Raw genomic sequence first — 144179 nt, 5'->3', positions numbered from 1 at the left:
GCTCACGCGTCTGACAGATGAAAGCTTTTAAACTTCAATCATCATCGGGGTGAATGTGAGTCCTGAACAAGGCCACATGAAGTACAGTGACACCCCCACAAAAATATATATATATATATATATGTATAAAATGCATACTTAAATGAACCATGTGGACCAGAAGGGTGACACCATCTACCCACTCTGCCCACATCACACACACGCCCCAGTTGATTGCTCATCGACTCAGGGTTTCCGTGAGGAAAGCTGCAAATAATGAAAGGCAATAAACACTTTAACACTTGTGCATTCTCCCCCCCCAAAATAAAACCCCGTGCACCCCTTAAGTGAGAGACCATTTGAGGGAAGGACTTGCATAAAAAAGATCTGTGACTGTGTTACCCTGTTTTTCCAAAATCCGTGGGTCGAAAAGAAAGAAAATGTTTCATTGTAGAGCAGCTCATACACTGGATTTCATAATAACAAGTTCCTTTCAATGGAACTACTAAGATTCTTGATGGAGTTATTTTTGGTTGACTTCATGTTTGGGGAACATTGACGAAAGTGACCCAACAGCAATGAATCACGGTCCTATGTAACTTAGCGACAGCATGAATTGATGCACTTGTACTTATAGATAATAATGGTCAGAATATGCAATTGTAGCCTTTTTTACAGGCTGCTAAATATATGTGGTGATATGTAGTGAATGCAACTGGGCTTTATGTCATTATACAACAAAGAAACCCACCATTTCCTATAAATATACCTCCCACAAAAATGCAAGTTGAAGGCATTGGGAAACTGGGGAAACTGAACCACTTCACCCTCTATTACATACCTGCATACTGGATGTCTTAAACTCACAGTGGTCAAAGCCACGTTCCAAATCCAAAACCAAAACACGATCAGCTACATTCTTATGCACTGCAGAGATGTGATTACAGCCCTTCGAAACAATGGGCGTCTGTCAGAACCTCACCAAGTGCTGGGCAGAGGAGTGCCGCGGGGCTATCTGATACCCTGCAGCTGCTAGCAGAGGTCCTGTTATTGTAAGGCTCCATTCACCGCAACAAGCAACAGACAGTATAAAGAGATATGGAGCATTTGTGTTGTCATTCCAAGAACTGGGTTAGTGTGGCTTTACCCCACAGATGACCTGGACTGTGTAAGAAGTGACTGGGCACTGGCGGCGAACACTGAGCTGGGGTAATGTGATAGAAAATAAGTGAAGACCGAAGTGAAATGCAATGCTTTACTGTAGAGATGGACGATAAGCACTGCAGTGAGAAAGAAAAAAGATGGTTAGGCTAATACGTCTTTCAGCTAAAATTAGACATAAAGTTAGGCATATCACTTTTTTGTGTCCAATAACAACACCAATATCACAGTCTTAAGGTATCTGCTATGTGTGGGAATCACCAGAGACACCACAATACGATATTATCATGATATTTAATATAATAGCTCTAGCGAGAGTAAGCACTTGGCACCATCTAGTGGACTGAAATATCAATTTATTTTTTATGCTAACCCCCCCCCCAAAAAATAAGTTAAGACATTATATGATAAAAAAACAACAACAACAAAAAAAACATTATTTTCACAGTATCATGTGTTCCCTCCACCACTTAGTATCTACCGGTACCACTGACTACAGAAGTCCACAGGATCACTGCCTCTCTCACTCTCCATTTATATGATATTTAAGGTTTTTGGCTCAAACCGGATTGAACATTTTTCTATAACCGTGCCAGTGATTTTGACATGTACCATCAATGAATCTTAAGAAAACACACAATGGAAGGAAGTACCAGCAGTTCCACTCATATCTTTTCACTTATCTGCCAAAATGAAGCAGTAAACGGCGAGATTCACACAGATGTCATGTTTACATTGTCATCAAACTGAGGCTGAGGTGATAAAAAACTGTTGTCTATCGCAGAGTCTTCAACCGTTCTACCTTTGCAGACAAAAGCCAGATGTTAGTGGGTGTTAGGGAGGTTTTCGCCAAGTGGAAAAGGGGCTTAACTGAGGTCATTTTTCTTTCTTGGGTACTACCAAGTGAAAAATCTGTATTGAATCATTCGAAATCTAGGCCATACGTTGAGGAGGCAAGGACAGAACTCCCCCTCTTTGTTGACACTGTACGAGGCAGCCAAAACTGCACAGCAATAAGCTCTGCTCCAGCAGAGTTCAGTGGCAAGAGTTTCTTTGCACAACTTACAGTAATTTGCATCCCTTATTTTATGTTTCACTGAGGCATGCAACATAAAAATGTGTTGTTGATGTATCTGGGTCAGACTGTTGTCTAGCAACCATGAGGTAATCAGAAACAGACTTGTTTTTTAAGGTCACAATGATGCGTGCTTTTTGAGGCTAGTTGCTGCAGAGCAAGTCAACGGGGAAAACGGTAAAAAAAAAAAAGTTTTCACATCCTTACAGGTAAACAGGTCTCAGTCTAGTCCGTTACCTACAGCCTCTAAGGTCATGGGACTCTTCAGCTCCATCCTCCGATCATTCTACAGTCATAGATAGAAGCAGTGAGCAGCCTGCACTGTCGAAACGTTTCACTATAATCAGTTTAAGTGCTGTAAAGTATGCTTTGCTCATAAAAAAGGGGGTCAGGGTCCAAAACCCCTGCAGACAAAAGGCCTTCTCTTACAGTCATAAAGGAAGTAGGGCTGGAAGCAAATCACAATTTGAAACAACTAATTAGCAAGTAAATTAGTGACTGTTTTCATGGTATCTCATGTGGTCATGTGAAGGTTGACCTAAAAGACGCAAAAGACAACAGAAGAACCAAGACTCTGGTAAGTTGTGTCAAAACTGTGTGTCTCTGCAGTGTTTTGGACATGGACTAACGGCGTTTGTTTGCATCGTAAATTGCTTATGCGGCCACCAAAATATCACGAACAAGACAAGATGTACCGGTCTAAATATAAATGAATAAAAACACACGTACGCGTCGGTGTATTCCGTGTGTCAAAAAATGGTCTGTTATTCCAGTTTTACAGAAAGGAATATTCCCCGCACATCAAATCCAAACATCTGTCAGGGAAGACGCAATCTGACGTTTCCTCAACGTGACTCAGGCCTGAAGTGAAGCCACGTTCAATTGGCAGATGTTTGAATGGAGTTTGGCCTGAAGTTCACACTATATGTTGGACCACAACCCTATTGACGCTTGTCAGGAGCCAAGTGTCTCTCCTCAGTGTCTCCCTGTCACTGAAATAACCTTAAATATTTAAGGTCTACCCTCTTTTATCAAAGCTGAATGTTATGTTTCTTTCCAGTGCATGCCATGTGTGCACAACACAAAGTGTTGTGGTAAATGAAATTTCACAATAAAAGTCATGCAAAAAAAAATTGATTATGGTGGAAAATATATTGTTATTTTTTTTTAAAGATTATTACCAATAAATGCTTTTACATTATGATAAAATAGATATAAAAAATTTCACAGCAGTTTTTTTAACGCTTACAGCAACATGACAGCCCAGACCAGTGTAATAAAAATCACTGATATGAGCTTTAATCTCCTGCGTGGGCTTTTCCCGAGAATGCGGAGCAAAAACACTGGTTTTCCGTAGTCAGTCACTCACTCACCCACCCACTCACTCACTCACTCACCCCTGCTGGAAGTGAACAGAACAGGGTCGCTCCTCATCGTCAAGCCTCTCTCATCTAATCCACACAGAGCGCGTGACCAGCGGCTCCTCGGCACCAGTAAAATCCACGCACACACACAAACTTCGTGCCGTTTTTACTTTTTTCTTTCCTCCTGCGTCGGAGCCTCCGCTCGCTCACTCACTCACTCACTCCCTCTGAGAAGAACCGGCCACTAAACCTCTCTGTCTCTCTTTCAAACTTCTCTTTCCACTCCTCCTCCTTCCTTTCCTTTCCCTTCTCTCCTCCCATCGTCCTTCTCTCTCTCAAGCTGCCAGCATGGAGACTTATGGTGCGTTTAAAGACTGTCGGAAATATGGACTTAAGCTCTCAGCATTCTCGACTCAAACTTTTAAAAAGCATTGAATAGTTGTTTTTACTTGTTTTTTTTGTTAAATGAACTGTTATCATACCATTAAGAGGCTTTTTATTTCATTATATTTTAATTTTGTTACATGTATTGCTGTAAAACCATGTATGCATACATTTTATGGTTAGGCCCAGAGGTGGAAAGAGTACTGACATATTCTACTCCAGTAAAAGTTTAGTACTGGTCTAAAAATGTACTCCAGTTAAAGTAAAAAAAAAAAGTAGCTTGTTACTAACTAAAAGTTAGGGTTCTTTCTTGTGTTGTGCAAAAAGGACAAGGGGACATCTCACATCAATACGCAAACACATAATGCATCAATATAAATGGGTCAATGGATGTGATTTAAAATGTAGCAAAGTACAGTTATTCAAAAAAACATACTTTAGTAAAAGTTAAATTATAAATTTCAAAAATTACTTTCCACCTCTGGTGAGACCATAGAAAACTTTTCTTCAAATTCAAAACAGTTCACGTACTTTAAATGATTAGAAATATTCGAAAATGGTCAAAAATCATGTGAAATGCAAACCAAAAATAATAACCAATTTCCATAACCTAGGTCTTAAAAGTTATGAAGCTAAAGCACGTGTGCACACGTCTCCTGCCTGACTGCACTTGAACGCAGCATTTCCCACCTCAGCCTCTCTGTAATGTAATCCACAAGCTCCTCATTTGTTTATGTTCCTGTCTTAAAGATACTTTACTGCTACTCTTTTGACTAGACTGCGACAAACAGGACATTAACAATTAAATAAAACAACAGTATTCAACACAGAGATTAAAAAACAATAAAATAAAATAAAATAATAAAGGTTGGAAGAGACTTCATGTGATACACAGAAACACTTTTTGAGAAAAAGACATCAAAATAATAATATTTGTTGTTTGTTTGGATATGGAAACGACAAACAGTTCACATATACACTCATTTATGATGCTAAATTAATCTAGTAATAAAAAGATACACAGAAATAAGTCCTTATAAGTTGATATTTAGTGGAGATGGGGGGGCACAAGTTTGAGGCTTTGACCTATGATCTGTTGTCTAATAACTAAGCGTCGTTCTGATAGTCTGCACATTAAACTGTTGAGTGAATTTCAAAAATGTAGGAGTGGGGTTAAAGCCACACACAGAAGGAAAGCATCACTTAAAGAGAGAGAGGGAGAGAGAGAGAGAGAGAGAGGCTAGCCTCCCTAATTACACCCATTACTATAAGATGCTGCTGACCGACCTCAAACACACACACACACACACATCCCCAGGAGGATGCAATAGCCAGTCTGAGTTCAATATCCCATCTGCCACCAGGAGAGGAGGAGGAGGATAGGGAGGGAGATGGGGGAGTTAGACTGAGTTTATGCAGTGCTGTATTTTTTCTCTTTTTTTTCCCCCCTTATTTTCTTCACGGCTGCGCTTTTTCAGCGAGAAACATGAGACAGAGGGAGGGAACGGCACGGAGAGAAAGAATAATGTCCCCGGCTCGACTTTCAGTTCCACCCGTACGAGGGGGGAAGCGTGGAATGGCTGAAGTTGTTGAAGTGCATTTCCCTAAAGGATAATCACAGTAATGTTCCTGTAACTGACCTATTCCTCAGTGTGTGTGTGGGTTACAATGTTTTTCTTTTATTTTGTAATTGATTAATCACAGATTTCTGGAGTATGTTGTTCACTGGGAAGGCCCCACTGCCCTAAAAGACTTTCCTAACATACAGTGACTCCAAAAGGTTCAGGTCGGATATCTGACTCTGAAAGTTGGAATAACCTTGCCAAACCTGACTTCAAAATAAAAGACACATCATTATGATCATATTAAGGCCCTGGTATACTTCCATGCACATGTCGCGTGTGCCGAAGTATATTTCAGACCCTGGTGTACACGTATTCCTACCAAAGAAGACGAGAACAACGCTACATCTACCTCGGACATGTCTGGTTCGAGGTAGATGTTGTCTTTATCCATGTTTGATCCATTTAAGTGTTTCCTACGAGGTTTCCAAATGTCTTGTTTTGTCCACGAGTTCTTTGTCACAATGACAGTTTTAGCACGGCTCGGCTTGGCTCAACTCTACTGGGGTTTTTTTTTTACCTGGTGCTTTTTTTAGTACCAGCTCTGGCAAGGCTCCAAGTGAACTGAGCCGATACTAAAATGTGACGTGGACAGACTGCCGGCCACTGATTGGTCAGAGAGTGTCGTCACCGGAAGAGTCAAGAATCAAGAATCAAACCGAACAATGCCGAGCTGTAGATAATATAAAAAAATCCTGAAAACGTGCGTTAATCTACAACATTCAGCAAGGACATTTCTAAAATCTCAATACTGAACGGAGTCTGAACGGAGTCTGCAGTATTTAGCGATGTCTGAAGGAGTCTGTGCTCCGCTCTTGCAGGAAGTACTGAACTGATTCTAATGATTCAGTTCACCAAAAAGAACTGCTTTGCCCTTCACTAGTTTGTCTGTTTGTGTTGCACATTAAAACAACGTGACGGTAGTTTTAAGCAGCCGTGCTATGATGACCATGACCACGCCCACGCTGAGGACATCCTAAAGCAGTGGAAAACGACGGGACTGATACTAAACCAAGCATAGAGTCAAGTAGTGCTAGAACTGTATCGTGGAAAAGCGCCATACATCTACATTTCTACTAGGAATCTTCACATTATGTTGCACATTATGGCAGCCAGTCTGTCCTTATCCATAAGGATTCATCGCAACAGGCAGCAACAGACCACACACACAAATTGCGGTCCGACAATTGCCTGTCAAAACATAGTGCTGGATAATCGGACCCCCACCCCCGCTCCAGATTTTCAATCCATTAAAACCCACTTTGCTGTTCTTAAAACAACAGGAGCAAACTAACACCACTGAGTGTAGAGAAGACAAGGAGGAGCAGCTCGGCTGTGTTTGTATGGGCAGAGGAAGGCGGCGGTGTTCGTTCAGCCCGCGGCGGAGAGAAATCCAGTGGGACTTCCCGTGCTTGAGCTACGAGACTCTTATCACAGGCTGAGGTACGATGATGAAGAGGGAGCGAGGGGTTGAAAAGATGAGTGCTGAAAGGCTGGATGGGTTGCAGTGGAAAATGGATTTCTGTTGTAACTCACTGTATTATGTGTGTGTGTGTGTGTGTTGGCCTGGCTCTGCTGCATTACAGTCAACACTGACATCATTATTTGGCCCCTGACTGAGATTAAATCTAATAGATACTGAGATAGTGTAATAACTTGGACTCTTCTCTGGACTGGACCGGACTGGTCAGCCATGAACCTGTCAGGATTTTCAGACACCCCACTAAGAAGACACACATACACAAATATGCACACTTGCACACACACACAAAGAGTAAAGCCAGCAAAGAAACAGCCAGGGTTTTTAATATAAATGAATAACTTTGCATTTTTTGTTGTTGTCAGATTTATCTAAACGGGACGTAATATTTCGTACTACACTCTGAACACTGAAGCCGGGGGACACGCTACACAACTTTCACGGTCTTTACCGATTTTGAAAATTTGAAAAGACACGAGCCCACTGGTTTCAGCAGAAAACGTTTCGTTAGACGAAAAGACGGGGATCACACATTTTCCGACTGCGCCTGACGAGGGGTCACGGACTACGCGCTTTGTCAAACCGACTGAGTGCATCAATCTCTCGCACAAACTCTCGTGAGACCGACAGTTTGAGGGGTAAACAAACATCCCCAATCGTTGTTTTGCTATTCCCACTACTTCCTGTGTCCCACCTACTCCTTTTTAAATGGCTGTTGAGTCTGTAATCAGTACCCAAAACCCGATTGCGTCTGTTACCCTCACACACTTGCCGATTCAAGTACAGCATCTACCATCAAGGACACCAAGGTCATGTTCCTGGTTATATATCAGGAAATGTGGCATGAAAACAAGCATACATATACACTGTGGTTTAACACATAATTACACATGATGGGTAAAGTGACTTTAACTGTTTTCAAGAGCTAAATATGGACTTTTTAAAAACGTCCACAACTCCTCTGTTGGGTAAAGGTCTGTGCACAGACTGGGTTGCTCCAAAAAGTGTAAGTTCTTCCTTTAAAGTCAGTTCCTTTTCAGTAGATTTAAGGGTTACTGTCCTAGGAGACACTTTGGAATACATTTTTCCCTTAATTATGCTGTAAAAAGCCCCAAATTATGATGCTTCCTTTCAGTCCGTAACGTAAAAGTATTATGTACACTGAACCGTCTCTATTTGAGCACACACAATAGCCTCAACAACTCTTTATGGACTGCCCTGTGTAAAACTGTTTACAAAAAGTAATGTAGAGAAGGAGACGCAGCAAAACCGTGACGAGTCATCTGTCGTGAGTCACATGGTCGGAGTGTGACATCACATAATTGACCCCCCCCGTTCTCCAGGTCCCCTGATTGAATTAAGACAAATGGTTTGGGGTTTGAGACAAAGTGAGCCCTGTCCTCGGAGTGAGAGGAGCCACTGGTGGAGTGCATTTCTGTCGGGGGCTGATGGGAAACCAGAGACGCAGGGGTCACCCCAGTCTACACTAGAGACTACTACTGGGACTGACGTATTGATTGTGAGTACTTTAGCTCCATCCTGACTCTTTGTTGGTTGAAAAATGGTGGGTGTCGATGCATTTGTATTTACACTAAGGCTTCCACTAGCTACAATCCTAAAATGAATTCGCCATTGGCTCTTGCTCCTTTTATTCAACACAAACTCTTAACCACTCCATCTATCTCTCCCTCCACACTGAGCCAGCGTAGAGTTGCCAGTTTTGGGGCCCGGCAACAAAACGCTGGCGTAGTGACGTAGTAAAGCCGCAGTTGCAATTACAGATAAAAAATAAAAAAAAAAAGTTAAATTGACCAAGTTCAGTGTTTTTTTTGGAAACCAGCACTTTTCCGCGAGTTCCACACTGGAATTTTGCTGAGAGCTGGACGCAACTGTATGCAACACGGGCAATGACAGTGACTTTACTGCACAACAAACGCCGACACCAGACTATCTAAATGTCATGAATTAAATGCTTTTCTTTGGGCAGGAAGACGGTACAAATCCCATGAAAAACTAACCTCAAACATTTGAGCTTCACCTTTATAAGTGAAGATCCTTATTGCAATTGAAGAATATTATTGCAATGTTTGATAGAACATTTGTCTTGTGGACCAAAATCCATTCATCTACACTTGGCCAGAAAGCAAGAGTTAGCCGACTATTTCAAATCCCACCAGCGCTGCACTGAATCCGCCCCAGCAGTGGCAGCAGCAGGCTAACAGGTCAGCAAAGTGAACTAACTCTGCCTGACCCCGGTGACGGCCACACGAGTGTGTCTGTGTCTGCGCCGACAAAGTAAAACAGGGGTGGGATGAAAAGGCTCGACTGTGTGCATATACACAGGGCAGCTTGTTTTGATTCAGTGTGTTTCCCCTTTCCCAGAAAAAGGCTGGCATTCAAGGCACGCCTGTCAAAACAGCAGCCAACCTGAGCGCCCTTCAGCACGCGCACACACACACACTCAGGTTTGTGCAGATATCCTTTTAAGGACTCTAATTGCTTTCCTCTCATTTGAACGACCCTAACAAGGCGTTAAACCTAAAACCAGTTAATGCATAACCCTACACGCACACATATATGCTTGTCTGTCAAGCACACCAGGGTGGAGAAACTCCACCCAGCTGTTCCGCGTTGAATTGTGAGTTTGTGTGTACAGAGTGAGTGGATGCATAGCTTTGGAACTGTGTCGCTGCGCAGGAAATCCCTCTGGATCTTCGGCGCAGAGGTTACCAACGCACCAAAATGAACGCCCACACCCATCTCCAGCCTCAGAGTTACTGAATTTTGACTTCCAAACCCCAGTCCAACGTGTCCACCATGGATTGCCCTCTGTCCCTGCACGTGTTTGGAGACTCTGCCGTCCATAACTCGTCAACCCAGAAACGTGAGGAGGAGGAGGAGGAGGAGGAGAGAACAACTGTCTTGCTTTAGAAGCTGCTGCCTAAAGGTACAAAGGTTGTCATTTTTAAACCTGGTAGCCGTCTGGTTTGGATTCAGGCACTGCTGTTTTTTTTTTTTTTTTTACTGCAGGGTGCAAAGGTCAACAGAATCAAAGTCAACGCTGAAATGGGTTTTTCCCGGACATGTCGTTTTAAATTGGGGGGAGAGAGGAATGTTTTGCATCAGCAACAAATAATGACAGGTCTTGTTCCCTTCAAGGGTCAAGCAACACCGGTGAGGGTGGGACGCGGTACGATGTGTACGGACAGGTCTTTTCTGACTTCTTATGGACTTGCAAAGCTGATGCAGATATCATTGTTCGCCAACCACATCGGCATTCATTTGCATTAATGTCTCCAGTCACTGCATGGATGTTGAGTCCAAGGCTCACTCTTGTTTTAGCTTTGTTGTGGTCTCCAACAGCTCCTGGGGGAAATATCTGGTAGCTGCTAAATGCTCCATTGTGTTCAATATAGCTGGTCGCTAACTGGGTCTGTCTGCTGTGTTTGGTGCACAGTTAAGTTGCAGGTTGTAAAAACCAAAGACAATGGGCCTCTTTCATTAATATCTTTTGAATTTATTTTTAATTTCTTTCCTTAAGAGAGTTCCCCAGGAAAGTCTACGCCAGGTAAAATATTTATTAAACAATATACCAAAATACGATTTTATGGTGATTTATATTCTACAATATTATACAACTTTGGAACTGAAGACAACTCTCCATTTTCCATGAATATACGTAGATTAGTTTCATTTGTGAGTCTCAGGATCTTTATAAAACTGTGTAAGTGGGTTTTAGGGAAGAAAGGTGTCACTAAGAACTTTGGTGAATGATGCCGAATGAGCTGTTATATGTTAAAAGACTGTATGGAACAGAGGCTCAATGAGTTGAATGCACATTTTCTCTCCTTTCACCAACATTGGACCCATTGTTAATACGAAAATATTGATTAGAACGATGTATATGTAAAATGTAATGAATCCTATAAAGTTCAAGTAAAGCGCAGGTTAATAAAAACTATTAATATTCTTTTCTTTCAGAAGAAGAAGATGAATTGAGAGATGGACTGAGTACAAATTTTGTTCAAATTTTTGTTCTCGTAAACTTGATTAATGTTGACAAGTGGGGGGGAGGGCAAAGGAAATTGGCTAAATATATGGGGCAAGAAGAATCAACATCAATTATAGACCATCAGCTGCCCTAATATCTAAAAACCGACGTGGGCAAAGAAAATTCCACATCGATCAGGCTCTAATATTAACTATGAGTCGACAGTTGCTGCTGCACAACGGTCCAGGTTACTTCAGGCTGCGCTGCACTCTCTTTTGTTTTTCCACACATAAACAAGTCGAGCTAAATGAGTCATCTCGGGCTTTTCAGGTCAAATCTTTGCTCGCTTGGACAATTCTGTTGGCAGAATAATGCGCCGGGGACAAACAGAATGACCGCATGATCTGTTGGCTGGAGGAAAAGTGTTAGCACACACTGGACTCCCCCCCCTTAAGGGTTGAGCCGACTCTAATCCTTGAGGTACTGGAATGTGGGTGAGGGCTGGAGGAATTCCTCTGGATCCCAGAACTCCTGCTGGCTGTGTTACAACAGGCTGCAGCTCTAACATCAAGCGCGCCGCGTTGCTTTCCCAACACATCCAGTAGCGAGCACGATCGCTCAGTAACACGTGTTTGTTAATCTGCCCTGTGCCTGTTTTCCATATGCGATAGACACAGTCCACTAATACCAAATAGTGGGGAGGAAGATATGCCACTAAAAACGCGTCCATTTTGATGTGACATACTAAAATACTCTGGAGATGTAGGTGTTTGCAGCTGGTTGTCTGTAGATAATGCATTTATGTCAGGCCATACGTATTTACATTTCATATGCAAGTATTAATACAATGTCCAGATGTTTCACATTAAACTAGTGCCATAAGAGCCCACAGGCTATGGTTAAATAGTGTTTTTGAGGCTAAGAAACACTAGGAAACCAAACACAGCCCGGAGCTTTTCTGCAGGCTGTGTTTTCTTTAATGGGCTTCAAATCACTGTATAATAAACAGTATTGTTTCACATGCACACACACACACCCACACGGTCACACCACAGGCTCACCTTTCTTAACTGGAAGTGTGTAATGGATGTTGACGTCAAGGCATTATAAATCTCAAGTCCGAGTGCGTCACAGCTGAGCAGGCCAGCTCGAATGTCCCTATCTGGAAGTCCCATCATCATTATAACCATCATCATCATCCTCCTCATCCTCACCAGAGTCAGAGACTTCTGTGTCTGCCCGAGTGTGTTCTGTGCCGCGAGGCACGACACTCGCTGGTCATTACTGCAGCCACAACTACGCGTCCATATGGGCTTTATGTATTGAGCTGCAATCATAGATTGTGCAACCGAAAATAGGCGTAGCCTTCCAATTTGAAAAGCGAAGCTCAGGAAGCAGGACTTAAGTAGCAGTTGGCCACCAGGGAGCGACTCCACTGACGTATTTAGAATGGAGGTCTATGGGGAAAATGAGCCAACTTCTCAGTAATAAGTAGTAAATAGTTTCAGGTCCTCCTCAAAAGAATATGACATCAATTTGGTAAATTGTGTTCCATTTAGAGGACAGCTGTGATCTGCAGCTAGTAGGTGAACTTCTGTATTCAGAACCTGTCATGGTGCCAGTGAAATCCCAAATCTCAAACTGTGTCTACTACGTCCACTCGACACATGAATCATGGCTGCAATGCACGACTGCTGGTGGGGATGCAATAATGCAATAATCAGAGGTCAAAACTCTGCTCGTTCAATTGAATGTTCCAGAAATCCTCAACCTCATTTAGCGTTGCAAGAAAAAGCGAGACAAAGGTCAGGACAAGACTTGGAAGCCATTACTGAGGCCCACAGTGTTCTCATCACCACAATGGTCTCAACAAGTGTGTAATGGAAGAAGTATGGAACCACCCGGATTCCTCCCCGAGGTAGTCAAGAAGGGTAGTGGTCAAGGAGGTGAGTGAGAAGCCAACTATTTCTCTAACAGAGCAGTAGAGGTCACTTCAATTTTATTGCCCCAGACTGGAAAATTGGCTTCAGACAAAGTACAAAAGTTATTTCGATAGCATAACAAAATAACACCCACTAAAAGACAGCCAAACATGCTAAGAATTAGGAATTGAAGCAAGATTCTTACACATAATACTAAAACAATATCTGAGTTCAAAATCTAGAGTTTCATGGGCACATTCACCAGGGTTATTGCACCTGGTTCAAGGGAGGTTTTTTTTTTGTTGGTTTTTTTCCAAACTCCTATTGCACTTGAACTGCACTTCACTGACTCTCTAGCCCGAGGGGGAAGTTTCAAATTCTTCTGCAGAATTGGTAGAAGCTGCAGGAATTAAAAACAAGGACAGTCCAGCAACCAGACCAGACAACAATACCAGGTTTCCATTATGGTACGGTTCGGTGGAGAACAGTAAAGCCGCGGGTCAGTCAATTGAGAACAGTACCTTTACTTGGTAAGTGGGGTGTAGGCTGTGCACAATGGCCACATCAGAAAGATACGTAGCACACCGTACTGGAGTGACGACAACGAACGACAACATTGAAGGCAACATGTTTGTTTTTTTTTGCTCCATTTGTAGCTGTTTGTCTCGACCAGACTAGACTGCAGGCCTTGAAGAAACACTTGGTGTTGCCCAATCAGCTGACCATACCAATTTTTACTTGAAGGGTGTCAAATCTGGAATGCTGGGGTCGGTTCTTTTGGTAGCATTGGTAGCAAAAGAAATATGTAACGTACCAAACCGAACCTTTCCACATGGTGCAAACACGACTTAAAAACTCTCTAATCTGTGATCCAAGACTTGAACATCTTGGACAGAAGTCCAAACACTATGTGAACACATGCCACAATGGTGGTGACAGCATTATGCAATGCATGGAGGACTGTGGTATGCAACTTTGTGCATAACCATTACCCAAAGCATAATGCAAGGACAATGGTGGTGATCGGGATTCCAGACAGGTCTCCAAATGCACTTGAGTGGCCCGAAAGAAATCCTGACTTAAACCCTGTGGATGATAAGCGTGGAGACCTGAAGGTGGCTGTTCCCTTTTCAGTTTAGACTGACAGAGCTTGAGTGGATCTGTCAAGAAAAAAAATGTGCCAAAATCCAGGTGTACAGAGCGTCATGAGACTTTTTCAAGAAGATTAATAGCGCGTAATTGCAGCTATAGGGGTTTGTACAAAGAAAGAGGTTTGCACAAAGAAAAAACATAAGAGTTAAGGGTCGAATTTGTGTTCTAGTTTTCCCTTTTTTGGTGTTAAATGACAGTCATCATCTGTCCTGTTGAATTAGCGCTTCATTAAGAAACTCAGCACAAACAACAAGCTGTGTCAATAGTACAGTGTCTCTGCTTTAATTAGGAAGAAATATGACTATTTTCAAGAAAACATGTCAGCGATGGAATCTCTTTCACCTGCCATGAACTGCTGGTGTATGTTTTGAAGACAGGAGTTTTTCTCTGAGAAAGACAGTGTTGCATAATTTGATACGTCTGTCTCTGTCACAGAACAGCTGCATATTGCAGCCGCTGCCTTAATCCAAACTGAACAAGACTTGCAGGCAGACTGGTGAGGGAATTATGTCGAGAATGGAACCAGGTGTTTTTACAGTGAGTGCGCCCTTCGAAAACACAGATCTGTGTGTGTGTGTGTGTATGTGTGTGCAATCATACTGTTTTCTTCATAGAAATATCTGCCATGAATCTCTCTGCCCCAGTGATATGCAAGCAAAATGGGTTACTAGAGCTTGTTGAATTAAAGATAACATTTTTTTATCATCTATTTTAGTAATACATTAAATTGCCAGAGGTAAATACCGGCAAATGTAGCTCAAAGCCATGGTGTCTCTAAGCCACAGTGAAGAAATGGATAGAGAACAGATGGAAGCAATGTCCAAGAAGTTGTTTTGTCCACAAGCTCTAGTTCCTGCTAGAAATGTTGACCTGCACCTGTAAATATAAATCATATCTATTTATTTAAGCCATCAGGCCCATCTTAGCATCACCCACCAATTCTTACTATGTTACTGTAACATTTATGAGAAATGAAGGCCTCAAGGTGCTAGCCTCGTGTACAAATGGGTATTTTGCAAACCTTTGGTCATGGTGCCCCTTTGGTGGATTATTTAACAAGCGATGACACATAACTTCTGTTTTTGTGCTCCAGTATTTTGTGCTCCCTGCACATTAAATTGTGGCGTTTGTCTGTCTTGACTTAACTAGAGCCCCATGTGGTTAGTTAAGCTCCGCTAAGTTTGTACCTTGTCCGTGGCGTGCAATTGTTGCCATGGGAACAGCTTGTTTTTCCTTGTGAGGTGTAAATACTCTTCAACAGAAGGGCGATGTTTCTTCACTGGTTTCACAATTTGAATCACAATTGTCATGTCCAAACCTCAATTCATTGTCTATTTTATTCAACTTAAACGCACATCATGGCATCGACCAAAAATATTTGTCCAAACCTGGTCTAGCCCATCAAGTCCTATCAGGTCCTTGTGGGACCAGGTAAAGAAACAAACAACAAAGCTGGAGGTTGTGCTTAGAGCCTCTGTGTAGGGGTCAAACACAGATGTCGGAAGTGTGCTTGTTTCGGGGTCAAAGTGCACTACATGGCGGTCAAATGTCACTGGCTCCAGCCTCTGTTCTTCCACTGGGACGCTTTTTTACTTTTTTATGACGGAGAAAGTATCCCCTCGCCTCCTAATGGCCCTCAAAAATTACTCTTAACCTCAGTGTAAGTTGCTTTAAAGAGACACAAGGCTCAGCAACAACCTTTCCCCTTTCACTACTCCTGTTTCAAAGTAGCGTCACATCTTTAACTTTGGTAAATACTCGCAGTGGCTTTATTGCTGTCAGAAGTCCTACTTTTGTAACCCTAAACCCAGTCAAAATAGCATGAAACACTTAGCTCTCGCTCACCTTAAACGTCCCTACACCTCATTTATCAGCAAAAGACCCTTTTAATCCTCAAAATATTCACTCAAATTCCAAACCTTTGCAGAGCAAAAACCCTTATAACTACAAACTGCCCCGGACCTCTAACTAACGTGTCAAAGGAGCCTTCAAAATCCTTGAAAAACAAGTCTTAACCTCCACTTTCTCCTCAAAACAGGCCCCAGAGCAAACTTCATCTCCTACGTACCCGTTCAAATAACCTCTGACCCTCAGCTACCTCCCTCAAAATATTTATCTTTCAGCACCTGACAGACAAAGAACTCTCCAGGCTGAAGTCACCCCTCAGAGTCCAGCTTAGTCGGTCGCTGACCTGCTGTAACAAATCGTTTTATGGCTATAGTGTGTTTTACCTGAGCTAATGGTGAAAACAGACGGTAAAAGGAGATGATGGAGGTGTCTCCGGTTCAGGCGGAAGAGGGAGCTTTCCTCTTCGGAGCTGTAAAGGTGTGTGTGTGTGTGTGTGTGTGTGTATTCGATCTTGGGTTTCGGTCATGTAGGCTGTTCTCATAGTGTAGAAGACATTTAAATGATACTCACACACTATAACGTCACTTTTTCCCAAAAAGCTAGCTTGACATGCTTTGTCGACAGATTTGTTCATTACTTTGCGTTACTATTCTTACACACTACCTTTTAGAAGCACAGTGTAGCTCGTAGCTAACTAACCAGCAAGCTGCAAAATGTGCTTCTAGGCTGTATATGTTGAGCACAAATGCGTTTCTAAGGTTCAAGTTTGAACTTTCCCTACCCAAGTGCCAATGGATACCCAGATTATGGCTAAAAGGTGAGAGCCTATAGATTTGGTAAAGTTTGGTAAACCACAGTGTTCTGCTAATATTTCGCACGCCAGGGTACAAAACAACCCATATTAGACATTAATTATAGCAAACCCATTAAATCTTAATTATATGATCATCAGAATTAGGGGTGGGTAAAAATTTTGATTTGGTGACATATCGGCGTCTGTCCTCGTGCAACGCGATAATCGATAAGCCAGGACAAATATCGATATTTTAATTAATAAATGAAGGCACTCTAAAGCAAACAGTTCCTGCCCGTATCACTTGCCAGACATCACTACCTGATGTCTCCCCTTGGTGGCGCTGCTCAAATAAATGAGGGAAACTTGAGCCGAAGAAGAGGGAGTTTACAGTGGGATAATGGTGGAGAAAGCTACGTTAACAGATGCTCCATCCACGTTTAATTCATTGAATTGATGCACTTTGTTCTCTATGTTGTGAATCAAAAGAGAAATCCTGCACTTTTTACTTTTCATTCATCCATTTTGTTTTCTTCAGTGAGACAGATATCGTGATGTATCTTGCAATTGATTATCACAGAATCATTGTATCGTGATATTATTGGTATCGTAGACCATGTATCGCCTATCGTATCGTGAGGTATCGTGTGATTCCCAGCGCCAATCAGCGAGCCCATTCATTTGCAGGTGATATCAAGTTTACATAAACAAGTTTCATTATGATGTCATGTTTAGAAACTAAATGTGCAACTGTTGAAACTAAAACGGAGCCAGCAGAGGAAAAACAGAGGAACCAAAAGGCAAAGACAGGATTGGATTGTGTCTGGTCTCGCCAGTGTCAGGTCTACCATTGTTTGCAGCCGCCATCACGACCAGATGTGAGTTTGTTGGCAAACATACGGTTGTTGTTTTTTTTTTGCTTTCTTTCTTTTTCTGAAGCGGACTCAAAGCAAATATACTGATCATTATCTCAGTAGACTCTGGCGTAATATGCTGTAAACATAATGGCAGCCCTGACACAGAGGAAACTGGCAGCTGCACACGTGCAAACAAGTGGAAAAACTTCCACATGGACACTGGGGCCAGATTTATACTTGTGAACAGGGAAGAGCATTTGAGAAGGCTGATTACAGCCAGGTCGAGGAGTGGAAATGGGTACTGAAATTGGTACCTCTAATGTTAACAAATAATCACATTGGGAGTACAAAGCATCAATTTCATCTACTCCTCCAGCACCTGAAGAAGTAAGAGAGAGAGCGGCACAGCTGCTCAGGCTTCATGCATCACAGAGAATCATTGAGTGCTCTGCCTCTGACTGTGAGCTACAGCGGAGCTTTGGTCTGAAAGACTACAAATGGACCGCGACCCAAACCTAATTATAATTTCAAAACAGGCTATTTTGTCCTGGGTGTGTGATCAGCTGTTCTGGCTCCGCACAACAGCTGCTTGGCAGCACAAGTGGAGTGAGGGAGATAGAAAAAAAAAAAAGAGTCCCAGAATGCAAAATGTTTCTTATTTTTGCTCTGAAAGTGAGAATAAAAACAGTCAAAGTTGATCCTGATGTTTCAAACGCTGAGTTAACAACAGGAAACGGTGTCAAGGAACAGCCATTTGCCTTTACATCTTCCTCTTAAAGTTACAGTTTTGCCGTTACAAGGTGAGTAAATTAGCGGTTAAACAAGTTTGCCTGTTGTAGATGTAACTACAAAGTACATCAAAAAAACGCCTCTATACTACACTGTAAAAAACAGTGTAAGAAAATTGTAGTATGTGCCGCGAATGTATGACTATATTTTTACAGGCAATTGAAAAACAAAATCACAGACAAAATATAATTTACTTTTAAAAAACGGGTATGTTGTGATATTTTATGTGACGCAATAATATACAATGGCATTCTTTGTCCTCGATGGTTCAGTATGAGTCAGCATCTTCCACCACTGATGTCTTTATGAGCAGCCGTTTGTCCACTTGCTCATACATTTTTAATGGCGCTCACCCAAACACACACACAATAAAATGTCCTTTGACGACTCACACACACTTTGATTTCTTAAAAAAAGTGAAGGATGATGGATGAAGGATCGGGGGGAGGGTGTGGATTTTATTAGGAATGGCGAAATACCACTTTTTTGTGTCCAATACCAATACCTCAAATTAGAGTATCTGCCGATACCGATATCACTCCAATACAATCATTTTAGACCTTTCAAACCATTTTTCACCTCTATCAACTAATTTGTGCAATTTCAAGGACATAATTCTCCAACTGTGAAACAAATATTCTTCTCCCATGAAGCAGAAATAAACAGTCCACAACATGACTCAGCTAAAATGCTATTTGTATGCCTGTGCATAGTGAAGCAAGGATTTGCAGGATTTTTGGAGTGAATTGGTCCGATATCTAATAACTGATTTTCACCAGTATCGAATACCGCCGGTACTGAGTATCGTATCGGCTCATCCCTAAGATATATATCAAACAAAAATACAGAGTCAGGGTTGTACGCCTATAATTCTGGGCCGATTTTTGATCTTTTGCAAATATAATGGTCTGCCCAATATGGTTTGGAATGATACAGCTGACTGGCTGGATACATTATGAAGCTACGTAATAAGTGTCAGCTACGTTTAAAGCGTAAACGTCATATCAGTGTGACACACAAATTCCAAAAGGCGACACCAGAGCAACAAAATCTACCTTTGCGTGTTTTGTCGTCCAAGAACGTAAACTTTTACCACCTTTTTCTCTACTGTCGCATGTAAATAACAACAAACTATAACTTGAGTAAGCTCCGCCATAATGTGGCCAGACTACTGTGCTTGGTAACCTGGCAGAAGGATGCCAAAAACTGGGATGATGCTCTGTTTGATGATGGAAACACAAGCTGGACTGCACTGTTTGGTGGAAACGGAGCTTAAACGGTTCATCTTCTCGTTTCCTCTAATTTGGTCTAATGAACTGAAACGCCGTACGCCTCCGGTCATTTGGATGCCTTCTTTCCTCTTTCACAAAAAAGTCTGTTGTGGAACAGCTGTCTTTGCACATTTACGTTGAATCAGTGGTTGTTGTTGGCCCGACGGTTAGCAAATCAGAGTTCTGTACCTAAAGCTTGAGGCGTAGGTCAAAACGGATGCAAAACATTATGCTGCTCGCGTGTTTGCTTTGGTTTTCCTGCATCACATTTTCCATTTGCGGCACGCTTTCCGTTGTTGCATTTGAAGTTCCAGGATTAGTGGCACGTTCCTCCTGATGGAAACCTCCTGGGGCCTTTGCAGAGTATTTGTTCTTGCGACAAAACCACTTGTTTTCAAATCTTATCAGCTTTCTTTTTTATAAATAACATTTTTCCCACTGACTATTCTGTTGAATATTACAGGGAGGAGGCAGTGGTGTTTGCCATGCACGAGGAGTCACATCAGCGCAATATAAAAGCCATATGCTCTGCAATGTGGTAGGTGATCCCGGGGATTGAAGGGGAATGACTTCATCTCTTTCCACTGAGTCCAGGAGGAAGACGAAGGGTGAAGGAGGTGGGACAGCGAGAGCCTGGAGAGCAGAGGATGTTTCATCATCCTGCTTCCAGCTCACTGTCTCATGGTATTTATAGTACAGACGTTTGGTGAAGTCATCACTCTCTTTGTGTGTGTGTGTGTGTAAGTGTGTGGACTTTGATACTGCATTTGAAGCTCACACAGACACACACACACACGTGTACACCTCAGTCAGCCGCCATGCTGGCCGACTGCTCTGCTTGGCATGTAGGTAGGAAAGTGAGCCTACGCCACACACCATTGGCTGCTAAGTGGTCAGAGCGGGACTCCAAACAGCCAACCAGCATTCAGCCAAATCCCAGCTCTGTTTCCGGGCCTGGAAACCAGTCTCAAGACTTTGTACATGCAACTGAATATTTTATACACCATTAATCAAGCTCAACGTTAACTTTTTATCATATTAATCACATTCTAATAGCATTAAGATGTTAATCTCGCAACCAGTGGTGGCATTTCATGCCTCATTCTTTACTGTCTTGTGTAATAAGGTAGTGTTTCTATTCGTTAGACGTAATTAACATCATTACATTTCAGCCTTGGGCTGATTTCTTACATTTTAATTTCACCGGTATCAAAGAACAAAGGACATAATGGCAGAATATCATGAGGTGAATCAATGTGGCAACAAATGATGTGATGGTAGTCTTGAGACATAAACTTCACCTAACGTGCAGTGTGGAATAAAGCCACTGTGTGGCAGCAGAGGTCAGTTGACACGGTGTAGCTCATATATCAATAACACTGATTGTTAAATGTTAATAATGTAGCTGTTAAGGTCAAAATGACCGTGTATCGTAATATATATCGTATGTTTGTCATATTATGAGGTTATATTTTGCTGAACATATTATATAATTTTTTCGTTTGTCGAGGATGGAAGGACGCACCCTATTGGCCAATTATATCAGGATTAATTGGGCCGATAACCAATTCCAATACCGATATTGCATACACACGTCACAGCGGAGGTAGCTATAAGTTTCCGTAATTCCGAAAATAAATAAACATAATACTTTCGGAGGGCGCAAGCATAGAATGACAATGAAACAGCACCTTTTTGCTGATTTTGGCGTGTTTGCTGAAAACCAATAATACATTTTAAAGCCAATACTGCCGATAATATCGTGCATCCCTAGCCTCTCTGCTTCATCGTCAACCTTGGGACAAACCTCACAGGTTTTGTTTAATTCACATTCGGGGTTAGGTGACCTGTCCTGTGAGTCAGTGCAGACACAATCTTCAACATCCTCCATCCATCCAATTAGCATTTTTCTCTTTTTACAAATGCGACTGAAACTCTCCTTTTTCTTTTTTTTTTATCTCTTCCAAGAATCCCTGAAATTACAAACACCAGTGTGAAGCTGAAATCTAATCTCAAACACTTTTCCATCCAATGTAATATAAGTCATGTAAATAACTACACAGCTACCGCACCCTACGAACACATCAAAGAGGGAAGGGAGAGGGAACCCACATAAGAGCTAAGAGGTCCACATGATTCACGTTAGGAAACCCAACCATGTTGAGCTATATGAAACTAACTCTGATCAACAGCTTAGACTCCACTGCTTCATCTTATTACCAAAAGCTCACTTAAGTCTCCCTTGATTCTACATTACAGAAGAGAAACAGCTAATATGGAGGAACGGAGAGTTAGAGCCATTCGAGTAACGCAAAACACGTCTTTCCTCTCACACGAGGCTCTGACATGCATTCCTCTGGTAGACGTTTTTCAGAAGTCTGGCTGATTGATGACAGACAACAGCAGTGCCCCAAAACACGCAACCTCCGAATGAGGTGCCTGTGCAAGAGGCCTGTCCAAAGACAACAACAAGCTGTCTGTCTGGTAAGAAGGTTTCTCTCCCTGTTGTATTATTGTTGCCTTGAAGTTAACATAATTAAACAATATGATTAAAGTTAGCCGCTTTAAAACTGTTAAAAGGGATGTTAAACATGGAGCTGCAGGTGCTTTTACTTTGAAGTGTAGGAAGCAGCTGCGTTACTTTTGTTGTAGCTTTACTTCCTGTTCACCTGTCAGTTACTTTTTTCCTATATCGCTCCGCTGTACAAACTGCAGCATTAAACGCTAAATGTTACGTAAACGAGAGAGACATGCGGCAGACAACGCTCCCCGTCGCCAAGCAGTGCTAACTATGAACTATGAAAAATACATTTTCACTGTCACTCAGATAAAACCAAGATGTAGTAACAAATATATGTGCACGCCACGAAAAAAGAACGAGTCATCCAAAGCCATTATGTGCAATACATTTGAATTTCTCAGTGTCGTGTTAAAAGTCCAATTTTAGTCTGACTAAGACAATAGAGTCACGTTAACATGGTAGTCTGACTATAATCTAACTATTCTTAGTTGGACTAACACACCTATGTTTATGTTCAAATCATGTTGTCATTATACTGCTTGTAGCAGGTAAAATCACTATGTAGATTTGTCATAAAGATACTGATTTTATTGTGGAGAAGTGAATTTCAATGAAAAATAAAAAGCACTAGCTTACAGAGCGATACGGCGCCACCTGTGGAGGCGGAGTCAAATGCACATGGTCAATAAACCGAATTTCTCCTCCGCATGTATACAATTAAAATGTATGGTACGAGATTGGAATATTAACCGATGGAGATGAGACATAAATTTCCTCTGAAGACACCTTAACCCCAGATGACGTCTAAAAAGACTTTGTCCACATGCACATTCCAGCTAAGAAAATGCGACCAATTTTCCATGACATGTAACTGTCTGACAATGAAAACGATGGGTTCAGTGGAAAGAAAACATCAGCCATTAAACGGACGCTGTAATTTGGGGTTAACTGCACACGTTTGTGGGGAACTGCACGGAGTATGACATTCACATCCCTGCTCCTTCAGGGCAGGTTTCGGAAGACAGCGGAGGGAATCCATATCCTGTCTGGCACGGTCAGATGACACAGGCTAAATAAAGCACATATAGCACTCTGGTTAGTCTGCTGCATCAATTACCAGATCAGGATAAATGGATGGAAGACATTTCAGATTAAAATAAACAAGCAAACTTGTCTCTCTCACACACAACTGAAGTGCATTCTCAAATGCTGAAGTTTGAAGTGGAGTTTGGTGTATGTCAGAAACTGTGGTCGGTTTATTTTGTAGCCGTTTTCACACTAAAATGACCTGCTAAAACTGGGATTAATTAACCTGAATGAACCTGGTTAAAAAATGCGATTGTGGGGATAGTGGGATTATTCTGCAACGGAAACAGAATACGTGGCAGACTAGGGCTGAACAATTTTATCGACATCGCAGTTATTGTCTTGACCTACACACTTCTTATCCTACAGACTGACATGGAACATGTTTGTTCCTCACAGATCTGCACAAATATCACACAGTAATCATTTTTTATATAGGTTTTTTGAATGAAAATGAGAATAACGACGTAAAAATAAATAAAAAAGACCACTCCCTCTGGTATAGCGAATCGTATGACAACCGCAACTCCTGTCTAAACAAATTACGTAGATATTTATTCAAATAGTCAACGCTATTGCAGACTAAGAAGAAATGGCGGTAGAAGATGAGCGAGTGAATATTTTCACTGGTCAAAAGTCTGTATTAACCCACGTTTAAATGGGTTTTTGGACCAGCGTGAATGATGTGATGTTGTGCCACCACCTCCACCTCCACCTCCACCCACCAGGTGAGTCACTGTTGGTTATTTTGTCAAAAACAAACGTAATCCGGGGAAAAAAAATTGCAGTTAAATTGTGTAGGAATGTGATTTTTTGTGTCTCTTTCGCACATGGTCTCTCGTAGCTTCTCGTAGTTTGATGTTCGGTTTAATTGCTACTGTGCAAATGGTTTCAATAATACTTCCAAATGCACCAGGAAATCATTACAGAGTACGAATGCTAGTGAGTTCTACAGAGGCAGGGTCTTCTGCAGAAACAGCGGGGGAGCGCTGCGATAACAAGACGAGTGAAGTCTTCATTAGGCCACAGTCTGGCTGTGTGACTTCCATCGACGGTGACGCCATCCCATCAGCCAGCAGCTACGAGCACAAGCCGCAGAATTTGAAATGATTTCGTTATTTACCTCCTTGGCAAGACTCGGAGGTGAAGACACACCGCCAAGGGAAACACATATTTTCAAAGACCCAAATTATGCAGTAAATCCACGCGATCCAGGCGCAGATTTACGGCCTAATGAGAGGCAAAAGAAGAAGAGTATTAGAGAGAAGATGATGAGGTAATGAGAAAATGGTGATGAGTTTCACATGTCTGCTGAAGTAATACACGCAAAAGACAGAAGGAGAAGGGCACAGCGGGTAATAAAGACCATGCAGCAGCTTTTTGAGAAAAAAAAAACCCACGCCACATAATCACAAGGATGCCACGCGGCACGGTAAACAACATGAGGACTGGATCTGCAGCAGGGAGAGAGCGGAGCAACAGATGAGCTCACTGCTAACTCCTTCTTTATCGTCATTAGTCGACGGGAATAGCTAATTACATCCTGACCCGCGTCGGATTTTTCATGGCTGACTCGGCAGATTTTCACTTTGATTCTTCGTGAAGCAACTTCTGTGTCGCTCGTCACTATAATAAACAAGACAGAACTGTATTATATCTGGCAATGCGATGCAGATCCTGATACACCGGTGATGTCCGGTAGACTGCGATGTACTGAGATGTATTCAAGAAAAACTCGCATAGAAAAGAATGCTACTTCGTTAGCTTGGAAAGTCCGGTTCTTTTGGGGAGGTGCGAATGCGCAACCAAACTCTCATGTGCACCAAAGAAGCGAACTCTGGTCCGCCTTTAAACATAGGTCTCGGTTTTGCTTCAACTGAACTAAACGCAGGAAGTGGACTACAACGCACGGCATTGTGGGTACAACCCAACCAAAACATACGGGCCCATGTTTTGCTCGGAAGCAAAAGTTGCCCTGCATTAACCAAGAGAGTTTTCTTGTTCATGGTTTGTCTCGTCTTCTCCTTCAGTAATTCTTGATGCAGCGCCGCCTCAGGCGAGGAGGGGAACACGTTATTCAAAAGGTTCGGATGAAAAGCAACGCAGCTGAGTGTTACCGAGTCGTTAAATGTCTAGTGGACTATTAGGTGTGAAAATGACCTTAGTGAGAGGAGTGGAAGGAGTGAGAGAGAGCGAGGGCGTTGCCAACTAGTGGTTGGAGGCTTAAATACATCACCATGAGAAAACCACCGCTAAGAGTATTTCCACATCGATACAGGGCTTTAAATAATCAATACATTTTTATTTTACAACACTAGTGGCAACATAACATTAGAGATGAATCATTTCTGAGAGCTCAGAGACATTGAAGTCCACTTTACGTGTGTCACACACTGGACCTTTATTGCAAAGCAAATCGCAAAGTTGGAATAATTGCAGTTGAATATTTTTTCCTCCAAAACTGTTAAAGCACAGTGCATGCATGCATGTGTGAGGCCTTGTTCGAGCTCAGCTCTGGTTTCCACTTAGCCTCTCGTTAGTCGCGGAGGCAGCGATTTACTCAAGGATCCCACTTCATATATGACCACACACAGTAAACACACGGCAAATAAACACACACGTTCGCCCACACACACACTTCGCGACAAAGCGGGAATACCTCAGCTGCCCTTTACAGTTGTGATTTTCTATGCACACATTTTTCCCCCGGTTCACTTATATTTTCTTCTACTAATTTCTTTGAGGGCGTGTCTCTCTCATTATCAGGGTAAATATCGTGACCGAATGCCCAGAATAGCCGACGGAGGGGGAGAGAGAGAGAGAGAGGAGGGAAAAAAGTGGGTTAGAAAAATAACAGAATGGAAACTTTGCATGAAATTGACTCTCAGCCTCGCCGCTAGCACGCGGGCCTTGTATAAATAATGAGTGGATAGGACCTGCCAATGACACGCACACACACACACATGTGCATACGCACATACATGCATACAAACACACACACACTTGGAAAGAAATGCGAGGCTCCGCGTATTAACATGAACTCAATTTGCCAGAAAGTCACACATGGCAAATGCGCAGTCCTGCAAGAGGCTGGAGGGAAAAGAAGAGAAATTAAAATGGACGACACATCCGATAAACAGTGTGCGTGTGTGTGTGTGTGTGTGTGTGTGCTGTGAATGCATGTCTGGAAAAGCTCATCCGCACTGAAGCAAACACAACAGAGTTCTGCGGCGGTGACGTATTCCCGTAGGCCGGCACGGATGTTATCATCACTCTGCTCTCCTCCGAAACGGATGCACGTTCATGGTTTCCATTTACTGTGAGTGGAAATATCATAAACAACGGCTTTTTTTTCTTTTTTTTTTGCTCTGCAAGACAACCGTCACTGTCAAATTTCAAGGACTTTTTCCAGGACCAGTTCCCTCAAATTCAAGGACCGAATGTGCCGAAACAGCTCAAGACGGGAGGGCGACTTCATCCACTTGATTTGCAGACGCTCTGCATCTGGACAAGATTGTCCTTGGGACATGTCTATTTAGGGCGATTTCAAGGACCCTTGGGAACCCTGATTACATCTCAACTAACCAACAGGTTCTTTTTTTTTGTCTAAACCTTGACAAAGTCAATTCACCGCATCTTATTTAGCTTCCAAAAAGCACCACAAGTAATTAAAACCCCATCAAGTTCCATGTCAATACTGGAAGTGATTAGATTTTCTTTCAGAAATGAGGCAACTCGTCTTGACGTCACTCCCCCAAAGTCGCAATTTGGCCGTCGCAACCGAATAATGACACACTTTTGTTTTCCGACCTTTGAAGATCATTCTGTTCTTTTCACTCTCTCTCCTCTCTGTTTTTTGTCACATGTGTTTTTAATAGCGCAGGTAGCTGGAAGCTGTCGCGGCGCGCGGCACGTTCCCCCGAATCTCCCGCTGTCCTCTGCACGTGCGCGCGTGACCCCACAACAAAGGCGGAGGTCACGAGACGACCTCTGACAATCACACACACACACACACAAGTTTCTCGTTTACACCTGTGGCCCACTGGGACCGATTCCACTTTCATCAGGTTCTGCTTCTTCTCCACAAAAATGTAGAGACACACATGTTCGTGCTTTGAGATTCAAAGGTGGATGAAGGCTTTAGGGAAGTAGTACTGCACCGCGGATCGACTACTGAATTAGTCGTCGACTATTTTAATGTCGATTATTCAAGTTTTTTTTTAAAAATGAAAACAAGCTCTCTGATTTTTCAGCTTCTTAAATGCTCCATTAGACAAAAGCATCATCAAACATCATGATTTTGAGCCAAACAAATACTTGATCAATCGAGAAAATGATCAGATTAATCAATTACGAAGTTGCAATAGCACAAATGTTAGCAGCAAAGCTAGTGAGCGCACATCTCACTCTTATACCTATTTTAAAAGGTATAAGTCAGTTTTTTTAAGTGTGTTTCAATGTGACGTATCTGGCCCCTGTGCCAAAAACCAAATCTTCAGCCAATAAATAAGAGGTTAATTCATCAAATCTTTATGATATCACAAGAGTATACGTACCACTTCAACTCAACCTCCGATGTTTTTGTCACTGTAAAACTGCCACACTAAAGTCCATAGAGAAAACAAGCAATCTTACATTATGGCACACAGCAGTCGTTGATCCACTGCTGCCTCCGTTACTACGTAAACTCCTCCATTTGGATTCACCTAAATGACAAACTCACCAAAACATAGCACAGGTAGACAAGTTACTTCAACACTCTTGTGAGCTAAAAAAAAACCCCACTTTTTTTTTTCTTCATGGAGTCTGTTGCGTGAAAAACCCTCAGCCAGACGAACTGCTTCATTCATTTTGAGCTAAATGAAGTCTGTGTCCATGTGACACTGAGGCATTTCATTCCCATAATGAAGTGAGCTGGAATACTTTTTTTTTTTTCCCTGACCACCGCATGAATCTGCCTCATCACATTCCATCCAATCACAGACTGGGTTTGTCTCGTTCCACTCACGTTCTGGTGTGAAGGAATGCAAAGTCGGAAAGGTACGGGCCGAGGCACTGCAGTGTGTGTGTGTGTGTAGGTCTGTCCCTCTGAACGTTATTAGGGTTTCTGTCTTTCTCTCTGTGGGACATTCTTGTGTTGTCGTCCCCCTGCAGGCTTTTTAATAAACATCCTTTATCTGTCATCAGACTACAACAACAAGGCAGAGCCTGGCCTTTTATCCCTCATACAGGAAATGGAATCCTACTGGCAGTGGACAGCATTAGCATTCTTATCAATGAACAAATAACTTGCCCAAAATTAAAAATTAAAACACGACACACACAGTAATTTTTTTTGCATATAAATATATGCAAACGATTGGTCAATGGATTCAAATTCATGACTTTATTTGGAACTTTTTCACCTTTTTACACAGCAACTGAGAGGGGTAATCCATATTTACCATATTTTTTATTATATTTTAATAATATTATTTAATAGTAGTTCCAGCAATTCCCACCGCTAGCAACGGAAGTTTTTCTATACTGTGTCAAATGTAAAAATTAGCAATAAGGTAGATAAGGTAAATAATTTGGCCAATGTTTGCAATTTTTTTAATAATCAGATGAATATTTATTAATCAGAATTTCTGTTCTCAGAAACTGTTTTGAAGTCACTAAACTTTATTTTTTAATCCAAAATGTATTTTTTTTTTCTTTTTTGATGACATGTTACACGTATTTTCCATTGTTTGCAATTTTTTAATCATCAGATTTTTATTTATCAATCGGCCAGTGATTACATTTTGGTCTCAGAAACCTTATAAATGTTTTCAAGTCACTAGAACTAAACAACTTTTTTTCATGTATTTTTCATATTATTTTTATTGTAAATATGGTATAATTGCACTGCACTGCAGACATAACATTAGTATTGTCCAATCAGTGCAATTGTTTGTATTATTTGTTACCATTAAACAGCAATGGAAGAAAAACAACAAAACAATTGGCATCAATTACCTAAAAAATCAGCATTGGTCACAGAACAATCCACACTGTTTGACCTCTAAAATGATGAGCGATCACTAGTCAGACTTGATTATTCGGCTTTTTTTCCACCTTGTCATTTACTGTAAATCATAACACAGCCCTCCCTTCAATCGTGAAGACTAATAATGAGTCGTCATTCTCACGTGACGTCTTTACTGCAGCGAAGAAGCCAGTGGGTAAAACCTGTCAGAGGTGACGCCGATCTCAGGACGACTGAAAACGGTTAAAACGTCAGGCAAATTAATCGAGCGAGAGACTTTAAACTCGGTGAACTGTCGAGAGATTGAAGATTCTGTGAAGGAGCCAAACTGTCACTGTTATGAGAGCATGAGAGGATTGAATCCATTTACTCTAATGACGCATTAAGCAACCAGACATGAGGTGAATGTTTTCATGTGATGAGATTATACACACAAAGTCAAAGCCAGCGCCTGATTGAATAAACAGTCACACTAGGGTTGAACGATTCGGAATAAATATCCTATTTTGACAGTTACTGTGTGAAGTTTGTGCAGGTCTGAGAGACAACGCTGCTCTCCTCAGTCTGTAGGACAGGATGTGTGTCGATCGAGACAAATAATTCAGCATTTTGACACAACGACGAAATTGATATTAATTGTTCAGCCTCAAGTCACACGCACACGCTAATATTTCCCTGTGCGGTGATCATACAGGCCTGTGGGGGCAGTGTTACGATCTGGGGGTTGCTTCAGTTGGTCAGGTCAAAAGGTAAGCAATGTTATGCGTTAAAAAAAAATGACCTAAATATGCTCAACGACCAGGTTTTTTAATCTCGTATTAAAACATAATTTACAAAATAGACATCAGGTGCTGTTGAAGAATACCTGGAACTATCGAATGAAACAATAAGTCCGTGAGAAATTGTTGACAGATGTTGTAAATCAAGGGAGAAGCTAATTTTCCCAGTTAGACGAGCTGCTCCCAGGTGGCTTTTCAGTATATTTTTATTCCGCATTAGCATCTCCCGGTAAACTGGGAGAGGTCCAGTCTACTTACATGTCATCAATGTCTTTGATTACATTTTTCTTTCGGTTTCAAAGCTCAAATACTGCTTGCAACTCCTAAAACTCACAACAGCTTCTGTCCAGGTTTCTCTCTGTAGTAAAATTGGGGCTACGGCCTTTAAATGGTGTGACGTGAGGGGAAACAGGTGTTGTTTTGGGTGCTGCGAGGCATTCAGGGACCTTATGGCGAGGCTGTTAACAAGTCCGGGCCAGTTTTTCTGACCTACATTAATACATTAACACACAGCAGGCTCGCATGGGGAGGGAGGATACACAGACGGACGGACGGACACAGGAGGTGACATGAGGTCTACGTGATGTCCGTCACCCCTTCTAAATCGAATTGTTCACTCTTTGTTTCGCAACACCTGCTTTCTTTTTGTATTCCATTAGAGCCGGGCAGACAAATTATGACGGTGAAGAATCATGTGTTCATGTGTGTGCGAGTGTGTGTGTGTGTGCACAAAAATGTGATGACACGTCGTAAATCTAACACCTTCACGGAGCAGCAGATCAGCAGCGTGTGCACACACCGTTACAGTCCACTGACGGAAGATTAAGAGTAGGTTTTTGTTTGAGGACAGTTTCGTGACGCTGGATTAACCGAGTGAACGCCTCCTTTCATGAACTTGCGTGGACCGAGGGTCTCGCATCAATTCATCGACTTGACAGGCTTCAAATCTAACAGACGACTGGGTGAGGACACCAGTGTGTGCAGCGTTGTCGAAATGCAAGAAAGATCGATAGAAATGCAACGGATGTATCGCTAAAAGACAAGCTTCTGCCTTTTCTACAACAACAAAAACAACAACAAGAAAAAAAAGAATCAAACAATTCAAAAAACTATCACAAAAACAGGCACTTGAATTACCTCGTGGCTGCCGTCTAGTGGACAAACTATGTAATAGCAACAGCGATGGCCAGCTACATTTAAACTAATTGAATTAAGTGAAACATACTTTCGTGATTAATCGTGAAAACAGTCGACATTCAAACAATCGATTATGATGAAAATCGCTCTATGTTTTATTTCGCTGGAATCATAACCTAGAACTGATATTCAAAAATAAATATATAATAAATAAAAACACATAAACCTGTCTCGAATACCACGTGGATATTTAAGTGAGGTAGGCGGATTGATGCCAGAAATTGATGTTGGGAAAATATAAAAAAGTGCATTAATAAGTCCAAAGAGGCGAAATAGGAAAGATACATAACTGAGAACAGGCCAGTTTAGGATGTTTCCTTGAAAATCTTTCCATAATTCCGTCTGACATTGTCTCCGTCACTAAATCAGAACTTTATCGCGCCAGAAATGAGTCCAATTCATACACAGACGAATGTGATTTGATGTTATAATAATACAACTGGTAGAGATGTGATGACGTTTATCATCATCCTCTGAGTCTCGTCTTTGACGGGACACAAGACAAAAGGAGCCACAGTCTCCACACGGACGACTTAAACTCTTAAACTGCGGTTCTAAGATGGTGGAGGTCTCGGTTTTCGGGGCCCAGTGACACGATGCTGCCTCCTCTAAACAGAAGGTCTTCGCCTCAGCGTAGCATCTGTGAGCTATTTCGCAAAACTGCAGCGTGTGTTTAACAAGATCAGAGTTCCTTGTTCAGACCAACACACCACCCTTTACTTACTGCTCCCTGAAGGTAAGTAAGGTTGAAGCACCACCCGCTGCTCTTTAACTACATCTACTTTGGACCAAGGCCAAACCACAGCACACACACACACACACACACACACACGTCTCTGCTTAAGTTTCTCCTTGGATGTGGCGGAGGTGCTAACGACCCATCGCTCTTTCGGCCCCCTATCTTCATGTTCTCATCCCTCACATGCAAGAACCATGCGGGAGGTGATCAGGTTTATCGCGCACGTGTGTGCGTGAAGAAGACCAGATTTAGTCTTTTCTCGTCTCTTATCAGCTCACTTTTATCTGCTTTGGAGCAAAGAGCAGGAGATGTGCACATGAGACCAAACACAGAAAGGGGAAATCCGATTTGTACCACATCTAACGATAATTTGAAAAATCATATGGAGCAAAGAAAATGAAAAATATTCACATTTAAACTTGTTTTAATGACTAAAAAATGCTCAGACTGATTAATCAATTATCAAAATAGTCAACGATTAATATAGTATTTGATAGGAATGGGACGATGCCACTTTTTTGTGTCCAGTACCAATACCGATATCGCGAACACGAGTATCTACCGATACCAATATTATTCATTTTAGACACATTTATGCCGAGTCACTTCGGAGACACAATTCTCCAACTGTGCAACAAATATTGTTCTCCCCAAAAAGAAGAAATAAACTAACCTAACCATGACTCAGCTAAAAATGCTTTTGCTGATTTGTATCAATTTTTTTTTTTTGTAGGATTTTTGGATTGTATTGGATTCTTTATTTTTATCGGTCTGATTTCCGATGATTTTGACCAGTATCGGACCAATACCGATACCGATTCCCATCCCTAGTATATGATAAATAATCTCGTTCTTGCACATTCTACTGTGTCATGCAAATTAAAAAGGAAAATGTACTGTCAAAAAAGAAGCAGGTCATAATAAACATTCATTAAATTAAACCGATCATTACTTCAGTAATAGGTTAATCAATTTGTGCACATGATATTCAGTGCTCATAAATAAAATTTTTTGTAAACAGTGTGAAAAATAAACATGAATATACAGCAGATGAGACAACGTGAGCCGAGGAGGTGACCCCTGACCTGACCTGAGGATGGACTGCGCTCATGCTCCTCCTCAAACCACCTCCAAATGTGGTTTCTGTGATCAGATCCATCACAGGCGTGATCAGAACACTCGGGGTGGACGTTAATACCAAGACTGAGTGGGGTCTTAGGGGCTTTACAGCAGACGGATTGCATCTGTCAGCTCCCTCTGGTGGTAAAAATATGTCATAGCATATACATTAACCCAAAATAAAAAAAAACAAAATCTACCTCATCTTTTAACAATGAAACTGGAAAAATAATTACATACAACAAACCTAAAAAGACCTCCAGAGTGTGTGTGGACATTTGATGGATGGATGGAGAGTAGCTGTGAAAGACGGAGAGGAAGATTGAGACAAAGCCTCTCCTGTGTGCGAAGACCTCGCTACACACACACACACACATCAACAAGCAGCTCCTTGCCTCTCAGACAGACAGTGACTCACAGCAGCGAGGCTTCATCTGTTAAATACCTTGACATCTCCCCCCTAACACACACACACAAAGAAAGAAAGATAGAAAAAGAAAGAAGAAAAGAAAACTCCCCTCTCCTTTATTTCTCACTAATGCTTTTCCTTCACCTGCCCTGCAGCAGTCTGGATGGTATATGGCGTCTTAATGGAGATGAACACACATGCACACACACATCTGTTCTACTCGAGCCAGTGTTGACTCAAGACATTCCTCAACACGTGTTTAACTTCACACACTGAACGCTTTAAAACCTTAATTTGAAACATACTCCAAACAAGAATATGTGGATTGAATACATCATGAAACATATATGGAAAATACACACACACGGAGAGGTGTGGTCGTTTGGACTGGGCTCAGAGATGTTTGATGAACATTAAAATGTAAATAAGTGCAAAATTAATTTTAATGGAGAAATCTTACATATCATAATTTTAGAAAAATGTTTCAAGTGAAAAACAAAGAATTGCAACGTTATTATAAATTATGAGGTCCTGGAATGACTGATAAATACAGGTTCCACCTGGTGGCAATTCACTATCGATTATCCCGATAATGGAAACTTACCACGATTAACCTCTAGTTCATGCTTTTCATCATTATATAATATAAAATCACATGTTGCTGCACGTTAAAAGCCCGATTTTTGTTGGACCAAGACAACAATTTGGCTTTCTTAATGCCATGTAAACACGTTAGTCCGACTAAAATCGAGCTCGTCTTAGTCAGACTAACATACCTGGATAATGCGATTGATAGTCTGATTACTCCTGCATGTATACATTTAGTTGGACTGGAGTGGGACTTTGCATGCACCAACATTTCCGGTAAGTTGCCGGTAAAAGAACAAACAAAGCTGCGTAGAAGTGTATATCTCACTGTATATCACGCTGTGACATAAAGGTCAACAGGAAATACAGCACCACCTACAGAGGCAAAGTCAGACGTACACAGCCAATAAACTGATTTTCTCCTCCACATGTATACTTGGACTCCACAGGTTGTCCAATTGCCTGCCTTAGTCAGACTACGGCCTTAGCTCGATTAAACTGTGCATGTAAACATACGGACTGTCAGAGAAAATGATCCATTAAAGAAATAGCGCCCCCTTCTGCTTCTTTAGCTCCACTGTAGGTCGTCTGCATTTACAAAAACATATGAGATACAAACAAACCACACAAAACGACCTATTCAAGGGTCAGTGATATCTGCCGAAAACCAAAGTCTTGGTCTTTAAACTTGCGACACATAACAGAGGTGAGGACTGACGCGGTGACTTTCTTCAGCCTCCTGCGCAGTTATTGTCAGGACATTTGATGTCTGTGCAAGAACACACACGGTGACTCAGCACCACTTTATAACTCTGTAATACAATTCCTCCTCGCCCTCTAATCACTTATGGCTATCTGTCCTGCTGAAGCAGTGGAGGATCAGAGCGAGGGGCGAGTGCCAACACACACACACACACACACACATACACACACAAAATCAGTCCAACGCATGATTGGATTACAGAGACTCACTTTGTCTTGGTCTTTTTACAGGCTTTTCATTCTCTCACCTCAGGCTTTCAGGTTCTCGTCCTGTCATGTTTTCATTGACTGAGGAGGTGAACACAGGCCGCAGGAGGAAAGTGTGCGTAGGTGTGAACTCAGGGGCCTGTACTAGGAGAGGTCGGAGTAATCAACACAGTGAAATATTGCGATATTTTCCGAGGCGATATTACATTTTGAGGAATAGCATAGCATTAAAAAAAAAGAATCTATTGACATTTCAGTCCACTAGATGCTAGGTGCTAGCATATCGCAATACAAGATCACGCAAATGCCCAGCGTTACAGCGCCACGTCTTCAGAACGAAAAAACTTTTGTTTCCGCGAGGACAAGGCTTTAGGCTGTGAGTGCATACATGGGTAAGTGGGTGGTAGCACCTCATGATATTGGGAAAACATGCAAAATGTGGTAATGTTGTTGATTATCGCAACGACGATATGACTTGTAGTCATATTGGAAGTATTGGATGCTAGTGTCTGCGCTGGGTTTGCTGCTAAAACAGAACCAGATAGTAGCTGTGTTAAAAATGACACAAATGGTCGTAATTAAAAAAACGCGTCACGTAAACACACCGATCCATATCATACAATCAAGAGGAGTGGTGTATGCGGTTGTTCCTAGCACGGCTTGGGTTATTGCGAGTCTCTAAACATGTGAACGTGACAGATTCTCTTCTCATTTCTCTGCCCACCAGGAAGTTTGGGTATGATGGTGTAGCATTATATATAAATATACACATATTTCCTGTAAGTTCTTGTACAAACAAATCTAGTAGAGAACTGCACAATAATTTGTAGTTAAAGCAGTTTTTTTTTTGCCACACGCGGTACAAACGTGCACATGCATGAACGTGCATGTTTGTGTTCATTAAAACTAAAAGCATCTAAGAAACTTAGAGTGTTTTGCAGACGTGACGAGTGAAGGTGAAGACGAGTTATAAGCGCGCACACACACACACACACACACACGCCATAAACTTCCCGATCCCTCGCTGAGAGCCTTTACTCAGAAAAAGCGTTGAAGCTTAAGTGTCACTGAGATGCTCCGATAACAGAAAGTTTACGGCCTCTGCTGACAACCTGTTGTTACAGTTAAACCACAAAATTCCCCTCAAGTTCCTCAGTCACGTGTGTCCAAATTAAGCAAAAACATCCCCAGTCCAAACAACACAGTCCTCAGAAACCAGTCCACAGGTATCCTTAACTTTATGATTCCATCTTTGGTGATAAACCAAATGTTATGGTTATGGTTTCGCACTCACACTCCCATAGGCTAGATGTCAATCACACAATACACTATACTGCTGGATTAACAGGTGTTTCCATTATTTTGTTCACACTATCTTTTTCAATGAAGATATAGGGTTACATGATCGCTTCTATAAAGCCTGTCCAACCAGTGAACAAAGAAGAACGGTACATTCCTGTGCTATTGTATCACTAAGACTGCGCTCCTCATGGCTTCCACACGTTTGTAATTACACTTGAATATCTGAAAAAAACTATGGAAATAGATTTGTGTCAATATTTTCCCAAAGCGTGCAACACAGTTTTCCCCCCGCCAACATCTGACAAGGTCCTTATAATGATTGAAATAATTGTAAGTATCTAACGTTCGTCAGATTATCTTTGAGTTCCAGACAGACAGCGACTCCAAGACCGTGTCTACTTCGGGTCCATTGAGCTAGCGTTCCAAAACTCAGTAGCCAATCAGCAGTAATTTTAAACTAATTGTTGCTTGTTTGATACCAATCTAATTCCATAAAATCCAAATCAAGTTTTCATTACCTAATATCTCCCATTGGTGTTCCATGTTGAACTCCTGAAGTTCAGTAGTCGGACTCATGAATGCACCGCCAAGTACACAAATCACTCCACCACGTGTACACTAATAAAACTCCAGAATTACAGGACTTTACCACAAACCAGTGTGGACAAATGTTCCATCGTGGTGCAAATTGTTTAGCTACTGCATCTTCTGAGCCAGAGGCTCTCAAAGACTTCTAACGGTATGGGACACCTTACAAGTGGAGGTGAAAACCCAACTTAAAATCATTAAGCAATCCAATCCAACACAGTTGCCCAAAGTGCTGTACAATAACATCAAACACAACAACAAGTCCTGCCCTTCACTGACTGGATTTTGGGCCATAATATCCAACTGGTTCCCTCCCTATGGAAACTGGTCTGGCCATCTTTGCTAGCTCATCCCTACGGATACGCAACAATCTCTGATGCTAGGAATGGTTGTGGCCAAAAGACTGATTCTGAAGGATTGGAAATCATCTTCTGTCCCCTTTCCTTAGACACGACAGTGCTCCTACAGATGGAAAGACTCCGATTTTTGAGGGCATTTTCATCTGTTTGGGAGCCATTTCTTTCCTTCTTGGACAGGGCCAGTCACTTCCCCTGCCTGACTGCTTGCCATAGACTGTGACTTAATGCAGGACACCCTCGCACAAAGGTCTAGCAGCGAGATATGTTGAGGATTATTTTGTGTGTCTTTTCAAGCCTTCCAAAATAACCCAGGAAGAGTGAGAGGTGAAGAAAGGCGAACTTGTACTGACAGAGTGTGAACTGTCCAAACAAATTAGCTCCTGAGCCGCAGATGTGCCGCGCCGTGTTCCGACTTGACGTTCAGCACCTGAGCTTCTCGACATTGCAGTCATGCATCCCCTCGTCTGCGTCTCCTCACAAGCACCGACAGGCTGGAAATCACTGAGCTCTGAGGCACAAAGTCGGAAATGTGCTCTCCTGCGTGACCAACGCGGTGCTACGTGCCCTCATTCATCCATTCACTGATGAAAGTGCTGAATTAATGCTTTTGTGCAAAGTTAGTCAGGAAAATTATGCTGTTATGAAATGGAGACTATGAAATGTTATCTATGTACAGTGCCTTGAAATAATGTATGTTATGATTTGGCGCTATACAAATAAAATTGAATTGAATTGAATTGAAAATGGACGAAAACAATCGGCAGTTGCAGCCCTAGTCACGTTGATATCGCAACTCGGAAGTCGTCACCTCTGAGTTGACCACGTTCCAATCCAATCCCATTTTATTTATAAAGCAGATTGGTGCAGTGGTTAGCGCTTTGCAGCAAGACCCGGGTTCGTGACCCTGTCGGAACAAGGGCCTTTCTGTGACCCTCATGTGGAGGATAAAGTGGTAGAAGATGGATGGATGGATTTTCAAACCACAGCATGGAACAAAGGGAAGTAGATACACTACAAATGAACAATAAGAGGGCTAAACGTGGAATGGAACGTCCCATTACAGTTACAACCAGGTTTCCTCTTATACAGTATGCTCCTTCTATATAAAAGACCGTATGGGCCACTTATTCGATGGTCAGAAAACAAAGACCGACATACCTTACTGTCATACATATCTGACACATACAAACGCAAGAGACTGTAGACAAAATGATTCATCTTCTTCATAATCACTAATGATGAGAACAGAGTTTTCACCTGCAGGCAAACATCTGCACCGGAGCAGCGAGGAGGAGGAGGAGGAGGAGGAGGAGGGCAGACTCTGGGGCAGACAGCAGACTGGTGATGTTGGCCCACAGCAAAGCACAGTGGGAGACAAGTGGTGGGGGGGGGAGTCAGAGGGAGTGAGATTAGACAATAGGAGAGGAACAGAAGGGAGAATAAAAGGGAAACACTTCAGAAATGGTGAGGATGGAGAAGAGGAGACAGGACCAGAGAAAGTCAGACAAGACATTTTCCCAGAAATCCACGAGTCCAGTTGCAACAGATTCGGTGACTTTTGGAAAACTAGGACCTGGATGAATGATAATCTATGCCGTATACTGTATGTTGCAATACAGAAAATTCTCCCACACACGTACTTAAAAACAGATGCAGAACTGAAGATTCACACACACACACGTGCAAACACAAACTATACATGAATCACTCTGACAAATTTATACCAGAATTACAGTTTCAAAAATATCAGTGGGCTCATGCACAACTGAAAATAATGTGGACGTTGTTTTATTGGGTTTTTTTTTTGGGTGTTAGGACATTTATTTAACGGAAGCAATTAAGTTTGAATAAACAAAATATACATAGGTTGGATTTGTGGTGAAACTATGTTCTGTTTTACTGCATCCAGTGGTTAAATGATGCAAATCAAAGCACAACACGGAGAGGAAGTGACACTGAAAGCTTCAGGTTACATTATTGATAAGTTATCAATAATTTAAAGACACAAATTAGCATGTTTTCTCCCCAATTTCTGCATAGCATACACTAATCTGAAACAGTGCTCACTTTTAATTAACTTTTTGTACAGAGCAATTTGCAGGGATGATTTTTGCATGTTCTTTATCATTTCTTATTTATATAAGTTTAAATACCTCGTACACTAAAAATGTATTTGACAAAGTTTAGATTTGATTAATATTTAGTTTACTAAACTATTTTTATTTAAAAATGCACAACATTCAGAATGTAGACAGAGACATTCAGTGAATGTTTATTAAGTTAAGTTAAGCAATCCTGTGTTTCATTTACTTGTTGTTCTTTATCAGATGGAGGGGAAAAAGAAAACCAGACAATCATATGCATGTGCAAAAAAAATCTTCGCATATCAACCGCCCCGATTTCTTTCTCCATATGTTCTCCAGACGGCACAGCCATCTCGTCTTTGCTCTTATAAAAACCAAATACTGTAAAAGCCACATTTCAGACTCCGTCCTCTAATAAAGCTGGAGAGAAAAAAAAAAAACCCTCCTGTGGTTAAAACCACACACTGCTTGTCGCAGTGTGTGGTTTTTCTGCAACACGAAAATCACTGTTTACGCTACACTCGCACAAGTGTAGAGTGCATGTCTGTCAGTCTGTCCCTCGGTCTTTCAAATCAATCCTGGATTACCACACACACACACACAGATGTCCCGTGGTGATGATGTCACCAGCATTATTGACAGGCTCTGGATAATGGAGCCAGCTGCTCACGAAGCTCAAGGCTCGTGTCGTGTAGTCAAAGTGTACGAACTGATTTGAATACAAAGACACATGTGCATTTCATTTCATTGTGTCACGAGAGACGTACAAAAGTGTGTCCTTTTATACATATTCTGGCTGATCCTGCATTCAGAGAGAACACGGTACAGCTGCTGTAAACACTGAGATAAAATAGTTCATTTTTGGGTCAATATTAGATCTTTCTAAGCAAATTTTACTGCCATGATCATTTCAGGAGTGCACCGCCGTGTTAAAAGTAGATAAAAATCATTCATGCTGGCATAAATCACATGTAAATACAAGCTTAATGCTTTATAATTACAAGTCATTTCCAGTTTTTTTTTCATCTAATTAACTGATCCTGCCTAATTTTTCCTAATCCCATGCCTCAACCGTCCGCTTTCTCTATTGTATTTGATAAATTGGCTTTGTTCCACATCAATGAGATGCAGGAACGCCCTCCCTCATCCAGTCTGCTGCATTACATTAGGGCTTGAGATGGCGGGGGGCTCGAATCAGCTGATGCCATGAGGCTCTACGTTAAAACTACATTTCTTCAACAAAAAAGTATTCAACTATTGGAAATGAGAGACAGTGAGAATGATGCTCAGGGTGACGAAATTTTCCCAGCTTTTTTTTTTTCCCAGTGTGCATCTTTGGGTGGTCAAGCACTCTCTCATTAGATGAATCATCTGTCCATTAAAACGCCTCATCCTCTCTATAAAAGAACCTTGGGAGCTGTGTTCTGGAGGTCACAGCACAGGGAGCTGACAGGAATCCAAGCCCCCAGCTGGCCTCCCCCTCTCCTCCTCCTCCTCCTCCTGCAGGGCCTGATGATGCTCCAGCCTCCAGCCCAGAGCATCCAATAGTCTCAGTCTGCCAATTAATCACACTCCTCCTCCACCTCTTCTCTTCTCCCTCTACCACATGGTCCTTTGTACCCCCTCTGCAGTCTGACGCTCGTGTGTTTTGCACTGATTTAGCAAAAATGGGGAAAATATCCGACTGATTTCTTCTTCCAAACATTGAAATTGTACTTTTATATGCTAGATTATTGTTATTCAAGATTTGAATTATGTTTGAGCTTTCCCACATGAGATTATGTGAAGAATACTAAGCACACTACAGTGTATGCAAGGACAAGGACGTCATACTGCAATAACCTACATTTTCTGAGTATATCAAGAATGTGAAAGACATTAATAAATAAACTGGAGCCTTTGTGATTCACTAAAATTGGTCAAAACTCTAATTCTAAAACAATGTATTGCTTAGCCTCGGTAAGTAAAAATATAATCGTCTGTAATAGAACATTACGACAAAAACTATGTAATATAATCTTCAACATACCAAAGGTTCAATACACATTGATATAATATTTAACACTTGCATAAACACTTTTGCAATTAAATCTTTTGACTCAGATTCGCTAAATGGTTCTGTGTTTGCTGAATTCCGTTTAAAAATGATTTTAAAACCGCATTTAATTGTTTTCTTTGACTCACACTTCGAACAAAACTTAATCTTTCATTATGCTCACATTTTATAGCGACGATAACGACAGAATTTAACCACTTTTTTATAGCAATATCATCTTGTAGCCATGTTGCCCAGTGAGAAACCAGCCAGGTGCTGTTTAGATATCATTGAAATACGTAGAAAATAATAATGGCTACAAAAAAAATTATTAAAAACCGTAAACTCACTTTAAAACCAAGAAACATGTCACATAATAACACTGAGCAGCTTGTTAATGAGAATAATAACAAAAACGTGTACAAAGATGAGTATAAATCAAACTAAATAATATCACACAGTACATTTATGTCAGCACTGTAAAGGAAAAGACGCCATGTTTACTTTGTTGTTTATGTTTTGTTTTCCTTCTTGTTTGAATTAAACCTCCCTCTCCATCCTCCGCGTGACTCCCGGAAGCGCCGGAGACAACAGACAACAGAGCTCACGCTGAACCGAGCAGCGACGACCAGACACCGACCCGTGACTGAAAGTTGACCCGTGTGAGTGTGGGAGAAAGTGTTGCTGTGACGCGGCGGACAAACAGCAGCACACTCTTACCTTTGTCGCTGCTCTCCTGCTCCATGTTCTACATTGATGACGTTCCCCCTCACTCTGACCGACCGCCGGTGACAATAGAGTTCCGGTTGTCACGTGACGGACACGCCCCTTGGCAGGAAACAACCATCATCCCCTTTGACATGGGGGGTCTCCAACTGTTTTCTTCTCATGGTTTATTTCAACCCAAACAAACTTGTTTTGTCCATAACTCACAGTTTGCAATAAACTTGACAAAAATATAGTATTTAATTACTATTCAATTAAAATATTAATGCTGTCAAAACAAAAACAATGCTATTATACACCAAATTTGGACTTGTTCACTTTTCATTGTGTTCTAATCTGTCCACAAGAGAGACATATACTGGAGTGTATTCACTTAGGTTCACGCCATTTCACAGCAGCCCGCGGCAAGTGGAAAGGGAACTTGACTTGTAACCAGAGGGTCGCCAGTTCACATCTCCACCCGGCCAAAAAGGGCTGGGGTACCCCTGAGCAAGGTACCCAACCCACAATGCTCCCTGGGCGCTACTGAGTGTGGCAGCCCACTGCTCCTAATTCTAGTATAGGTCAAAATGCAGAGGAATACTTTCCCTAAGGGGATTAATAAAAAACTAACTTTAAATGAGTGTAAACATTTTTGTCGTTTACAAAAGTGTTTACACTTCAGTGGTTCTTAAAATAAGTTGACTAGACAATTACAGGATCATGTCAGAAAAAGCTGATTTTCTGTTTACTTCAAAAACATCCAGGTTTTACTTGACTCAATGCTAATGCCATTTTTTTTATAATAAGAACTGCAATTGATAGGCTGAACCGGAACTAGAACTGGTTTCGATGAAATTCACATGATATAAATTGGTTTACGTCCACACTACTATGTTTTCATTATACAAACATCATTGATCTGCGTCCAGACGAGCGTTTCAGCCCCATATTGGAAGTGATTTGCGTCCATAATTCAGGTGCCGTGCGTGTGTCATGTGAGCAGGAAGCTGGTCCTCTCGTCCCACTTAAGAAAAACACTTTAAAAAGTCCGAATGGAACGACATTTTTTTTAATGGATTACATTTTCAACAGCACTCTTGATTACAGCTGATGGTGTTGCCTGATGAGGACTGAATGTGTGTCCCAGTCCCAGAGTTTTCAAAAAACACACCTTCAAGCCTCGTCCCCTCTCATGTGTCTCCTGCTCTGCTCGGACAGGAAACTCCAGGGCAGCATGTTTGTCCTCCTCCACTCCTCCTCCGTCTGCTGCAGCTCGTCCACCACCAGCTTGTGCCAGTGCGTCACGGCCTCCACCTCCATCCTCAGCCGGGCGAGGTCGCCCTCCTTCTGCAGCGACATCCTCGCCACCTCCGCCTCCTCGCCTTCCAACTCCCCGCCGGACCGGAGCTGCAACTGGAGGAACGGTCGGCTCTGCACGCCGTTCTGCACCTCGTAGGCGTTCACCAGGGACGCGATGAAGGCCTTCGTCCTCTGCTCAAACTGCTGGAGACGGTTGATCTCTTCCCCTTGCTGACCGAGCTGCCGCCGAAGCTTGGAGTTTTCTTCAAGCAGGTCTTGAGTGCTTTTGGTATCCATGCTCTCGGCGGCTGCTGAGTCCATAAGTTGGTAGAAGCAGATATTTTCTAATAATTCAGGTTGTATACCAAGAGATGCAACACCGTCCACAGGAAAACCCCAATAAAAGCCGGATAAAGTTCCTTTTTTCTTTGATGTTTCACAACAGTTTGCATCCTTGATGTGGCTTTACTTCCCCCTTCAACCTTTATGCATTGCAGAGAGTAGAAAACAAAAAAAGAAACCCCTGGATTATCTTGACGGCGCAGTAATTCAGTACCTTGAATGCTTAGAATTCTCAGGCCAGTTCAAAGTCAACTGTGGATGATGTCACAAGGTCCTTCGATGGCGTGTTAAAAGGATACTCACAGTCTTTGTCCTGTGTTTTAAAATCGAAGCGATTAATGATGGGTTCCTTTTGAATAGGAAGTCAGAAGTGGTCAGAACGGAGTTGAGCGCATTCCAACATTCCAGTTGAGCGTTGTTGGAAAACGTGAGACGACCAATGATGGAGCCACGATACACCCTTATGTTACCCCTCGACTAATCAAAGGACTCTTCATGTGTCGTTCCATGCTGGTGGAAGGACCTACCGAGCGCTACCAGAACCAGGTACTATCTTCAAGAAGTTCTTGAAGACCCACCTCTTCCAAGAGCATCTTCTGTCCTTGCACTTACCTTTAGCCCCTCCCCTGCACTTGGATCCACCTCTGCTCCCTCCCCCTCTATCAGTCCAACGGTCCTATCTAGTGGAGATCTTTCCAAGACTACTTCTATATAGCCAATTCCTCTTGTTGTAAGTTATGGCTGCTTATATTCAAACACCAGGTCTGGTTATAAGATACTATGTGAGTAATTAAACTTGGAGTTGGCTGAAGATTACAAATAGTAAGACAATCTCTCCCTCACTGCCAACATTGCTGCAACAGCTAGATCTTGCAGATACATGTTGCACAACATCCGAAGGATACGGCCTCTTCTAACCCAGAAGGCGGCACAGGTTCTGGTCCAGGCTCTTGTCATCTCACGCTTGGATTACTGCAACTCCCTCCTGGCTGGTCTTCCTGCATGTGCCATACGACCTCTGCAACTCATCCAGAATGCTGGTCTTCAACTTACCAAAATTCTCCCACACTACACCGCTCCTCCGCTCCCTTCCCTGGCTTCCTGTAGCTGCTCGCATCCGCTTCAAGACTCTAGTGCTTGCGTTCCATGCTACAAACGGATCCGGTCCAGCCTACATCCAGGACATGATCAAAACCTACACCCCAGCCCGCCCACTCCGCTCTGCATCGACAAACCGGCTCGCTGCCGCCTCACTGAGAGGATCGCAGAGGCACTCGCAGAACTCGAAACTTGTACATTGCACTTATGACTAGCACTTCATAGTTTGATCTACTTGAAGCTCTTACTTACTTCTAGCTCTTATTTGTACCCAAATGTTTAAATGCACTTTTGTAAGTCGCTTTGGATAAAAGCGTCTGCTAAATGACATGTAATATGGTGCAGTAAAATACAATTGACGGTTGTAAGGTTGCTTCTACCTTTCAAGGGCGTTCCTTCAACTATGTATAACCTGTCTACCCTTTATTTCCACCTTTAAATAAAACTGAACCCCAAACTGCATTTGTGTCCCGACGTGAACAAACGCTGCATTCCAAACATTCAACATTAACCTATTTTCCTGTATAAGGATTAGAGAGGAGGAGGAGGACATGATGGAACAGAAACAAACCCGAGATAGCGATAAGAGCTCATAATGAAAATACCACAACGGACGCACTGTCAGAGATAAAGGATGGTTCTGGCAAACTCCTGTGCTCTTAATTCATTGTCTGATCATTACTTGAATAATAATCATAATAATCTATCCGTGGAAAACTTCATTTACACCATAATATGAGTCAACGCTGAACTACATTTCACATTTATTACAAGCACAAAATGGCAACAAAGCAAACCGGGTGAAGGAGACGGAGCAGTAACAAGCAAACAGCCGTCGCACGCTTGTTTTTTAGATGATCTTAGAAAGCTGGATTGAAAGTGTGAAATCGTAATTATGTTTTGTTTGGGTTTTCCATGTGTGCTGACTCAGCACTCCCCCAAAAAAACAGGCCTTTACACGCAGCGGTGATTAAACAGGTGTACAGTAGGTGCAGACAGAAAAGCCCCTATTTATTTCAAATGTGTGAAAAAATATCGGATGATTTCCAATTCAAATCTGGCACTGTTGTTCAAAAACAATATTTCCATCCAAGATAATTTGTGGTGAATGAAGGTTTGTGACGCCCTTGTCTTTACTGGTTGCCACAAGTTGTCAAATAGTAGTGAGAAATGTACCAATCTGCAGTTTAATTGGACTTAAATAAGGAGAAATAAAGCTTTTTTTTTAACTTCTCATCGCTGTTTTCCTCGCAGCAATTTCGTTTGGGATACTGTATGCATTTTTTTTTAAGTCAAGCTTGAATTCAACATTCACTAATAGTGAAATAGATTTAAAGAAGAAAATCCAAACATTGCTAAGTATATAATCTAAAGATATGAACTGTGTCCAAATGTGTGAGTCACATTTACATCAAATTTAAATTCAATTGTGGCCATTGGGAGTTGCTAATAAATAATAATAAGATAATAAAAAGATTAATAGCTACGCTCTGGTTTTCATGTTGTGCAGATCCCAGATTGTGAATTTTGAGTTGAGAGATCTAATCTGTGACATTTTTGGAAGAACTATACGACGGACAGCTAATCTTTTAGCCCAGTGTTTGCCAAATCTATTTTATATGGGGAACTCGCTTTTGAAAATGACGAAATTAAATTAAAATCAAAAGTGAACGTGTGCATCAGAGTGACTCTGAGCCGGTAATTTGAGATCTCTATTTGATAAACAAATCACTTGATTTTCTTGCGCATGTTATTTGACAAATCCAGATTAACGCGTGGAGGAAATTCAACAAAAGTATTTCCCGTGACCCGTTGTTGGGTCCCACCCCACACTTTGGAACATCAATCTAAATGAAAATGAAAGAAGAGGAAAAACATCCACACATTCAAATATGTATCGCACACTTTACTTAAAAGTATCAGCGTCATTCCATTTCACTTTTGACATCCATTTAATGAACAAACTCAAGCACTCCAGTCCATACTGACTGTGGATTTTTTTTTTTAGATAAAGCACTTTAATAGCAGACGGATATTAGAACATGACGCTTGATGACAACGAGTTAGTGTGTTACTTACAAGAGCAAAAAAAAAAAGAAAGAAATAAAATAAGTGATTTGACACGCTCACTTAAAATTAAACTTAGTTTGATATGTTTCTCTTTCCCGAAAGCTCTCTCTCCTCGGTGATGCTAGTTCGTTCAGCGCTACACACTCGTCAGATTTAAAAAATAAAATCCCTTCCTTGTAAATGGCAATTCAATAAATATGGAACACAAGCTAACGTAAGCAACTGACCCAGGCGTTGTTTGTTTTTTTTCACGCGACCGAAAAAAAAATAACAGTCTTCCTAATACGAGGTCAGTGGACAAACAAACTCCTCCCCCTCGCCCCCGTTTTCCTCATCCTCATGCATGCCTTGTAGAGTTATACACCGCGGTGGATTGTATACAGACAAATATATCTGGTATATGTCCAGTACATGTTCACATACATTATGAACAGTATGTTAGTTGGCGCACGGATCCGTTTATGGTCGAGCAGATGTGTAGCTTCTTTTCTTCTTTTTTTTTTTAAAACACTGCTTTCAAATGACAAACATATAAAGAGTTAGGGTTCCCTACGTCGGAGAACGCGATACAACGCGGTTAGAGTATTGAGAGTTTTAAACCGAGCAAGTGCCGCTGCAGGAAGCTGAAACAAAAGTGGACGTGGCCTTTTCACGATTTCGTCTCTCGGTTCCGCGTCCCGTGACTCGTGTGACGGCCCTTTCCAGAAGTCAAAAATAGCTTATAAAAATAATTTCTTTTATGTGTGTGTATGCAACGTTTGACACCTTTGTTTACCCTGAAACTGTCTGTACTGTAGTGTTGTTGTTTTTTATTTCCTTTTTCAACTCTCTCCTTCCATGTGTGATTTACTGCCATGTTGTGGCCCCTTTCCAGCCTCGGCTCTCCCCCGTCTGCACTGATTTATGAGAGGCTTATGCAAGACGTGGGACCGCGTTCAGAGCGCACATATCAAAACTACCCATCCAGGCTTTCTGAAACTGAACGGATCGTGAAGGAAAACCGAAAACAAAAGCCCGTGATGGGATGCGTTTTGACAGATTTGGAAATAAAGACAGCACAAAAAGTTGTTTCTAGATCCCCCCCGTCTTTGAGGCCTTGACGCGCTCGAGCGGTGAGTCTCTTCAGTGTCCTGGACTGAACGGCATTGGGGTGTGAAAGGGGGACTTGCTCGGCAAGGTAACAGTCACTCAGTGCAGGGGAGAAGAAGTGAAAATGATGGAGGGACAGAAAAGACGATATGATAAAAAGGAATACGACGAGGCTGACAGAGGCAGAAGAAGGCGCACATAAAACAGTCAGGACCACACAACCTGATGTGAAAGTGTCAGGGTGGAGTGGATCAGAGTCGGGAGGGAGGGAGGGAGGAAGGGGGTGACGGTGGATGCAGAAACCACACGGGAGGTGAGGAGCATCAACAACAGGCCATGCAAACGCAGCTCCTCGCCCCCGAGCCGCGGACTTGTCAGTCAAACATTCGGACCACATCGCATACAAAAAGCTATAGATGCTGCCACACGCGCGTGTGTGTGTGTGTGTGTGTGTGTGCGAGAGAGTGTTCTCGTCTCTCCCACGGCGACACGGGCAGATTACACGGCATGGCATTTTACAGGTGGAGAGTAAGTCGGTATCACGGCGGTGCATATATAGAGAGTACAAATGGGTCGTTGTTTTGCGCTTCTGCCTCCTTCCGGAACAGGATGGTCGGTTGTTGAGATGTTGCGTGGTGTGTTTGTATTATTTATTGATTCTTTTCCTCTTCTTTTCTCGTCCGTCTAAAAAAGGCGTGCCCTCTTCTTCATGTCGTTCCTCTTCCACAGGGCCAGGCGGTCGAACTGATCCAGGGTCATGCCGAAAACCTGCTGGAAGTCTTGGGGAGATAGGTGTCTCTGGAGAAATGAAACACAGCAAAACAATAAAGGGCATTACTAGAAACAGTGTGACGTTAGTTGCCTCTCTTAAATGTCTCGGCTAATGCTAAAACGCAGTCCCAGAGAAACTTAATAACTGAGAACATGTGTAAGACTTATAACTGTGGAGTAAAGACTGAAAACACTTTCTCTCCAGTCTTAGGTGTGTCTAAAAAAACATTGCTCAATGACGCGCCGGAGCCATAGCTAGCATAAATCCTCCTCGAACGCTGTAACGGAATTAAACCACTCAGTGAACTTTATCAGAAGAAACAAGGCACAGAAAAGCTCTGCCAAATTGTTTTTAGTCGTTCCTAAAGTTGAGGAAATTCAGTAAAGAAGTAGAGCGGGAAAAAAGGAGCCGACTCTTGCTATGAGGCTGCAGTACCACGGATAGAGACAGAGGGAGACAGAGCGCAGTAACCAGCTTCTTGTTTGCGTATAGTACGTCACTAAGTTGTGAAAATGTTGCTAATATACAAGCGTGTTGAAGACATAGTTTGATACCAGAGAGCGTGCGCACTAAAGTGTGTGTGTGTGTACTTGTATTTGTTAACTCTTCGGGACCGAGCAAAAACACTGTCCTTGTCAGGACCAGTAGTCGAAATGAGGCGGAAGTTAATTTCTGAGGAGGTTGTGAAGTTTGGATTGGTCTGAATTGTGGTTAGGTTAAAGTTAGGGTTAGGCAATAACTTGTTATGGTTATGGTTTAAGTTAGGGATAACGCTTTGGTTGAGCTGTCCGAATGAATGGAAGTCAATGCATGTCCTTGAAAGGTCAGCTGTGCGAACCTGTGTGTGTATGTTTTTTTTTTTTTTTCATGATTTGAAACCTACGTTTTAAACACTTAGAGCAGAGGTCCCAAACTCGTGGCCCATGGCCCACATGCAGCCCACCAATTGATTTCATGAGGCCCGCCACTTATAATTGTTATTTCTGTATGGGCTTTTTTAATTCATAGATTAATTTTGGTTCAAAAATGAGTTTCAACCTTGACCTACTGACCAGACTAGATGCTCATTGGCCCCCAGGTCATTTGAGCTTTTTTAGTTAATTTGGCAAGTTGGTTAGTAGCATGTTGATTTTTCTTTTTATCGCTTTACATGTTCTTTAAACTCCTAGGTTTAAGGGCTCCATAAAGTGGACAACAGGCATATCTGGAGTAGAATTCATGGATGTGGATGTAGCATTTGGCTAATTCGAAACTTTAATCCACACCAACAACATGATTTCGGACCTCAGGCTAGCTTGGCTTCTCGCCTCCTCCTCCTCCTCCTCTGCGGAGCAGCAAATCAGCAGCAGCTCTCAGCTTGGACTCGCATATGAAAGACTTTCACAGAGTCTGAAAACCATATTTGTGTTCACCGCATGAGCAAGCGTTACATTGCCTTTTGTGTTTGAGGTTTAACACAACAAATTCAATTGCGTGCCTCGCAAAATCATCCAAATCCACACTGAACTGCTCCCCAAACCCCAGCTTTGGCTCGCGCTGCAAAGACTCCCTCTGTAAATGTCAAACATATAGCATAGGGCACAAAAAAAGTGGGCATGCTACCAATTAAGAGCCACAACAAAAGGCTCGATGGCGCTTTGTTGTAAAACTTTAATAACATTCTACAACACTGTGCTTTAAAGTCAGGCGATCCACGTCTTAACATGACAGTTACAGTAAACTAGAGGCAGGTGTTCGCTGTGTGTGTGTTTGCCAATCACCTGTTTGCCATATCAGCAAGCAAAGTTAAGAGGCAAAAAATCCACCAAATCCTTCTAATTCCTGTCAATACCATGCTGACTGGATTAAAACATGACTCAGAATACATCTCTTTTGCGGCTGAAATCGAATTTTCAAAACACATTACTCATCAAATTGATCATTTCCAGAAGAAAATGTAACTTTCTCTCCCCCTTTTCTTCCCATGATCAAAGGGCTGCTGATAATTTCCACAATCAATGAATCTGTTTCCTTGATTCATTGATCAGTTCTTGAGGCTGTCATATGTCAGAAGATGTTGATTTTTGCTTACCCTACCCCCAACATGATGACGATCTCAAATTTCTTGTTTAAAATGACTCAGTTCTAAAGAGTTCTTTGTGAAATATTCACATTTAAGAAATAGATGAATCGGTGCAGCCCTAAAAACATATTGCCCAATATCGTCATAACCATTAATAATGGAAAAACACATCAACAATGTTGTATTATAGGCTATTTATGTACATATTGTAAAACCTATGAAGCCTGACATTTTATGTTATTCTGGGTTTCTTAACTTGCAAACATGATATGGGTATAAATCTCAGTCCCAGGTCAAAAATATCATATTTGTGTGGTATTGCCTCATGGGAAACTGTGTCTATCTTGGCTCACACTCAGAGTTTTCTTACAGATCCAGTTGCTGATGAGTTTTGGTAAACCAGCTGCACTTTGGGGTCAGAGATCAAGGAAAGGGGTGGTAAAAGAGAGCTCGGAGGATTTCTCTCTGTCCCGCACGCATTCACACTAATGACAGTCTAATGTTCCCAACCACAGACGGACATCTTGAGTCAGTCACACATCACCATTCCGACCAACTGACTCCTCTTTTGGGAATATCCCAGATTAAGCCACAGGCTCAGAGGGAGTTCTCGTGTTAGGGTTCGAGATTATGGTTCACGAGACATTTTCTGAGTGAAGGGGGAGCCACACAGTCAACGTTTTTATTTTAAAGGTTACTTTTGCGCTTAAAACGTTTCCTGTTTTCCATTGAGTTAATGAACGATCTGCATCTGAAAATGGGCCGTGTAAGAATAACAGTGGCAGGAAATCAGTTATTGCGAGACATTAAGTCCAATTATGCTTGGATTTTTTTATTATAACACATGCTTGTGGGCTAAACTTGCAGTGACCTGGGGCGAGAGAAAGTAACACCGCCACCAATTATGCTCATGTCTCTCAATAAAATCCCACAATTTACCAAAATGTTATTTTCCATTTAAGAGATTGGAATTGAAGGGTTTTCTTAGAGCAAACTAGGGAAGGGCTCGCGGTGAACCCCTAATTCCAGATCCATTGTCATTAATGTGCCGCCAGTTCTTTTCTTCTTGGTTCTGCACCAGATTTTTGGACATAGTTGCCGCCTCTGAGGTCATTGACTCATTCAGTATGTTTGCATGACATTAGACAAAAAAAAAAAAAAAAATGATTGTGTTTGTTTGACTAAAACTGGACTTTGAAAGTACATGCAAACCTATTAGACTGACTGAAATTGTACAAAAACTAATTTCTACAAATGTGATGGGGAGACGAATTGCTCAGTCGGTATACACACAGAAGAGTAAGACGACCGTAACAAAAACATGGGGAAATTCATGTCGGTAAGTCTTTTAGACTGACGAGGAGACCCATTTTATGCTAAACCAGAAACAACCTAATACTAACAAGCTGAAAGGGGTCATTTTGCCCCCTAGTGGAGCAGATTCCATCAGTTGATTCCACACTAGTGCTCATATGCTGGGACAAGGACAGTCGTCCAGTTGGACAGCATATTCCAGCTTGATGTAAAACTGCATGGAAACATGCTGACCGACTATAAGCCTGACTCTATCAGACAAAGGTGTTGAGGTCAATGTCCATCTACGCCAAGGGACTTGGCTTTATTTGGCTGCGTTTCCAACAACAGTGCAGCACGGTTTGCAACAGCAAACTCTGACTTGGCTTGCCTTTCCACCGTGACGCGCGTTGGCCCAATGGCGATAGCTGCTTCGGCTCAATACATAATGTGACTAAATTCAATGAAGAAGAAGAAAGCGACACAACAAACGCTGTTGCGCGCCAACAATATTGGTTACAAAAGGCCTTGAATCCTCTCCCTCACATTCCATTCACGTTGTTCCCTGGAATTGCCAATTATCTGTCAACCAATCGACAGATTACAGTGTATATAGCTCCACCCTTTAGGTGCTGGACCACTGTGCGAGGCAGCCCAACTGAACGTGGCGTATGTAATGTAAAGAACTGAATCAGCTGTACTGCTTGGGCCTAACACAAACTGTTGACAAAAAGCAAGGAATTCTTTCTTGTCGTGCATTTCCGTTTCTTTGGCTCACTGGTATTTGGTATTCTTTGATCAACTAAGTTGTTTTTTGACATTATTCTTGAGTCACTGCTCTCTACAGTTCACAGTCAATATTATCCAAAAAGCACGCTGCAATTTCAAAGCAAAGATGGCAATCCAATACAATTCATCATTAACTTTTAAAGGAATTCAATATTCAATGGGATTAGTTAGTGATTGGTATCAATATCAGACTTCATTTATTAAATCTTGACATTGAGGATAAAGGAAAATAAACCCCACTCTATTGTTGTTTGTTCAAATGAAAAGGTAAGTAGTGGTAGGAGGAATATAAATGAGAAACTCGTCCATGTTTGACTTTCAAAGAGTAGGTCAGTCACTGAGTAAAGTTGGCATAATTGTTGGGATGGTGTGGGAACATTGTCAAATCGCGTTAAACACCGCAGATTTAAGGATTTGATAATAACAACCCCAGACCAGAAGACCACAAAACACAATAGTGTCTGCATACTTCTGGCCATACAGCGGTTATACGTATATTTCAAACTTGTAATCATTTTTCTGCTTTTTTAAAAAAAAAAGGAGATGATGCCACGTTAAGCTTTGGGTGATACTTTCATTCCGAATGACTCGAGACTTTTTTTTTCTAGGCCACAGTGTCACATCATTCTCCCAGGCTCTTTAATGAGCTGTGGTTAGAGCAGAGGAAATGACAGAGCAGGGAGAGGAAGATTAGAGCTCACCTCCAGTCTGGTGCGATCTACGTCTCTGGGAAGCTTCACTTTCACTCTATGCGTCACTGCCAGCATTTCATAAGGGTAGACCTGGCACACACAAAGTAAGCATTGTGGAAGATTACTGGGGAATAACATTTGAATCCAGTGGCCAAACCAGCTGCCAAGTATATTAAAGAATATTTGTTAAGTATTAAACTCTTACCTTGTACTCTGTGAGGAAAGAGAGAGAGAAAAAGAAGAGAAAAGAAAGGATTAATCTGGTGGAATTTTATTCCCACTGTAGCCCTATTATGAAAACTACCATAATGAAGTCTGGTCTTGCACACAAGTCTTTGCAATATTGGGTTTCAAAGGCGTCAAAAGGATTATAAATTGTTATACACACACACATCGTGTAAAGAGGTTGGCATCCTGTCAACTTGCCCTTTGCTTGATATGGCCAGAACTGTACAAACACACTTGTAAACACACGGCAATAATTCTGCAGCTGGAAAAATGACATCACCTATCCACCCTGTTACCACACAGTCACTGATCTGGAGCCAGAGCTGCAGGGTTCTACATGATTGGTCAGAGATTATAAATAAGGAAATACAATTTAGACTATAGAGCTGACGCAAGGAGCCATGCTGTTCAAATCCAGACACAGGCACTACACAGGCACTACAGCTACAGAATCCAAATATCTTATTTATTTAACACACTTTATTATGGTGTGTAAACTGTTTTCTGGAGTAGGATGAGATGAACTTGATCAGGAACTTTAAGATGTTGGGTTACTGGAACTGTCTCCATACTTGTGAAAAGCCCTCAGGGGTATTGTAAGGGTCTGGTTCTGCGATACATTGCTTGATCTCCTTGGATTTAAAGGTACGTGGACGGCCAGCACTGGCATTGTTGTCCAACATGGTGGAGGAACAAAACGTTATTTTGCACATTTTATAGATTAAGATTTCAGACAATTTCTTGGCATGAAGGGAGAAGTAATTGGGGGGAATTACTCTCTGCTGTACTTTTTGTAAACTGAGATGAAGTTGTTCTTTCAGAAAACCAGTTCATTTTCAGCAGTGAAAAAAAGGTGACTTACATTTGAGAACAAATAAGCTTTGATAATCGCAAAGCTCTTGGTTAAATTACATTTTCAATCTTCAATTTAATAAGGAGAGGATCAAAGGAGTGTATGAAAACTAAACTGGATACGTTTTGCTAATTATGACACATCAGATCATGCTTACCTGAAAGAGGTAATACTAAAAAGTTCAATAGTACTGCAGAGGACCAAGAATTGTACCCTGTGGGACCCCACAGGTCATGGTGGTGATCATCAAAAAGAACAGCATAGCCTGTGCCTTTAAGATAATATCTAAACCAACAAGGGACTGTACTAGATGATTAGAGCCAATCGTCCAATCTGTCAAGAATAATTTCCTGGTTCGGTGCAGCATTGCAGAGCTGATTTAGCTCTTTTCCCCCCATGACTTTGTTTTTCAGATGACTGAAATTGTATATTTATATCAGGGCAATCTCCCTGCTCCGTGACGTCGTTTCAAGGGACTCTGGACTTTGACCAATCTCCATTAGAGAAGTCATTAAATTCAATTAAACATCAAACAGCTTCCTTCAAATAAAGAAAGATTAGAGGGTTTGTGGTGATTAATGTCCAAGCTGCTGTTAAAAAAAGGGGAAAAACAGTCCCACAAACAATGGCTTCAACCTTAGAATGTTTGGACAATGGTTTTAATACTGAATTCAAATTATTTTAAGGGTGTTCACATTAGGACCGTGAATAACATACGTGATGTTTACATATTGTTTATACAGAGATACACTGAGATATTATAGAATTTAAAATAGACTGGAATGGACACTGGAGTAAACTCATCATATTACATGATGTATCTTGGTGATATTGTACCAGGTTTAGGACAGCCTACATTATTTCTTGCTGACATCAGTCTGGTCTTAAGTAGTTAAACAGGTTAGGGTCAGGTGACTGGCATCCAGCTGTCCCATGACGCCTTGTTTGGACAAAATTGACTAAAAAAAAAAGGGGTTTACGAAGACTAAACCGTTAACCCAACATTGTTATTGTTTTCTTCCAAACTCGAAAATTCTGGAGTGGATCCAAAGCAATTTCATTGGAGCATGGTTAAAAGCATGTAAACCACTAACATAAACCAGAGCGAAGAAAAACCCAAGATAAACAGCTTTAAATTGATTTTCTCTCTCACCTCTCATGCCTCCCCAACTCTGGGAGTCTGCGTCCACTTCATCCTCCACCATCTCAGCAGCCTGCAGGAACACAGACACATAAACAGACCCACAGTTAGACATTTATGTTTTTTTTTAAAAATGTGCTTCATGCTTCATGATGCCAAAAACGCTGCTGGCCTTTATCACATGCTTTAGAGCTGATCTGAAGCCTTTCAGCCACTGCTTTTGCCCTTCATTCGCTCACATTCCTTCATGGTGACCAATAGGAAGTGAGTGCAATGCTTTGTTGATAGAGAGCTTACATTATTGAGTTTGGAGAGGCTAAAAGGCAGCTGAGGAGAAAAGGGAAGCAATCATGTCAGAAAAACTTGTGTTTGTCCACTTCAAACGAGTAATTAACAACAGCTTTGTGCTTTTAGCCGTCGAGTCCAACTAAAATCCAAACTTTTCCATTAGCCGTCCAAGTTTGAGCGTGCGAGCTGCTGCTGTCTTCGATTAAGAGCCTCAACGTACAATTGAGATTTAAATTAACACTGTCAAATGCAGCTGAGAAGATATAGGCTGTGTTTTTGTTGGCGACGGTGTTGAAACACAAACCATTAAGACATCGAAACTGATATATCTTTACATTTTAAGGCTAACTTTGTTTGCTGTAACATTAGCTTTGCCCGCATCACGCACTATATTGATTTCATTCTATTTTAAGAGACAAACAATATTAGCTAGAATACCTGATTAGCTTTTGTGCAACGTTATTAGCTGGTAAAGAAAAACGGTCAATTCTGCTAAACAACCAAAAACCAAAAAAATGAAATATCAGTGACACTCATTAGCGTTAGCTTTTCTTCAGCTCCAGTGCTAATTAACGAAAGTCCTTGCTGCCTAATTTGATTGCTAATAGACTTGTACTTTTGTACATTTCGTTAGCATTCGGCTAATACATGCCAACTCATCAGGAACAGAACACCTTTTTTCTTTAGCGCTTAAGAGTCGAAAGACAAATTCCTAGCGTCGACCGAAATTAGTGACCGTGTGGGCATTATGTGTCTACTGAGTGTTCTCCAAGTAAGACGATAGGTGATACAGACTGTTATTTTACTACGAATAACACAATTAGCATGTACATGTGACCAGAACTCTCCCAATGTAAGATGTGAAAAGTAATTGTATTCACTTTAGGAAAGTGAATGCAGTCAAACTACAAACTACTACAAAAGTCTAATTTTGCAGTTTGCAACTTGTTTTGGTGCCATGACAACCATGTTCTACATGTGCACAAAAACAGATTACAGTGGCCATATCATGTTTTGAGGTGTGTGATGTACTTGTACTAGTATCTATTAAAGTAGTAGTAATAGTATCTTGGCCCCCATTTGACCCAATGTACGTAGCGTACATGCATCCTACACAACCCAGACACTGTGAGAGTGAAAGTCTTATAAATCCTCCCTGGTCATTTCACAATTGCAAAGCTGGGTAAACAGATGACGGCAATAAAAGACAACTAAAATGGAACAGTGCTTTACCTTAAATGTAAATTGATTTACATTGATTTTGATGGATTTAAAGAGGGTAATGCAATTACAGAACCCAAGAAATGTTGCATATCATATCTTAAAATTACAACACTAACCAGCACCGTCAGCTAGTGAAAAATTGTTGCGTTTATTTAGGTCATGTATCCATCGTGGCTCCCAAGCTTTCATTTCCTCCTCAGTTCTGTTTTGTCTCCGTGTCCATGATCCATCAACAGTCACAGAGGGAGAGCAGCAATATCACATCAGGGGGGATGATAGACTAAATACCCCCAACGTCCTCATAATAAACCAGGCCCTGCCTGTGTGGAGTGAATGGTACTGACTGACCTGTGAGTAATCTGATCCCAAAGCTGTGAGAGAAAGACCGTAAGGGAGGTTGATTTCTAAAATGGAGGAAACCTTTCCAGTGCTACACTAAGGTTTACAGTGTTGACGGCAGAGAGTGGGACATAATGGTGGTGGTGGTGGGGATTCGTGTGTGTGTGTTAATTAGATTAAAACCTTGATGCGACCTTGTGAAGATGGAGACCACCCTGACGACTTAGCTTTGAGGCAGCACCACCCAGTGGTTTATAAAAAGGATCCTTTCAACACCTGAAGCCCAATGTACCATCACGGGTATGGAATAGACCCAAGCCTTGCCTTTTATTAAATGAATCCATTTTTAATGACAGGGTTTCCACATCTTGGTTGACAAATTCAAGGACTTTTTAAGGACTTTCCAGGACCAATTCCTTGAAATTCATGGACCAAATGTGCTGACACAGCTTAAGACGGGAAGACAACTTGTAAGAGTCGCTTCGCCCATTGCCTCCACTTTTATTGATTTGCAGCACGCTCTGCATCTGGACAAGTGATTGTCCTTTGGATCTTGGACAAAGTCAGTATTTGTAATTTTCCTTGGTGATCCAGAGATCTTGGAATTCTCATTTCCCAGGCATCAAGTCATTTACTCACTCTTGCATCACTTGTTCTGCACGGAATCTAACGTCAACGGGAGAGCGGGAGACATTTACCTACATATCAACTGATCTTTGAGCGATTTTCAAAAACTTTCAAGGGCCTTGAGATTTGTTTCAAATTCACAAACCTTCAAGGATTTCAAAGAACCTGTGGGAAGCCTGTATTTAACGGACAATATCAACGCACAGCCGCCGTTTATTGTGTCACAATTCTTTGAATTTAACTGTGGACAACACTGTGACACGCTGGGATAATGTCATACAGTGTACTCAGCGATCACCACCAAAGTCAGATCGGCACTTACCGTTCCAAACTGTTCCCTGGCGAGCTGAACTTAACTATACCACTTGGTGGAGACACAGTTTTAGACAGCTCTTTACGGCATGAAACAGCCAAAGCAACAACTCAATATTAAACGTCCTTGGATCTCTGGACACACTTAGTTTGGGAACAAACACACCCCATTTCCCATTAGGAGTCACTGTCCAGTGTTTTAGATAATAAATGTTCCTAGCAAGCACAAATCAAGCCCACCCCACCGTGGCTCCAACCCTGCCAAGGTTTGGGGCCTGAGCTTTATTAAGCCTGACTAACACAAAAAAGGACATTGTTCAAAATTAAATCAATGCATTGTGTAATGCTGAGTCAGGCTGAAACGCTGGATTTAAAAAAATATATATTGCACAAAGTGTTCACTGTATACTTGGAACCATATGTAAAGTTCTGGTTCAGATTAACCCAACATTCAAATTCAATCAGGAATATCATTTGTGTCAAAGGATTGATGTGTATCACACGAATATACAACTGGACACGGGAATATAGAAAAATTTCGTGTCGTGATTATCCTGACAGAAACGATTGCGATTGACGATATCATTGTGATGAGATACACATTTAGGGTGGACATTTGTTTTAGTTAACAAAGGCTTGAAAAAAAGGTCCTGGAATGACTGGAAAGATGCAGGCTCCCCCTTGTGGAACTCCAAAATAAATCAGTAGCATTTCAAACTTATTCGCATGAGATTTCAATGACTTGATTATCCTAATAATGTAAATTTAACACAACATACAGCCTCCAGAGAACATCTTGTCACTGAAAAACATGTTGGCTTGTTCACAATCTAATTTTTCCTAAGACTTGTTGGACGTACTGTCCCAAAAAAATCCAGCTGTGAAACACAGCATAGCTTTTTAAAGTACTATGAAGGAAGATGCATAAAATTTGCTCGATCTGCCTGACTGCATCAGTTAGGTCGCTCACCTTGTAGATGCCGTTCCTTCCGTATCCTGGTAAAGACGCAGACTTATTGTAAGGGAAATCTGCAGAGAGGAGACAAACACATCTCTTTTCACGCCCGACACACTTCCCTGCATCCATTTGGCTCGGCGTTTGAGCTCGGGGTTGGCTACTCACTTGGCTGGGAGGTGTCAGTGGGAAGACTGCAAGTGGACTTGCGCGGGTCCAGGTCTTCTGGACCCATTTGTCCATCAATCTCACTCTTCAAGATCATCCAACTGGTCCTCTACGGAGAGAGAGAACGGTCCAGAAAGAGAGAGAGAAACGGAAAAAACAGTGATGGATGATGGCAAAGTATGAGTTAGTGAATTAGTAAATGGATGTACAGCGTTTCGAAAAAGTTGGCAGAAAATGGCTTGAAAGGAGACAAACATGGACAGACAGACAGAGACATTTACATAGAGACCCACCTTGCCATCCTCCCCATCCTGCCAGGATGTTCTAGAAGCTGTAAAACACGTCACACGTTACAGGATGTCACATGTCATGTGCCCTCAGCTCCGCTGAACTGCTCTACGACTGACATCACCAGTTGCAGACGGCATCTCGAGCGAACTCGCTGTGCAAGTGACCAGTAAAAAACAGGGCTACGCTGTAGCGTGTGGGCGTTTGGACCGTGGCATAATCAGAGCAAAGTGTGTGAACTTCCAAACAGATGTTCACGGTGCCATGAGGATGACTACAGAGGATTTCAACTACAGAAAAATATTCCACTTGACTAAACAATGACCTTCTCTGTGATAATCATGATCCTTAAAGGATACGTCTATGACTATCAAGGCCACCATCAATTTCAACTTTTTGACTTTTACACAAGAAATAGTACGACGTTGAAGTTTGACATTCATGTTCCCCAGGGGATGATTTTGGTCTTCTCTACTCCACACATTTTATTTCCCCCCTTTAGACTCACAAACCAGTGGAGTTGCCCCCTGGTGGACATTTAAGAGAATACGGGGTTTAGGACATTCAACATTGGCTTCACTTTCTGGATCTGGATTTGTTTTTTCTGGGCCTACGGCACACACTTTGTTGCTGACCTCACATCTGCCTCTGTGAACACAAGCGAGACGCTGACAGCTCATGAATCTATAGGACCGTGCCATGTGCAGCTGATTTAGTCGTCATATTCCATAAAGATGAACATTTCCTTGTGTAATGGAGGGGAAAAACAGGCTCCACGCCCTCCTACAAACACGTGTTTTTGGAGTGATGTGCACATACAGCTAGAGGGGAAATATAGTTAAACAAAAACAACCATACACCATAATTAAGACACACAGACAATGGTTAGGAGTGAGAGTCATGTGACTGGTACAACACTAATGACACCGAGTGATTCATGTGCCCGACCGCTCACGGTGAACACACAGTCACAGTATCGCCACGAAAACCGACAAAGGAGCCTGGTGAGATGAGTGCAGACATGCAAGAACGGGGGTTAGCACAGTAACACCCACAGGGCACCACTCCCACGTCACTTTAATTAACAGAGTGCTGCTGTTTTTGCACTGTCAAACTAGGGTGAAGTGAAATGTTTTACAGGTAAAATCCAATCAATCAAGCTTTATGGTTTTCCCACATTAAAGCCTGTCTCCCCAACATGATGGTACCATAAAGCCATACCTCCAACTGCCGCTGCACTGCCCTCTAGAGGTTAAACACTGCAATCATGTTTAAGTGCGTAGAGGATCACTTGATTTGATTAAAAATGTCTTTGCACAATGTTAAATTTTGCCATGTTTTTGTTGCTGCTCGATATCACACTGTGGCCACCATTATAGGCTAAGCCCCTCCCCGTTAGCGCGCTTGTACCATAAACTGCATATTGTTTTAAACCTTACTTCTGGCCAATGCAAATTGCCCATTGCAAAGCAGTCATTTTGACAGGGAAAAGCAGGAAAATGAAGATGGATGTCACAGATTTGCAACTTTAGAGCTGATTTTAGGACAACTTCTCTCAAAGCAGGTTCATCAATAAAGGTACCATCATGGATTCCTTTCCATCTAGCGGTGAAATAAAGAATCGTTTGGTCTAAATGGTTAACCTCGAGGGATTATTGTCTTTTGAATCATTTTTAGAACACAGAATGGGTGCAGTGTGCGTACGCTAGTCCTCTGCATGTACTGTAGATCCATAGAATCTACTGGATGAGGGCGGGCCTTGGTGAAGAGGAAGGTGGAGTGGGATAAAACAGGTGACTGACAGGCGACATGCGACACATCGTGCAGAGACCAGACCAGAGTAGGAGGTGTTAAAGAAGTTTGGACTGTACCATGCTGTTTGTAGATGGGGGGTTTTCTATAGATATTATCTTTGACCACAGTCTCTGAAGATGGGATCAGATGCGGAGTAAAGAAAATGGAAGAAGCCAACATGAGAGGGAGGGAGGGAGGGAGAGAAAGAAAGAGAGAGAATGGAGAAAAAGGAAGCATGAGTTAGCCGTTATTGAGGGATGAGGTATTTTTTCGAAGGAGCAAAAAAGGGGCTGCAGTAGAGCTCGAGTCAACACATTTTTGTCATTTGTATTGTCACACATCAGAATCATCACCATTTTTTAATATTATTCATGCAACATGTTCAGAATAAATCAGCGTATGGGGGAATGGTAATAGACAAAAACCAATGACATTCAAAGGATAATATCAGGAACCACACATGGTTCCCATGCATCAAACCGTATGTTTGTACAGCATGAAGAAGTCAAATTAAATAATTAAAAAAAGGAATAGTTGTTTATATGAGGTACTGATTCATTCTATGCCTGCTAAAGTCTCTGATATCGAATATGAAAAGAGACTTCTTTACAAACCACTCAATATCCTAACCAAAGCCCATTGAGAAAATCAGCGATTTTACATCATTGTCAACCTCCATTAAATCAATAATAAAATAAAAAAAAACATTATTTAATGACTTTGTTGTTTGGAATACTTTGTTCCGATTCACCTTAGTGACATTAACTTGTCAGAAGAGGCAGCAGAAGACCAGCATCTCCTGATTCCCCATGAGCTAAAAATGTGGATTTTCTCATTGGGATTTGGTGTAAGAGAGCAAGCGTGTTTAAAAACTTCAGATAACGCTGTCGACTGGACCTAAATTAACAATATTTGCAACAATAAAGGAGGTAAATTGAAGTCAAGTTGCGTAAAATACACTGTTAGACTTAGTATTATATTAGTAAAATGGGGACGGTACGTTTTTTTTCCCTCCTTAAACTGATCTAATCCATCCTCAGGATCCAGACAGGCCTCTAACAGAGATGCTTTGTAACAACTGTCGCACATTAAGCCACAGGAGAACATGACTCACAACAAAACAACACACATGGGTCATTTCTTTGGCTTGTTTCAGTGTCTGCCAGCATCTGAAACAATATCCATATAAAAGCAGTAAGGATGATGGGTATGAAAGCCATTAAGTGAATAATCGTTGGCTGTTTTTACCCCTTAACTTGCTTCCAACTTGGGAGGCTTTCTTTTTGTTCCCTCTGCATGACTGACAGTGCAACTCTCAATGGGAACAATATGTTGGATCAAATCGGTTTTCCTCCGCAAAGGGACTTGAAGCGATGATGGAGGCGACATTTAGCGTCAGCTCCCGTCCAAACGTATTCTAAATTTCAGCATAAACAGCGAGGTCTCGTGCCAGATCTCTGCTGCGTGTCGAAGGGAATTCGCTTTGAAATTAGAAAACAGTAGGGGCGAGATGGTAAATGTGCGATCCGTGAGTTAACTGCTACACCACAGTAAGTGCAAACACATTGGGTAAACAGCAGTCTCACGTTTTCTTACTTAATAAGATTCTGCCGTCACCCAATTAACCATGTTTTTACTTACAAATGTCATGAGAATGTGGGATTATCATTGCAGTACATATTCTACACAGCTCTGCCTTGTTATTTCGCTGACGTTTTATACCATCAAAGAACCAGATGATGGTAAATGCCATTTAAAAACATGGCACTCCCTATGCAAACATTATGGGAAAAGCAAGAATCATATTTTCTCTGGTGACGAGATGCGCCTGTGATCTCGCAGATGCTTCCTATCCGTGCTTTGCTCGAAAACAAATATTCCCAGACTGTATTTCTCCTGCTCATCTCTACTTCTTCTTCTCGAAACCCACAATTGAGAACGTAAAATGTAACCAGACGTTTCATCTTTCAAGGCAGATAATGATGTTTTTGGATTAAAGTGATTAAAGTGAGAAGTGAGGAAATGAACCAGAATACTAAATGTTACACACTGAAATCATGGAGTAACATATGGAGCTCTGAGGTTCATATGACTGATTCTAAAAGGCTCAGTAGCTTTGACCTGCTTTGATGTTTCAAGTATGGTACGGTAATAAAATCCATCCACCAAAGCTGTGGTTCACTAGCAGCTGTTCGGGTTTTTAATCATGTCTACAGTTGAACTACTTGTCATCAGATAAAGCATGGATGTAGCAACCGTTTTTCTGTCCCATTACACCACTACCAACTACTTGATTCCAATAGCAGTAATACAGATTTTTATTTGCTGGACCACAAGGCGATTATTTGAGAAGGATTGATGTGCTTCTAGGCTGTATATTCTGTATAGGCTGTAACAGGTTTTTAAGGTTGAAGTTTACAGTCTGCTCTGGGATCTGAGTCGAGCATCACAGACATGGGTGGATGATGACGTTACCCAGAATTTCGACCACAGCAGAATGTGTGAATTGGCCTTCAGAGAACTAGCGGTTTTGCAAAGCTTACCTTGTAATCCAGGTGCAGTCTACTCTCTAGAAAGATGTGTGAAGATGTTGGGGGGGAAAAAAAGCAAAGGTTGAGTTGCAAGCCAAGCATCGCCATACCTGGTATGTGGAAATGCCGTGGAACGGGTACGTATGTAGAGGAGGGAGATTTGCCATCAGAGTAGGTGGATAAGCTGGGGGTACTTCGACCACTTTCACTACCTCCAGTTGGGGATGGGAGTGGACAGGCGTTGCGCATGAAAGGCAAAAGGGTAAGGGTTTGGGGAGAAAAGAAAGGACATTGGGGAGCAAACAAATAAGCAGTGTTAAGCTGGGCATTTTAGATGAAGCTCAAACAAGCAGGTATTATTAATACAATGACACAAGTGACTTGATAACCCAGCCATTTACCGCGTAAGTGTTTTCTGTACTGCTCCATCTACTGACCTGTTGTGTAATGAGATCCTAAAGCCATCCTTTAGCAGTTTCGTGGATGCAAACATTTCACATACAATTAAGTGAAAAGTTGTCAATCTTTGGACCAAATCACATTTTTAGCTGTCGGACAGACGCTCTTTGGGTCCCCACAACTATGCAACTCTTACAACCTAAAAGCTAAAGGCATCAGAACAATGAGAAGGAAAGCTAAATGATGGTCAGAGAGGATTTGATGTCATTACTTAACAGTAAATAATGGTCCAATGATAGTAGAAACACATTTGTTTTTCCAGTTTGTATGTGCTTAGTGCATAATCGTTTTGTTGAGTGTTTGCATGTGTTTGCATGTGTTTGCATGTGTGTGTTGTGTATTCAGGGTTCCCTCTTTTGTTATATCGAAAACAGGCTAGGTGATGGAGTCACTGACACTGTTACAGCCTTAGGGTCAAAATAAGAATCACTGTACATCCAGAGATTTGGGGAGGAAATTAAGAGAGAGGGGTGTGCGTGTTATGTGTGAGTTATTTTCCCTGATTGATTTGACAAACAGGAACCATCGGTAGAGATCTGGATGCAAGTGGATGAGATCACCGAGACACTCTCACACACACACACACACATGGCCGAGCTGTTGGTGCTGGTCTGAGTGATCTCCTTCTCACACACACACACACATGCCTGTAAACACAAACACACAAACAGTGTGTGTCTAAATGTGTGGCAGGTCCAACGCACAAACATCTGGAGCGAAAGGGAGTTTGGAAGGAGATGCGTTGACATTCATCGGAGCAGACTTCACATTCAACAAAAGGTGGGGTCCATTCATTAATCATAAACTACTGACACAACAATGAGAAACAAAGGGTTCAAGGTCATTTCAAAACGAGAGCATGCATTAAACACTCTTGTGAGATCCTTTCCTCACGTCTCCTTCAGTCCCCATCACGTAGCCTTAATGCCGATGCCTAATAACTCATTAAAACACGAGCCTGTTGCATGAAAACAAATAGTCCTCTTTCATGGCAAGTTAGTAACCGCTACGGCCAGAATGAGGCCAATGCAGTGCCGCGTTGCATGCCATTGCAACTGGCAACCGGACCCCAAATTACAGCTTGGCTCTCTCCATTTCTTTCATTCCTCCGCTCCCCCTCCTCTCTTTCATCTCCTCCATCGGAACACTCCACTCCCAGCTTCTCCACCCTGTCATGGAGAAACCGCCAAAACCCTGGACCGCGTGTTAGTGATTTTCTGTGCAAAATGTTTGAGTGGAAGCTCATGCCGCTTCGCTCTCGAAAACCTCCTCCTCCTTCTAATCAGGCTATTTCAAGGTCGCTGCACGCATATGACGGAAGAATATGATGCACAGAGTTCTGTATTACAAAACAAGGATCATCCATTTTAAGGCAATGGTTTGAAAATGGGACCTTAATGCTGCAGTTGGAGGAATTAATATTCAGGGCAAACACTGAGCTCAAGATTGTTCTTTCTAAGGAATCACTAACTCACTCATCTACTGCTTTATCCTCCAGGCGGGGTCACACCCTGGACAGGTCGCAAGTCCATCGCAAGGCCACATAGAGACAAACAACCATCCACTCCTACAGTCCAATTTGGCTAATCCCCAAATCTGCATGTTTTAGGACTGTGGGAGGAAACTGAACCCGCAGAAAACCTTTCTAACCTTCAGTGTGTCATACATAAGCGGCAATCACTTCCATATCCACAACAAAATCCAACCACATCAATGGAATACAATCTGAGACATGATAATGAACAGGGAATCATTCAGGGAAGACAACACGGTAGTCAGGCAAACAATCAGGCCAGCAATCTGAACGATCGAATCCGTATCAGAGTCATGTCAACCATGCATAAACAACAACCACGTCCACAGACACGAGGGAGGAGAGCAAGCAGAAGGATAAAACTCAGTGGTCCTACGATCGTACCTTGATGCACACCATGAAACCTGACAACACCACGATACCGGACAACAACATCACAAAACCTTCTAACCATTCCAACCAGGGGAGGGGAGACACATAGGAGAGAAAGACTACGTGGGCTTTTACCGTTAGGAGGAGGTAAACTGAGATGCAGGGATGTCCTAGGTTTAGGGTCAGGAAGGGGGTCCTGTTTGAACCCTAGGGTTGAGGGATTGGGGAGAAGATTAGGGAAAGGGAGGTGGTTGGATGAGCCTATCAGCTCAAGGTTAAATCGTGCAAGGCTACAGCGCCGGTTTGTGATGTTGATTTCAGTGGCGTGTGGTATCGTGAAGAGCATTAGCAGTTTCATGGCTTTAGTTCATGAATGAATTAAAACCTCCGTGAGTGAAAAAAAACATTAGTTACAGATTCATATTCAGCACACAACACCAGGTCAGGATATTCTGTTCCCCATTACAATTAATTAGTCTCTGATGAGCCAAGAGACCCGGGTGAGTTTACAACGCGTGGTCAATTTAATGCAGAACCAAGATCCGTGCCGACTAAACTCACTTCAAAGTGGTTGTATCACTGCACTCCATTCTGAAAGACGTCTGATCTTGGTCGTATACAGACAGGACTTTGCTGCTGTCCCTAAATCCGAGAGTTGCAACCATAGACTGTGTATAAAAAGGATAGCAGTCTTGTGATTTGAAAAAAATCACAAAAAAAATGAAATGTCATGATTTATCATCTATTTTGAATGCATTGTACAAAACTGACGTCACATTCTACTGAAGAAGACTTGAGGCTAGAGGTTGAGATCATGAACGCCTCAGGGAAACATTTACTGGCGTTGTAAATCAAGTGAGAAGCTAATTTCCTCAAAAACTTGTGGCGTCGTCACCTGTTAGCTAACTGCTACGCCAGTCCTACTTCCTATTCTTCCCTTGCTTCACAAGTCCTTTCCTTATACACAGTCTATGTTTACGAGACTCAAACTCTTTCGAGTAACCAAACTTTTAAATCAACTTCGCACAAATTAGCTCGTCTCTTGAGAGGCTTTGTTTAATGGCCCCGACATCAGCAACATGTCCATTGTCTGTATTGGACCAGGTCTTGGTCTCTACGTGCTTTTATACCTTTTAAGTAAGGGATGTAGTTGTGCTGCTGCAGCAGGGCCAGGGTCGTGGGGTTTAGGTGTAATGACATGCCTGTACCGCCACCTGCTGGTGTGGGTGAGTGCTTGTCACCACCACCAACACCTCCACTGCCCTCAGCCCCACCAGAATAGTACACAGGGAGGGAGGAGGAGTCCCTGGCCCAGGTGGAAGGGTACTTAATGCCACCCATGATGGTCGGGGGCAGAGGAAGAGAGCTGGGGTCACGGGTTTGGATGACATGTCTAGCAGCAAGGTTTAACTCTGGCCCTGAATGTCCAATCAGAAGACACGTGACACGTGAGGATACTAGATAATCAGGTCTTTGTGAAAACTAGCAAAAACCTTTTAAATTTTCACATTTTTCAATTATTTATCAGTTTGTCAAAACAACATAAATGATACTGAAGATGCGTCCTTTTGTGGGAATAAGAGAAATAAAGATTCTACACAATCATTTCTATTAGTTAAACAGCTTAAATTGAATTCGATTCACTTATTTTGGTGAAGAAAAGACAATTTCAGAATGATTTGGATAGAAATATACATTTACCAATAATCAACAGGATCTAATCTGCACAGTATGACAAACATTTGATATCACACCCTTTTAAGGACATCATATTTGGAAAACAACTGCATAAAATGATAAAAAAAAAATTAATTCAATGGGAATGAAATATTCTAAAATGTTGTTTTGAACAGATTTGAGTTATACAAATCATGTCAAATTTGTGTAAATATAATATTAAGGTAACTTTTGACAGAATTTAAATGTTTTTTATTCGGTCAAACAAATTTATTTCTAATTTAAAGTCATTTCAAATACATGTGGTCCTGACTGAAATAACAGAGGGATGGATGTCTTGCCAAGTGTCTACTTTATCAGGAAACACAAAAGCAACATTTCACTTGGCTTGAAATCGTCATAATTTGTTTTGATAGAATAATAAAAGAGTTGCCGATTGTAATCAAACCAGAGAGGAGCATGTCATTTAATTTCTGCTTTTGGAAATTATGAATGGAAGCAAGTGTTCTTCAAAGAAAACGAGCATTATCGATGTCACATGTGAGTATGAGGCTGATACCTGGTCGGCTGACGTTTTGGGGGGAACGGCATGGGGTGTAACGTCCGTACCCCCCCAGTGAGCTGTTAGAGCTGGGGCTGGAGGGCCTCCTCTGCCGGGGCGACTTCTCCCCATCGCCCTGGATACACAAACACATCCAAGAAACACAGCTTTAATCTCACTTCAATCTCAATGTGGCAACAATTGCATTAGTGATATTTTCATAAAGGAAACAGATTAATCGTGTTGCACGAGGGAAAACAAAACAGATGACGGAAAATGGAACCTCAACACAACACAGATGGGAATATTCTCATTGTTACGTGTCATTTAAACCGATTCGGGTCATTAATCAACAAATGAAAATGAACTGTAATGCATACGGCAAGCAACAAAAATGAAGGCACAGAAAAGCAATACCATGTACGTGGTTGCAATCAGAGTGAAACTGTCAACAATGACCACTGAAATCCGATCTACGCTTCAAAGCTTCACGTGTTTGTGTGTTTCTTGGCTTCAATATGGTGAAAAAGATGCAATAGAAACTTTGCATTATTCTTTCAGAATCATGACTGCTGTGCAAAAAAGTCTCGGGCCACCATTAGGTTTGTTGTTTTAGCAATTCTGTAATGACTAATAGAGTAATAGAGAATTAAGTAGCTACTACAGGCTTAATAAAGCCAAATAGAATGGAGTTAACCCTAAAGGCTGACTGACACGTACACAACAGGGTTGACAAATTAAATGCTTCTTATTCAGTTTGAATGGAGCAGCCTCAAGCATTACTGAACTGAACTGTGGTTCCACTGCTGTGCTTTGCTCGCGTTGCAAGTATCAGAAGTTCAACTTTTCAAGCAAGCGTTGGCCAATCACATCACGTTAATCAAATTATTCCAACACAGGGACCAAAAGTTGATCAAATCACGTTCATGACTTTTTAGCTCAGAAACAGAAAGCTTGTTCTCCCCAATGCAAAATATATATTTTTTTTTTGTCAGACAACGTGCATCCAATAAAAGCAGACATGATAACATCATCATCCCTTTTGCAACATCAGCAACTCTGCGTACTACATATTGAACCATGACTGCGCTGCTCACCTCTGCGTCAGGCCCACCCACCACCACGCATTGAAACCACACAAACGAACGTGTGAGTTGGCTGTAATTATTATTAGTCATTGGCCAGATTTATTCATATTACATGCACATGTTGTGCGAGTTTATCTCAAGACTTCATTCAATTAAAAAAAAAAAATCACAAAATTTAACATAAATTGAAGTTTTGCTCTAGCAAGGCCACTCTCTAATGGAAATATACATGTGTATATACATTGCTTTTGGCATTTTCTGGGGAAAAAAATTCATGGATACAATAAAAATTATATTTTAGCATTGGAAATTATTACATATATTATAATTACATAATAATATAATATAATATAATATAATATAATTACATATATATTCTCCCTCGCTAGGGGTTGCTACAGCGGATGACCCATATATTTGATTAATCAGGGTTTTCTCTTTAAGCCAGATGCCCTTACAATCCAGGTTACGGATTGGCACTAGGACTATACCGGACTAAACGTGGCTTGGGTCATTTTAGAGTGTCAGAATGGGCCTGACCTTACCTGGGATCTGAAGCGACAACCCTCTGGTTACGAGCCCAATTTCCATTCCACTTAGCCATGGACTACCCAAAAATATAAATGTGTGACTTGGCTAAAACAAAGCTAGAGGTGGCCTAAGACTAACACTACTGAACATAAAAATGCCTTAAAGGTTCTTACTGTAAAGGTCTCAAGCACACAACCAAATACTTCCCAAGCACCGTGTTAGTACAACACAAACAAATACACACATGACAGTGATCGAGGTTGGCGTCATGCAGCAATACATCGGGCATTAAATTACCTCTGTGGGAGTAGGAGAAAGTAGCAGGGGGGACTGCAAATGAAGAGGGGAAGAAAGCAAAAAATGGTCAGGACGAACTCATATGCGAGGTTATATGAGTTAACCATCCAAACCATGAGCGTGATCATTCACACTGAATGTGAGTCATCACGTCCACACGGAGGGGATTCGTGGAATGAGTCAAGTGGACTCAAAGTTGACCGTTCGTTTTGTGTACATGCTCAGAGCTTGAGCGGGTGTGACTGACTGCACCGCGGAGGAATGGGAGGAGAATGGAGTGTGGCATTGATGAATGAAGGAGGACGATGGAAGCAACACAGCAGCTGCAGAAGGAAAACAACGGCGATGTGGTGCGAATTTGTGTGTTTGAAATAAAGATAGGGATGAAACGTCCTGAAAAAAAAAGTCATATGGGTCAAACAAAGACACTTTCCTAGGATTGGGGTTAGTCTTCTCCTTCTTCTACTTTAGTAGAGTACAGGTAATTGAGCCAATTGCTTAGCGAAGCTACATTTTCAGATTCCTCAGTTACTGATAGACTTTTGGAGAAAATATAGCGGTGAGTCGTCTGCAATTAGTATAATACATCTAAAGTTTAGAGCATTGAAAAGTAAATATCAGATCAAGTTTATAGTTTGGGGCCTCACTGGAGGGTTTTGAACCAAGCTATTTGTCACTTTCTCCTGCTGTTACTTTGGTAACTCTAAATAAAGAATGGCAAACACCAAAGTCACAAAATTACACATTTAAAGACAAACAACTCTTGTGTTTTGTAATGTTAAATCATTGAATTTCTCAAAAAAACAGTGTCAAGGCAGAAGGAAGGGCAGTCTACCTCTCCGTAATGCCTCTCCTCGGATGGATAGCTGACATATGGAGAGTAGGACAACATGTCAGGCCTCTCGATGTTGTAGATGGCCTTGGTCTTTGGAAGAGCAGCCAGGTCCTTGTAGTCCAGCATCTCCTCTCCGAGTTTGGCCTGGCAGTAAAGCGGTTATTATTTCACAGCAGTGAAACACATTCCACTGTTTCAAAGACATTATGATGCTCTGAAGTGTCACTGAACTACGTGGAGCTGCTGCCCCCTAGTGGTGGTGTGTCGCTTACATAGATGACTCTGCTGGGAGAGCCTGAGGCGCTGGACGCTGGGACCGAGGTGATGCTCTCGGATGAAGTCCGGGTCACCTGAAAAACAGAAGACGCCAACACAATTAGTGGTAAATCATAGGTGGATGGGGGCAGGAGACGGGGAGGAACATACAAGTTATTTCTCATCCACTCAAGCTCATGCTTTGAGTAACAAAAGGTCTGAGTTAAATACAGATTATCAGCTCACACCGGTCATCAAATAACTTCTCTGGCCTCCCAACACTCATGCACAGATATTAAACTTGAAATCCAGTACAACAAAACTCTTCTACTGTACTGTATTACCTGTTTATTTTTTGCATGCTATATGATAATGAGAAACAAATGTCCCTTAATGTCTGCAATATTGGACAGTAAATATTTTTATCTCTCGATGTAGTACAATGGTAATCTGCTTTTTACCTCATTGTTTGGACCTTTAACCACATTTATTATGATTGTCTTAAAATGTGACATTAAAAATGTGACAGGAAATGAAGAAAAACATAGCAGGTGTCCTTTAAAGAAGTCACGTGTGTCCACAAGTTGTGTGTGTTCCCCTCTAAACATACAAAATGACGCAGCCTGAAGATGCAGCGTCTGTCACGTCAGTCACTTCTGCCTGTACATGAAACCATCACTGTACATGCACACGCTCTATAAAGCATCATCAGCCACTGAACCATTAAATCAGGAAAACTGGACAGAAGCGTGTGGTGTCTTCGGAGTATGTGTCTCAACGCAAAGCAAATGTCAAGTGCTACAGTATGACCAACCCATGCAGCGGATGTTTTTCATGGGGAGGGAGGGAGAGAGCGGGGGTTTGAGTTGAGTTGACATTCGGGAGCACAGACCTGCTGCTCAGTGTTGTCATTGAGCTGTATCCGGACCTGCTTCTGGGAAGGAGAGGGGTTATGATGAGGAATGAGGATGGGAAATGAAGGGTAGATAAATAATGTCCAGAACTGAATGAAAAACCCTTTGCTTTTCTCTGCTGTGAAGGAGCGGATGCATCCACTGTGTAGCGCATGAAAACAAACCTACCCAGTTTTACTCATATTATATGACTTAACTTGTGTTTTGTGAATCTCTTTCCTGATGAGATCATCAGCGATGACATAAGTCAATGCATCACTGAGGCAGACTGTTGACCCTTCTACAGTAGCTGTATTTCAAAGCTAGGGCAAGCTAGTTCAAGCAATTTTGACTTTGTGTTCACACTGAAAAACAACAGCCTTTTATATAGTATAGTATAAAGTCAATAAACAGACCAAAGTAATTGATTTCTGAAGATGCACGTCTGTTTAAGTACTGCGTAAGACACTCACAACTTAAATGTTTGTCTTAAATGGTAATATTGCGTAAGAAAGAATTGAAAAGATATTGTTTGAAAAGCAAATATTGAATGCCGACACTTCTATTTGTCTGTTTTGGTGTTCTGGAAACATAAATGTGACTCAACTAACCTTACTCTTCTCCTCCTGCTTGGCTGCTTGTCGGCATGGAGGATGCCAGATAGAAGATCCTGGAGACACAGGGACAAAAGACAGAAACTGTCAAAGACCACATAGAAATGTTCCTATAAATTCACATTGACACACGTCAGGATGGCAGCCATGGTGACTATATCTAGAGATGGCACAATACTACTTTTCCTGTCCGATACCCATATCTCAAACTCTAGTATCTTCCAATGCTGATAACGGTGCAATACAGTCATTTTAGACCTTTCAAACTATGAAGCTGCTAACAACACATTTAATGATGAGTAGCCTGAAGTCCTGAACACCAAATTAAAAGTTAGAGACTTTTATATCAGCTGTTAATACATTAATGTTAGTCTACTTACAAGTTAGCTGTTGTTAGCATTCAGTTGACAAGCAACCAACTTGCTTAGACCACTAGCATAACAAACATATTTAATGTTATTTATATGATATTTAATGTTAATTAAAAGTTATAGACTTTTATATCAGCTGTTAATACATTAATGTTAGTCTACTTACAAGTTAGCTGTTGTTAGCATTCAGTTGACAAGCAACCAACTTGCTTAGACCACTAGCATAACAAACATATTTAATGTTATTTATATGATATTTAATGTTAATTAAAGGTTATAGACTTTTATATCAGCTGTTAATACATTAATGTTAGTCTACTTACAAGTTAGCTGTTGTTAGCATTCAGTTGACAAGCAACCAACTTGCTTAGACCACTAGCATAACCAGAAACTCTGGTATTTAAATTTTGAAAATTTGAGGAAATTCAAAACTTGGGCATTGTTATTTTCATCAAGCTTTCATCATGTGATTATGTTAGCAGTCCTACACTAGCATTAGCGCACAGCTATCGATGTTGGCTGTGACTCTGTTCTGCCTGGTCATTTATCCAGTCCACGCCAATTTTATTCATAAAGCACTTTTGGTCATGGTTAAGTCAAAGTGTACAGAAAGAAATGTTAACAAGCGATTAACAGACGATATTAAAATGTACATTATGAACACATTTGCGTCAATTATTTTTAAATAAGCAACTTAGTTTCTCATCTGTTGTAGTAGCATATCATATATGGAATCAAAAGGCTTTTTAACACTATAAAATGAATGCTCAATAAGACTTGAAACAAATCAACCACCCAAGGACACTGGCACCAGCTGCTACCTTGTGTCAGAACAACAGCAGTGTCTGATGTGTGGCTGAGACTCAAATGTCAAATGGCACAAATGTGAATGAACTAAACTGCTAATCCACTCCATTAGGATCAAGAAGACCCATATGCGATTGGGTTCATGCTGACGTCGGGTACTGCTGATGGTGAGCGAGAGCAAACAGAGACTGCGGACAGGTGTTGGAGCTTTAGAGAGACTGCAATAAGAGAGGGGGGTGCGATAAAGAGAGAACAGGGTGAACCAACGGATTCTGTCATCACTAGGCCAACAGCTCTTCTGCTTCTTATCATCTAAGAATAGACAGTCATGTGTTGTGTGACTGATTCCTTTTGTGGCTCAGAGGAAGCAGTTGAAGCAGCGACCCTGGATGGTTTGAGGTAGGACACGACACTCTGTATCTCTGTAGCCAAGAAGTCAACAAATGGTGTTTACCTTGCAGGTACATTTCTTCGCCTTCTGCAAACATCTGCTCACAGCGGGCGCAGCGGGCACATGTGGGGTGGTAATGCTTCTCTCCAGCCTGTGGAGCAGGAGACAGGAATAAGTTATTGTCATAGTTGGTATAAGGTGTTATGAATCATTGAAAGGAGACTCAAGCTTTTAAGTATTTCACTAAATATGAGTCTTATTTTAATTGGAAAATAGACACTTCTGAAGGCCAAATCAAGCAGTTCCACAAAATAATGTATGGGTTGTCATATTTCATTATATCATCATTACAGAACTTTGGAGTCATTTGGTGTATAGAACATATTTCCCATGTTTTTCGTACATGTATGATCATATACAGATGTAATAATGAAGACAAAATAATGCAGACATCGATAAGGGACACAGACAAACAAAAAATCTGGCTAATCAAACGATTCATGGAAGAAAATATCACAATATCTCAGTTGTGTTTCAGTTGTGTTTTGTTATTTAGCCACAAGGTGGAGCACTTGTTTAGAGTAAGGAGCCGCTTCATTCAGGGCAGAGAGGTGAGAAGATAAACAAAGTTCTCATATGGTTGACACGACTGATCAAAAACAACTTTCCAACTTTAGTAATCACCTCAAATCACCATTAAAATCTTCTCAACAAACCTGCACAAGTCTGCAGCATCTAATTATGAAGGAGATGACATTCGGAGGCTCATGGAGGTCGTGTGTTATCACCAGAGCTCGAGGGAGAATCCACACAGCAGTGTAAAGAAGGGAGGATGACACGGTGAGGATGGATGTTCCTGTTATATTGCGTTATCGTTAAAGAGTTGATTACTGTTGGACTTGTTAAATCACAGGCCGCTGGGATCTCCAAGTCTTGAGGGATCCATTTTGTGGCTATGACTCAGTCGAGGACAAAAGTCCAGCAGTTTTTTTCTTCTTCTATTGGGAACCTTCATGCCTGGTTTATACTTCATCACGAGGCACTTTTGATAACTGTTGCTTGACAACGCTGAACGAGTCGTAGGACATTTTCTGTGGATTCCCCCAGTGGATGTTTTCAGTAATTTCCTTGGCAACTAACCCCACACTACCTTCCAACCAGCTCTTGCACGATCCTGGCCAACTTGTACTTCTGTCCACTTGTTTATTTTACAATCTGTGCTACCTTTTCCTTCTTTGATAATGGATGGATCTGATAAAGTTGTCGATGACATTTCGGGGAGTTCTGATTTAAAGTTTGTTCTGGGTTTTGACCAATGGAGCATATACCAGGTTGTGATGAGTTTTATCCGGATCTGGTCACACTCTCTGTGATTCCTTGACGAGTCACCTGCTAAATGCATATGCACACTTTGTTCTATACCTCAGAAAAGAATTTGGATCAGGCCAAGTTGAGACTGCAGTGTTTTTGCTCAAGAGAACTTCAGAAGTAGTAGTTGGTGTTTGACTGTTGGTTTTCCAAGTAGGTGTCAGTATTAAAACTAGCAAACTATTCTTCTAAAATCAAATTCTCTCCCAATACACATCCATGTTTTGATGAATCCTCCAGTCTGTAACCAAAACAAAGACCTCAGCAGCAACTAGCCACCCAATAGGGATTTACTCAGCCTAACTCCATCTTGTTTTGAGTTTGAACAACTCAAACCCTGTTGAATAAGTACAATTATCTCACTCCGTTGGCCTGATTAATGGACTCAATAACAAGATGCAAATACTTTGCGATGAAATCATTGTCTCCCTTTGCAAAATAATCATCTGATGGTTGATGAGCTCCACCTCCACACTGCATCACATCATGATTCAACAACAGGCCGAATACGCAACAGCCCCTCTGAGGTTCCTGAACTTTGCTGCATCATCTCCGAAATACAATGACAACAGAAAACAGGATGTCAACACCCTAATTGTTGGATACAACTCCACTAAGCTAATGCTTATCTGAAACACATGGGCCGCAGATGGAGAGAGGAGGCACGCGGAGACACAAACTGACCACAAATGAGACTAAATCCTGGTATTACTGGGAGAAAAATAAGGTCAGGTACTTAGTAACTGGCAGCATGCAGTGGCAGCCATGCCAAATCTTCATATTTGAAGTGAAATGAGACAGATACATAGACAAGAGACAGAGAGAGAAGAGGAAGTTGACTTAGAAACACTGAGGCCAGGAGATAAAAAGACTGGAACAGGATTGAAATTCCAACATGGAAAGTATGAGAGCACCGGAAAGGAGATAGGACCGCAATCAAATCTTTCCTTTGACAGGCTGCATGAGGGGAAAATTATCATATTCAATGTCCTGCAGGACTGATAAGTCAAGGAAGAGAAGGGGTTGAGGGCGGGTTGGGAGGGGAATGAACTTGGAAGCAGATGATTGGATGTATTTCGAAGAAATGGGGGTAAAGAGGGGGTTGAGATTTTTCCGTGAAACTCTCACAGACTTTAGCGTTTTTTAAAGCAGCAGTGGTACAGATGTTGGTGTGACTATGGCGGCCCTGTGGCAATAGGGCAGGTGAGGTTGCAAAGAGATGTCGAGCCTTCTCTACCGCTTTATGGTTTGGTTGAACTTTTAAAAATATAAACAAATGTCCAAATGTCAGCTCCACACAAGCCTGTCTCTCTCTTTCGGATGTGTTACTGTAGGGGGCAACAACTATTTCGTAATTTAACTATTTTACAATTGCAAGGAATCCTTGCCGACATTGTTCCCAGACCATCTTGTTGCAACTCACAATTGCACAAACCAGTCAGGCGAGAGTTGATCCATTTAGAAGATTGGAAGAGATTTTGGTGAGCGCACCATTCCCATTATTCTTTTCAAGGTCTAGGTCGTCAAACTCATTTTCTAATTTTAAATCCGTCTGGCTCATCTTCTCTCTGCACTACTGGCTACTATAACCATGTGTTTCCTCACAACAGCACATACTCATAGTCAAGCTATAGCTAATACAATGAGAAGTCAAGCGATTAAAAAAAATTTAAATAGAGGAAAGCACGAGAAATAGCATTTCAATCCGCCCTCCTCTGCTGCTGTGAGTCCCGACTATTGACTGCGTTCCTCCCCACAGAGCAGACTCTTTGATCTCGAAACAAATGGCATGACATTTTGAAAGCTCCATCTCGTATCGGCCGCTGTTTCAAAGTGCACTCCAGCACTGGCAAAGTGTTTGAAAATGGCTTCTCAAGCTAACACACTGGGACAACTGTGTGTGTGCTGGCATTTCATTTAGAAAAAAAATGACAAAAGACAGCAAAGAGCTGGAATCGCATTTATCAAAGCTGCGGGACTGAGAATACACCACATGGACAATGGTATTCGAACACCTGACCCTCACTCACAACAACAGGGACTGTAATGATGCATTCAAATACATATACAGCACTTTAATATGGAGTTGGTTCCCCTTTTGCAGCTATAACAGCTTCAACACTTCTACTTTCCTCAAGATTCGAAGTGTTTGGGAATTTGTGAGCTTTCATTCATTCTGTAGAGTATTTATGAGGTTGGACAAGAAGGCCTGGCTCACAATTTCGGCTCCAGTTCATCCCAAAGGTGCTCCATGGGGTTGAGGTCAGGTCAGTCAAGTAATTCCACACGAAAACTCATCAAACCATCTCTTTGTAGTCCTTGCTTTGTGCACTGGGACCATACTCTAGTTGGAACAGAAAAGGGTCTTCCTCACATTGTTGCAAAAAGCACAGCACTGTCCAAAATGTCTTGGTATGCTGAGGAGTTGAGATTGTCCTTCACTGGACATAAGGGGCCTAGAGCCCAAAGACTAATTGAAACACCTGAATTCAATAATTAACTGGTGTGGCCAAATACCTTTGTCCATATCGTCTAATTGATTGTCGAGTTTCATTCACTGGACTTCAAAATGCAGACATTTTGGGATCACGGCTCTCTTCCCCAGGCTCCTCTAATTGTGACCAGAGGCAATCTGTCCGCGTCTGAAACCCTCCGGCTGCATTGACACATGTTTTATTGCGCGTAAGGTCTGACTCACTTTCCTTTTTTTAACATTATGTACAGCACTGGCATACTTTGCTGATATTGGAATAGCAATCTTCCTACCAAATGGACCTATATGCAAAGCTGCTCAGTAGAGCAGCCACAGGAGGCACTCTCTATCTCTATGTCTGACCTGTCCAGTTATAAGTCAATATCTTCCATCATGGGCCAAATTTGCCCGAGGCTGTAAACAAAATCTTATCGAGGAGGTGCAGAAGTCTGATTGTATCTCAGACAGCTTGATTTACATTGTGCTAAAAAGACATTTTTGAACAGAAACGGCACAAATATGTTACGTACTGTATCTTTAAGCATCAAAAACGACATTGTTTTTGTTCAAATCATGTAATATTAACTCACCCTTGGGGTGCTGCTGGGGCTCATTAATAATACAATAAGAAAAATATACTGCCATCTCGCATCTTCAATATCAGGGATCATTGTATACACAAACACACACGGCATTAGCTTCCGTTCATTTGGATTTGCACGGTTAATGCCCAACACTAACCTTAACCTAAACCAGAATTCCAGAATTAGCTCGCAAACGTTTAACTAGTTACTCAGAAATGAGGTTCTGCCTCATTAGAACCAGGTTTTGCTCTCCATGAGGACTACTGGTCCTGACAAGGTCAGTGTTTATGCCAGAAAAGGTCCTCAAGAGGTAACAGAAACAGAGAGAGAGAGAGAGAGAGAGAAAGATAAACGCTCTCATTCCATTTCTTATGTTTCTTCCTCTCTCCAGACACTGGAACCTGATAGGTGTTTATGAAAGGAGGGAATATGAGAGTCCGTTGTGTGATGAAGGAACGGGAGAAAGTGAGGGATTGTTGTTTGGCCCTGCTGTTTTCCGAGGTCACGGCGGGAGCTAGCAAGAAGCGCCCGCCCCCCCACACACCCACCACCACCACCGCCGCCATCCTCCCCCACCCCCATCTAAAAGCTTTCTTCTTCTCCTCTTCCTCTCACCCCTCTCTCCACCGCCGAGCAGAGTATCCCATGTCACTTCCTTCCATCACTGCAGAACAAACAGGCTGCTTCACACTGATTTCTACCGGCCTCCACAGTGAAGCCAACCTCATCCAACTCACAACAACCTCTCTGCTCATTTCCTGTCTGTTCTTCCATTTCTTATTCACAGAGAACGGGCTCCTCAACGCCACTTAGCTGAGCGGCCATTTAGAAAGATTGGTAAGAGGTATGGTAACAATAATTGATTGTGAAAAATTGGTGGCATACTCCTTTAATTCTTAATATGTAGCATATTTGTTTTGTTCTCTGTTTTTAACCATACTACTTATAGTTTCAATTTGAATACAGTTTAAATACAATAAATATGATATCTTTACACTAATGGATCAAAATAACATCAAAATAACCACCATGCCTCTATTCTCCCTCCATATCTAATAGTACTTTCTTTTTTTTTGCAGTAAATCCAGATGACATTTCAAGAGGACGACATGTGTAATGTGGCCTGGATTCTTCCAAGAGCAGCTGTCTGTGTTCGCTTTGTTTCATAGCAGCACCTGACAGGAGCGCAGAGGCCGAGCAGCACCTGAGCGTGGCTGATGATGAATGGATGACCAGCCTGAGGGAGGGAGGGAGGGAGGAAGGAAGGAAGGACGGAAAGAGGGGAAGCAAGGAACCTACATCTTGTTCTACGCAGTGGAGCCACACACACTGCAGCGTCTTTTGTTCACATAAACACATTATTTACAGTAGATCACCACGTGTCTGATACTTGAGCCAAAGACAAAGGTCAAACTGGTCTTTCTCAACTCCAGTGAAGCAGCGGCAGCAGCAACTTCACTCATCTCAGCAGCTCCCAGGTTTTTGGATTCGACTTTTTTCAACAGTTTACGTGTGAACGGACCCTAAAGTCACACAATTCACGGACGCTGGTCTCAGATCTGTTCGTACAGGGGCTCTAAGAGCTTAAACATCGTCAAATGTTTTGGGCCTGTGCTTCTTCTTCTCCAGACAAACAGGAATGAAGCAGTTCTTTTTTGCTGTTTGTCTTTTTTTTCTCTGGAAGCTCTTCTCATATATCTGCATCAGCGGCGCATAAGAGCGGATAAAAGTTTAATGACCGCCTTGGAGAAATGGGGTCAACGTTATATATACAGTATATACACTATAGCTTTCACACCAAAACAGATCTTCAAAGAAGAAGATCATATTGAATCGTGACCTTCAAATCGAATCGAATCAAGGATTTGCAGAATCGTGACACCCCGAGCAGACGCCCTCGTAAGTGACACGTACAGAGCAGTAACGTTACCTCCAGGACTTTCCCGGTGATGTACTTCTTGCAGCTCTCGCACTGGATGCCGAACATGGCGTGGTAGTCCATCTCGCAGAACGGGATCCCGTCCCTGATGGATGACAAGACGACGTCAGGATCAGTTATCGAATATCAAAGTCATTCGTCGTCCAAAAAGTCCAGTTACAATGATGAAAATCAAAACGCTCGCTATGTCATTACTTATCAGCTCTATGGACGCTGTGTGCAGTGTGTGTGTGTGTGTGTGTGTGTGTGAGAGAGAGAGAGAGGGACACACCGTGTTGCTTCATAGACTTTGAACATAAACGTCTGAATGAGTTTAACCAGATACTAAACAGACGTGACACTGCCAGCTCTCTGCTGCGGAGCCTGTGTAATGTTCAACCGCTCTGACGCGCGAATAGAACGGAGCGTTTTCAGGAGGTGTGAGTGTGTCTCACGTGGGGGGGAAAACGTCCTGTTCCCGATCACCTTTTTTTTTCCTTTTTACAAATGAGTAATAACCGAGCTGAAGTGGCGGTGGCGGTGGCGGACTCACTTGCTGATGTACTCGGCGTTGAGCACCTTGTTGCAGACATGGCACTTGAAGCAGCCCAGGTGCCAGTGTTTGTCCAGAGCCACGAGAGACTGTTCGTTCTTAAACTCCTTCCCACAGCCGCAGCAATCTGCACACAGTTGATTAATATTATAACTTAATTAAGCGAAAGAATCAGAGGGTACACTGTGTATTTCCCATTTCCAGAGAATGATGATGCCAATTTAAGGGGACAGAAGAGAGAATTACAGAAAGCGTAGGTGCAAATCAGAGGTTGCAAGAGGACAAAGTTTAAGCTTTTTTTTTTTCTTTGGTTTGCATGATTTATGCCAAAGACGAGACAGGGGATAAACAAAGACATAAACAAAGCACTGACTGTGGACAGCCTGTATGGGTGCTGGGCTATTGGCAGGGAGCGGCTGGGTACATTTTTGGCAGATACACTCCTTCCCGTTAAATGTCACTCGGTCGCCGGCCGGGAATGGCTGTCTGTAAACAAACAGAAAACAGACAGAACATCAGATGAGTTACTGATATAACAATGTGATTTTATCAGGATATATAGTCTATATGTGATTTCCCCTATTTTTTTTTTTTATATATATAGTGCTTTTCTAGTCTTCACGACAGTTTTGCCATTCACCCATTCACTCACACTCATTCAGCACATTTTTCTGTAACTCTGTACCCATGTATATCCATTCACACGCACAGCGGTCAGGACCAACGCGGGGTTAAGTGTCTTGCCCAAGGACACATCGGCACGCAGACTAACGGAGCCCGGAATCAAACCCATAACCTTTGTTGAACGGCGACTCCCGCGACCACTGAGCTACCGTCACCCCTCATGCTTCTGTAAACATGAATGATATTTAACCATTAGGGAAAAAAAATGGCGATTAGTGTTAAGATTGTGGCAGGAGTTGAGCCACATGCGTACATTCGGAGCGATCGTTGAAACCAAGAGCAGAGACAGACTCACAGCTATTCATCACCAGGCAAACAGCCTTCAGAGACGAAAGCCATTGTATTAAGATGCATTACAAACACAGTGCTAATGTCTCGTGGCGCGGCGCGCCCGTCCAACGCGGCCGCTGTCGCCGAGAGAGTTACTGATGGACTGACGAGTCCTTGGCAGAGTCGCCTGCGTCCTACAGCTCAGAAATGTGACATTTGAGCTGCGGTCGCTCTGTGACAGCCAGCTACTGAGGGAGGAACACGTCCAGGCAAAAGTGAGAGGAGCCAGATTACAGATTACTCGCACATAAACAGTCCAAACGTTTATTTACTTAAGGTCTGATGTGTTGAGTCTGTCTCATTTTAAAACTTAATTTTAAGCTGTCGTTGTTACGGCCCGTGACAATTTTGGGTGATGTTTTATTTACTTTTAGTACATAGAGTGTGTACAATTAGGCAGAATTTGAATATACTACCTATACATGTGTTTGTTTAAGCACATATTTGCTTTTTGAGGTAAAAGTTGCCGGATTAAAAACAATACATAGGTAATTTAGATGAGGGCTTTGCTTAATGAAGGCCACAATCTTGCAACACCACGTTGCCACAGCAGCCTAAATGGACAAACACGTCAGAGAATGTGTTTTTTGGGGTGGTTTGAAGCAGAAGCTTTCGGTTAGGAAGAAGAAAAACATCCTTTCTGGGGTGTGAAGGCCGCCGTCGTTCCCTGACACTCCTGGGAAAGGGAGGAGTGAGCAGAGGAGTCCTCTGTTTGTTACACTCGGCGGTCACCAGTTCTTACACACTTGATCTTTCAACAACGAGATGAAAAAGATAAAGGAAACGCTTAAAACCAACGTTCAAGACATAAGAGACGGCAAAGGACGTCTGTTGGACAGAGTTGTGAGGAAGGTCCTAGCTGTGCAACATTGCACCTCAAAAAAAAAAGAAAACTCTCCTTTCTTTAATTAAGAGGATGGATTGCCATAAAGCAAACAAAGAGGTCCAGACAGAGGTTGTGCAGAACACAGACAGATTACTGTTGGTGAATTATTGATGATCACTACGGTGCTGCGACCGCGAGACGCGCTCGCACAGCGGAGTCTGCTGCTTCATCTCCGGCAGCCTCTGCCCTATTTTTATATCTCTCACAATAAACCGGAGTGTTGGATCTCCACAAAAGGCTCATTTGTTGTAAGACGAGTGGCGAAGTTTGACGATCACGTTACAAACCACAAACGCTGCTGGAACATTCTGTTGATCTCAGGTTCAGCACTGGGCTCGCCGAGGTACGGTCACACACACACGGTACACTTGACACAAGCTACGGGAATGGTCTAAGTGGGCTGATCATACACACTTAAAATTCCAGCCAATGAGAGGCTCCTATTACCTTTCTGGGCCCAACAACACACACATTCTTGACCAGCATCCTTAATGAGAACATCTATACATAGAATGCATTCTGTAGCCATCTTACCCCAATATTAACCATCGCAAAAACTAAACTCACTAACCCTAAAGCACAGTTATTCTTCTTAGGACAGTGACTACCAACTACTAACCTTAACTTTATTTGGTTGCAACTGAGTATTCATTTTTTCAACCAATTATTTGGCCTGTGTGAGGACTAATGCTCCTGAAAGGTCATTGTTTATGCCACAGAAGTACCTAAAGACACACATCCACACAACTCCAGCTTTAAATGTGCTTCTTAAATAACCACACCTTCTTCTTATCCATACCATAAGCAGCAGCGAACAAGCAACAGAAATAACTGACATCTGACGTTGACGAGGATTGACAAGTGTAAAAACAAGCAGCGCACCCATGTGACTTTGTGACATTATCAGAAAAATCCTTACTTGCAGGAGGCACAGACGAAGCAGCGGGGATGGTAGGTCTTGCCCAGAGCGGACACCACTTCCCCCTCGATGAAGTCCTGGCAGCTGAAGCAGCGAGTGCCGTACAGTCGCTGGTAGTCCAGGGTACAGATGTACTCGCCCTGCCGCACGAAGAAGCCTCCCTGGGCCAGTTCACATCCACAGACTGGTGGAGAAAGACAGGAAATGGACAGATTAGACTACAATGATGACACGTTTAGAGATTATAATACAAGCAAAAGATATCAATGCACACCCTGCAACTGCCATAGGGATGATTTACATCATCAATTATTTTATTTGCTCCATAAAATGTCAGAAAATGTTGATCAGTGTTTTGTCTTGCTTTATCTGCTAACTAAAATTGTTATTTGGAGCAAAGAAACCAGACGATATTAACATTTAAGAAGCTGGAAATTCACAAATCTTGTTTTAATAACGGAAATAAAAAAAAAATAGTTTAAACCCTAATGAAAAACTAGACATCAGCAAAAGGACAGGAACAAACTTTGGGATTCACTTTTTTTCATTCAATAATACACGACTTGTTGATATAAAATGTTAAATACAAATATTTCCATCACAACATTCCAATACTACTATTTTTTTTTTATTAATATGCCATGTTTTATCCATACCAGTATACAGTTAGCTTTGCATAGCTTAGCTTAACATTTTAACATAGAGAGTGGGGTAAACAGCCCCTGTTTCTTAATGTTGTTGACTTCAACATTTCATAAATATACTTATTTACTTTCTAACAGACCCCTTAATGAGAGTATTGACATTTTTCTGACAAATTTGCCTGTTTAATATAAAATTAGAATGCAGTTAGCTTAGCCTAGTTTAGCTTATCTTAGAGGAATGAGGAAAGAACCTGACTTTGTCCAAAGGTAAACTCTTTAGTGACTTACCTTTTAGTACTTAACGATTAAATGACACTTTTATTTCCTCAGATGCAATTTATAAAATGACTTAATAGACAGTTCAGATCATTAGACTGATGTACTTGCATGTCATTAAATGTTATGTCTCCATTTTGTCCCCACAGTGTTCAATACAAGGCGGCGCCTAATGCTTACAGTCATGTTTTAATGTCTTTTAAATAAGGGTTGTCAACATCCTGTCGTCTGTCAACAATATCAGAATCCCACAAAAGGTTGAAACACGCAAACATTCAGCCTACAAATCCTGTGCGTCGTCATTTTACACGCAAAGACTTAAGTAGAAGAGGAGGCTTTGTATTGAGCGGAGCCCGTTTGACAACGTCTGATTGTTTTTACACTGACAATGGCCTAGTATGTGTGTACGTGTGTGCTTGTATTTATATCTTTGTAAGTTCCAAACACAACACACAACCACAACTTTAAAGTGATTTTTTAGGTTACGTTTTTGGGTAAGGGTTAAGGGTAGGCCCTTAGTTGTGATGGTTAAGGTACGGGTAAGGGGCTAGGGAGTGCATTATTATGAGGTGTCCCCACCAAGGTACAAAAACAAGTTTGTGTGTGTGTGTGTGTGTAGGCTGCAAAGTGTCTGTCTAGCTTTAACAATGTCGAACAGCCACTCCCCCCCTGTAAAAAAAACCCAAACAAACAGTACACACTCATGAACACGCAGTAACCGGGGCAACTGCATGACATCACAGCACAGTCACGCCCTCAGGGGAAACCTCACTCTATTATTCCACTCCTTTAGCAAAAACAATATGCTTTTCCTCTCTTTTCCCGCCGTTCTTTCTGCGTGTCAGGAAAGATAAATGAGCGGCGTTTTGCGCCTGTGGCCCTGGTACCGCTCACTGAACCCACAGTCTCACAGTCTCAAAGTCACAAGGATGTGTGAAGGTGTGAGATAAGACACATCAGCCGCATGTGGGTGAGATCACACACACACACACACACACACACTTTAGGACACAGATACCGTGTGTCCTTACATGCGAACATGAGAAGGCAAAACATGGATTCAAACACGCCAAATGAGTTAGTTATATAAAGTTATTGTCACTTCTGTGTTAGATTTGACTGGAATTCAGAGACTACATTGAATAGTGATGCACATCTGGCTTTTTTGGCTGATAAACTGACCCATTGTTACGCTATAAATAACAAAGCATCACAGCGTGGGCCAAATTTCTGTCCACCTATGATTAAATCACAGACAATTATTGCACAAACAGAAAGAGAACCATTGCAAATTAGATGGCTCACCACTGGCAATTTGAAAAACGTAATTATATTGATTGCTCCTTGTTCGTGTATGTCCCTAATCCCCAAATAGTCCCGAAATGTGAGGGTTGTTTACACGGAAATAAGCAATAAATTGCTGCAATCCTGAAATTTAGGCTCGGTTATACGAGTCCTGTAGCTTTTCTTTTCCTCTTGTGACACGGCACACTCATAAATACATGTCTGGGGTATAAAGATTATGCCCACAGGGATTACAGGGGATTTAAAAAGTATCCTAAAAGCAACGTTTGCAGTACTTCTGAGGCTCTTCCTCCACACGTTTATCTTATATTTCAACATTTCACTTTATTCCTACTGGTTGCACAACAGTCCAACTCTCCCACCCTTTTTTATCAGCTTATGAAAACTTTTCCCCCCGACACGTTGGACAACCTTTGTCCAGCATTTTGCCCCGCGTACTGTATTTACTCTCTCCGATCCCCTCCCAGTGGTTGGGACATGCTAATAAAACAACCACAACAATACAAGCAGGAATGTTTTCTCAGGATGTGGACGACGTACTTTCCAGCGCCTGCTGACAGCACCAGCACGTCCGGTTCACATGTGCGGCACCAGGTCTACAATTATGAGATAAAAGCTCCAGGCTGATGGTGTAATCGTGATGGATTGATGGATGGCAGGGCTGCGCGATTTATCAAAAAAATGATCAAAATATCCAAAAGACACTGCGAAGATTAAACATATGACAGAACAGCATTATGAGGGAATTCTGCAGAACCAAAATCTTGTTCTTCACATGAGAAAACATGATTTATTTGTCAAAATAACCGCAATATGTCTAGTTTGACTGAGAACCTTTCTAAAAGCTTCATTATAATCATGTAAGGATAAAAAAGACGCTATTTTTGGACTAGACCATGTCCTGTCCACTTCACTAAGGCTGGATTGGAACCATTTTCAAACAGTTTTTTGGGACTAAACAGTTTCACAGTCATTGTCCTGGCGTGCTGCAGAGAAACAGCTTTGAAAATGGGGGACTTAATGTTGCATGAAATGCAGAAGCAATAAAATTGGCAAATTGACTTCCACCCTTGCGACGCACTTACGTTTCAGAAGGTGAAAACTTCCCGACTAGCAGTACAAGCGCTAGCCGCTGAAATCACTGAATCGACACAAACTTGATTTGACATTTAAGGTCAGACAATCCACTGCTGAACGGCGCTGATGTTGTAGCACCTCATAGAATGCTTGTATCACACATATATGTTAGTTATGGAGGTCTACTTACATATATTAACTTGTTTTCATGGTTAAAAACCTCCTAATCGCTGCAATCGAGCCGATCACAATATTTCCTCACTGACGCTCTCGTCAGCCGCGCTGTTTCAGACCAAAACCACACCCCTAGAATGTGGACTGTGTTGTGATTGGCCAGCCAACGAGAGCTTTCCCACTGTCCTGTGATTGGCCAGGTACCTGGAAGTGACGTAATAGATAGGCCAGCTCTCAGATACACAGCTCCCCCTGTGGCACGGTGGATGCTCTGCATCTCAGCAGCTACAACGAGAGTAGTTCTTCTTCTGCGGTTGAATGTACGCAACCGGATGTGCCCGGACTAGTGCCCGCACCAGGAGGCGGTGAGAGGAGTGGTGAGGATTTTTGATGACGACATCAAATTAAGGAAGTGCCGATCCGCTTCGCAGAGCCCAGGAAAACAATACAACACTATTTTCTCAGCAGTGGCTGAACTGTTTGTTCTGAAACTTTAGGGTTTCATAAACGAGGTAATGACGCAGATACACACACACACGCAGCGTTAATTGGAGCTTCCGGTCTATGTGGGCTTTAATTACCAAAATGAAGGCGCTCGAAAGTAAACAGTCCCTGCCAGTCGCGTGGGGAGAAAGCTACGTTAAGAGATGCCCCACCCATGCTCAGGGACATTTTGTTTTCTCCAGGCATCGTGGACCATGTATCGCGATAAGATATCCAGCGATTCCCACCCCTACTTGAGAGAAGTCGAAACCCGAGAAACGATTGATCTTCAGGACTGACACGGTGTTGTCTCCACTGAATAGAGACAGTCTCCAATAGACCCCAAGTCAAAAATGACTTGACAGACCAGAGATTTGACTTCGGATTCTGTCAGATGAAATCAATTTTACATGATCTCGACCTCTGCAAGAACAATTTCATTTGTAACTGGCTCATACCATTTCATACGAGTTCTTTCACGCTTACGTTTCACTTTAGAGGACAAATTTTTACTCTGACAGGCTTGAAATTTGTCCCTAAAGACTCAATGACAGCAGCTCTGGCAGAGAGAAATATGGACTGGAAGAGACGGAGCCAGAAATCCAAACTCATGAGTCCAGAGTGCCGGTTCCCACCAGCTCATCTTTCAGACCCTGTATATATTTATACATGTGCTGCCAGTTGGCACATGCACGCGTCTCCTTACTGTATTATAAGTCGGTTTCCTTAAGCAGCTCGCACCTCCTCCATCATTTATAGACCACCAGGAAGCGTGGCATACTTTTAAAAGTGAACCTAAACATTTGATGTAATTCATTTCATCTGCAGTGCAGCAGCGCGGTGCGCCCGCCGAGAGAGAAAACGCAGAGCAGCAGACGAGCCTCCAACGCCGATCAGCTCGTGTCTGAATGGATTACATAAGTCTTCTCATCTTGTCCGTCATCGCAGATGGAAATCTTCAAAGCGGGCGTTCTTCTTATCCGCTCGTATCCCTCATTCACGTGGGAAAAGGAAGGGAGGATTACGGAGCGAGTAAATTGAGTTTTCAAGAAGTGGAGAGTTCACTTTCAAATGTGCACACAAACAAAACTTGGTAATGTATCATTGCTTCTTCTATAAAAAAAAAAAACCCAACCTATTCCCAGACAGAAGAAGTTAAGATAAAACACAGAATAAATCACCAACTGTAGCTAACGAAGCAAGAAGGTATAATACCTGCTGATTCTTCTTCTCTCAGCTTCTCCCTTGTGTCCTCTTCCGTTACACCAACTGTCCTCATGTCCTCCTTCACAACATCCATGACCTTTCTCTGCGGTCTTCTTCTTTTCCTCCCGCCTGGCAGCTCCATACAGGAACTACTCATTACTGAACACAAGACTACGACCTTTCCTATTTCAGTTTCCCTTTGTCACTACTTCAAGACTCCTCATGGTGGCAGCTTAACTGAAAAAATTAGGACATTGATGACACTTTAGGGCCCGACCTATTGTCTTCTTCCAGGAATTATTATTTTCTTCCCTGAAAGATTGCATTTTGAGGCTGTGAACGTTGGTCAAAACTGGCACGCAAACCAGAACGGGCGAAAAACTTGAAAAAATAAGGGAAATACGTCAATGTGGTGCAAAATGGCTCAGCAGAGACCCCTAAGGTGAAATGCTGGAGAAAGCCAAAACTAAGTTGCACCAAATTTCACTAAACTTGGTGGAAACATGTCACAGCCCAAAACGGACAAAAAAGTCCATTGGGACCATGGCCTCAACTCAACAGGAAGTCGGCTATTTTGAATTTGGAGTCCATCTTGGCGATTTGCACGTTTCATAAAGCGACATAAAAAAAAAGTGTAAGTTTATACTGAACAGATCAAAAATGAAATGTTACCAAAAGTTTTGAAGATTCAAAAAGGCGTGGCAAAGTCAGAAAACGGAATTTCTGCAAATTTCGACCATTCGCCACCAAACAGGAAGTGCCCTAGAACTTCATCATACATTGACCGATCGGCTCAAAACTTCCCACGTGAGACAAGAGAACCGGCCATAAAACAACAGCAGACGGAAACTGAATCAAGGGCATAGCGCCACCTGCTGACAGGGTGATGGCTGTGAGGGCTTGCACAATTCTTATATATGAAAGAGCAAACAAATGTCAGATACAGCCAGAAACATCTATACAAAACATTTTGAAAAGGACACAACTTTACAGACACAGTATCTGTATTCATCAGCATTGAACCCTGTTCCAAAACCCAGAAAGTTAGAACAATTTCATCATTTAGAAACCATTCCGTCGCCATGACAACAGTGGGTGTTTGTATTCTTCTCGGGCCCCGGTGTATGAGCTCATGATGCAGTTAATTAGACGTCTTGTCCCGAGACTCGGCAGAGGAGGACAGAATGTGTTCGAGGGCCCACATTTCTGCAGCAAGACGTGAACCCACAGGAGGGTTTCACCTCTGGACGTCTGGGTGGGTGGGACTCGGGTGTGTGCGTGTGAATGAATGAATGATTGGGGAGCTTTTTAAGGGCAGTTAAAGCGATTGTGTGGAGATACTGGAACTTCGGAACCAAGAAAAGCTCCACTTCAGTTCAACTACAGGCAGCGAAAGCAATAACACGTTGGTTATTGCCTCTCAGGTTCCGCTATGAAGAAGCTATAAAGTCTCAACTGCATTAAGGACCATGATTATGACATTTTCCAGAGCTGAAAGTCAGATTACCTCACAGGAAACGGATTACTTCCATCTCTAAAAAGATTCATCTCATGCACTGCGAAGCCACTTACATAATGTGAGTGTGCACTGAGGAATTCCGTGCCGTCCAGAGCCAAGTCTGTTCTGCTCTTCCTTGAATTCCGCAGTAACATCCTAATAAATACGCCGCACAACTGCCCCGTTGTGACTTGTAAATAAAATATAGTGCAGCTGATTCATTTGTGTACAAACAAGGTGTACAAAAGCTTCTTTTTTTTAACGTTTTAAGTATGATGTAAGATAACTATGTGAGGCCAATGCTTTTGGCAGTAGAGCAAACCAAATGTGTGTCTAGCAACATGTGCATCTGGTTATACTGTAAAATGGGGGGAGGAAATCTGGAGAGAATGACTGAAAATAACTAATTTTCATACATTTTTACACCACATTAAGTGGATTTAGTCAACAATGTCATCTGCAGTATAGTCTAGATTAGTCAGATTAAAAGTGTAAATGCAGAAAAACCAGTATCTGACTAATGAATCCTGAAATCTTTGTCTGTCAGACACAGATGTGAGATAAATCAATGATGAGTTAAAGTGATAAATGGGTGTTTTTTTCTTCTTTTAATTACTTGTTTTGCTTTGCTCCGCCTCATTGAATGCATCTACTTACAAGTTACAGTCAAAAGTATCAACTATTAACGTTGAATTAACTTTAAATAAACAGTATTATGTCCAATATGGGACATAAATTCCCTTAATTTCCTCCAGAAACTGTTTTTTTTACAAATTATTTTATAGAACATGTTGATGTTGGTAAAATATCAAATATTATTATAATTGTAATAATATTGGCCTCAATTTAATGTGGTCTGCCACTTCATATCAAGTACAATGAAGCTACATTATAGACAGAATATAATACTAAATATAATATATATCACACTTATATGTTTTTTTAATGTCTACTGTCATGACAAACACTTTTACTTTGAAAAATCTATGAAATATCATTATAAATGTAGTTGATTTTTAGCTAATTTCCCACAGGACCAGACTGGACACTCACTGGCCCCCAGGTCATTTGAGTTTGAGGCCCCTGGTCGAGGCTAATGTGATATCAGTAATTTAGCCGAATCCAGTTCAGCAGGACTGTGTGTGTGAGAGAGACGGACAGAACATGCGTCTATTTGAGACACTACATCCCCAGAGATCTTATTTATGGTATATGATATACTGTTATAACATATACTATCCCTGACTATGTGTGTGTGTGTGTGTGTGTGTGTGTGTGTGTAAGCAGGATAAATATACATGTGCTATGTGCTTTCTGCTATGAATGTGCGACCTTGACTGCACCTCATGTTTTACGATGACTCACCATGTGTGTGTGTGTGTGTGTGTGTGTGTTATGGCCACATTCATTAGTCTAGTCCTTGACCTTGCCTGTACAGTTGTGAGCCTGCTGGCGTTGATGGGACTACGGGACTGAACTTAGAGAAAATTCAAGGTTGATCCTTGCGACATGTCAAATGAATCCACAGTGATCCACACTCTCACTGCACCGTAATTATTTACAAGTAGGTTTCTTATGAGGGCCGTTGACTACAATACATCTTATAACGCCCACATTGACCCATCTATCCATTATCTTCCACTTCCTGGGGGAGCTAGAGCCAATCCCAGTTGACATCATCAGAGAGGCAGATTATATACTGGACAGGTCACCAGCCCATGACAGGACCAACATACAGATAATTTTCTTTTTTGGCTGTAAAGTGAAGTAATCACTCATTCCATGCCAAGCACCCACACTCTCACAGGTCCAATTGAGCCAGCTGAAATTGTGTTTAATTTTTTTTTCAGAGATTACACTGATTTATACCAAAAACATTATACTTTGAAGCAATATAATCCCAGGATTCTCTGTATATCTGTATCTATCTATCTAACTATCTATCTATCTATGTATCTCAGTATATATCCATCCAACTCAGGCTCTCTCTATCTCTTTCTCAGTATCTATTTATCTTGCATTTCCCCTTGTGTGTGTGTGTATGAGGTCAACATCCCTGGCCCAGTAACACACACACACACTCCCCACATGGCTCTGTTCTGCTCAGCCTGCTTCCAAGAAGGAGACAATCCAATAGCCAACACCCAACTGAGAACATCGCAACCATCTGCTAATACAACACCAGTGATCCCACCGTCAGGACCTCCACATGTGTTTCCAGCACCGCCGGCGTCTGTGTACTGATCACCTTCCAGGAAGAAACACAGTCGCGCGGAGAGGAAGGTCAGAAACAATGTAATCCATAAATCTGTCAGAACTCAAACGGGAGACGCTACGAAGGAGTCAAGGCTGTAATTCACACATCACGCGGTAAACATTACTGTTACAGTCTGCTGACACTGATGATTTATTATCGAAACAGTTGTTGACCAAACAATCTCAGATTAGCACTACTCACTTTCAACCCACGTGGTTTTCATCAGTGCACAGTCCCCGTGTTATTCTGAGTATTTTGTAGGAATTGACAATCACGTACAACACTAGCACATACACTTTAAAGACAACAGACAGTTTAAATCGAGGAAGAAAGGTGATTTAAATGACTTTAAACATGACATGGCCGTCGGTGTCAACTGTGCTGGGCTCGTTTTTTTCAGAAACTGCTGGGATTTTTACACATAAGTAGAGCTGCAACTAAGGATTATTACCATAGTCGATCAACCGTTTGGTCCATAAAATGTCAGAAAATGTTGGCCAGTGTTTTTCCAACCTCAAAACAAGGAAGCTTTAGCTTAGCCTATGTTTATTTTATATAGACGTTACGTATTATATTAATTGTCGCAGCTCTTTTTAATGCCAGTGGTCAGAGAAGAACGGCCAAACTAGTTTTAAAACACATAATTCCTAAATAGTCATTTTTAGACAGAAAACTCCACTCTTCGCCTTCTTTTTTTAAGCAGGTTTAAGCAGGTTTGCCGACATGTTAAAGAATGTTTTAATCAGAAAAATGGACGTGGCTGCCTACTGTACAAATAAATCTGTTTTCAGATTTATAGAAGCAATAAAATTCCACTCCCGTGTTTGAGAGTGTGTCTAAATCCTCATAAACGTGTGTGTCAATAGTGAGTGTCTGACATAAGGATTCTGTCACCACTGCACTGACTTTGCAATCAGTTCTCATACGGCCTTGCAGACATTGGGGTGTGGCAGCATATTTTAGTATTCCCTGCTGTATTCAAATGCTGTTTGGATGAGGTGATGGTGCTTAAGAGGAGTAGAAACAGATTCCGGATTAAAGTCCGTCAGAGATGTCTTGCAGACGGTGTGGGCTTAAAAGGGCGCGCGAGACGCAGACATAACAGGATATACAGAGACAGGCAAAGTTGGTACCTAAATAAAACACACTTCCTCAACCACACGGCTTGATGTTGACGGCAGCTGCCATGAAAACAGCAATTACGGCTCGTCATGTTCTGTAATCTGAGGAGATTAAAGCTGCAGTCAGGGTTGTCGTTTTTGTAAGTAGCAACACAACGGTAAACCATAATCAAATTACCAAAAAAAACTTAACCATCAACAAACCACATGTGGCAGTGAAGGTCCTTCCAGATATGTATATATTGATGCGTTAAAAATGCACGACTGTCATTTTCAGTATATCAAAAATGCCACCAATCAACATTAACATAAAGAAGATAATATTAAAACCCCATTAATCATTTACAAAATTTGCCTTAGTGGGAAACGGTGGCGGCCCAGGTTCTAAAACTGTGTATTTAAACTTTATTATGCAGTTATATCTTAACCAAAGGCCCTATATATATGATTCAAATAGTATGTGATGTAATACACACAACTAAATCATGACATCAGTCAAAATTATGTCGGCATTAAATAGAGAAAGTGTCAAAATATGACTTTTCTTGAGTGTATAATGTATTATTATCTTAAATATGAGAAATGTATGTAAGAGAAATATAAATAAAAGTATATTTTTACTCACAATCCTTCTTTTTTACCTCTTGACAACTCATCTTATACTGGAGCATATTTTTCATCCAGTTGTAAGTAATTTTGATAGAAAAAGAAGCTAACGTGACTGCTAGCTTGTGGGTTTTAGCCTAAAAATGATATATTTATACTTCACTACAGCTCCACATGGTTATTTTACTTAAGTTAAATCCTCCATTTTTTTCCTTTTATTTAGCCATGTAGTGTGTTGGTTACACACGGTAAAAAACACTTTGTGTTAATCATTAGTAAACCAAGAGCTACATTGATATAAATCAAGTGCTAAAGAGGCTAACACCAGCTCATGCTAATCCTGTCCTCATTTCTGTCCGGTGTTAATTACACATATTATCTGAACGCTCCTCCACTTTAAACCTGGCGCTGTTAGATTACTGGCTAACGCCCAGGGTTGGTTGTAATTGGCACTAAAACATTAGTTAGTGTCAGGGGACGTGGGCTTGAATCTTCTCCAGGTTCATAGTGAAAACTTTGAGATACTGTAGTAGCTCCAGAGACTGTGTGTCTATGGTCTGTATATCACACTTTTACCGGATATTATTATCTATGAAGAATGTGCTGCATCCAAATTTAGTTTCCACTCGAATTGCTGTGGTTTTATTTTGATTAGAGAACTTTTTGTGTTTTTATTTGTATTTTAATCAAGCATTTGTATTTGGTTATTTATCATATTTTAATTACAATGTATTTGACTTTGAACATCTTCCTTTTGAAAATTTATCGTCATTATTGCTAAATAGTAAAAGATAATTGTATTATCTATTATCTGTTATATTATAATTGTTGGTATTTTATGGAAGAGGATTAGGGCCACTAGTGAATTTTTTTTGGACACATCTCAGAATTTGTCTATTCTCTGGATGTTTTCCCTCAAACGTATTTAATCCCAATAATTCTGACTTTAATCTCAGAATTCTGACCATTTTTTCTCAAAAGTCAGGCTTTTATTTTTTTTTATTTAATTTCCAGTTTTTTTATTACTCGTGTCCCTCATCCTCTTATATTACATGTATATTATATTCATGGCATTTTATTATACTCATTATTCTCCTGTATCCGTATTGTATTTTTAAACCTTTAGCTGTGTTGTCATGTTGTGGATTTATGAATAGGAGGAGTCTTGTGTTGTTTCCTGTGCTCAAACAAAACCTCTGTGAATGTTGCGTCTACATGGTATTAATACACCTCCGGTATGTCACGCAGTAAATCAGCCAGCTTTTCCCAATTAAGCACTTCTGAAAAGTGAACCTAACAAGTTCATCCAGATAGGAGAACATTCTGTCTTTAACCATTACCAAAATAATAACATTAGACGTCTGATAAATGTATCCTGAGGCATGTAATCATCTCTATTGGCTCATTTCTTTGCAGGTTAAACATAAAAGCTGCTCCTGAAAGAATAAACTCAGCCTAATTAATAAGGTATGAATGTCTGGTTCCTTCAGGTGTCATTAATCAGCACAAACATTGTGTGACTGTGAAAAACTAAAGGGGGTGAGCAAAGAAAATGTTTAAATTCTACAAACAGTGGCTTTAAAGCTGGGGTAAGCAGAATTGTGATGAAAAAAATCTTAACTATGAAGTCTCTCAGTCCTAAGCCCCTCCCACCAGACGAGCAAAGACAGACACAAAGGACCAAAGTCTCCATCTGTATTGACACGTAGTTTACCGTGTTTATTTTTATGAATTTACATTTCCACTGAAAGGACATGTACTGTACATGCAGCTGCTTTGTAGGACAGCCAATAGGAGGCGCCCTCTCCCTCTGACCTGTGATTGGTCAAAGTTATCTAGTTCTTTTTTTCAGTAATGCCAAAAATATGTTGCTTTTTCCCACCTTAAATACAGAACGGATGTAGATAGTAGTATTTTTGCAAATAATCTGCAAAAAGAAAGAAACTTTACACACAATAAGCAAAGTTAGACATGATGTTGCCTGGAAATCTTGATTTAATCTTTACAAAAGAAACACCTTCTTAAATATACTGAGATAATATTGTTATTGTGGCTTATTGTGAACATATTTTGTATGCAGGTATGATGTTAACTGACTGCTATTTCACTTCTATTTGTGGATTAAGTAAGCACTGATTGATATTTTCCTCATCAATAATCCATTATCTCCTCCTTCCTCCAACAGCATAATTAATCTCACCATCTTCCCAGATTGTATCTATTAACTCAGTGAGCACATTGTTGTCATTAATAGCTCAGAGCTTTTGGCAAAAACTATAAAACAGAAAAGATCCAATTAAGTGTAATTATCCTTTAAGTGGACACAGGAAACAGCTGATGATTATTTGCAATTGTCGTGGCATCATTGACACTGACATGTGACCACTCACAGCGTCCAGATTAAGATAGAGGACGAGGACATGAATGCAGAGACAGGGAGTCTGCCTGTCGCTGACATATTTAAAAAAAAAGGGGGGGTGATAAAACTCCTGGAAGCTACCGACACTGTAGCGACCCCGCCGGTAACCTAGCAACCGGGGCGTGTGTTGACAACAACATTGGTGTGACACAAGGCTCGTGCCGAGAGTCTGGGCTGGGAGGGGCGCACACACACATTCTAATAAAGTACGGTCACATGCAGAAAGAAGTCCTACACACACACACACACACACACACACACACACACATCTCAAGTATCTAACGCAAACACCCAGCCAGAGATACACACACGCGCGCACACTGAAAAACCCACATCTACTTCTATGAGCGACAAAGTAGTTAAGGAATTCCACTATTGTTCACATGATTTACTGTAATCCAAACAAAAGTTAGCATAGCTTTGCAGTATTGTTTTCATCGATGAAGCCTCTCGCTAAAATAATGATGCACTAATCAAGTCCAATACCCTATCTAAGGTCCACTGGAATTGATTATTGATTGAACAGCCATCTGTGTCTTATATCTCATAAATATAAATAAGTCATAGGTATCTTCAGTATCGGTCCGATACTGGTCAAAATGACTGGATCTGTATCGCGTGCTTCACTAAGCACACACTAAAAAAAGTAGCTAATTTTAGCTGAGTCATGTTTATTTCTTCTTTCTGGTGGAAGAATATGTGTTGCACAGTTGGGGAATCTCTGAAATGACTCAGCACAAAGGTGTTAACAGTTTTTTAGTTTGAAAGAATGGTCTAAAATAGCTGGATCTAAGTGATATCGGTATCGGACACAACTTCAGAGGAGATGTTTCTGTTTTCCACAGATGGGGTGAGGTGGGGGAGGAGGCGCGAGTACACAGAGGTGAGCCGTGACATACCTTTACATACGAAGCACTTGATGTGGAAGTGTTTGTTCTGAACCCGCAGGGCCTCGCCTTTGCACGGCTTCCCACAGTTCTGACAGGGGATCGGTCCTCCACCGCCGCCGCCGCCCTGCTTCTTCTTCTGCTGCTGCTCCAGAGGGCTGTGGACAGCCTGCTGCTGAAACACTGCAGGACACGACCACACAGAGACACAGAGAGAGAGAGAGAGGGGGACACTTTGTAAGACAGCGTATGTAGATGCAAAAAAAAAAAACAGACGAATACGAGACGAGAGGAAAACCAGATGCACACACTTCAGGACAGGTCTTTTCTTAAGCGTCATCACAGGCAGTGACTTTATTGTACAACTATCCAGTCCATTATCCACCATCATATTATATCTGTTTGAAAGCCCATTCAATTATTTCAAAATAAAGGCCCCTCAATTCTTTGGTGCTCCATGATACAACTACCTAATAAGTTCTTCTCCAGGTGGGACAGTCATGTACAGTCTTAGAGTGCTTAGAGTCTCATATTGTTACTGTCACGGACAAGGGTGGTCTGGTCCACTGCAGACCGAAGTGGGCCAGACTCACAGAGAACAGGAACTGGCCTTAAAGTGACATAAACCAGAAATTAGATAGGAAGGATCTAAAAGATAAAAACACAATGGGCTCGTACAGAACCTGCCTGTAACCCAAAAATACGAGGCTATGAAACCTGTTTTTCACACGTAAACGTGTTTGTTTTTACTACTCATGACATCGTCTACCTTCGGTCCCTGGAGGACTCGGACTGCCCCGGGTTGTTAGTCTAGTCTAGTAAAGACTCAAATTAATATTAACGGTAACATTTAACAGTTTGTCGGGTGTTTTAGGGGACCAAGAAACATGAAGTCACTGAAGAGCAGAGCAGAGTACAACAACCTTCAAAGAGTCACCAGGCAACGGAAGCGCTTGCCATCTCCATCAAAACACTACTTTACCTTTTCACCCCTTTTATAATAACCACGCCGGAATATTCTCACATGCTTATCAGCCTTTCATGGCATCGGCTGCATAAAAGTCTCTTTGTGTGCTCAGGAAACGCCGGTGTCGTCAGACCGGTTTCACCGTGCCTCCGTGGTTACTGATAATTGGGCTTGGAAAAAAGAGGAGTTGATCAAATGAACTGATTTAGAAAAAAGAGGCAGAGAGAGAGACAGAGAGGGAATCATAGCCGTGAGGCAAGCAGAGCTGCTCTCCTGAAACTCACTAAGAACTTTGTTTCTGGTGGGAATTGTCTTTCTTTCAAGTTCCCTGGATTAACTGGATTATTGGCTGACTGAGATGAAGTAAAATGCACAACGTTTCTCAGGTTTTCAACAATGAGAAATGTCACTCAAATCAAGCAAGAAGAGGCTTTAAATTCTAAAATCGTTCTCTTCCATTGGGTTTATCTGATGAAAATAAAGACAATAAAACAAAAAGCCTTCTGCTTGAATACATTATTTATCCTATTGCAAAAAGCACAACATGCCCCAGTTGTAAACACATTTACCAGCTATTAATTAAGTGTGTTTGCCTTATTTCTAGGAAACAATAAGAGAAGACAGACAACATCGCTCTCATGTCTGGATGTTTGGTGTGGTTTGGCACAAGGACTTATAGGCAGGTGCAAACAACAAGCCCGTCTCTTTCCAAGGTCAAAAACACAGCCATTATTCTGACAGAAACTAAATTCAATTGTGAGAACGGCAAAAGCCAATGAGGCCAGTCATGGTGATCTTATCTGTGTTTCTCTGCCTCTCCTTTACGCCTCACACTTTGTCCAAAGCCAAAATTGAATTTACTCCTTGATGTTAACAGTGAAATGAGTTTAAGAGATTAAGCGGCAGATTACGCAGTGTCACTTTTTATGTCTCTGTGCCAGTGGTAACCTTGGCGACAGAGTCTCTTGAGAGAATTCCCTCAAATGTGATACTAACGTCTACTTGGACACGTTCCGTGACTTGACAAAACACATTTTCAGCATGGAGAATGCTATACCTCAAGCCACAGTAAATAGTTTTAGCAACAGTGGTAAGACTGCACTACATATCTAGACAAACGTGGATGTAAACTCAAGCTACAGTGGTTTGCAGGGGTATACAACTATAAAACTAACTTACTCCATCTCTAGCTTGAGGTATAATCATTTATCTTGAAAGTTCCGTTTTGTTTCTACCATTCCACACAAAAAGGTATTGGCCCATTTGTGCCCTGCTCTGCTGGGGGATTCTTGACAGGAGAGTAAGAACAGCCACCAGACCAAAGAGACCCACAGGAGCAACACATTCATCAGCAAAGTTTTACAAGGGCCTCTCACCCACAGTGGGGGTACCAAGCCATTTCTCAGCTTTGTAGAGTGTGCGACTGTGAGTCCAAGACAAACACAGCCTCCCAAACCTACTTAGACCTCATTACAATGATAAACCCTTATTCCAGAGATTCAACTGTAAAATCTCCAAATGGGAAATGCATCACGGAGACACTTAGCATTCATAGGGTCAGCAAATATAATGAAAATGTGGAGAGAGGAAATTCCTTGCGGAGTTTTCTTTGGATGACACTTAAGTCCTCAGAGCTGCTTTCATTCAGTCCACATGTCTTTCTTACAATGTGACCTCCGATTTGAAAATGTGCTGACTCCGAAATTGAATTACAACAACAATAGGGATTTTGGGGAGTGTGGTGCCTATATTGTTTTGTACGTAGGAGGTGTGGTTTTACACCAGCTACCAGTGTCGAGTGCAGTTGTGGGCATGCCACCCAATAAAGACGAGAATTTAGGAGGGGAAAGTCTTGAGTCCTCGTAAAATAACAGGTCTAAGACCCGGGTTGATTGCAACCATCTGTAACAGACCATCCAAGAGTAAGACTGGGTATTGGTAGTCATAGGGGAGCCGGGTGGGGCTCTGGCTTCCGATATGACCCAGCATGCAATGCCGTGCCCTTGCACCTGTTGGTGGGGATCCAGTATCTCTACTTCCTCTCCAGGCAACAAATAGAAACGGAAGGCGGGGGATGAGAAGGAGACACGACATGATCTTTAGGGCCAGATGTAGAACCTAGCGAGTTGCACCAGACATTCAGGCTGCCAGTGGTCTGTGATAAGGCTCCAGTATGCTGTCAATGGGGACGTGGGGGAGGTGGTGGAAGTGAGAGGTTGTTGCTGTTTATAGTTGATAAATTTAGCTGCTCAAATGTATAATGAGGAGTCAGTATAAACCATGGATGTATCACCGCTGCTTCTGTCCTTGTTAGGCTTCATGACAGGCAACAAATGTGTTTCCCAAGGGCGCAGTTTGCACCAGTGAATTGCTGTTCGAGCAAGTGACTTACACTAAAGGGGTCAAAGGTTGAAGACCTCGTGGCCTTGACATTTCTGTGCTAATCTAGATGAAGAGAGAGCTGGGTGAAAGACTACAAATGAGCTGATTTGTTATCAGTCCAGTAAAATACACAAGATACTCAGATACTGGAGAAAGAAAAGAGTAAAATACTATATGAAGAAAAGGCTTCATTCAACACAGGCAACATGCTTTAGAGAGACGTCTGCCATGACAGTGGAACTCCAGTAGAGGATGTAAGAAGTGGAAATGATTTGGACATTGGTGACTTTGGCCTTGATAAGTTCCACACAAATTCAACAGAACATCGCAAAACCAGTCTCGGCCTTCACCGAGTTGTTCCTGCATGATTGTTTCTTGCGCGATTTTTCCTGCATTTGTGCTTGAAAGAAGCACCACAAACACTTACGTTGTTACGAAATCAACCTGTACAGATAAGTTGGTTATGTCTGGATACACAAATCTAATTTGGTCACTCGCAGACAATGTGCCTGATTTGGACAGACAGTGACTTAATTCATGCTGTCGTGCAGAGCAGCCTGGAGAGTTCAAAACCTACCACCCGCCCCCCAGAGCCACCCTCTATCCTTCCTACTCCAGCCTGTGTCCTGTGCTCTCCAGTTGCCCAGTTGTCCATATCATCAATCACCCTTTCGGGTGTCTGTTCTCGGGCTGACAGCCACTACTGATGCTGTTGTCCTAGAGGCTGCCGCCACCAAGCAGGCAGCTATCTGAGCAATTCAACACTACACGTCTGTATTGTCCACACTCACACCACTGGAAGCCCCTGAGAACACACACTGAGTGTTGGCAGACGTTTGCGGCTAACAACCTGCACAAATGTACCACACAAATGCCCAAACATGGGCATGAAGCTACAAAACGTGGATATATAGCATCTGCCTCTGATGCCTCATGAAATAGAACTCTCACAGTTGCCCTATATCTTCTCATGCATGGTCAACAACTACATATTTGAAATCTTGCTCAACGCCAAACTACTGCTACTGGGATAGGAATTTTAAAAAGGAACACATTTCAAGTGACTTCTGCAGCAACATGAAATGTCTTATAGTGTACACACACTGGATATATGATAAGGGATACACAAGCAACTTTATCTCAAATGCCTTTTCAAGAAGTCATGCTCTAGCACCTGCTAAAAATAGAGTTCCCTCAGCTCGTGGGGATCCCATGGTGCTCTGCAACATTCCTGGTGTGAACCATCTGCAGAGGTGGCGGGGGATCAAACTGCTCATATTACCACGGCCGGAGTACTTTGTGGTTGCCGAGCTGTTGACCTTGGGGACTTTCACTCTCATATGTAGAAACGCACCATCATACGCCAAAGAAATGCAGATTATGTGCGTGTGTTACTTTCATGGAAACGTTCAGGGCATAATGGAAATACTTGGACTCCATCAAGAGTTCTATGGAAATGATACCATCCATCCATCATCCATCCATCTTCTACCTGCTGTGCCAATCTCAGCTGACATAGGGTGGGGTACACCCTGGATAGGTGTTGCAAGACGTGGATCATAAGCTCTAGTGTCAGAAACCAAGATCAAAATAAGGACAGAGCTCTTGGCATCTTCAATAGACCTTCTCGTTTCGGGTGGCTTCATCCAGCTTTCTCTGGATCCTCTAGTCAGCCACCAAACACAGGGACGTCTGCATGTCGTCGAAGGACCACAGTGTATTTTTTAGGACAGCAGCCATGTATGCTCGCTGTAACGCAGTCTTGGGCAGTCCGTATCGGCTCAGCTTGCTTTGGAACCTCACCAGAGCAGGTACAAAAACAACAACAGGTACCGGGTACTATTCCTGAGGGACACATGCTACACTGAATCAGTGTACAGTTAAAACTTATCCCGTTTGTGATGGTGCTTTGTTGATGGGATGGCTTGTCTGTGGATCCTACATAACTACTGTACTGGGACTTTAGCCTCTAGCAGATCTAACCAAGCCGTACAGGTTCACAGGGTTTGAAGTACATGGTCCTACCCAGTATATCTACCATCAAGATACAGAAGCAACGCATACTTTGATGCTTTATGCCCCTAAGACGAAGAAGGACAAACAATTTTGTAGTTGTACCCACTACCGTCACAAGAAATGCGATTTAACATAACCATGGATTGTTTTATAAAGTTGCAAATGGAATCTGAGCTTGCCCAAAGTATACGTGCAAAACACATCAAGACATACAACAGACTTGTTCAAGCTTTTGAACACTATCGACTGATTAGATTTACCGCAAGGAGAGTTTCTAAGAACCTGCTGAAACCTGGCTCGCCTTTCATTACCTTCTACTGTACATGACCATTACTTCACTGCCGGAGAGTTTCCTGTCCACCGTCCAAACAGAAAACCCACTCCATTATCTCACACTAGTTAGAAGCCAAGAAAAAGACATGAAGTCAGCCTGTTGGCCAAGTCGACTGACAACCACTGCTACATTAAAAACAGGAGCAGAAAAACAACGATCTTATCTTGGTATGATTATAAATACACGGGGCAGATATTATACGTTTTTCATGCAAGGGCCTGAAAGTCCACCTGTGCAACCTGACCGCGGCAGCATTTGATTCTCGACCTGAGGTCAAGCACTACAGAAAGCTGACCTCCGACCTCCCTGGCAAATGACACCAGTGCAGCCTTGTTGGCTCAGCCCTTTTTTAAGATAAGGGAATGTCATATAAACAGAGAAGTTTAAAGCATAAATTACAATTTATTAGGCATGTTTTGATACTGGAAACATGAATACTACTGGAATACTATTTCTCATAATAGCAATACAACGGTAACCACAGCATTATCAAATCAGCCATAAATCTCCAAAAATGGCAAATGTTGGCCGTCTCATGAATATGGTCTTTGTGCAGAGACATACAATTCATGAAATTCCTTTGAAAGATGAGTCTGTGAATATTTCAGCCACGAAAATCCCTACTAACAGATACAATCCCGTGAGTTACTGGAAGAGCCTGCACTGGAACACCTCTCTCCATATTGCTGCTTCTTGAAAATGAAAACACAGAGAGTTCAAACGGCACAAAAAGCAGGATTAAGTATCACTGACACACTGGATTATTGAGACTTCACGAGACATTTTTGGCAATAGGAGCGAATGAGTGCCCTAGTTTCGAAATCGACACTCACACAATACTTGACTGACATGCACAGATCCCTGACCTCGACACTAAATTCAACACCTATAGGTTGAATTGGAAGGCAAACTGTGAGCCCGATTCATACGACCAATCCTTGTAGGGAATTTAAGGATCATTCTGGGAATGGGAAATATGGCTAAATTTGACTTTTTCATTCATAGTAACTGAAGTTTCACAATTTATACGCCGTCAATATACTGTTTTTAGTCTAAATGAATGAGTTGGCAGTGTTGAGAGGCATCAACACAAAGTTTGACACTATACCTGGAAATCAGAGCATTTGAGGAATCTTCCAATATCTTGTCTTATTGTTTGTTTGGCTTGAAATGACATGAATAAATCAGTTATCCGAACATTTTTAATGTGTTAATGGTGGCTATGTACTATTTCGGAAACTAGGACAGGAGGGAAACATTAACACAGACTGAGCCTGGGGACAGAGTCATTTTTGGAAACAGATAATCATTAATGATGAGCGGAACAGGTAAAAAGTGCCGCGTAATAACGGGGATCGAGTGACTGGAGCATGGACACGGTGATGCAGCAAAACTGAGAACTGTAGCATAGCTCAGCTCTTTCCAGCACACGTGTGAGTCTGTGCTTGGTTATACTGCGGATATATCTGCGAATGTCATGACTGTGCAGCAGGAAAAGCTGATTGTGAGGGGAAAGAGCCGGGAGTAAAGAAGACAGTGAGCGATTGGAGCTGCTGGCTAGTTATTTTAACCCAGAGAGAAACAGCATGACTCATGAATAGAAGCTCTCTCTCTCTCTCTCTTTCTGTAGAAAACACTGTGTCAGCTTTTTTGAGCAGAGCTGGTTGCAGAAACGCCAGCATATGCCAAGCAGGTTTGGCACCTGAGGGAGAAAGAGCCAGTGCAACAGCAGCTGGATTCAAAACAACACATGCATTATACAGTTCAAGTGAGCATTTTAACCAGAAAACGCAGGAGGTTAATGCACTTTGTATAGATAACAACACTTTCCAAAGCTGAAGTAGCCACTTGTAAACAGAGAGTCGAATGACAGAGTGCTGAGTCATTTATAGAAATGAATCTAATTTTAACATCGCTCTGCTCTGTGGGTTTTTTTAATTAACTTATTGATTCGATTTAGTTTGGGTAAACCCACCACACACACAGCAGTTAGAAAACAACCAAATTAGCTGATGATTTAGCAATAATCATTATTAATGTTAGTGACATTTTACAGTTGATTTCAATGGATTCATTTCTACCCGAGTGTTATTCTCTTTATTTTATTTATTGCCAGTCTTTTATAGACTGTGTTTGCATTAGTCTGCCATCTTAAACTTTATTGAAGCTTAACATTTAAATATGAATAAAGTTTGAGTGATTGATTAATTCCTGACTCTCATCTTGCATCTTATATAAAGTATTTACGTAAATATCAATACATCCCATCGCATATTTGTGTCCATAATTATTAAATCGTGACAAGAATAAAACATTTGGGAATTACTCTCATAAAGCAACGTTTTATTTTAACTTCTAATTCTGACAAATTTCTCATTTCCTAGAAATGTTTCTGTCCCCGTTTTACAGCTGAAGGCTTGTTGTCATCGGCTCCATTAAAAGACCAGGCAAAATAACCAAGTATTCCATGTGTTCAGAGCTTAATACATCCTTCCTCTGTGCTAAAAGAGCTCCATTGTTAAAACTCTTAAAACTATTAAAAGCACATTCAATAAGCCATACTGCTGACCTGGGTGACATGTGGATTCATTACCATGAATACACACAATGTGGGTTATTTTGACCCCCACAAAAATAACCACCAAAGAACTCCACATGGAGGGATATGCTTCTAAAAATATAGTCCCCGATAAGTGCACCTTTGTCTTAAAAATAAAGAATTATGCGCGTGAATACCAAAGGCAGCATAGGAAACACATTATTTAGTGACCAAGACAAACACGTAGAACCAGCTTTGTTTGAATTCTTAGAGAATAGGCTATAAAATGGCAGCGGGGGTACCGGTGGACACCGATGGACACACACGCGGTTTGTTTACTGGCAGGCCTGGAATAACGTCAGGCGTCACTGTGACTGCTGACAACCAGCCATGGATTACATCACAGGCCCAGGATCCACTGTCCTTGGCTGGGACTGAGATGCAGCCTGTAGTCGTGTGTGTGTGTGTGTGTGTGTGTGTGTTAATGACTGTGTGCACATGGTTGTTTACTCAGTGTTTCTCCCACATTCCATTTAAATGTGCACGCACAAAACTATGTAAATCTTTATGTGCAGAAGCACATGGCCCAGTGTGTGTGTGGGTGTGTCTCCTGTGTTTCCATCCCGCTGAACTTTACTAGTTTCATCACGTTGTTATGAAAGAACGCATTTACCTCCCTGTTTTACATAGTTACAGCCCTGCTGTTGGAAACACAGTGCTAACACTAAAGGCGGCTGAGGACAAGACACTTTGGGACAAGAGGAAATATTTGCGGTGTGTTTACATGGAAAAAAAAGAACAGTGGGGTCAACAGGGTAGAGGTCAACTGTGCAAAGTTGTGATTTAGTGAATCTACTTATACAATATACATAACCTCACACCTGTGTACTAAAACCAATATGTTTCCAACTAATACTGAGTTGCCAATATTAATATTTGACTTTAGCAAGCTGCAAATTCAACATGCTACTAGCCACAGTTAGCTTTGATAGGTCACTGTAAAGTAACATGATTCTGGGGTGATGATTTAAAAACACCTATTAACATTGTTTATATCCACAACCATACAGTAAATCACCAATGTTCAATTCTTAAGTTTTTTTTTCTACAACCATACAAAGTTCATGTGTTGGCCATCAAACCTACTAAGCTATCTTTTTTTGTTAAGTCCCTATAGCTGCTGTAGGCTAGTAGTAGCTAACTAGAACTACCTTTTATTACAGTAACATTTTCATCAAAACCCTCACACCTAGACAAGAACAACACATTTCCAACTATTACCAAGTTGTCTTTAGCAAGTTAAAAAGGCTACTAGCCACAGTTAGCTTCGGAAAGTAAAGAAATGGTAGGCTATGTAAAAAAGGTATGTAAAGAAACATGACTCTGGGGTGATTTTAAAACACATATTAACCTATTATTAGCCTGTTTTAACATTAACATTGTTTTTTTCTAAGCCTTCAACCTGCTATCTACTTAACTGATGCCATTAACGCAACCAAAACTGGTCAACGATCAAGGATATTGATGTTCTTTTCAAATTAGTAATAGAACGACTTTATTGTCCTCCTGTTGCATACAAAAGACAGATTTGTCTCTGCTTTTGTCCATAAAACAATGCCTTTTGTGACAAACTGAATCAAGACTTAGCCAACTACCATGCTAGCATCTGTTGTAATTTAATTATGAATGCTAATGTGTGTTTGAGTTCATTTTCTAAACGCATCATAAAAATTAAGACTTCATTAACAACAAACAAAATATTATGTTAGCATATGTTTATCATAATATTTATTAGTAGTGTTTTTAGGGACGCTAATACTTTTAGGATTGTTTTGTTTGTAATAATAGCAAAGTTGTACAGATGCACCTCTTACTTACAAAAAATGTAAAGAATCACAAGACAGTAGACAATCACCGAGTCCAAAAATGACTCTATAATGTCCTGATGAAATACTGAAGACACTGTGTACAGTGATTTTTGCTTAGTAACTGGCCCTGACCCTTTTGTAAGCAGACCAAGTGGCTGAGCTCCCGGCGTGAGAGATTCAGGCAGGAGACCAAGACAACAGTGTTGTTGCCAGGCATGTTGCAGGCAGGACGCACACCAACCTGCAGCATTTAAGCATTCAGCACTCAGCATTCCTGCTGCCACACAGACTTGTTGTTGTTGTCGTCGTCGCCGTTCACGCTGTATTCAAACGAAAAGTGCTATATAGGCTTCTGACTGGTGTTGCATAATAGGAAACCTGTTTAGCTGTAGGTGAGTGACTGCTGCTTACATAGTTAAATGTCCCGTAAATGCACACAACCTTTACAGGTTTTACAGGGATTTCCATGTTTTAAAGTTGTGAAGTTATTATTTCCTTAACTGTTTAATGAGTAGTTCATGGATGTGAGACACAGACAGGTTAGTGCTGGGTAATATACAAATCATTAGTTGCCACTCCTCCTCCTCTGGCAGGTGAACACAGCACATACAGGAAGATAAAAGTGTCTTTATTACCTTTTTCCTCTGGCATTGTCACTCAGCCGTTTAAACCCAGATGTGATTTATTGTCACGTCCTTTAATGATAATACTTATTGGCGATATCCACAACAAATCTTTTTTTTTTCAGAGTCCTGCGACGGTGTTGCGACACATCCTCCGCACGCTCTGCGGCTCTGGTGTAATATTAGCTGGGAGCACGGAGTGAGTGCTCTGTCTGTCACTATCTCTGGAATGAGCTGTGGGTCATATGACTCCCTATGTCTCTCTTTCTCTCTCTCTCTCTCTCCTACCTCTCTGAGTTATTGCAGCTATCTGTTATAAATAGAAGCATGTGCAGCTCAAAGAGAATGACACCTCCTCCTGGTAATCAGTCGCTGGGTGTGTCCCGCTCCTCCCTGTCCACACAGAAAACGTCCAATGTGCTTAAAAAACATGCACGACTCTAAACTCTTCAGGGTGAGTGGGAATTGATATTTTTTACGGCACCACTTCGCTGACAAATATTCTCAATTTCAATCCTATTAATGTGAATAAACGTGGCAAATACTGCACCCTATGAGGCAATTTAGACGTAAATAAAGTAGTAGTATTTTGCGTTAACATTCTTGTGATTCTGCACTCTAGGAGACTGAGATTTGAGCAAGACAACATTCCTCTAGGAAGGAAGTACATCTACTCAAAAACCTTTTAAATATTACACAAGTTACTTCCAGTGTTTGCACTTGGAAGTAAACAGTCATTAGCGCCTTTTCAAACTGGACCAAAAACACACACACAAACATCTGGTGTTTTTGTGCTTAAAGGTCATCGACACATTTCTGGTAAGGTCAAACAAAAATGTCTATATTTATATATACTGTAAATATAGTGAGTAATATGTCCATGTTGTCATGTTTCAAAAGTATTTGACTTGGCTTAAATTACATTAGGATTACAAAATGAGCTGCAATCACAACATTACAATAGATTTGCTTTTCCCAAAAGTCATTCAGCTCTAATTCCTGGGTTAAGGATTCTTTAGTGGTCAGAGCTTATGAATGTATGAAATCCAGGTGGTCAAACAAATGTTCACCCCTTCATGTATAGCCTAATAAAATAAGCTACCAGTTGACAGTGTGTGTGTGTGTGTGTGTGTGTGGCTTTGCATATGGCTGCCATAGATAAAACCTACAGCTCAAATTCTGAGGCCACAGCCAAACTTGTGAAGCTCACCTTTCAGCCGTGACCTTCTGAAAAGGCGATGGGGATAATGAGAGGCTTATAAGTGAATAATTATGTGCCAATGCATCTCACATTCAGGGGCAGAAATAACTTTCCTTTAGTATTAGAAACTGTGCAAACAACACAGTGACACTGGCAAAGGTCACTGTCTCATTGTGATTTCTCTGACATGTGTCGCAATTGGGTCAAAAGGGTTTCGTGTTGTGGCGCATTCTCACACAGTTTCTATCTATCTATGTCAACTTTAGACGATTTGCAATTTGCTAATTTCATTTCGATTTGAATATTTCTCCAGACCAGCTGGTGTTGCTTTGTAAACTGCTCACTCTCCCACACCAAATCCCAATAGAGAAAATTAGCAATTTTAAATGACAGCACACAGATGCGACTGATCCACTGCTGCCTCTATGAGTTAAGTCATACTGTGTTATAATGTGACTTTGGCATTTGAAATCCTTTCTTCTACCATTTTAACAGAAATTTACCAGCAGAAGACCAGCGACGTTTTTGTCCGACAGGCTTAAAGAAGTTGATTTTCTCCACGACCTTTGGTGCATAGGACAGAACCATTTACGGAGCATGAATGATTTCTTTTTAAACCATATCAGAGGAGGCACCAATGATAAGAGATGATTAAAAAGCTCATCACGCCACACAGGTGATATAGATGGTTTTTTTTTTTTGTATCTGTTATGAGTTTAAAGTGAAGGTGAAGTTGAAAATGATCTCAGATAATGCAGATGTTTACATAAGGAACTGGTTGATGCGGTTAGTCCACTTGGAAACACTCGTCACTGCTCGACCGTTGCATTTTTGAACGGCAACACACGATCACAATCTTCAACAATCAACAAATGTCCTCATATCTGATTTTATGTTCAAGGTGACTCTCAATATTGAGCTGGTATCTAATCAATATCCAGGCGGTTCCTGTAAACACAGCAGCTGTTCATCCACAGGAGTAAGAACACAAGGTTGACAGGATGTAAACTACAGTACAGGAAGAAGCTGGACATCAATAACTATCACGAAAACACAGCCCGGTTCATTTTTGTGTCTGTTTTCTTTGCCGAATTTTCAAATGAGCCACAGCGACGACTTAATAGCCCCCTTTACATGATCTGCAATGTAGCGTGACTTGACTAACAAACCATTAGGAACTCGCCGCTGTCAATTTGAGGGTCGGGTAAATGGCCGCATGATGTGTCTGCACAAAGTATGTACAGAGCGGGGGGGACAATGAGGTCATTCTTCATTCAGATGCCGGTGGGTCACCTTAGGGTAACGATAAAAGCGTTGGACCCTCTCCACGACCTGGGCCCCAGTAAAACAATGGACACTTCCACAGTGGTGAAGTAAGCAGCCACTCATTAGGCGCTGGGCCAAACTTTCAGAGCCAGAAGACCTGACAGAGACTATTCTGCAACTACAAATCAGCTGATTAGGCTTAATCAGCCTAAATGTCATTCAGAATTGGGAAGAAAAGATAAGGAATGCAAGGAGTCCTACCTGGAGGACACGAAGCGTCACTTGGAACTTCCGCTAAACTATAAACTAGCTCCATAACTTTACAGTCAGGGGTAACGTCAGGGATTAAAGCTTCCTACGTCGTTTGACATCTTCTGCATTGTTTCATTTTTTTAGTAGTTAAGGGATTCCCGAGGGATTCAACATGACCTCTAAAATGAATAAGCAGAGCACTGCTGTGTCCCTCTGACACACACAGCCGCCGCGAAATTCTACAACTCGTCGCCAAATACTTTTGGTAACTTCTGCAAACACCGACTGTAAAGCATCTCTCTGCATCTCTGGCTGACAGATTACCAGAGATGAGATGGGGCTGGATTATTATTAAAACAAAGAAATGGGACAAAAGTGTGCAAATAGTCAATAGGCAGGGGGTGAGATAAGGTTTTATATCACCACAGAGATAAAAAAAATATTGATTAAAACCTGGAAATGATGTTTCTCAAATCCCTTGTTTTGTCCACAAACTTTGTTTCTTTGTTCTATAGAGTAAAGAAACCAGAAAATATTCACATTTAAGAAGCTGAAAAATCAGAGAAAAAACACTGAAACCCTGTACTTGATTATCAAAATAGTTGATGATTCATTCAGTACTCGATTAATAACTGGTTTAAAAAGAAATATACTCCAATAAAGTACAGCAGAAAGACTAGTTTCTAAAGGCCATGAATGGGATTTTCTCACGTGCATTCACTGAGCATTTATCCCACTTTCTCAGAAGCAGTGATTCAGTCAAATGTAATTGTTGTTTTTGGCCTGAAGTCTGACACAAATATTCATGGCTCCCAGAGAATGAATCCTAACCACGCTGAAATTCCATCAACTCTCCTTAAGCGGCATCATAAAGTTGGAATTTGTGGTCTTCAGTGGAGTGTTAACACCTTCACAGAGAATGCATTATATTATTAATATTGTTGTGCCAACTTCAGATCAGTGGATTCTTTCATCCAGTGAAATATGGCAACATCTCCATTCTGTTTCATGTGTTTTCAGCTTCAGGATCGGCCGCAAAAAAACAAAGGCCGCCTCTTCAACGATAGCAAAAAAGAAAAAGAAAAAGAAAAGAGGACAGTTCCAGCCTGAGCTGCATTCAAAGCTGTCACACACTGCAGGTGAATGAGCATCTGTGGTGTGGCAGACCGGGCCAGGCCAGGCCGGGCCAAACCCAGCAGGAGCCCATTCAAAGAAATGACCAAAAATAACAGACAAGTAAAGACTGAGCTGATTGTCGAGGGGAGACACGCCGGTGGGACGGAGCTCTGTAACGTGGCCTCATTTCATCTGCGACAATTCACTCCCGTCACACACTTCCTCTTCCTCTTCTCTCCCTTCTGTCCCTCCCTGTCATCTGAAGCTGTGAGGGGTCATCACCGGAACATTACGTGAAGGAAAAGGCTTCAGCAAAATAGTAGGAAGCTTCAGGGTGAATGGTGGACTTTGTCATGTGACTCAGCTGGAGGCACACCGCTCTCTTCTCTCTCTCATATGGGTGTGTGTGTGTGATCTGCATTGCAAATCATCCCACACCAGAGCAGCAGCAGAGCGTCTACAACATGATTTGAGGCAACATGACGAACATTTATGCCCACTTTAGGCTGTTGTCGTATGAATCCAGGCATCAATCCTCCCTCCTCTCTTCTTGTGAGACATTCAGACTGAAAACAATGACTCAGCTGCTTCTCCTCCTCCGACTGCGATCAATGACAATCCGGGGCTTTCGCTCGGGCAGCCTTCGGGCAACAACTTCGTCATGTGTGGCACTGAGGCGAACACACACAGGTCTGCGAATGTTCAAACTCAAATCCCGGAACTCGGTGGATCACTGCATAGCAGGTTAATACATGATGATTTTAGCCTGAAGTAGTGAAGTGAACCAGGATTTCATTAAAGAGCCGGGACTTCTGAGGCCCTGGTGACCAAATGTGTGCTGGGAATACTGGCTGCCTGGTTAATGGATCAGAGAATGAGGGATCACAGAAAATGAGGAGGTAGGCCTCTCTCTCTCTGTCGCTCTCTTTCATTAGTATGTATGAGCGTACATGAGTGTGTGTGTGTCTCTGAAATACACCATCGACCCCGATTCCAAATCCCAGCACCACTCGTAAAACAGTTCAGTTTAAAGATTCAAAAGAGTTAAAAGATTCCATTACAGTGGAGATGGAGAACCTTTAAGAAGAATTCTAAATCTCATACCTAAGGATCCCTTCATTTTAAGGTTTTAAGTCACTTTTCGTGTCCTGGATTTACATGCCGAGTCGAGACTGTACAGTGGAAAAGTTGTGTCCCAATCCCTATTTCTCTTTTACCTCCTGTTTAGATCACCCATTAGCATTTTAGTCTACAGAGTTTTTGAGGTCCATGATGGCCTTTTCTCACTTTCTTCTCGTCTCCGTTGCTATTACCAGCCACATGTCAGCTGAAAGAGTTTGAGTTGTATAAAAAGTGCTTGATTGATTGGCGTAAACTGTGGATTCCCAATTTGGTCCGCCTTCCTAAGAAAGAAAAAAAATTGTCACTGCTGCCCAAAAATAATCCTGAGACAGTTCGGATCCTTCCTTACATGAGGATGGATGGACACTTTAGGTCTTTTTCAGCAGTACAACCTGAAAAACGTTGGGTTAGTTGGTTATATGTAAACAAACCATGAGGAAAGCAAAGCTTGCATGGACACAAACTACTCAGGATTTCAAAATGAATGAATAAATGTGTCCAAATGAGTTATTTCAGACAGGTTCCATGGGAGGGTTTTACTATTCATTGTTTATTTCAGGCTATTTTTGACATTTAGTCAGAAACACCACTGACACATGATCTGCTGCGGCAGAAATCGCTAAGAGACATAACTCGTGCGGTCGATCCGTCAAAGGTCACGAACGTGAGTACTTTTGTTTTTTTGTTCAATCTCCATGTTACTCATACGTGGCTGTGTCGGGCGGATGTGTGGGTTCCACATGAGACGGAGGCAGAAAAGCATCATTGTTTACTGAGTTCTGCTCTTGAACGTCCACTCCCACCAAGACATGAAATACCGAGCGAGTGCGGCAGAGACCGCAAATCAAACTCTGCAGTGATGTAAGCTGCGGTTTGGTGGACACACACACACACACACACTGCCTCACTCACCGCCAGCTTTAGATTTCCCCTTAAGGGAAGGCGGGGATGATAAATGAGGCTGTAACCAATGGCAACGGGCAGAGGGAGGGATGGAGGGACGGACGGACGGCTGTCGTCTCTAGACTCAAACTAGTTCTCCGCAACCTGCTGTGACCTGGAATGACCTTTGACCTTTTGTACCCATAGAGCACATATAAGCGTCTTCAGGTCTGCAGCCCAAAGCCAACACAGAGGTAAGATTATGTTGGATAGCCACCAGGGGGCGACTGCTTCTAACTTTTTTTTTTTTTTGTAATTTTTAACATCAGCAAACATTGTCCTGAGGAGTTTATGGTTTCAATCACTAGTTTTACATCTGGTTTACTAGAAAAGATTGTCAATTTTGAGCACCGGCCAAATCGCAAACCTTGAGGCTTCAAAACAGGAGTTGTGATTCTTACGACGAGTTAAACTGTCTTTCCTGAAAGAAGTATCTCATACTTTTTTCTCTGCTAAAAGGGCTTTTCTGATTTGTAAATATCAGCCAGACTTATTAAACTGGATTGGTGGACTGATTAAAAACACTGGTGCCCGTGAACTCTTTTCATGTGGTTTTAAAAGCATTTTTTCCTCCCCGCATCACAACTTTCTCCGTCCATTAAAAGGACACAGCGAAATGTCCCAATGGAGAACAATCTGCAACAAATCCTCCAATAGCGGGTCTTAAAAAAAAAAAATTGTGGTCTGCTGCTTGGCGGATGCTTCGCTTTTGTCACACGCCTCCTCCAACCGCCAACCCCTGGTGACAATCTTTGCCCTCAGATGTTCGTAAACAACATCATCGCTGGTGATGTGTCACAGAGGCGGGAAAACGTAATCTGGGAGAAAATGTGTTCCATGTGAAAACGTAATTTTCGGGGAGGAGGCAAGGATTCCTGGTTGTTTTACTTGTTTAATCTCTCTTCATGCTGCCGGTCTTTTAATGTGGCACCGCAGTCATTCTCCCTGTAAATGTCTTAAAAAGCAAAGTCTCACGCTGTTTTCAGTGGAATTAGAGGGGGAAAATAATTGGCCTTTTTGATGTAAATGATTAATTAGCAGGAAAAGCACAGGTTTTAACCTTTTGTTGACATCAAATTCAAGGACTTTCCAGGAACAATTCAAGGACAGAATGTGCTGGCACAACTTAAGATGGAAGAGACGCTTCGCCCCATAGTGTCCACTTTTACACGCTGCATGTGGACAAGTGATTGTCCTTGGGATCTTGGTCAAAGTCAGTCTTTGTGATTTTCTTCGGTGAGTCAGAGATCTTGGAATTTGCATTTCCCAGGCGTCACGTCGTCATTTGATGTTACTCACTCATTGTTCCGCATGGAATCCCAAGTCACTAGTAATTATGACCCGGCGTTTGAGTCGACGCACATCAAGCAACGCAGGGCATGCAACAGTAGGTGGCGTCGGAGCAGGCAAGGGAGACACTTTCAATGACCCATGTCTATTTAAGGGTGATTTTTCGAAAGCCTTCAGATTCACAAACTTTCATGGATTTCAACCGGGTTTTAATTAAAAACACTGATGTAAGTCCAGTTCCTAGTCAATAATACTCTGATAAAACAGCTGTCATCAATGTACTGTTGCACGATTGCCGCTATCATTTTCCAGGTGTGCAAAATAATCTCACACAAACAAACTTCAACAAAAACCTCGATGTGTCACGCACACGAGCCGACTGAGCCGGATCCATACGAAATCCATACGACGCGCGCTCGTCATCGTCGTCGTCGACGTGAAGAAAAATCTGCCTTGGCTACATTTTCCCCTCTGCTGTTGAGCAGGGAATTAACACGACAGATAAAAAAATCGTGAGTCTGACCCACATTTAGGTTCCGACTTTAAAAACATCTCAATAAAAAAAACCCGCAGTGATTTAGTAAGAACTCATCAGTGTAATTGGTTCATTCAGTGGGGAACTGCAGACGGAAATTAGAGACGAGTAGTGAGGGGAAAAAAGAAAGGAAAGGGAGATTAGTGAATGCGGACACACACATATTAATTCTGTCTCTATGACGATCAATCACAGCACAAAAACACACACACACACACACAGGAGAAAGTGAACCGATGAATAATTCACTGAAGCTCATTGATCTTTGCGTCTCAGCACATCGCAGTAATGTGACCCGCGGTTTAAAGTGCACAGTTGGCTCTCACAGCGGTAGCTTCCCATACCTTCCCATGATGCATTTCACCGACACAGAGTGGAAAAACATACGCTGTGTTCCTTCAAACACACCCTACACATATCGCTGTAGCGACAGTTACTGTGAAGCAGTAACAAGAAACTTTGTGTTGCTTTACTCCCCACACCAAACCCCATAAAGAAAATTGACGATTTTACATCAAGGCACACAGGAGTTGGTGATCCACTGCTGCCTCCATTAGTTAAAAAAGTTACTAAGACGATTGAAAAACTTTGTTTTGGTTCATCTATGAGATGCAAACTGAACAAATGAGGCAGCAGTAGACCAGCAACTCCTGTGTCCCGGTGAGCTAAAAACACGGATTTTCTGTATGGAATTTGGTGTGGGAGAGTGAGCAATTAACAAAACAATAAATTTTCTGTGTGTTTCATTTAAATCGGCATTCTACGGCTGCTTTAGCTCCGCCTCTAACGCATCACACCTGCATATCACACACGCGGGACTCTTCACACTCGTACGATATAAAGAATGAGCCGTGCTGCGCGACGCGAGACATGTTCGGAGGGGAAAGTAATTTACGGCAGGGCAGCATGAGATGTCACATTTCTGTGAAACTCTCAAACTGTCATTCACTTTTATAATGCAGGAAGTTCCATGTCTGCTTTGCAACGATGCAGTTGGTAAAACAGCTGTTGAGTCTCACTCTCAGGTTGTTAAAAAACATTTTTAGATCACGGCTACTGTCATGATGACCCCAATCCCACCAGAGCAGTGTTTCCCAAACTTTCTACAGGGGGGAAACCCAAGAGCACATTTGTAAATCACTGCACTAGAAGATCAGTCAGTATTCGGGCTTTAACGATTAACTTTCATAATTGATTAATCAGTCGTTCATTTTCTACCAGAAGATGTTCATCAGTTCTTTACCGAACCTGGAAATGATGATTTTGGTTTTTGTACACAAACCAAAATGAGTCAGTGTTTGTGATTTATTTGCTATGAAACTGGTTTTAATTATTTAAAAAAAACACTCAATTAATAATAATCGATTGATCGAATAACCACTGCAGCCCCATGTTTACGTCACGATACAGAAACAAATGATTGTTATAGTCTGACCAAAACCAGACTTTTAGCAGAAAAAAAGACTGTATCTTATTTATTTAAATTACAAGATATTTTATTCACAGTGACTTACAAGCAATCCACATATTAAGGTTACGATGCAATAGGAATCATTCAGGATCCGGCTGCATGCACGAGGACTAGATCATGTTAAAAATGGAGTAAATAAAGGTCATTTTCTGATAAAACCTTTAAAGTTAAACAAGCCAGATATTATTTTGCCTCTGTGTGAGTAAAGTTTTAATCCTAATGAATTCTTAACTAAAAGAAAACTATACATTAATGAACTTTTCTGTGTTTGTTGCGTCACGTTGGACAAACAACATGCCGTTCCTGCCCATGTAAAACAGCGGGCTGCGGGGAAATGTCACAGGCCCACACCACATTTCAGCCTTAATTACTGCTGTGTGTTTGTGTGTGAGGGGCCTGAGAACCAGCGAGGTCAGCCAGTGTTTCTCCCAGTGTGGTGTCAGCGTGATTCCACTGAGGATCTGCCCACGACTGCACCGCCATGCACCGCAAACACCTGACCGTCACCTCAATCCACGCATGTTGACGTAACCCACACTCTACCGCAGCCACTCCGCTCGCCGTTACTCTGCGTTGTGTTTGGGTGTTAATGTTGCCGGCGAGGGGAAGTGTGTCTCACGGGAGAATCACGGGAGGCAGAGAAGTCGAACGTTAATGGTGACGAGACCGTTTATTATTCGTAGCACCACCACAGTAACCACGAATTAACAACGTACATTCAACGCATCACTACAGTACACGGGGCACGTCAACATCAGCTAACGCCCGGGAGCTAACATAGTTAGCAAACACAAATCAAAACACACAACGCTTGCTCGGCATAACATAATTAAAATATATCCTCCCGTATCACACTACTACAACACGGAGAACGTAACATCTCCCTCGCAGAGTTTATGCAGCATTCCCCACAAAAGAACAACATAATTTAAGGAGTAACATTCCACCATGACCTACCTGTAGAATTAACAAGGTACAGTGAACGCAACACGGCGTCTCCTGCGTAACGCACGTCAATTCTACGGGCAGTGGGAATGGACAAATAAAAAAAAAGGAAATAATTAAATATTTAGTACTCTATAGTACTCTAATAACAGTGCACAACAGCACAACACATACACCATGTTACATTGACTTCGAAAGAAATTAATGTTTACAACCCAGGCCCCAAAACAAAAACTTTGTTACAAGGTACGAGCTGCAATCACATGATTTCAAGTGAAAAATGAGCATTTGATGGATTGTAGTGGCAATTTATAGTCAGTCAGTCATCATCTAACCGCTTTATCCTCCACCAGAGGGTCGTGGGGGGTGCTGTGCCAATCTCAGCTACATCGGGCGATAGGCGGGGTACACCCTGGACAGTTCACCAGTCCATCGCAGGGCCACACACAGATAGAGACAAACAACCATTCGCTCTCACACTCACTCCTATGGTCAATTTAGAGTGTCCAATTCACCTAATCCCCACATTGCATGTTTTTGGACTGTGGGAGGAAGCCGGAGTAACCGGAGAGAACCCACGCACAAACATGTAAACCATGCAGAAAGGCCCTTGTTCCGACCGGGGCTCGAACCCGGGTCTTCTTGGGTGAGGTATAATCTGTCAAATATTAGCCTCACGAATGAAACCGAGTGATTTTGAAGTAGAAAAAAACAGTGATTGACATCGGAGCGCTGTTGTTCTGCTCGCTCATGGGGGAAACTTAGGCTGGGCTAATGTTGTGAGTTCTGTGGCTGAATGAATGTCAATGGTATTCCCGCCCATGCGCACATGGTATTCTAAATAGCAAGAATTTCTACAGCAAGAATTTCGACGTCAATACTAGTAAAAAGGTGAGGAATTATCAAATTATCAAAATACCGCTACGCTGATTGAAAATGAGCTAGCCATGCGCTAGCTAGAGCGCTATATGGCAGCAGACAATGCTAGGAATCACTTGTTATCACCCAGTTCCTCAAAAAAAAAAAGAGCTTCTGCCTTATTGGGATCAGGTCTTGGTCTCCATGAGGACTTCTGGTCCCGACACAGTAAGGGTTTATGCTTTAAAAAAAAAAGTACACACACTTGTTCGTCTCTCTTCACCATCTCCTGCACAAACACACGTGTGAGCAGAAAACACACCAACACGCCCTGAAGGCGCGTGGCGTTCAGCACTAACCTCCCGCCGTACATCACAAATCTGTGACAGATGGTATTTAACGACACAGAGTCACAGAGAGCCGGCATTAGTGCAGCTCTGTCATAAATGCTAAAAGATAATCATATAGTTCTGTATATGTTGTGCATTGTTGTGTTTGCTTTGCGGGGGGCGGCTGTAATTTGTCACGACTTAGCCAAGATTTGACACTTCATATTTCGGCTCCATTGTAAAATGACATTGTCTTTATCAGTTTTTACAGTTTTATGTAAATATATGTAGAGTATCTATAGTGGGGGCAGATTCCAACAATCTAAATATCTTTATATACTTTCCAAGTATGCAGGAGACCCTACTGAGGCCTTAAAAACAACATCAAATCCTCCCTTTAACATATTTAAGTAATTAGTTAGCATTTGCTGGAACATCCTTTCATTGTTGTGAGATCCCTGCAAAGTCAGGGTACATGGATTGTGTTTGCCTCAAGTTCACAAGAGGGAATTCAAATAACCTGGAACGCTCACTAACAGCTGCATGTCGCGACAAAGCACGCACAAGACTCCAGTGTCATTCTTAAAGAAGGAGAAGTAGAAGAAAGGAAGACGTCACAGAGCTAGAGATGTGGTAAGATGATTTTCCTCAACGTGTCTCGTCTGTTGACCTCCATACTACCACACTTTAATTTGAAAACAGCAGTTCCACACTAAAAAAGAGAGAAATCTCTCTGTTCAGTGAGGTCCTGTTCTTCCATACTTCATTATTCAGGTACACCAGGTATGGGCTTGCCAATGTAAACATGGAGTAGATTCTTGACTCCTGAGGCTGTTTGCTTATAGATTTAGAAAGTAGTAATAACAAGAAACAACAATGGTGAAAAGTGAGAGCAAGAATTTCTGTTTAGAGACCGAGGACGGGGCAAATCTGACGGTCTTAAAAGTCCGATTTTAGTGGGACTAAGACGATAATTTGGTTTTCTTACAGTCACTTAAACATGTTAGGCCAACTAAAATAAAGCTAGTCTTAGTCCGACTAATAAACCTGGATAATGCGTTTCATAGTCCGATTAGCCCTGCATATGCTTAGTCGGACTGGAGTCGGACTTTGCACCAAAATTTCCCTGGTTTTTGACTGGGAAGTGGAAGGAGACAAAGAGTTCCAACTTGGAAAGTCGGAGCAACATCACATATCCGATCATAGGACTCCAAAATGGCTGCCACTAACATCAATAGTAAAAACAATCTGTTACTTTTACTATTAATTGCACTTTGTCTTATTTCAAAATACATTTGCATCCATGTTTTCTACTGACATCTCACCAAAAATGCGGGAAATTAATTAAAACTTCTCAGTTTTAGGACCTTGAAACATTGGGGTAGTGTGGACAGCAGGCAGAATTTATGTGTTTTCCAATGGAATTTAAGTAATGTGGATGTAGCCTTTATGGTTAAAAAGGAAAAAGAAACAGGTCCTGGGGCTCAACAGATCAATTTAATCTCAGTTATATTGATCCCAGCCGTCACTGAAGGGTCCCTAAAGCAGCCTGGAAGTCAGTATTGATCAGACGTGTCCATGTGTGACCTGTGGCAGTAATCTGATAATCTGAGCTGGAATTAACAGGACATCCATCCCTATTAGTCACTGACAATTGTTTCTTGTGGTGATGGCGCTCAGTAACATTTAACTGTCTGCCGTTCAACACATGAAATTTAACTGTTTTTGTGTGGATTTTTATAAAGAATCCATACAGGCTCCTACGTCAGGGTGTGTTCATTATGCCAAGCCTGTCTGGAGAGGTTTATTTAAGTTTGAGTGCACCACTCCTGTCATTTGACCAGGTGACATTAAACAAACACACACTGTAAATACAGGTCAGTTTTCCATCAAACAGAAAGGCATTCTCGTTATTTTGCTCAGAGGGTAATCCCAATTTATCTGGGAATCACTTGGGAGTCTCACAAGAATCTGGTAGGATACACAAATATACATGTTTACGGGATAATTAACGGGATAGACCATGGATTAGATCAGGAATCCCATGGAAAACTGCATGAATCTGATGGAGTGTTTACATTAGAATGTCAGGATCGGGAATCGCCAGGTCCAGAAGAAGTAAAGACGCTGGCAGAGAAGCGTTCTAGGAGCCAAAGGGTTTGTTTACTCATCATTCGAACTGAAGAAACCATTATTGTTATCCCTCACTTCTGTAGCGCAGCTACTTTTATGTCTTACCCATTGTGAAACCGTGATTTTGGGCCACGTGGAAGAATAATTGGGCCAATTTCATGGAATGGAAGGCTAATGTGGTCATTCATTATCGGCAGAAACTGTATTTGTAGTGAAACTGGGGCGGAATCTGGATGAAATCACAACACAATCAGGACAGGACCAGGAATAGGAGTAAAGCAAGATTACCACATGACAGATAGTTAGTTAGAAATAGCATTGCTCAACACTTTCCTCTCATGTCATGAATTTTCTTGTCATATTTTGTTGTGCGATGTAACGGTGAGTCACCGTCTTCACTATAAACCGTATAAAAAATCCACCTGTTATCAAAATGACGAAAAAAAAACAAAAAACAAATTATACAACCCTGACTAAACGCATTCCCCGAAGCATAAATTGGAAACTTTTGCATGACTTTGTGTTTTTGTTGAGCTGCAAAGTGTCGAGCCAAAGGGTCTCAAATCAGGCTGAAGCGAAACACAGAAACTGATCTCAATCGAGGGAAACATTCCCAAAACACACAATTCCGAGGTGATCAATCTTTCCACTGCCTCGCCAAAGAGGCGGAAATCACCACTGTGCTTTGAAGCAAAGAAAAACACATATCACACGTGACGTGACCTCAGCACAGACCGACGCTTGCACGTCTTTCAAATGACATACTCATGAGACAATTACATATAAATCCGACTGGATCTGGACTCTCACACGCACACACGCACACATGTACATACATACATACATACACAAACACGCCGGATATTGTTTATCAGGGCGGAGCAAACTCAGCGCACATGTGGAAACCAGCTGTCATCACAAACAGGTGGAAATCTGAATTCTCTGCTCGTGTCGACACACACACACACACAGACACACACACAGACAACACCCTCCACGGGTTAAAAAGGTCAAACATCTGAAAGGCATCACAAAGCACAGGAGGACAAATGGTGTCCCCTGTTTGCCTGTTTTCTCTCACAGTGACTTTCTCCCCTCTCGACTCTGAGACAAAGTCATTAGCAGCGCTGCAGAGTGTCAACACAACAGGTCTGCTCATTAAATCGGTGGCAGCTCGATTTCAAACATCTGCCCAAGTCTCTGTCCTCAAGAGATTCCAAGAGATTTCATTTTACATATTTAAAATTCAAATGTGGATGACAGGCACTAAAGGAGAAGCATGTTGCTGCTATGCTGGTTTTAGCTCAAGGGGCTAGACTTATAGTTTTCATTTAAATGGATCATCTTTGCAGTTATGGAGTTCACCCTAATAAAGCCTGCTTATATCTAGAATAATAATAATAATAATATATTTGCCCCTAAATCTGACCAGAAATGAAACTTTGTGCTGCTCACTGCCTGCACCAAAGTCCATAGAGAAAAGCAGTGATTTTCTGATCCAGTGCTGCCTCCATTACTCAATTATTGTGTGACTTCACTCACTGTTTTAACGAACATCCGTTTCCAGTCTGAAATGAGGACTAACTTAATCAGCTGTTCTCGAGGGTTCCCGCTTGAGGGTCTCGGGTGCGGTAATTGCCTGTTACGCATACTCCCCGTGGCCCAAACGTGAGCCCACGTCTTTACACGGGTAAACCACAGACTGCCGTGTTGCTGCAGGGCTCCGCAGTTCAAATGTAGACCGGCCTCTTGTTACATTTGTCAAAATCGTCTTTCGGGGGCCAAAGCGAGCTGTGGCAGCAGAGCAAGCAGTCACACTTGATAATCGTCTGCAGAAGAAACATGAGCTACCAGAGCCACTCTGGGTGTTTCTGCGTCCTCACTTATAACACCACAAGTCATCGACTCTTACTGGAACGAGACTGAAACTCTGTGTAAACACTCTGCCTAATTGTAGCATAGGATATTAGAGATGCAGGGTCATTAAAACAAGGTAGAGCAAAGCAAGCACTTCCCTGGAGCTCAAAGCTGAGGACTGAGCTCTAAACCTGGCTGAGTACCTTAAACTTTGAGGTCAAATTGGTTTCATTGAATATACTATCTATAAGTATGGTTGAACTTAAGACAAGGGCCTTGCTTTACAGATGCGGCCATCTTGGACCATGTTTCTAGAGCAGCCTAAACGGACAAACGAGCTAAAGTGTGCATTTGGCCCTCTGAAAAGAAAGCTTCCTTTATAAAAACAAAGGAAAAATGACATTGACTCTGGAATGGGAAAGCCACCGTAGTTCCCCATCATGCTCGAGCAGAAGAGTCCTTTGTTTGTTACAATCCGCAGTCTCACCACTAGATGGCAGTATAGGCACTGGACCTTTAAGCGGCTTACAGAGCCGTACTGAAGTCCACATATTTTTCTGGAATTGTCCAGAGTCACGCTTGACTTTTTCAGAACTTCACAAGTCGGCTATTTAGTCAAATGTCTGGATTTTGGACGATGTCCTGCTGTTGCTAGCGTCTACATTTGTCACACGTGAATGGAAAGAACGTACCAAGACTCCGTTTTGAAGATATTTTGTGGAGTTCATGATGGGAAAAGCGTTTAAAACACAGGACACATAGCATTGAATATGGACCGCTACACACGTCTTCCTGTTTCCATTTTCTCCAGTGACGAAAAATAGTCTACCACCACCTGCTGGTCAGGAAAGTACTTTCTCTTCATGCAGGTGTAGAACGTACAGCCTGGATAGTCATCAGCTATGGGCTAACTAAGGGGCCTCAAACTCAAATAACCGAGGGGCCAGTGAGCATCTAGTCTGGTCAGGAGGGGGCCGGTCAAAATGAGTTTAAAATGATTATATCACAATATCCCGTTCTGCTATCGCAATAACAATATTTATAACGGGGTTTTTTTTACACAGAATTTCCAAAGGTTACTACTACTTTACAATAAGAACATACTTATGATGCGAAAATGAATCTTTAAATCTTTAAAAAAACAGACAGAAATAACTAATTAGAACTTGATATTAGGTGGCGGGCCACATGAGATTGATTGGGGGGGCCACATGTGGCCCATGGGCCGCAAGTTTCAGCCCTCTGGGGCTAAGTGTGTGCTTTGTCTTGAAGCTAATAATGCACAAACAAAAAGGGCTGTAAGGGCTACTATTGTACACAGTTTTGGGGTGGTAAAGTGTTATGATCTAGTTTGATGTGGGCCCACCCCAGGTTCCTATTGCCAGGGGGGCCCAAGTTCCCTTGTAACGCCTCTGCTGATACAAACACAGTAGCCTACATAATCTCACCAGAGCTTTAAGAATCCAGAATATAGTATTATTTTTCAAAAAGGGGGCCAGTGATACAGTGATGTCAGAGTGTAAATAAAGAACAAAGCAGTGACTTAGTGCTGATCAAAACAATAACAATGGAACCTGCGATTGCATGTTTACAATCTACAATCGATATAATAAGAATTTATATACATAAAAAAGAGGCAGGAATAAAGAAAAAGCTCTTCTTACCAGTGCTGCTCATGGTTCCAGTCAGACGTCTTCTCTGCTCTGATGCTTCACAGTAAATATGCCACTATCCACACTGACAGTACATGAAGGAGGAGGAGGAGGAGGAGGAGGATGCTACCAGCTGCAGAGCTCACAACCCTGAGGTGGATGAGGTGTTTACGCGGGGTGACTGCCGCAGAGAGCCCGGCTGACCGCGGCTGCTGAAGCCGCAGAGACTCGCAAAGAACAACCGCACTATGGAGACAATTGTCCCGTGCACACACACACCAATGTGTCTCTCTCTCTCACACACACACACACACACAGACTCTGCCGCAGCAGGGGCTGCGCCGTCTCTTCAGGCAGGCAGTGCAGGTTGGGTGTGGGCGCGCGGTGGAGAGACGCGACTACAGTTAAGATAGAGAGAAGAGGTACGGTTAGTTTCCGGTGACGCATTCAAAATAAAAGTCATCATGAAAGCCAGTCTACTCAGGCTGACCTTGATAAACCCCGTTTTAATTGTATGTGGATTACATCGTCATTAACCACGTAACGAACGCCCTACACAGTAAAATAGATGCATGTTTACTGTCAGTAAACCGGTGTAGTGCCGAAAAGAGACTGCTTGCCGAAAAACGACTGTTCTCGAGGGGAACGCCCATCAGTTCAGAGGACGTGAGCGCAGGTCTCCTCGTAGATATAATACAGTGCAATAGAAATGTCCTGCTACGGAAAAAGAACGGCGCAGATAAAAAAAAGTAACCTGTAAGCTGAAAAGTAAAAGTAAGCAGTCTCTTTTCGGCACTACACCGGCATAGGTCTCTTGGCATAGGCGATATAGGAGGTCGTCTACAGCGCCCTCTGCTGGAAGGGCGCCGCCACTCACCCTTGGCCTTGAGGGGAAAAAAAAACCAAAAACAGTCATTTTTGATGCCCATTGTCGGCCTCCCTTCGTGTGTTCTGTCTTGTTAATAATAATAATAATAATAATAATAATAAATATTAACAAATAAATAAACAATGACTGCCAATTGTGGTGCTGAGTCACGTGACAAGTGCGCACCTCAGTGTCAGAGGGGTCAGAGGTCACAGGCCAAGTGACAAGACAGGTGATGGTTTACTTGCGAGATTAAAAGGCCGCCCAAGCCCTCGGATGCACAGAATCGCAAGAGAAGAAAAGAGGAGAAGAAGAAATCGCTATATAAAGGTAACATTATGCCATGTTTGGTTTTTTTTATAATGAAGACGTATTATTTGTGCTAGGTTGTTTAATGGGAAATGCACTGCATCGGCGCTGTTTATGTTTGCGATAAGAAGAATGTCAAAGTTAGTTCATTCGTTATATTATAGGATCGTTTCTACACAGTTATCACCTCTGCCTGTATGCCCTGTCTGATTTGGTATTTCATTTCAGTTTCATCAAGTCATTATGTTTGGTAGAGTTGAAAATAAATTTTTACCATAGTCATCACTATTATTAACAACTGTGTGCCCATTGACACTGTTGCTGCTGCTTAGTTCTCCTCCTTCTACTGTACTTGTCACATTTCATATTGGGCTAAAATTCAGTAGCCAAGTGATGAAAATGCAATTGCTTGTAAAGTAATAAGTTTATCTACTCTATGTCTGTCTAGATGAGCAGTGGATTAAACAACTCCCATGTGTTGCGATGTAAACTTGCTGATTTTCTCAATGGGCTTTGGTGCAAGGATTTTTTTTTAACCTCTTCCATTTCCGATTAGAAATAACTGTCTCGTTCAAAATGAACATTTTAATAATGAGAGCACGGTTTTCTACAATAGCTCAGTGCAGTTCAGCGTGTGCTTTTAATTTGAAGGAATCCCCCTATAACGTCCGGTCTGGTGTTTGATAACAGTGGGCATCTTGTGTGTTTCGCTTCAGGAGCCTGCAGATGCTGCTGCTCCTGCTGGGCACGGTTTTCAGGCTGACAGCGCCACTGCGCTGGTGGCTCAGGGACACATGGGATTTGTAGTCATTACACAAAGTAAACAATTACTCTAATGAGCCGAATTGTGCTGATTTGGGACTACAAGTCATGCTCAGTTTAAACAAACTGCACTGTGTGTGTGTGTATGAGAGAGAGATAGAGGTGGAACTGGGTGAGTATATAGGTCACAGAATCAATGCAGACATTTATTATTTTATTATTTTATAAATATTCAAAAACGAGGCATAATCTGATTCGCCTATAATCAGTTTGAGAGCATGCATTTACACGTTTGCGGCACATGGTCAATTAGTTGTTTCCCCCCCTTTTCTTTTAAAATGATATCAGAATGTTGCACTGATTTAAAAATATACAGCACGTATACATCATGTCAGAGTAAGCCTATTTGAAATATAAAGGAAAATAATATATGATAATGGTAGGTACCTTGTATTTGAATATAGAAAATGTATTTTTCACTACAAGATAATCGTTAAAACAAAAGATTAACGTCCTATTATCTGCTTTTTAAAGAGACATTTCAACTGCATGTCAGGGATATAATATATATAGATAGATATAGATATATAGATATCATTTTTTCATTATTTTACACAATATTTTTCAAATCAAAATAGATATACGTCACTTAATGGTCTACTATGTCCTGTTAATTATGCATCCAACGAGTTTGACTCTTGTTATAAATGTATTTCTGTCAGTTAGGGAACGACATAATCAAAATAATACACAATACAACACTAGGTTTCAGTAACAGACCCACGTTAAAGACTAATATCAATACACGTTGTTCCAAAATACAAGATACTGCCCAGTTTAATAGAAAATAATCCAGTAAATGACAAAACGAATGACATTCTTTTGTGTTTTCGTATGTGGCCAATGAGCTTTTAGTGCGACGAAACGTTGATTGCGTCATCAGTCTGCGACTCATAGCAGCATGGCTTCCACTTGCTGCCGGGACTGAACGCTGGTCTTTGAAAGGTTTTTGAAAAGTAAATGTCACCAACTGTAAGAAATATTAAAGAAATGGAAATGACGGAGACACACGACGACACATTTGGAATAGAAGTTATTCTTCTTCCAGAGGGTAAAATGGCGCCATGTTGCCCACATGGTAAGTCTAAAAACAACACCAGGTCTCATTAGGAATGCATGTATATTAACAGTTTACTTGGCTTTTAATCTATGTCCGCGTCTTAAATTGTGTTGCTCTCAATAATTTATGGAAGAACGTGGTGTTTTGGTAAATTCGGCGACTTAACAGGGTGTTTTCATAGGCACGCCGTATTCGACAAGGTACAAAACCAAAACACGTGTATCTGCTATTGTGTATATTTGAATTTTCCAGCATGTGTATTAATGTCACTGTGTGTTTTGCCAGGTCCAACCTTGTTATTTCAGAAAGTGGGCAGAGGAGGAGAGAAGGGCCGGAGGTTTTACGCCTGCTCAGCCTGTAGAGACAGGAAAGACTGCAACTTTTTCCAGTGGGAAGACGACAAGGTCGGTTCATGCGCAGTCACGTATATCACCAGATCAACCAGGCTGGTGATTTTTGAAATTTAATTAATACACATTACTGTTTCTATGAAGGTGTCAGAGGCCAGGCTGTTGGCCAGAGAGACAGAGAACCAGTCACGCAGGCCTGTGATCAGCCATGAGGAGAACTGTAACAGGTGAGAGGTCACAAGTTCTCATTTTCACAGGTTTTAGCACGACTTAATAACATTAAAAGCATAATAGTCTTGATTATGTCAAACCTATACGGTCTCTGGCTGTAGTTTTCAAGGTAATATCTGGGGGGGTTCTCTGGCCGTCTTCTTTAGCTTATCTTCAGAAGTCTTGGTTTTAAAATAATAAATCTAGTGGTTGTTGAAAGCAGGGTCAGAAATCCTTCCCTGACTCATATTTTTGTCCCACAGGTTCAGAAAGTTTGTCTCCCTCCCTGCTGATGAGAAGATCTTCTGTCAGGACTGTCAGGTTCTGCTCCTGCCAGGAGAACGCGAGGCTCACTCCCCTCACAAGCGCGTCATCGTCGCCGCGGCCCAGCTGAGGAGGCCCAGTGTCCTGCTGCGACCTCTGGACAACAAGAAGAGCAACGCCCAGTATCTGTTCACTGACCGCAGCTCACACTTCCTGCTGGACACCTTAGCTGCTCTGGGCTACAGGAAGGTCCTGTGTGTGGGAGCACCCAGGTGAGGGACATGTACACTTCAGACAAGGGTGGGATGTGTGAGTGCATAGGAACACATTTAGAAGTCAGTTAGTTTGTTAATGGTTGTGTTTATTTCAGACTCCAGGAGTTGATAAAACTGCGAAACCTGGAGCAGCAACATGAGCCGATGAAGAGTCTGCTGCTGGACATTGACTTCAGGTTAGTTTCTTATTACATCGCATACATCAGGGCTGTGCTAAAAGAACAAAAACACTCAAACCGAACATTGGTGCTCTAATAAATTTGTAAAGTGCTGTACATCGACCTGAACAACTGCACGCGTTATCTTGAACATGAAGCGAGCGTCGTCGTCCTCCTCCACCTCACAGAGCGCTGAGGTGACAGAGCTCCATGTGGTTCGGCCACGTCTGGTTCTGTGACGGCTTCAGGAAGCGTATGGCGGGATACAGGGGCTCGGTGAACTGGTGATGAGCTCTGTCGAACACCGGCGTCACAGCCGCAGAGAACTTCTGCAGGACGACCATGGCGTCCGCGTCGTAAAACATCAGCTGACCCTTGTCGTAATTCACCCACACGCCCACCCTCGCCAGCGGCGTCTGCCCGACGCCGTGACACGCCACGTGCCGGTCGTTGTGCCAAGCGGACAGGCTGTGGTTGCGGAGCTCCACGCACCACGAGTTCCTGTTCCGGCCCAGCTTGGCGCCCTTGTCCTTTCCCTTCCGCTGCAGGCTGGTGTAGGCCACGCCCACAGCCCAGGCTGAGCAGCAGCGCACGTCGACCTCCCAGTAATTCTGACCCGCCGTGATCGGCGATGAAGCCAGAGCGCAGCAGACTTTGTCGAACTGCAGAGGGCGATCGTGGCCGGACGGGCCGGAGCCTGAGAAGGACATGCCCCGCCCCTCTGAGGTCACCGTGATCTGACTGTGACACGTCTGCCTGTCAATCACTACAGGGGACGCATCTGAATTAAAAATGGAATTCATCAATTACATGTCACATGCAAATACAAGAAACTTTAATTTAATCCCTTGGTTTATGTTATTATGGCATTATTTCACATCTTTTATAGCCTGTTCTAATGTAACCTAATACAGCTAAACCTATTATAACCTAATATAATCATATCTAATCAAATAAAATAGTGTAAATGTAATATGGTAGAAATGAGGGAAATTCTCGCCCACCATCAAAAATCGTACTTATTATTCTCAGCTCACGACATCAGCGTCCTGCTCTAAACCAGACAAAAGAACAGAGTCATGGGTTCAGTACCTAACAGGAGCGTCTTCCTCTGCAGCTGGGCTTTCAGGTTTTTAGAGACGGAGAACAGCGTTTTCAGGAGCCTCTCGAATCTCTCGTCGTTCAGCCGGATTTCCTTTTCAGAGGCGTCGGGCTTCTTATGACTGAAGGAGCAACGAGACAATAAATGAGCGACAAACGGAGAGAGTCTGCAGCGTCGAAGACGTTTTATGTGACGGTGAATCGTTTTTACCTCAGAGGCTCGAACTGACCCTTGAGAGGGGACACAAACAAAAACACACATGACAACAGCAGCTACATACCTTCAAATAATATCGTTAAGTTCCTTGTTAGAGAATCCCAAGTTAGGGATCGAACAATACCACTTTTCACAATAAACTTGAGTATCTACCACTACTGATATTAGTATTAGTAAGTGCATTAGTAATGCACTTTGCATTACTGTAATTACGCGACGGTTTGTGCTATCGGAAAAATTCCAACAGTTTTTTTACGGTAATTTCACTCGCATTGTTGCAGGAAGTTGACGAATCAGCGTTTTTGTCGCCAGAGAGTTGGAAAAACGTCTGTGCACAAGTTACCATTTTTTAGTCTGTTTTTGGACTCAAACAAATGTTATTTTAATATAACAGTATAACATATTTTATATGTGTTATACTGTTATACTGTATTTTAAATTTAACATGCAAAATATGGTGTTCATGTATAACTACAGTGGGGTTTTTATAAATAAAATTAAGTTTTCCTTCATTTTAAATTGTTATTACACTATTATAACATGCAGTAAGTTGTAAATAACTGCCAGATATTGAAAGTTATTCTGGAAAAATGGGCAAAAGCACTTACAGGACATTTTCTTGACATTAAAACAAGCAAAAAAAAAAGTCCAGACTGACATTAAAAGCCCTGTATGACGACATGACACAAGATTAAACTCTTCAGACCTCGTCGTCTTCCTTCGCTGCCGAGCTCTTGCTCAGCGCTCTCTGGATGCTGCAGACGCTCTTGGTGACCTGGTCCTGGTGCTGCTTCCAGGTCTTCAGAACCTGGTCCAGCCTGGTTCTGGTCCGCCTCAGGTCCAGCTCCAGCGAGTCCAGGACGGCCTGCTCATCCCGCCTCAGGGCAGCTCGCATGTTCTCGAAGTGCTCGAGGACGCGCTGCTTCATCGCCTCTGTGCTCCTCTGCAGGGAGGAACGTGACGCGTTATGGCGTTTGTGTTGTGATGATGTTCAGGGATCTGGATTCATACTTACAGACAGGTCTGTGCTGCGCTTTTTCAGAGACTTGATGTGAGCGTCAGTCCTGGATCTCTCCGCCAGTAGCTCGTCTAACTGTCTGGACAGCTGCTCCTGTAGAGTCACAGTTACAGGCGTGAGAATCAATATCATACATGACATAATAGTGATCATGTCACAGTCCTGTGATCATTTATATACACACACACACACAACAATACATTAACTTTCTTCTTATTGAAGAATATATAATGCCTCTAAAAGTGCATGATTTGCGATAGTGACATTGTTTTCATTGCTCTCTAATTCAATTAAAAATAGTTTATCCTCCTGAAACAAGTCAAAGTTTCTGTGTTTTTGAGTTTTCAGCCACTTGTGTTCATTTTACTCTCTTGAATCGTGCTAATGAGTCATTATTTTTCACATTACAAACCACTCATTTACTTGAATTTGTAACAAATGGAATTTATGGTCCGCAAAAAGTGGATTTAAACCTGAAATTTTGAATTTACCTTTAAAATAACTACATTATTATGTTGTATATATCTTTACTCGAGCCGCGTGGTTATCCTGGGGATTCCACTGTACGGGACAGGAAGTCAAACACTGTTAGGACAATAAAAGCATTATTTTCAGAATAATCCTTTTATTTTTGTAATCATTTGGGCTTATCATCATAATTGAAGTTACCATTAAATACAGTCTGCGTATTAATACGTGTTTATAAAAGTGATTATACGGAAGAGCCACCAGGGGGCGACTCCAGTGGCTGCAAAAAGAAAATTAGTCGACTTATCACCTGATTTATAACTGAGGAGTCACTTGTTTCATGTCAACTTTGTAAATTATTTATAAAAAAATGGAGAAACTCAAGGTTTCACAAGAGGAGTTATATTACCAGGAATGGATTTTGTTCCAAGTGATAAAATCTTTGTTAATAAAAAAGCAGCAAACTTAAAAAAAAAAAAGTCCCAGGCCTCTTTTGTAAACATGGATGACGCGTCTCCACTTCTTCTAACTGTACAAAAACAGTGACTGACATTTTCATGGGTCTGTGTAGTCAGGATCTGGGAGTGGAGCCACTCCACTAATTGCTAGTAAATCTAAAACTATCAATCATGTGGTTTCATTAAACGAGTCTCCACTCCAGCCAGGTCTACATGACATGATTCCATTCGCGCAGACCTGTGCGTCTTTATTTTCACACACGGCTCGCGTTCGCCACCACGCCGCTCTTATTCACCTTCGTGGGCTTGGCAGATTTCCTCCTCTGTAGTTTTGGCGAGCGTGGAAACGGCTGAACCACTCGGTCACTGCTGGAATCCAGTGGCGTGAGGCTCAGTCCTCCCTGCAGTACACTGCTGGCGCCTGTAGGTGGTGCAGCGAGAGCGCTCTGCACGGACTGGGCGGTTGTTGACTGAGCGTCGCCACGACGCGACGACTCATTTTCTGCCATTTCTGAGCAGAGAACACAAACACACACACATTTACAAGTGTTTTTATTGTTTTATGTCTTCAGTTGCACTGTCTTTGTTTTGTTGTTTTGCTTCAGCTGCGTCTACAGAGGAAACCAGTTCCTCAGGTTTTTAGTAAAGTCTACTTTCTGTTTGTTTACTGTGGAATAAACTTGAAACTCCTGCACGCTGTGAAAACACATCCACGATAATAACATGCAGCAAAATCTCCATTTTTGTTTTAGTGCTAAGAATAGAAATCTATTCTTACCTGAGATCTGCTTTTCCGACTGTCGTCCGTGTTTTCTGTCAAGAATGTGCAGGGTAAGAAGTGTGAGGAGGGCGTGTCCCTGTGGTGCAAGCTTCAGCCTGCAGGGTTTTTTTTTTTTTATGTTTGTGTTTTAATCATTTTGTGTGCACAGTACACACAGCTGATACGTTCAGACTTGATGCGGGTTTCTTGTTGTCGCCTGTGTTCCAGATATGCTCAGTTCTACGGCCGGGACGAGTTCTGCCACTACAACATGTTCAACCATCACTTGTTTGGTGGAGAGGTAAACCTTCATGTGCTGTCAGTAACTCACCCACTCCCAGCGTCTGTCACGTTCGTTTATGAAACGTTTCCTCTCCCGCCAGGCGTCCAGCGCGGCGCTGCGCTCCTTCCTCGCGGAGGCCGGCGGAGAGAAGGCGGTGATGGTGGCCGACCCTCCGTTCGGCGGCCTGGTGAAGCCTCTGGCCAACAGCTTCTACCTCATCTCGCAGATGTGGAGGAAGCTGCAGAGCTCTGGTCAGTGTCGCTTAAAACAACAAAAAATAATAATGCAATAATCGATCTAAAATGAGACAAAGGAAAAATACAGTCTGAAAATTAAAGTCAACTTCTGTTTCCTCTAACGAACTTTCTATACATCTATCTTTTCAAAGATCAGCCATATCTAATGTTATTTTAAATGAGCAAACTAACTATTTACAGGAGACGTTTGGTAAATAAACACTTTATTTATTTATAATGTCAAAAATCTTCAATAAAAGGTTGAGGAAAGTCTGAAATTTCGTCTTGAGACCCAAAAAACATCTCCTGCGACCCGTCCGTGGGTCTCGACCCAGTCTTTGGGAGTCACTCTTCTAACGTATACTGTATTTTTTTGGTGTGTGTGTGTGTGTGTGTGTGTGTATCCGTGCAGAAAACGGCGACGCTGAAATGCCCACACTGTGGATCTTCCCGTATTTCTTCGAGCCGCGTATCCTGGAGTGTCTCCCTTCGTTCACCATGCTGGACTATCAGGTTAACACCAGCACGTCCAACACTAATGTACCTGTGTATCATCATACACACCTGTAGTGCAACATACAGTATTAAATAGTCCTCGTGTAAACATGCATTCAGTCACAGTGGATTAAAGTAGGTCCATATTGTCTTTAATGAAGACAAATTCTGGTATAGACAGTAATAATATACACAATAATATACATAGACTCTCTGTCTGAGTGTCTCCTCTGTGGACCATGAACAGTATTTGGTTTCTCACCAGGTGGACTACGAAAACCATCCTCTGTACAAACACGGCAAGACGGGCCGGAAGCAGTCGCCCGTCCGAATCTTCACCAACGTCTGTCCCAGAGACGTCGTCCTGCCCAAACAGGAGGGCTACAGGTACGCGGCGACACATGAGACACGTCACAAAAAATATCTGGAAAACGTAAAAACAACATGGCTGCGAACCGTGACGGTTGAGCCGATAAGAGGATGTTGGAGTCTGACGTCTCTCAAGGGGACGAAAGAATGGCCGAATGTTATTCCTCGGCTCGTCAATGAGGTGGAACGGTTGCCGACTGGAAAGATTAGAAAGAGCTCGTCACGGAGCGATGCGGCCAAATCAGGACGTAAAACATGGGTGTGCACGTGTTCGCCGCTTTTCCAAGATTTAGACCAAAGCGTAGCTCAAAAAGGTTTTAGTTAAACTTAATTATAGCGACAAACAATTTAAAAAAGCACTTCAGGTTAATGTGGATGGAAGGTGTAAATATTTCAAAACACTTTTATTTTGAAATTCTATGAAATATCGTCACAAATGTTATTGCTGTATCACGATGGACTTTTGTGATATAATTTGACGCTCATATTGCCATATATTGTTTTTCCAACACAGGTCGCCTAACCCCTTGACCCCCCTCCTGACCAGACTAGAAGTTCATGTAGTCGTAGTATGTTGTAGTTACAGGGGCGTCAATCGCAAATGACCTGGGGGCCAATGAGAGTGGAGTCTGGTCCAGATGGGGCCGGACCAGAGAACTGTTCAGTAGTGGTTGGACAATATGACCATACAATTATAACGCGATAAAGACACTTTCTTGATATTTCACTGAATTTCAAAGTAAAAGTACTTGTTTGACATGGAACAATAATACAGACAATACATATTTATGATGCAAAAACGGAGAATATAATCAACTGAATAATAACGTGCACATCTGTAATTAAAATTATATTTACATATTGAGTGGTGAGCCGTATATATTCAATTGGGGGGGGCCACATGTGGCTCACGGGCCACCAGTTTGACACCTCTGTTGTGGTATAAATCCTGAATCTTGTCTTTCCCGCTGCTAGATTTTGCTCCGTGTGTCAGAGATACGTGTGGTCCCTGAACAAACACTGCGCCAAATGCAACATCTGTCCATCCAAGGTATTAAACCACACTTTTACATACATTATATATATATTATTTATATACTCAAAACAAAGGCCGTCGAGTTATGAACGTTGCACTTTTGTGTCTTTTATGTCTGCAGGACGGCCGTGAATGGAAGCACTGCTCCACGTGCGAGAAATGTGTGAAACCATGTATGTACAGTACACTTTTACACATTTTCTACACGAAAATGAACAAAGATCTCCGCCTGACGCCGTTTTCTCTCTCTCTATTTATTTCTTTTTTTTTGCTCGCAGCGTGGAAACACTGTCAGGCGTGCGGCCGCTGCGCTCTCCCCGACCACCCGTGTGGCGAGGGCGGTCAGACGAAGCAGGGCTGCTTCAGCTGCGGCAGCCCGCAGCACAAACGCAAATCCTGTCCCGTCAGAGTCGCGCAGACGAACAGCAGGTGAGGCTTCAGAGCGGTGGAACTCGTCCACTCGGCGTTGAAAATATTAGTAACGCGTCCTAACCTGTCTGTGTCTGTCTGTGCCCGCGTAGTAATCGGTCTAATAACGCCAAGAGCAGAGGAGGCAAAGATCTGTCCCATCACCCCGTCAACAAGCCGAAAGCGAAGAGGAAGTCGGGAGCAGCTCGCAGAGCGAAGAAGATGGCTGCTCAGTCTGTGTGACCTTGGTGTTCAATAAAAAGAGAGTTTATTTACTAAGATTTGGGCCTTTTATTTTGTATAATCAAGCATTTCTAGACACGTTTTCACAGTTGTGCTGTGTAATGGCTGCAGTTATAGTATTTTCTAACAATAACACATGTATAGCGTATTGTTAATTAACACATTTAAGGCCTGTGCAATGATCGAAATACATTTTAGTGTGGTTATTTTTATAGTGAAACACAATTTTTTTAAATTTAATTTCCAGCTGCTGAGTTTGAATATTAGTGGCTGCTCCCAAGTGTCGGTAAATACATACAAACTACATGTTCTAAAAGTGCTTAAACATTAACGCAAGTCTTATTATTGCCAGTGTTCCACTGAAATATGTGAATGAAGTTAATATATTAAGCTTCATACATCTTATTTTTTCATCATGTGCCGAATTAGTGTGTTATTGTTGGTTTTAAAGTCCATATCAGTCATTTTGATGATTTTTTCTTTTCTTGGCCACAAGATGGCAGTAATGTTAAGGTTTTCTTAACGTGTGTGTGTGTGGGGGGGGCTTGTCAAAAGAAGCTGTGGTGGGGGTATTGTTTCCAGGGAGTCATGTGTAGGTTGTGTCTCTATTACAACAATTATACTGTTTAGTGTGAGTGCCACATATTATTTTCCTTTTAAGAGCAACATTTACACACACGGTGTATGATTCTCTTGTCTTCTAGTGGAGCAGTTCATTGTATTAGATATATGTATATGTATACACATATATATATATATATATATATATATATATATATATATATATATATATATATATATATATATATATATATACATATACATATATATACATATACATATATACATAAATACAAATATATATACATATATATATACACATATATATACACATATATACACATATATATACATACATACATATACAAATATATATATATATATATATACATACACATATATATATATATATATACATATACAAATATATAAATGTACTATACATTCGGACAAAACAATGTGCTGCATGTGTATTTATGGGGATGGTAATTAAAAGGCTAATGCATTCTGAGGAGCATACACACACCTGCTCTCCGTGATGTTTACCCCATGTGAATGTTGATGACAGCCAGACACAAGAAGACACCTCCCCCTCTGTGTGGACACATACAATGACTCAGCAATAACAAAAGGATCCATTTAAAGGAAGAAAAGAGCAATTAAGGCTCAAGAAACAACGGAAATAACACTACAACATTTAAACCTGCTGCAGGATTTCTAGCCTCAATGACACACATTCACGTGTCCTAAAAATCGTAGAACGTGCAGTATTTTGTCGAATATAAATTGAAAAATGCAGCTTTAACACAAAATCTTCTTACAGGCCTTACTGAGCTCCTTTAAAAAGTGAACCCATGTGGGTTTACGTGAATCCTGCAGTGCTCATTTCTAATCAGTGGACTGCTCGGAAATACTTTTCCTGCATTTTGATTTCATGGGTCCGTCCATGTTGATATTTACAGTATCCAAGCAGCCGGCGAGCTGTGATAAAGTCCAGATAATGTTCTCTCTCTCTCTCTCTCATTTGTCTGATTGCTGCTTTTGGACTTTTTTTGGCTCCAGGGATTTTTTTTTTCTTCCCCTTTTTCGCCAGTGTATGTCTCATTTCCTGTCACATTCCAAATTCTGTAGATTCATGCAAATCTAATCTCTCGTGGTCGGCGCGAAACGCAGCTCAGCTTTCTTGGAAGCGCATCCCGTGACCCTGGACTGGACCAAAGCAAAATCCCTGAACGGGGAACGATGTCATCAACAGAGCGCTGTTTGCGGAGCAGTTGCTTTGAGTTATTGTTTTACACATGCGGATGTTTGTGTTCAAAAAAAAAAAAAAAGAGTCTACACGCTTTACACACGTTGTACAACATCATTTGTAATGAGGAGATAACGCTATTTAATGTGCCTTATACAGTAAATCTACGGAGTGTGTTGGGGTTGTCACTTTTATACGAGACACAGACGCCACACAACGAGTATTGAAATGGGTCAAAGACGGCAGGTGTTTTATCTACAATGAACCAAAGCAGCGTTTGTAGCTGAAGGCTGAAAAGGAGGCGAGCTGAAAGAGGGGGTTGACGGTTCCAAACCCGTCCTTGTCCGAGCGGCTGCTTTAATCTGCGAACAACAAAGAGGGCGAGAGCGCGTCCCGGCCGTCACGGAGCAGGTGGCCGCAGACATGCGCCTACACACACACACACACACACACAACAAAACTAAACATCACTCCAGACGCCGAACTACGGTAGCCCCCGCGTACCAAAAAGGATATTATTCTTCATGAGCCTTTGTTTGAAAACATGAAATCTGACCCCTGATAAACAAGTATTTTAAAGTGAATATCTACTAGACAGTTACAGACTGGATCTTTAAATGTTGCTCAAGAGTGAATAGTGTAAGAACACCAAATCTTTCAAATCCTGCTCAACTATTAAAGTGCTATTCTGGTGTTTAAGCTGCAGTCAGTGAAATCCTTCAGCTCAAAACAGATCTTTATAGACTAAATAGCGCTCTGTATATTTGACTATGATCAAGAATGATTCTTTTTCTCTGTATTCTGAAGACTATCACTGATCTAGAGTGAATTTCTTGATATATCTGACAATTATCACTAATCTAAAGTCATTTTCTCTGTATATTCTGAAGACTATCACTGATCTAAACTGATTTTCTTGATTTATTCTGACAATTATCACTAATCTAAAGTCATTTTCTCTGTATATTCTGAAGACTATCACTCATCTAAAGTGAATTTCTTGATATATCTGGAAATTATCACTAATCTAAAGTAATTTTCTCTGTATATTCTGAAGACTATCACTGATCTAAACTGATTTTCTTGAGATATTCAAGACTAGCACTCATCTAAAGTGAATTTCTTGATTTATTCTGACAACTATCAGTGATTTTCTCTCTATATTCCGACGACTAAACCTCAATTCTAGAGTGTTTGAGGCTCTGACAGTAAATGAAGGAGAATCTTTTCCAGTTTCTCGTCTCAACTGTGTGTCAGAACCTCACACAATCCCACTTTAAATACGACTTTAAACACAAGACAAACAGTAGGAGGCTCGGTGTCAAAGAGGCAAACCACTGGAAGACGTGGTCATCTGAAAACCTATACTTATCTCAGCGGGGGGTAAATTTCTTTATGAAACAGAGTGGGATCTGCGGTTTGAGAGATCTAATTCACCCAGAAAGCTTAGGAAAACTCCGAGATAACCATTCCAACCACCAATTGAATCATTTTGTTTTCCTGGCTCCGACAATTGGCCTCGAGAGTCCTGCTTATTTGCCGTCAGGTCATCCGATCCGAGACATATTACAAACCTGGAATCGTGTTCCTGGACTTTTCACCCATCTACTACGCTATCACATCATCGGAAAAAAAAAAAAAGGAGGAAGAGGAAAACTCCAAACTCCTGTCACCACAGAGGAGGGGAGTGGAAAAGATGGATGATTGGAGAGAGATTAGTGTTTGACGAGAGGCTGGTGAAGGTCCCTGACATGGGACATGGGGAGCAATTATTATCATCCTGTCTCTTGTTCCATTTCTTAACACCTTCTTTTTCCTCTCTTTAAAGACAAAAAAAAAAACATTTCTCTTCCTCTCCAGCTCCAAAAAAGGATAGAGCTGAAGCCACAGGGGGGTAAAGCGGGGAAAAGGAGGGTGGGGGTAAAAAGGAGTGATGGTAGAAACTGGGAGAGGAAACCCCCTTGGTGGACTCCATCAGTGAACGTGTATGATTGTGTGTGTGTGTGTGTGTGGGGGTTTAGGTTAAGGGTTTGGTTGTAATGGTTAAGGTTAAGGTAAGGGACTAGAGAACGCATTAGCCAACACTGAGGATGCTGAGTGTGTGTGTGTGTGTGTTGGGGTTATTTAAGTTTGACTTAACTGTGTTTCAGTGAGAGTGATATAAATAGTCGTGTCTGTTATTGTCGCACTTGATGACAGTAATAAACCTCTGTGTGTGTGTGTGTGTGTGTGTGTGTGCGCGCACCGTCAATCATTTCTAGGACTTCACAGGCTTCAACTGTCAATTTTCACAATAAATGGCGCCGCTGTCATTTCACCGGCTTTTGCCGTGATCATCGTGTTGATCAATTGTTTTAATTGTGGTTATGACAAGAAAGTGTCTCTTTAAACTATATATAAACTATAGTCTATGACACAGTATTTTACTGTAAAAACAACCACGGTAATTTGTTGTTTAAGTAATATTTTACATGTGTGTGTCTGTGTCGACCTGTTGCTGTAATGGACAACAGAATGGAAGCATTTTAGCTTAATTCCCTCAGAGTGAAACGTTCACAGCGCACTAAAGGAAAAGAAAAGAAAAAGTGTTGCGGGCGTTTTAAAAAGACTTAGGAGAGAGCGGCCGCTTCAACGCCGCAAAGGAAGAATTTCATTCCCCCGGCCAGGTTCCAAGTCGGCCTCGTTTTCCCTCCATTTCTGTCCGAACCGTTTATCTTCCAGTCGCGCAGCCTTGTTAAACACACACTGTGTCAACCCTCACACTTTAACGACCCCTCCTCCCCCGGGCGATTTTTCATGTGTCGCCGTCGCCGCCCACCGAGGCTAATATAAATAAACACATGCCGTCATTTAGAGATTTTAAAAAAAAGAAAAAAAGAAGAGAAAAGCCGTCGGCACAGATCCCACAGTCCGTCACCAGTGCCGGCGAGGTTGTGCGACTTGTGGGCCGATTCTGAACGAGGTCCAGGAACTGGGGTTATGGAGCGCGACAGCTGAAGCCTGACCTTTGACCTCCCCCCCTTTTCTGAGAGTGGACTATCGTGATTGGCCGCTTCAGCTGAGGAGAAGAGAGACTCTGGTCAGTTTGTGTTGAGGGATTATGTGTGCGTTTTGTCGTCCTTCTTGTCTGTTTTTTCCCACATTTTCTCTCTTTGCACCAGGGTTTGTTTTTTTCCCCTCCTGTGAGCTCAGGATTCTTGACATTTTTCCCTCTTATCTTCAGGAACAGCTCATCAGGGAGGTCAGCGTCCTGAGTTCTTGGCCACCTGAGCCTAACGATGAGTTTGTTCTGACTATATAAGGCCTCTGTCTTCTCGCGGGGACCTTTTGCTTCGTTTTGACCACGTAGGATCGAGAGATGTTTTCACTGCAGAGTTCTTTTTAAGGTGATGTGGATGCGACGTAGCACGTAGCGCCGCTGTAGCTCAGAGCTTTGGTGCACGTGCATGTTGGAGGGGTTACAGGTTTGGGTGGGTAATGAGGCGAAGTGGAAACTGTCTCCACTGTACGCGGGGTATTATTAGCATCCACGTAAGAACATAAAAAAAGATCGGCTTGGAATTTTGCTTCAATTGAGGTTGAATGAACGTTCCGTAATTACCAGCTCAGAGTGACAAAACCACACTGGAGCTCTCTGCTTCTGCTTTAATGCCGCACTCCTCTCTATTTCTAATATTCACAGTAAATGTAGAGACTACGTGCGATGTGACAGTGTTACTGTGGCAGAGAATTACCTCCAAACTCTGCAGGAGAGCCGCAGCTTCTTGCAGCTCATCCTTCTCGCGCCCGTCAAACCCTGCTTTGTTCGGCTTCGTTTCCAGAGGCAGCAGACGTCCATCTTCTCTGATGAACCCTAAACTACACCGCCAGCCCGAGCTTCAAAGCTCAGACAGCGCGGTCTGGCAAAGAATGGTTTACACTGCGCAGATAAATAGTCTGACGCTGACCAGAAACACGGCTGTAAAGGCCTGTTAATGCTCCTCCGTAGAAACCCTCAACGCAACATCCTATAGATAAAAAAGAAGCGTTGAACTGATAGACCATCTTTAAAACCGGATTTTATTATTACTTTGCTAGTCTACTATTTATGCAATAAAAGGTATAGAAAATCAAAATCTATTTTTCTACCCATCCACTAAGCTGCAATAGCATTTTGCCAAATAGTGAGACTGCATCACGCTGTGAAAACTGTTAAAATGTATCTGGAATTGTTTGTTAATTGTCTTTTTTTAAAGTTTTGTGTAAACTTCTTGTAACGTTTTAGCATCCTACTGTTCATCGTATCTATCCATAGATCCACTAAGCTGTGATAGCATCTTGCCAAATAGTGAGACTTCATCATGGTGCGAAAACTGTTAAAATATGTCTGTAAAACTTATTAATTCTCTTTTTTTGGTAAAGTTTTAGCATTATACTCTTTCAGTGTCTTTCACTGGCATGTAGTGAGCAAGATACATTTTAAATGTGGAGGTTTTTTTTGGGTTGACCTTTTCCA

The 144179-nt window shown here is 41.9% G+C and overlaps 4 protein-coding genes across 17 annotated transcripts in view; 1 reads left to right on the top strand and 3 right to left on the bottom strand.

Moving 5' to 3' along the window:
• afap1 (actin filament associated protein 1) overlaps positions 1 to 42252 on the bottom strand; it is a 90072-nt gene extending 47820 nt beyond the window's left edge. For 2 of the 4 annotated variants that reach the window (XM_044021569.1, XM_044021571.1), the window contains exon 1: positions 3613 to 3899. In XM_044021569.1, the coding sequence (XP_043877504.1) occupies positions 3613 to 3649 (37 nt within the window). In that variant the 5' untranslated portion in view covers positions 3650 to 3899. Of the gene's footprint in view, positions 1 to 3612; positions 3900 to 42193 lie in introns of those variants that run through there. The other 2 variants (XM_044021570.1, XM_044021572.1) reach the window with 2 other exon arrangements.
• A 4556-nt stretch (positions 42253 to 46808) lies between these two features.
• On the bottom strand, positions 46809 to 126878 carry ablim2 (actin binding LIM protein family, member 2). 11 transcript variants are annotated; one of them, XM_044020744.1, is made up of 23 exons: positions 126479 to 126878; positions 98781 to 98951; positions 84816 to 84999; positions 82370 to 82482; positions 81997 to 82123; positions 81456 to 81549; positions 75164 to 75251; positions 73529 to 73587; positions 72917 to 72958; positions 72042 to 72119; positions 71770 to 71913; positions 70935 to 70967; positions 69037 to 69154; positions 67931 to 68218; positions 64546 to 64647; positions 61982 to 62035; positions 60116 to 60153; positions 59823 to 59931; positions 59670 to 59728; positions 55922 to 55982; positions 53893 to 53900; positions 53697 to 53777; positions 46809 to 48877 (listed from the first exon to the last, which is right to left on the bottom strand). In XM_044020744.1, exons 1-23 carry the CDS (start codon positions 126489 to 126491, stop codon positions 48764 to 48766), a joined length of 2178 nt encoding a protein of 725 aa, XP_043876679.1. In that variant the 5' UTR covers positions 126492 to 126878; the 3' UTR covers positions 46809 to 48763. The 11 variants fall into 11 exon arrangements, with proteins under 11 accessions (XP_043876679.1, XP_043876678.1, XP_043876684.1 ...); XM_044020743.1 differs by lacking the exon at positions 126479 to 126878 and adding an exon at positions 109510 to 109765; XM_044020749.1 differs by lacking the exons at positions 67931 to 68218; positions 126479 to 126878 and adding exons at positions 66936 to 67007; positions 109510 to 109763.
• Positions 126879 to 129334: 2456 nt separating this feature from the next.
• Positions 129335 to 137910, top strand: zcchc4 (zinc finger, CCHC domain containing 4). Its single transcript, XM_044020243.1, has 13 exons — positions 129335 to 129543; positions 129811 to 129929; positions 130020 to 130102; positions 130349 to 130621; positions 130720 to 130800; positions 135033 to 135105; positions 135188 to 135338; positions 135736 to 135836; positions 136084 to 136205; positions 137163 to 137238; positions 137345 to 137396; positions 137502 to 137652; positions 137745 to 137910. Exons 1-13 carry the CDS (start codon positions 129426 to 129428, stop codon positions 137872 to 137874), a joined length of 1530 nt encoding a protein of 509 aa, XP_043876178.1. The 5' UTR covers positions 129335 to 129425; the 3' UTR covers positions 137875 to 137910.
• Positions 130690 to 134882, bottom strand: si:dkey-219e21.4 (tripartite motif-containing protein 14). Its single transcript, XM_044020244.1, has 7 exons — positions 134823 to 134882; positions 134341 to 134555; positions 133116 to 133211; positions 132807 to 133043; positions 132095 to 132114; positions 131875 to 132005; positions 130690 to 131563 (listed from the first exon to the last, which is right to left on the bottom strand). Exons 2-7 carry the CDS (start codon positions 134551 to 134553, stop codon positions 130965 to 130967), a joined length of 1296 nt encoding a protein of 431 aa, XP_043876179.1. The 5' UTR covers positions 134554 to 134555; positions 134823 to 134882; the 3' UTR covers positions 130690 to 130964.
• Positions 137911 to 144179: the final 6269 nt, after the last annotated feature.

This window comes from Solea senegalensis, linkage group LG3 (assembly GCF_019176455.1).
Source record: "Solea senegalensis isolate Sse05_10M linkage group LG3, IFAPA_SoseM_1, whole genome shotgun sequence".
Lineage (NCBI taxonomy): Eukaryota > Metazoa > Chordata > Actinopteri > Pleuronectiformes > Soleidae > Solea > Solea senegalensis.
Note: the sequence above shows the minus strand (reverse complement) of the source record. Positions and strands in the feature narration are given on the sequence as shown.

Coding starts and splice junctions, on each gene's coding strand:
- ablim2 (XM_044020743.1), bottom strand. Junction 69,155..70,934: donor TTTCTCCTACTCCCACAGAG/GTAATTTAATGC, acceptor TTGTGTATCCAG/GGCGATGGGGAGAAGTCGCC. Junction 62,036..64,545: donor ACGGCATTTCCACATACCAG/GTATGGCGATGC, acceptor TCCCATCTTCAG/AGACTGTGGTCAAAGATAAT.
- zcchc4 (XM_044020243.1), top strand. CDS start 129,426: ATGTCACCAACTGTAAGAAATATTAAAGAAATGGAAATGACGGAGACA. Junction 130,622..130,719: donor CTGTGTGTGGGAGCACCCAG/GTGAGGGACATG, acceptor TGTTTATTTCAG/ACTCCAGGAGTTGATAAAAC. Junction 136,206..137,162: donor CCCAAACAGGAGGGCTACAG/GTACGCGGCGAC, acceptor TCCCGCTGCTAG/ATTTTGCTCCGTGTGTCAGA.
- si:dkey-219e21.4 (XM_044020244.1), bottom strand. CDS start 134,553: ATGGCAGAAAATGAGTCGTCGCGTCGTGGCGACGCTCAGTCAACAACC. Junction 132,006..132,094: donor GGTCAGTTCGAGCCTCTGAG/GTAAAAACGATT, acceptor TTGCTCCTTCAG/TCATAAGAAGCCCGACGCCT. Junction 131,564..131,874: donor GAGGAAGACGCTCCTGTTAG/GTACTGAACCCA, acceptor TTTTTAATTCAG/ATGCGTCCCCTGTAGTGATT.